Below are 144,179 nucleotides of genomic sequence, written 5' to 3' on the forward strand. Positions count from 1 at the left end.
TTACCTCCCATGGTACTAAGATACAACATGGATACCTGATATTACGGTTGTTATCTGCATTAACACTTCCTAAGCAAATGTCTATTGTGAAGTGCCCACAAGAAAGTGACAAATGACATAGGTAGAGCGGAATGCGTTCGCAGATCAAATAGCCAAGGAAATGGCTCAGAGTAAGATGAAGAGAAAGTTTGTTACAGGCTCAACTAGATGGGTTCCCGAGAACACCATGTTTGAAAACACAGATGAGAGTGTGAAAGAGATAGAAAGTGATGCCAAAATATAAGAATAAGCTGTGTGGCAAGAGAGCACAGCACGTTTAGATGATGAAGGGTGTTGGATTGATTTGTCTGAAGAATAGAAATGGGTGTTACCCGATGCATATGTACTTCCTGTGGTTACTATGGTTCATGGTCCAGCTCATAACAGTGCAAAAGGTATTTGTAATGTATTGACCCCGGTTAGGTGTAATGATAATATTTCCAAGACCGCTGCACATTTAGTGAAAAGTTGCATGAGTCACAATCTAGGAAAAGGTATCCCCACACAATACGGTAACTTTGCACCACCTACATTTCCCTTTGCAGTCCTCCAGATGGACTTAATTGAGCTAGAACATTGTAACAATCTCAAGTATGCCTTGGTGGTTATATGCACGTTCAGTAAATGGGTTGAGGCTTACCCCACTCAAGACAATACGGCCACCACAGCTGCGAAAGTACTCATTAAAGAGTACTTCCCACGATTTGGAATGCCCAGAATTATCTGGAGTGACAACAGGTCTCATTTTAATGGGAACGCGATTAGGCTAATTTGTGAAGTCTTACATATTAAACAGAAATTCCATACCACCAATCACCCGCAGTCAGTCTGGTTGAGAAGTACAATGGTACGCTCAAACTGAAATTGGCAAAAATTGAGGAGACAACAGGATTGAGATGGCCAGATGCTCTTCCTTTGGCTCTTTTGTCAACTAGGACTACAGCACATTCTAGAAATGGCTTATCACGCTATGTGGTAGTTTTCAGCCACCCAGCAAATGTTTGGGAAAAAGAAAGACTAGGGATGGACTGCATAAGATAGGAAATAGCAGTACCGACTAGGGAGTGGAATAAATGAAAAGTTGCATCTGTTTTGCTCTTGTTGTTTGAACAATAGTTAGGAAAGTATACTTTGAAAGTATACCACCTTTATTAACGTGTGAAAGATTAGGTTAGAGCTTAGGACAGAGCAAGCTCCATTGCCGGTACTCAAGAGCCCCAACTGATTGATGGACGATAGGAGCCTGTACCAGTGATGATCTGACAAACACTGGGAACACTCACATTTCTTGATTCTTTTTCCCCCTTGTTTACTATGTATCCTTTTGGTAGACAAGTTACTGAGGAGGACCAGCCAATCGCTCCTATACAACACAGTATGATTTGGTCTTTACAAGGTTAACTACACATACACTCAGCCACCCCAGTTTGTGGACGTAAAGGGAATGTTTGGATTTGGTTGTCCTGGACCATGTCTGTATTATCAAAAAACGCAGGGTAAGGGTTATCCGGGTTGTGGTAACAATACATCTTGTGATGATTTTTATATGGAAGCACAGAATATAACACTAGTGGGTTGGCATTAGAAGGAGTTGACAGTACCCCGAGAGGCTGGTTATTACCCTGCTTGTTGCCCCATAGTGAACAGTACCAATACTTCTTTGTACATCAATTGTTCAGGGACAATACTGTATAAAAATACCATTTCGCTAGTGTGAGAAGTTGGCCTGGTATATGCTATCCACTAATTAAAGTGGGCACCTTGCACTAGTCCAAACAACCCTTATGGTGATTTACGAGGTCAAAGATAACCTTAGAAAGCTAACCAAATGGTAGCAGTGAAGAGCAGCCTTCAGGCTTAGTCTTGAAGGAGTGTTAAGCAGCTTGTTTTACCAGAATGCAATCTTATTGTATTGGTTAAATGAAAGGAGAACCACACAGTAGTTATAAAAATATGTATTTATTAATATAACACTATCTAGTACGACACAGTATCTCCTACACATAGATAATCACAAAGCACACAATACTTAAGCACAGATATGACGGTAAATAGCACTAATACACAGTGGGCCCCGGGGGGGACCAAACCATATACTAAATAAATAGTATAAGAGCCATGACTCAAATCAAGACAGTGTTGAAAGGATGTAGAATCGCTGGGATACCAAAAACCACACAAGGTGAGTATATCAGGACCCCACAGAGGACGGATGCAGTGTGGGAACATGACTGTGTGCTCCATGCAATTCTATGGGAAGGTCGCGGTTGAGGTTTTAGACCCTTCCCAGTGGACTTCAAAGAAACCCCGTGGAAGACAGAAGGTTGGAGAGCCACCCGACCCCTGGATACTGAGGTACCCAAGTTACCTAGCCCAGGGAAGCAGGGTGCATAGGTCTAGCAGCTGCTGGAAGGGGGAGAAGTGATTGTTTGAATCCAAAGGTGGATTCTTGTCGAATAGTACCTGAAAGCAGAGGGGACAGAGTCTGGTTCACTTAGGAGTGACCAGGGGCTCAGTAGACGAATGCCCACCAATGTCTGGTGCTTCAGGTGCATTGACGGAGTTCTTGACTCTGCAGCTACGGGGACCAGGTGATGTTGATGATGACCAGGAGCTGGATATGAGCTGTCCCACGAAGGATGTCGAATGCCGGGGGTCGCTGCCCGGCGGGAGCACCAACAAACCTTGGCAACGGCAACTCATGCAGAAGGTTAAGAATGTGTACAGTTCAGACCAGCAAGGTTTAGGAGACTCACCAAACACAGGGGAGTCAGGGCCAGCCTGGAGGAACTAGGGGAGCCCAAGAAAAGCAAAGTTAACCCTCAAATGGACCCACAGGCCAAAGGCACTAGTCGTGAGAGAACCTAGAGCGGTTTCACCAAACAGCCCACGGAGCACTCGGAACGAAGAGGTCAAAGTTCTTGGTGGGAAATGGTGCCAGAGGTTTTTGGCTAATCGGCGCCCAATGCACTTGTTCGTGAAAAGCCAACAAGCATATGCACTTGTAAATGTACTTAGTGCACAGGGGTTCGGGTGTTGCAGCCCCCACAAGGAATTCTGACCTCAAACTTGCTGAGAGGGCAGCTTGGACCACGAGAGACATAGAAACCCATCTCCTGTGTTGCTGAAGCCTCCGGGGTCCATAGAAGCTCAGGATCAGCAGACCAGACAGCAGTGTTGAGGGGCCTGCGGATGCAGGGGAGTGACTCCTTCACTTCAAGGGAGATATCTGTGAAATCCTTGATGCTCCACCAGTCCTGCACCAATCCTGTATGGTGCATGGCATAGACGATGCAGCAGACTGAGTGGGAGACTAAGTCTGGCCCAAACAAAGTGCAGCGAAGTCCAGAGTGTCCAGACAGTCGCAGCTCAGTGATTTCCGGTTCAGAATCTTGTCCACGTCGAATTCAAGGTCCTACAGCAATGTAAGCCCTTATGTACCCACGGAAGATGATTGGCAAGATTCAGGGGACCCTCCTAGGGAAGTGTCTGGACAGTGGCTATGTTACTCCTATGTCCTTTGTCCAGTTTCGTGCCAGAGCGGGAGCCAACGGCTTCTGTGACTGGTTTGAGCTGGACTATGCACAAGGACACCAAATGTGCCCCTATCTAACTTTCAGTCGCTGGCAAGCGCACCCACCCAGCCCTAATACACTAAATCCTGTCTGGGAGGTGGTCACACCTCCCTGTGACAGGATGCCTATTGTTCTGCCTTCCCCTGCTCAAGCTTGGCTCAGCAGCAGGAGGGCAGAAATGTGTCTCTGGTCAGTAGCAACCATTTTGTGCTGTCCGGGACTAGAAGGCTGGTACCGGGAACACCAGGGACCCTACGAAGCTTGCTTCTGATGGGTGAAATCATACCTCTTACACTGGTTACCAGTTTGGGAGGTATGATTCCAACATGTTTGATATCAAACACAATAGGGTTTGTTTCAGCCGTTTTAGAGTTGGTCATCACGTGGTCGTGTAGTGCCCCTCTATATGTCGTATATGGCTCTTTCACTGCAAACCCTGGAGAATGGACTCTGTAGGATTCAGGGTTGTCCTGCTCATGCAGTGGCACCCTCTCACTTAGAACCAAGCAACCTGCCTTTAGGATTATAAAGGCTTGCTATAGGGTTTAAGCGCCGTGACTCCTTATGTTAAGTAAGTAGTGCATGTAGCAACTTACACAGGCTGCAATGGCAGGCCTGTAGGTTCCTTTATGCATGGCATCTCATGGGTGGCATAATACATGCTTCAACCCAAGGGAGGCCTCTGGGGTATCTATGCCCTGGGCACATGGGTACCATGTACTAGGGACTAACCAGGGTACCCTAGTATCCAATCTGGACTGTACCTAAGTACATAACATTACAGTTCAAGGAGAAAGCAGATAGACTGGGGTCCTGATTAGCAGGATCCCAGTCAGACTAGTCAAAAACAGTACTACGTTTAGCAAAAAGTGGGGGTAACCAAAAAAATCAGATCCTACTTTCCTACACCTAGTGAACAAAAAAGATTCAAACATTTCGGGAATGAATTCCAGATATACTGCAAAGTATACATAAAATATATGTATTTATACTAAACACTCTCTATTACTATTTTATGACATTAGAGAACAAGATACACAATATCAACACTATAGAACTTGAGTAAACAGCACAATATACAATGGGCCCCAGGGGGAGACCAAACCATATATTAAGAAAGTGGTATAAGAACCACGACTTGACTAGACACAGTGCTTAGAGCACGTAGAATCGCTGGGACCCAAAGGAACCACCCAAGATAGTGACACAGGGGACCCACTGGGGACACGTGCAGTGAAAGAACACAGCCGTGAGCTCCGTCAGCTTCTATGGATAAAGCAGCGGTTGGAATTTTAAAGTTTAAGGACACTTAAGAGAGGACTTTGAGCAAACCCCTTTAGACTTAGGGGGTTCTAGGGTCAACACCCACAGGAGCACTGGAGTATTCGAGTTACCTCACCCAAGAAAGCCGGGTGCCTAGGTGTCAAATTGTGTCGGGTTGCGTCATCGTTTTCAATGGCGACCTGCTACAAAGTGCTTCTGCCGGGAAGAAGAGAAGTGTCCGGAGGGATCCAAGCCTGGATCGGAGATGTGAAGAACCTGAAAGCAGAGGGGACAGAGTCTGGGTCACTTGCCAGTGACCAGGGGCATGATAGACGAAAGCCCACTGATGTCGGGTGATTCAGTTGCAAAGAGGTGAAGCTCGACTCTGCAGCCACGAGGACCAGGAGGTGTCGATGACAACCAGGAGCTTTATTCGAGATGTCCCACAAAGGATGTTGAGTGCTGCGGCATTGGTGCTCGGATTGAACACAACAAGCCTTGGCAACGGCAACCCACGCAGGAAGAGAAAAGATGCTTTAGTGTGGACCAGCAAGGTCCTGGCCACTCCCCAAGTGGTGAAGAGTCAGGGCACCAGGTAAGACCAATTAAACTTAGAGTTGCCTTCACAGGGACCCACCAGTCAACTGACCAGGGATCGCAAAGGGACCTCGAGAGGAATCACACAATACCAGCCCCCAGGACACTCTGGGAGTGTAGGCCAGTAATCTTCGGTGGAAAAGCTGCTCGGACCTTGGACTACAAGTAACCCAAAGCAGAGCCTCAAGGATTGCCAAGCAGCATATGCACTTGCAAATGTGCACGGTGTCAAGGGGTTCTTGTTCCACGGTCCCCACGAGGGCTACCGGTCTCAGCTGTGCTGTAAGCTTGGGTCAGCCTCTGGCAAGTCTGGGAGCCTACCTCCTGTGTGGAAAATTCTTCGGGTCCAGCAGGAGCTTCGGAGATGCAAACTGGTCAGATGCGTCTTTGGTGCCTACCAAGCAGGGGAGTAACTGCTTTACTCCAAGGGAGATTCTTCAGTTATCTAGCGCCTTGTATATTGTCGAAGTTCCAGGATTATGTATCAGAGTTTTGCCCAGGTAAATGTAAAGTCCTGTAGTCAGGGGTTCCTACTTTATACCCAAGGAAGGGGTGGGACAAACTCTGGGGACCCATCTTGGGGAGGTTCAGAATAGAGGGGTGGTTACACCCATATCCTTTGTTCAGTTTCATGCCAGAGCAGGGACTGGTAGCCCCTGCCACCGGTTTGAGCTGGACTATGCACAGGGACAACAAATGTGCCCCCAGTGCAGACTTCAAAGCACTCTTGGAGTGCACCCACCCAGCTCCAATACACTAAAGCCTGTCTGGAAGGTGGTCACACCTCCCTGTGACAGGAGACCTATTGTCCAGGCCTCCCCTGCCGGAGTTTGGTCCAGCAGCAGGAGGCCAGACTCATGTCTGTGGCTGCAGCTTCCATTTTGTGATGCCAGGGTTCGGTTAAGCTTGTAGTGGGTATACCGGTGTTGCCATGTTTCTCCCTCAAGGAGGGTGGAATCATACCTTCACCACCAGGACTGGCGGGGAGGTATGAGTCCAAGGTGTTTGACACCAAACACAGCATGTTTCCTTGCAGCCATTCCAAAGTTAGCAATTCCCGCAAGGTTATAATGTACTTAAGAGTATATGGTCTGGCTGCATCACAGAACAACACCGGATAATAGATTCCGAAGGCTGCAGAAGGGCCCTGCTCATGCATGGGCACCCTCTCACACAAAACCCAGCACCCTGCCTTCAGGATTGATAAGGCCTGCCATAGGGGTGAATAATAGGTTTATATGTGCAGTGATACATGGTAGAAATAGGGAACATATATCTAAGTAAGGGGTGCATACACCACCTTACACAGGCTGCTGTAGCAGACCTGTTGTGTCATTTTGGAAGGCTGCCCAGGGGTGGCATAATACATGCTGCAGCCCCTGTAGGCCTCTGGGGTACCTATGCCCTGGGTACATAGTGTACCATATACTAGGGACTCATAAGGGTACCCCAGTATCCAATTTGGAGTGTACCTAAAGTACATGGAATCAATTTAAAAGGGAAAGCAGATAGGTGGGGGCCCTTAATAGCAGGAGCCCCGCCAAACTAAGTAAAAAAACATCAAAACACCAGGAAATAAAGTGTGGGCAACCATGTAGTCAGGTTCCACTTTCCTACAATATCCATGCCTCCATCACAGATCAGTACATCCTGAGTTAGAACTCTGACTAGGCCTGAGTCCATCTCAGAACCCAGTGTTAACCCTATTACACCTTTATTTTGAGTACCACCACTTGGAGCTGAAGTAGGGGGAACAGTTGCCTTGGGGGCAATGGTGGCTGGAGTTGAGTCTTTGGACTTGGTACAATCACTAGTCCAATGGGTTTTCTGTTTAAAGATTTTACACCATGGTTTCTTTTGGCCTTTTCCCTTGTTAAATTGTGACACCCCACCAGATGCAGAATCTTGGGGCCCTTGAGAAGACCTCTGGTCTTTACCCTTGTCCCCACCCTTACCAGAGTTCTTAGAATCGTGCTTCTTTGAGTCACCTTGGTTCTGAACCTTCTGCCTCACCCTGGTTCTTACCCATTTTGTCTGCCTTCTGACCCAGTTCTTGGGGAGAGGTCAGATCGGAGTCCACCAGGTACTGATGCAACAGCTGATTTCGACAAATATTAAGGATCTGCTACTTCATAATTAAGTTGTACAATCCTTTAAAATCGCACACTTTACTGCCAAGTAACCAGCCCTCCAGAACCTTAGTAGCACAATCTACTAGTCAATCCAATCTTGAGTCTGTGCCTTTTGGGTGTCTCTGAACTTAATCCTGTATCGCTCAGTGGTTAAGCTAAACCTATCAATCGGAACACTCTTCAACACACTGTAATTGTCAGCATCCTCTTCTCTTACAATGAGGAGCTTGTCTCTACCTTTGTCTGCAAAGGAGAGCCACAAGATTGCGACCACTGCTCCTGAGGGACCCTCTGTACTTTACAGGCCCTCTCAAGTGCAGTTATCCATTTGTGGATGCCAACCCCACTCTGGTAGGGAAGGACAATCTTGTTCAGGTTCCTATGGTCATGAGTATGTTCTCTAGGGACACAGTAGCTGCTACCATGGGGCGGCTCTAGCCCCAACTTTCTAGAAGCTCTCTGGAGCTCCAGGGATTCCCTGTCTAAGGCCAGCTGCTCTCTCTTGATCCTAAGCTTAACTTCGTCAAACTTGAGCAGTCTGCACTTCTTATCATAGGAGGTCCCTCTCCTGTAGGAGGTTGAGGACCTATGAGAGACAGATGTCCCTACAGATGAACCAGAATGGTTAGATTCCTGAGAAGATCTAGACCTTCTAGATACACTGTTAACACCTCCTGGATGGGTGAAGAGAGAGCCACTGGGGCTCTCTCCTTCATCCATAGGGAGAGTTTGGTTGTCCAGGTTAGAATCATCATGTTCTTCCTGATCAGCATCAAGGTCTAGGCCTTGGACATTTTTACCTCCTTGCCTTTTCTCTTCTGCTCCCCCACCCATCCTGCCTGTCTCATCACACCCTGGGGTCTTTCTGAGGTCATCTGCAAGCAACAACTGTATGAGATGTTGTGTGGTAGGGCTTTTCCCTGTCTTCAATTTCCTAGAGGAAAACATGGTCCTCAATTCTTGGTATGATACACTGTCGTGTTCAGGGAGGGTCAAGATTTAGTGTTGGAAATTAAAAACCAATCATTACTCCATATGTATTTGTAAACTCAAACGGCAAAAAAGGGTGGGCTCAGCATCTGTCATGGCTTGTGCGGATTATGACATGAAAATCGCCTTTCGATTTTTTTAAAGATATAGCAAAAACCATTTCAAACTCCAGAGTTAAAACACAAAGATTTGCCGAAAATCTCTGTTTAGTGCATACTGACAATAATAAAGTGCCCAATAGTAAGGTTACTTTTTTATAAGATGTCAAAAGAACGCGGGTATTTAGAACCAAATAAAGATAAAATTACAACCCTTTTCTGTGTGGCGACTATATCCCACATCCGAACAGAAGTTCGAGTTACACTGTACATGTAACCCATTTGAGTGCGACTTTAATCAGGTCAACTTACTTTTGTTTATGTAGCGTTCAGCGTGGCGTCCGAGATCGTAGGAACAGCGAACTGAAATGCTAACATTTGGGCTGTATATTTATACCCCAAAAATGCAATATCTTTCACCTGTGTCTATTTGCACACTAGTCGATAACAATGACGGTTATCAGTTACTAAGATTTTAATATGAGAAAGACGTCGGCCATTTTGTAATGGTTTTAATACGCATAAGAATAAAAGGATTCTGTTAAAAAATACCGAAAAGACCCCATATTAAATAAATACAGCAAAAAATCTTATACCAATTTGACGGCTCGGTGCTACATGAGAAATAGGAAGGCGAGTTACTCTAAAATTATAGCACATTTAAGTATCGCTGTAATCAAGATCATTATACTTCTATTTATATCGGATTTGACAAAATGTACAAAAATAGTCAAAACCACAAACAGAATTATTCATATTTTGCTTTTTATATTTGTACCCTGAATTGCATTTTCCTAAGTTCGTGTCTATTCACAAACCTATCGACATCGAGGACGGTTATATATTCCAAAGATTCGGCCATTTTGGAACGGTTTCCAATGCGCACGAAAACCAAAACATTTCAGCTTGAAACACAACAAAAAAACACTTGTAATAGGAATGAATGCAAAAAAAATCTTGTACTGTGTGGCTACTCGGTGTCACATAAGAATGAAATGTAAAATTGTCCTAAGTTATAGTCCATTTACGTATGGCTCTAATTAAGAACCGAGTAGGTCATCCTTTGAGGAATTATGTTAGTTCAAAGATATAAAACCCAATATGCTTTGGGGTGTACACAATACAAAGGACAGTATATGCACAAAAAACTGTTCAGTTGCCATTATACATAACAAATGAGTGTAAACCATTGTGTGGAACATTCTGTTGATCATATTTAACACATTATCAATCGTTTTCCAATTACTTCACTGTATTTATATTTACATTGTTTCAGAGAAAATGATGCAGCTCATTATTGATATTTGGGCCAAAAAGAACCTGACTATCTTCCGGACGGAAGAAGAGACGAAAGGACAGGTAGATTTGACTGATGTTCCCTTATCTGGCCCACAAGAGGAAGTTTATGTCGATGGCTCTTGTTTTAAATTACCAGATGATGCTACAACTGCTGCATATGATATCACCACGCTGTGTACAGTAGTTGCGACATCACAAGTTCCTTATCAGTCTGCCCAAGCTGCTGATCTTGTTGCCTTAATACGAGCTTGCAAATTCAGTGAGGGACTGGTTGTCAATATTTATACTTACAGTCAGTATGCCTTTGGAGTCACACATAACTTTGGGCGACTCTGGGCAGAGAGAGGGTTCCTTACTTCACATGTTACAAATATTTAACTTGGGCACCTCCTATTGAGGCTTTTGTGTGCTTTGACACTCCCTACAAAACTGGCCATAGTAAAGTGTAGCGCCCACCAGAAAGTTACTGATGATGTAGGTAAGGGAAATGCGTTTGCAGATCAGACAACTAAGGAAACAGCCCGGGCTAAAATGAAAATGATTTTTGTAGCAGGTCCTGCTAGGTGGGTGCCTGAAGAGGCCATGTTTGAGGATACACATGATAATGTGAAAGAGATAAATGGTGAGGCCACAATAGAGGAATTAGCAAGGTGGCAAGAAAGTACAGCACAGTTGAACAATGAGGGATGTTGGATTGACAAGTCAGGTAAGCAGGGATGTATGTTGCTAAATTGTTATAAATGGGGGTCTCCAGTTGGCGAGAGATTGCACCTTTGTCCAAGTAGGGACCCTACTTCCTAGTCAGGATAAGGGAGTCACACTCCTAAAATAACCCCTGCTCACCCCCTTGGTAGCCTGGCACGAGCAGTCAGGCTTATCATAGAGGCAGTGTGTAAAGCATTGCATATAACCAACAGTAATACAGTGTAAGCACCACAAAATGACACCACACCAGTTTAGAAAAATATCCAATATTTTTATATACTTAAAACAAGACCAAGGGCCAGATGTAGGTAATTCTATTTTACCACTTCTTAAATACCGAATCATACCGATTTGGTATTTAAGAAGTGGTAAAATAGAGGGGGGGGGGGTGTGGTAAATAAATAATTAAATACCTGTTCTATTTTTGACTAGATATACAATAACAGATAGCTCAATAAATAAGAGTCAAGATTCGAGGTATCTTGAGTTTGCAGGTTTTAATACAGCATAAAGGACAGCAACAGGACAACCTGCACGGGAATAGGATGGCAGCTGCCGGGGGCAGGATCTGGGACAACAGCTAACTTTAATAACAGTACATAACATATATATACTAAAACAATTGCATTACAGTTAATACAGTAGGCGTAGCAGTGGGCGGAGTTCATAGCAGTCGCGAAAGATAAGGCTGAAGTGGGTGTAACAAGAGGCGTGTACATAGACATGTGATGTAAACGTAACAGAATATGTCATAAATGGGGCGGAAACATGGAGGGGGCTACCTAAGGAGCCGGGACCTCTGACCTAGTGGTGCGCGCAAGCTGGCAATGACGTGTTACTAGGGAGAACTGGGGGCTATGACTTCTGCGCTAGAAGAGGAGACTAAAGTCTGGAGAGTCAGAGCGACATGTACCTAAACACTATCTAGTATCTGATGTTTAGAGAACATGTTGATAGAATCCAAAAGTTATCAGGGCAAAGGCTAACAGACTCTAAGACTGGTGCATGCATTATTCTACATGTAGTGCGTGTTGAGGAATATTAAATGACCATTAATACAGTATTTCTCTTACATGGAGACGTAAAGGCTAGACCATGACGGAAACTATTGATGCGATTCAGTAGCTTAGGAATGCAGAGAAGGAGGGCTGGACTGATAACTAGAATCATAACATACTCTTGGCAGACTGGCAGGCAAAGCCAGGCCGAGCCGGGCACTGTGAGGCAGGAAGTAAGTGAAGGGTCAGGGATGCAGGTGGGGGCTGTATCGCTCCTCAGCGAGGGTTCAGGAGACAGGAGCTGAATCTGGTGTCCGGGCCCTTTTGAGGCCTAGAAACGGGGACTTTTACTGAATTAACGTGCACACTGTGAAACGTGGCCACATAACTTTACATAGGCTTAATACTCGTAGCTTTCACGAGAACTGGAAACTGGCATACTAGAGTTGGACACAACTATAATTGCGTCTTTAATCGATCATAAGGGAATACATATGCATATTAATCATGCACATATAACATAAGATGGGGAACACGTAGGGACACAGAACATGGCAAAATTTACTTTTCCACATTCCCTCCTTGTCACTACGTTTCCATCAGGAAACATCAATATTCATGATACCATCTATCATTTCATACAGTATCATTTGCTCGTCTCGAATTGTCTTGGAACGGGACTTAGGACTAGGACTGGGAATACAGGATGTAGCACAAATGCCGCAAATCGCAGGGCCACATTGTAAACAGAGGCAGCAACTGAAAATGATCATTACTGCTATACCTAGGAATGACAATACTTTCCATCCCCAGGCAGATATGATACTCCAGAGCCAACCGGACCATGTCCAGGTGCCTGGATTCTGGTGTAACTGATGGGCAATTTTATGAAGTCTGGTTATAGCTGAATAAACAGACGGCGCGTTATTAGGAATGAAAATGCAGCAACTAGATCCGATGACTCTACATGCTCCTCCTCTATCGGCCAGTATGACGTCAAGAACGAGACGATTTTGGAGCACGACAAATCTCATAGCAGATTGCTCTTCGGTTAAGTTACCTAGAGCAGAAGTAGTCTCATTCACTACTGCTTCAAGGGTTCTGGTTAACCTACGGATTAGCTTACTATTCTGGACAGGGCCTATAAAGAAGAAGAATCCTTTATTGAAATCTTGATACTGTTCTAGAGCAGTTTCAGTTTGATCGACAATCGGGGACTCGATCTCCCTTCTATGTCTAATGTGTACTAGATGTGTGTTTCTATGATAATCGGATGGGGCTAGGAAAACTGGTGGCAGTAGGAAGGCAATGTAACAGGTTCCATCCCAATCGAGGGGCAGACGAACATATGCGGTCTGACCACAAACAAAATAAGAATGACGTGAGGCTTTGAAAATAGATTTCCCACTGTCACTATACTCGACAATAGTAGTACAATCACTATGTCCTACATGTGCGGAACCATTCTTTCGGACACATAATTCGCCTTTGACTGGTAGTACTGAAATAGCAGGTAAATCTGGAGTGGTATCAGACTGAACATTCAAGACCATAAAATTCGAAGAATAATTACCTAAATTATAAACTTCATTTTCTAGATCTAACCCTGTTCTATGGGTGAGACCTTGCTTGTCTGGAAAACATGTACTATTCAGAAGGGACATATCTGTTGAGGATGACGTTAACGTGGACCATGCTCCACACGAACCATTATGTGAAAATGGATAAGGAAAGAGTGGCAGAACTCCCTTCGGTGTCTGGAAAGGGGGGAGACGACCACACACCCAACAATTAGTGGCATTGCTGGTCTGGTGTGAATAATGTAACATTCTAATAAATGTATTATTTCGCATAGCGAGACGATAGGATAGCTCGTGAGGAGGCAGATCACTAAATGTGTGCTCTACTGTAGCATTAGAAAACTTATTTACATGAGAAATTGGAAAACATAAATGCAATGCATAACTTGTGCAGGTAACCATCAAACTCAAAAACATAAGAAAACATAAAATAACGATACATCTGATAGAGTTTTGACTAACTCTCTCACTATGGGGGTCTATCTCATACATGTCAGAAACCTGTCTAACCGTTTCACCCGAGGGGGACTTAGACAATTAAACTGGCTGACTTATTTTACTAGACCGGAGCTTACTTTTATACTCCTGCTGCGGAGTTTCCTCTAACAGGGGAGGCTTGGAATCAAAGTTTGTAGCGGGACAGTCCTTGAGAATAGGGCAGTTTTTAGAAATGGAACAGTCTTTAAAAATGGAACAGTCCAATGTTTTTATGCGACATCCATGGAATTTCTTGACGTGAGACAAGTGCACCCAGCCCTTGCGCCTTCCAGCTTCACGGCCCTGCGGGTGGTCAGAAGGACAAGTTGAGGTTGTTTCCAGCGGGGCTCCAGCGGACTTGAACGATCAAAGTTCCTCACAAGTACAAAACATCCTGGAACGATTTCATGCGGTTTCACCTCGGTATTGTCTGGAAATGCGGCGGCAACCTGTGAACGACAAGAGTGGAGGGCAGACATCAAGGAAGCTAGGTAATCTGTCAGCATATTACTGGAAACATCGGTAATGCTTCGGGGTCTAGGTGTACCCCACATGTTCGGGGGGCGGCCGAATACGACCTCATAAGGGGACAGACCTGATCGGGAATGTGCGACCATGCGCATATAAAATAGGGCGACTGGCAGAGCTACTAGCCAGTCCACACCTTTCTCTTTACAAACTTTAGCAATGCGGATTTTTAGGGTCTGATTATGTCTCTCTACGAGACCTGCTGCTTCAGGATGGCGCACACAATGAAACTTCCACTGGTACCCTAACAGAAGGGACACATGCTTCATTAACTCAGATGAGAATGGCTGGCCGTTGTCTGAATACACGACCCTCGGCAGTCCATAACGAGGGAAAAATTCACGAACCAGCTGCTTGGCAGTGGTCGCGGCTGTGTAATCTGGAACTGGATATGCCTCTGTCCACCTGGACAAAGCGCATACAACTACAAGGACATACTTGAAACCTCGACATCGCTCCATCTGAATATAATCCATCTGGAGGACTTCAAAAGGGTGGTCAGGAGGCTGGAATCCCCCTTGTTCCACCGGGACACTTTTACCTGGGTTGAACTGGCAACATATCATACAAGTACGGACTTTCTGCTTTGCTGCAGCTCGTAAATGCTTGTTGAACCAAATGTTCTGGATACTGTCTAACATGGCTTTTTCTCCTAAATGTGCAGGACTATGTGCGGTATTAATAATGACTTGAACCATTGAGTCGGGGAGAAACCATGTGGCTTTTCCCTTCGTCAACCATCCCTTATCTGTCTGGACCCCTCCTTGTTCGGACCATTTCTTGATTTCATCAGGAGTAGCATGTAACTGGATATCTATGACATCTTGAGTGGGGTCCTTAACTGTCATACATGTAGTCGGATCTGGAGTGGATGTCTGTGTCGTGTTAACTGGAATGTCTGGGGTCTGGGCTGTGAGCTTGGCTGTTCGATCTGCTAGATCATTACCTTGGGAAATAATGTCAGTGACTTTCGTATGTGCTTTGCACTTCATGATAGCGATAGCTGTCGGTAAATGTATTGCATCTAACAGAGCTTGAATGAGGAGACCATGCTGAATCTTGGTTCCATGAGAAGTCATAAAACCTCTTTCTTGCCAGAGCACTCCAAAGTCGTGTACGACTCCGAATGCATAACGTGAATCTGTGTAAATATTAACTTTCAGGTTCTTGGCACGTATGCAGGCTTGGGTCAGAGCGACTAGCTCTGCTGCTTGAGCGGACAGAGTGTCAATACGGTGTGTCTCTATAACTTCAGTGTCAGTAGTCACTGCATACGCGGCTACTAGTTCTCCTGTACTTGTTCTCATACATGAACCATCCACATAAAGTGTCAGGTCGGGATCAGGTAACGGAATATCTGTCAGGTCTTGTCTTGGCTTTGTCATGGTGTTAACTACTTCCACACAGTCATGTGTGGCAGGATTTGAAGTAACTGACGGTAACAGTGTAGCAGGATTTAGAACGTTGCAGCGCCTGATTTCTATGTGTGGCTGGAACAGTGTCAATTCATAACCTGTTAAACGTGCAATGGTCAAGTGTTGAGTCTGTGTTCGGTTTAAAAGAACTTCCACGGAGTGTGGAACTTGTACTGTCAGGGAATGTCCTAACACTATGGAATCACTTTGTCTGATAGCTAGTGCTGTGGCTGCAACTGACTTGAGGCACGCAGGCAGAGCCTGGGCTACTGGATCTAATGTGCTAGAAAAATAAGCACAAGGCTTGTATTGTCCTGCTTGATCTTGTGTGAGAACAGATAATGCTGTACCTTCACGTTCAGTAACAAAAAGTGTAAAAGGCTTACTGTAGTTCGGTGTTGCTAGAACAGGAGCTTGGCATAAGGCTTTCTTTAATTCATTAAAAGCAAGTGTATGTTCAGATGTCCAAGGGAGGACAGTCGATACGGCTGCCTCCTGTGTCGTTAACTGTATCAGTGGCTTGGCTAGAAATGCATACTGAGGAATCCATTGTCTGCAATAAGAAGTGAGGACAATAAAAGCTCGTACCTCCTTCTGGGTTTTGGGCTGAGGAAGACTCGCTATCAACTGGATACGGTCAGGTGTCAACTGCCTACCCCTCTTGGACAGTAAGTGGCCTAAATAGATCACTTGCTGGACACAGAATTGAAGCTTCGAAGGGGACACCTTGTGCCCCATCTCGGCTAGGAAATACAGGACTGTAAGTGACGCACGCTCGCAGTCACGTTCAGAACGGGCTGTGATCAGTAGATCATCGACATACTGGAGCAGGGCAGTGTCAGTTGGCATGTGAATATTGTCTAGCTGTCTTTTAAGCGCTTGACTGTAAATACTAGGACTTTCTGTGAAACCTTGAGGAGCTCGTGTAAATTTATAGCTCCTTCCATTTAAACAGAATCCGAAAAGGAACTGGCTGTCTGGATGAATGGGGACACTGAAAAATGCGTTCTTGAGGTCGATGACAGTGAAAAACGTAGCTTCAGAATCAATGGCTGTCAATAGGGAAGAGATATCTGGAACGACTGGGTACTGAGGAATGATACATTTATTAAGTTCTCGAAGGTCAATCACTAATCGATATACTGGAGGTGCATTTGGATCAGTACGTTTCATGACTGGAATGATAGGAGAATTACATACATTGGAGTCAGTTTCTACAACCACTCCTTGAGCAATGAGCTCGTCAATAATTTTGGATAAGGCTGCTACAGCCTCAGGTGGCAATCTGTACTGTCTGATTCGTGGTAACACTACACCTGGTTTGAGAGTCACACGATGTGGTGTGATTTGCATAAAACCAACATCAGTTGGACCTTGTGCCCATAGATGCTGCGGGACATTCAGTAATCTTGGATCAAAATCACGTAATACATAGTGACCCTTAAAGTCACGTAAAAACAAACGTATTCCTTCTGGGGAGCAGCAAATAACTGCACCTAATTCTTTTAATGTCTTAATGCCTAACAAATTTTCTGGACATGATTTCGTAAGTAGCAAATCAGTAGTTCGGGACAATGGACCTACTTCTTGAGTAACTGGTTTGGAAATTTCGTTAACTATTGGCTTTCCTGAAAATCCAAGGGAAACATTTCTAGAGCCTGAGAGCGGAGCCCCTGGAACCTCGTCATGACTGATAGTAGTCCTACTTGCCCCTGTATCAATCAGAAACTTTCTGTCTTTCCCTAATACTTGACTGTGAACATAGGGACCCTCTTGATCTACAGGTATCTCGATGAGAGGCAAGCCTACCTCCCTCTCTAGGCTGTTTCATGAATACGGCTGGTACTCTGGATACTCGGACTGTGCATACTGGTACATCTGCTGTGTAACATGCTGTGTTGCAGCTATAGGCTGCGGTACTGTAGCTGTCTGTGGTGCATTCTGTGGTGGCTGAGAAGTCTGTGAAACTTGCTCTTGTCTAGGCGGACGTGGTCTTTCTTTAGTCTTACCGGTAGCTATGTTGTGTTTCAGAACTGCACACTCGTTTATAAAATGACCTGGCTGTTTACAATAATTGCAGGTCCCTTTAACAGGAACTGCAGGATGACTGGCTTGATTCGGACCCCTCTTCTGACTGTCTTGAGGAACAGATTGTGCAACTAATACTTTCATTTTCGTGTCTTTCATACGTTTCCTTTCGTGATCTTGCTCTTCTCTGATTCTATTCTGGTGATACTGGAGCATCTGAAGCATTTGTGACGGAGTATTAGCTTGCCAGGTACTTTCGACTTTCAAAACTCGATTTTTAACTTGTGGACTTGAATTCTCGACTAGTTTAGTAACAAAAAGATGAGGGTATGACTCACTACTCGTCTTCAAACCACTGTTAATACTAAAACATTTCTCGAATCTAGAATAAAAATCACTAGTATCTTCGTCTGGTTTCTGTTTACAGGCTGAGATTGCATCCCAGTCTTCCTTTTTCGTGGTTAGTAATCTTGGCAAAACTTGTATTAACAGTTCGGGTAATTCTTTACATTTTTCTCCTAGACCGGTACCTGGTACACGTGTATTTTCTTCAGCTTCTAGAACTGCCCAATCTATCTTTTTCTCTCCCACCTCCCATTCTTTTTCTTTGAGCTTTTCATATATGCCCGCAGGCAACAGGATCTTTAACATTTTAATTATATCTGGATACGTGTATTCCCCCATACGGAGCATGTCTTTTAATTCACGGTGGAACCCTGCTGGATCTTTGTCGTGACAGGGAATTAACTTTTTCATCTCTAAGAGTTCCATCTTTGTAATCGGGGTGTAAACAAATACTCGTTGCATTTCACCACCCTGTGTCCTAACTGGGTGTACTTCTCGTAACGGATGCTGTCTGTCTATGTAAAACGGTTTACTTTCTGGAGGTGAGACGTGAACAAAATGCGGATTTAGAAACGTTCTATATTTGTGGCGCTGTTCTAGAATGATACTAATTAAGTCGGTACCTAGACCTTTCCATCTATACTGGAGTAACTCGTTCAGAACATCATGTAACGGACCTGGATCAGAATGCTGACCCTCATACAGTGTAATGAGGTGCTGGATCATATACATACCCACCAGTCGCTGCTCGGCTGGGGGCAGTTTCAGAAACATTTGTGCCACTATTTCGTCTGGAAAAGTGGTAGAATCAGTAGCCCATCGGACTGCTGATCGGGCTAGTTCTTGTTCATGCATGGTACTAAGTTCACTATAACCGATTCGTGATTTCAGAATGTGATCGGTAGCTTGAAATACTTGCTCTAGAGAACCTTGTTCTGGTGCTGGAAGAGGAACAGTTTTCTTGTAGTCTAGACGTGAATGTCGGTCGGAAAGTCTAGTTCTACCTACATACGCTATTCTGGAAGGATTCTTGTCGTCTACCTCTTCGGTAGGAGAGTCGTCTTCTTTCTCGCTTACTTGTGCTGTTTTGCGTTTCTCGTGTAACCTTATTATTTCCTTACGAATTTTCTTGTACATACTCTCTATACTACTGAGTGTCTTGTGTCTTCCCTCGGCTATATGATCACTCCATTTTGTCAGAACTTTCATTTCGGTCGGATCTTTAGTCGGATAATCTTGTTCCCTTATTAAACAATTAATTAAAAACTTTAATAGCATGAGCTGGGTCTCGGCTTTCCTTAAAGACATGATTTCACCAATACTTTCTGGGTCTGTTCCTGTACGAATGAAACGATATATTCTGTCTAGATCTTCTTTCATATTTGGTAGGGTGTCCAAATACTCGGTCACCCGTCTTACGCGTAATGAATATATAACCATACTATCATCACCTGGGACTGGATCATAACGGCATTCGGTAAGAGCTCGCCTGATATCTGCAACAGACTGATGTTTGGGCGTACGCTGTAACGCACGTTCATGTAACTCGGCTAATATTACACGTTTCTGTGGCGGCGGGGTACCAGGAGGACCTCCTCCCGCTGCCCCTAAACTGGAATCGTCGACTGATACTCTTCGTGCTGGCAGAGTGATCAATGTAGCGGGTACTTGTAATGTAGGCTGGACCGGGGGTACCGTAACAGGTGCTGTAACGGGTGCCCCGGTGACTGGAGGAGCAGGAATTACATTATTTACAGGAGCTGGCGGAACAGGGTTTGCATATTCTGGGACTGTGTCGTCCAAATAGGACGAAAGAAAAATATCGGCTGCGGTCGGTTTGTGACGTAGCTTGGTCGGAACTACGGGTGGCGGAAAATTACTGGATGCCTCCGGGGTTGCTTTTGGCAAGCCCTCGGCAAGAAGAGGGTACATACCCTTAATAAGGGCATTCCTCTGTCTGTCTGACTGTTCGGCTTTAACTCGTTCACCTATTTCGATTAATTCCCTTTCTTGGGCTCTTTCTGTGGATTCTCTACTTAATTCTGACTTTCTGATTTCTTTTTCGGTTCTTTTATGAGATTCTTTGCGCCATAACTCGATGGCATCTTTCTGTGACTGTCTGGCTTTCTTTTTCCATAATGCTTCCTCTACTCGCATGATGCACTCGGCATCCCATGTGCCTGATACAGGCCATCTATATTTCTCTTCTAATTCCTTAGTGTACTCGACCCATAAGTCTAGATATAATATGGCACTTATGCCATGCTTATGATACATGAAATGACCTGGACTGTCCCTAGGTGGGACAGGAACTGCTTCCTCGAGCAGACCTTTTCTAGTTCTTAACTGACGTAATTTTTAGAACAGAGGCATGACTTTAACTGGGATCTAGACACAATACAATACACGATGAACACAATAATGACTGAGGGAACAACTCATTCATACCACGACATTGAAAACACATTGAAATGACATTTAAAATAACAGTTCGGACAGAAACATTACCTGGAATACTTGAAAACAGAAACACATGAATTTCTCGAGAACAGAACTTACTAGAATTACTAGATGCACTGCTGAAACAGTACGAAACATACCGGTCTCATAAAGAGACACGTCAGGACCCGCACCCACCTAAGTGGACACTTCGTGTTGGATTTGCGTACCCAAACCCACGGACCAGAGACAAATTAATTGACCCTGTCTAGATACTACCCCAGCAACGGTACTCACCGGGCAGCAAGAACGGAAGGCCTCGGACTGGACTGGACTGCTACGACGACGGACTACGAACTTCGGACTTCAGTTACGGGTGGGCCTCCGGATACCTCGGACCTTGGACTCTCGGCTTGGGCTCTGGTCGGGACTCGCCGCGTTCCTCCACCGCCTCGTCTGGATGCTGGACCGCAACCTCCGTCTCCTCCGTGGGCCTGAGGGATACTTGAAGCAGAAATATCTGCCACTGCGCAGGATGATTCCGTCACGACTGCAGAGGATCAGGGGGCTTGCGTGGCTTCTCCGGCGCGTGGGGAAAGGGCAAGTCCCTATTCGGGCGCCATTATGTGGTAAATAAATAATTAAATACCTGTTCTATTTTTGACTAGATATACAATAACAGATAGCTCAATAAATAAGAGTCAAGATTCGAGGTATCTTGAGTTTGCAGGTTTTAATACAGCATAAAGGACAGCAACAGGACAACCTGCACGGGAATAGGATGGCAGCTGCCGGGGGCAGGATCTGGGACAACAGCTAACTTTAATAACAGTACATAACATATATATACTAAAACAATTGCATTACAGTTAATACAGTAGGCGTAGCAGTGGGCGGAGTTCATAGCAGTCGCGAAAGATAAGGCTGAAGTGGGTGTAACAAGAGGCGTGTACATAGACATGTGATGTAAACGTAACAGAATATGTCATAAATGGGGCGGAAACATGGAGGGGGCTACCTAAGGAGCCGGGACCTCTGACCTAGTGGTGCGCGCAAGCTGGCAATGACGTGTTACTAGGGAGAACTGGGGGCTATGACTTCTGCGCTAGAAGAGGAGACTAAAGTCTGGAGAGTCAGAGCGACATGTACCTAAACACTATCTAGTATCTGATGTTTAGAGAACATGTTGATAGAATCCAAAAGTTATCAGGGCAAAGGCTAACAGACTCTAAGACTGGTGCATGCATTATTCTACATGTAGTGCGTGTTGAGGAATATTAAATGACCATTAATACAGTATTTCTCTTACATGGAGACGTAAAGGCTAGACCATGACGGAAACTATTGATGCGATTCAGTAGCTTAGGAATGCAGAGAAGGAGGGCTGGACTGATAACTAGAATCATAACATACTCTTGGCAGACTGGCAGGCAAAGCCAGGCCGAGCCGGGCACTGTGAGGCAGGAAGTAAGTGAAGGGTCAGGGATGCAGGTGGGGGCTGTATCGCTCCTCAGCGAGGGTTCAGGAGACAGGAGCTGAATCTGGTGTCCGGGCCCTTTTGAGGCCTAGAAACGGGGACTTTTACTGAATTAACGTGCACACTGTGAAACGTGGCCACATAACTTTACATAGGCTTAATACTCGTAGCTTTCACGAGAACTGGAAACTGGCATACTAGAGTTGGACACAACTATAATTGCGTCTTTAATCGATCATAAGGGAATACATATGCATATTAATCATGCACATATAACATAAGATGGGGAACACGTAGGGACACAGAACCTGGCAAAATTTACTTTTCCACAGGGGGATGTAGGTAATACAGACTCGGTAAATACAGAATCGTTAAGATTCTGTATTTACCGATTCTGTAAATACTGATTCGGTAATGCCCTTTGATTCCTATGGGCATTGAAGCCCATAGGAATCAATGGGCATTACCGAATCGGTATTTACAGAATCGGTAAATACCGATTTCAGCAAGGGTGCAGGGGGTGTCACTTTGACACCCTCTAGCACCCCAAATACAGGCATGTGTGCCTGTCACATGGCATAGGTGTGCATGCACATATGTGCATGCACACCTGGATTCGGTATTTTACCACCCAATCGGATTGGGTGGTAAAATACCGAATCTGAAAGGCCTTTGGGACTCAGAAGAGTCCCACCTACATCTGGAAGTTACCGAATCGGTAAAAATACCGGTTCGGTATTTTACAGATTCGGTAAATTTACCGAATCGGTAAATTTACCGAATCTGTAAAATGATGCCCCTACATCTCAATCACCAAATACCGGTCAGTAACGGCCGAATTCGGCCGTTAACGACCGGTATTTGGGCTCCTACATCTGGCCCCAAATATGATAAAAGTCCACAATACAGTACCTAAAAAAAATAGTTAATTTGCAAGATGTCTTTAAATTGAAAAAAATACGTTGAAAACACAGTTCGTACAAGTCAGTAGTTCGGTTCGAGTCTACTGCAATGCTATAAACAACAGTCTCGCAGTTCCAGCTGACCGCGTCAGTATGGACCCGAGACCAGGCCAGCGAAGTGAAGCGAGGTGGTGTGGGCTGCGGAGTAATCTCGATGCGGTGCAGGAAGGGGCTCGGTGACTATTGTGCAGACTGTGTCGGTGAGACCAAGGCTTGCGGTGCCGAGACGATGCAGCCTGCGGTGCCTTCAGGACACAAGACCTGCGACAGAGTCTGTTGCGGTTCCCTCTTCTCTGTGGCTACTGCAACAGCGGTTCCAGGAGTCGTACCCAGAGATTTGTGAAGTCTTTGCAGTCCCTGAGACTTCTTAACAGGAGGCCAGCTCGGCTTCAGGCCCTTGGAGATACTCAGCACAAGTAGAGAAAGTTCAGTCAAGTCCTTTTACTGCCCAAGGCAGAAGCAGGAGCTGCAGGCCAACCCAACAAAGCAACAACAAAGCAAAGGGGCAGTACTCCTCCTGGCAGCTCTTCGAGCTCTTCTTCTTGGCAGGTTCCTTGATTCCAGAGAGTTCTAACGTCTTGGGGTCCAGGCCCCAATATTTAAACCAGAAGCCCCTTTGTCCACTGAAGGCAGAGGGGCTGGACTTAGTTCAAACCAGTTTGAGGTGCATTCTGCCAGTGTGCACCTCTTCCTTTGTCATTGTGGGCCAGGGTTCTCAGAAGCACCACAGGAGGTGGAGCCAGCATTGTGGAAGGCAAGCCCAGCCCTATTCAGACCCAGGTGCTACTCCTCCCACCCATCTATGTGTAGATGTGTCTATTCAGCCCTGTGCTGACTCACCCTGTCTCCTTGAGTCTCCCCCAGCCCCTGTCTCTCGCAAACCAAACAGACAGTACACAAGCTAGCAGAGGCAGGCTGGATGGTTAGGTCAGAAAATACCTATTTTCTAAAAGTGGTATTGAGGAAAATTGAATTTTGCCCTGTCATGTGTCCCTACGTGTTCCCCATCATATGTTATATGTGCATGATCGATATGCATATTTACCCCCTATGACCGAATAAAGACGCATTTACAATTGCGTCCAACGTTAGTATGCCAGTTATCCAGCCCTTCTTAAAGCAAAGTGAATTAGGCTTCTAGGCCTATGTTGCCAACGTCTTTACATTATGCACGATACATCATCGAGTTGCACCCGTTTCTAGGCCTCACAGGGCCCGGACACCAGATTCAAGCTTCCAAGTCTCCTGAACCACTCCGAGGAGAGATGCAGCCCCGCCCGCATCCCTGACCCTTCACTTACTCCCTGCCAAGCAGCGCGGTGCCCGGCCTGGCCTGCCTGCCTGTCTGCCAAGAATATGTTATGCCTACAGTTATCAGTTCAGCTCCCCGGCTTCACATTCCTAGCTAACGAACCGCATAAACATCTTCATCTATAGTCTAGTCTTCCTGTCTCCAGGCAAGAGAATTACTGAATTAGTATTCATAGAAGATCCATAGCACACGCAATACATGAGGAAATATATGCATGCACTAGCCTTAGTGACAAGTAGCCTTTGCCCTGATGACTTTTAGATTCAAGCAACATGTACTCCTAACACAAGATATCAGATATGCTATAGGTACAGGTCGTTCTGACATCCCAGACTTTAGTCTCCTCTTCTAGTGCTAGAAGTCAGAGCCCCCAGCTCTCCCCAGTTACACGTCATGATCCGTTTGCGCGCACCAGTAGGTTAAAGGTTCCAGCTGCCCAGGTAGCCCCCTCCATGTATCCACCCACTTATGACACTTCTGTGACGTTTACATCACACACCTCCGTGCACGCCCTGTGCCCGCCTTCTTTTTACGCCCATATGTTCTAATCTTTCGTTTGTCACTTGTTACGCCTACTGTATTCAATGCAATTGTACTGTTTTACTATATATACTGTATGATGTTAATGAGATATGGGGCTTTTATTTCCTGTCCCTTCTTGTCCTGTGTCTGTCCCTTCCTGAACCTTAGCAGGTGATGGAACCTGATGGTCCATTGGCTCGAGCCACTTAATTAAAGCCCGTATGACTCAGATACCACGGATTCTGCCTCTTATTTATTGAGCTATCCTTTTCACTTGATGCATAGAAAAATAGTACCGGTAATTATTTATTTATTTACCACATAAATGGCGCCCGAATAGGGACGAGCCCCTTCCCCACGCGCCGGCGATGTAACGCAGGCCCCCTGACCCTTCTACAGCCGTGACGGACCCCTACTGTGCACCTGCAGATATTTCTGCTCAAGTCTCCCTCAGGCCCACGGAGGAGACGGAGACTGCGGTCCGGCATCCAGACGAGGCGGTGAGGAAGGCGGATCGTTCCGACCAGAGCCCAAGCCGAGAGAGCAAGGTCCGAGGTATCCGGAGGCCCACCTGTTTCCGAAGCCCGAGGCGCATGCGTAGTGTGTAGTAGTAACCAGACGTCGTAGCAGTCTTGTCCAGTCCGAGGCCTTCAGTTTTGCTTCCCGGTGAGTACCGTTGCAGGGAACGTATCTAGACGGGTTCATTAATTTGTGCCCGGTCCGACGGGTTTGGGTACACAGATCCGGTCCGACGTGTTCACTTAGGTGGATACGGTATGACGTGTCTCTTTAGGAGACCGGTATGTTCTGTACTGTTTTAGCAGTGCATCCAGTAATTCTAGTAAGTCTGTTCTCTGGTATAGCTTCTCGAGAAGTTCCAGTAATATGTTTTCGATGTATTATGTTTTCAATGTATTAAGTAGTATCTGTTCGAACTGTTTTTCATGTGATTTTGATGTCGTGGTATGAGTGATTTGTTTTGCTATTCATTACTGTGTTCATTGTGTATTGTGTTCGAGTTCAAGTACGTTCAAAGATGCCTCTGTTTTCTAAGTTACGTCAGATAAAAACCAGAAAAGCGTTACTCGAAGAATCAGTTCCTGTCCCTCCCAGGGACAGTCCTGGACATTTCATGTACCATAAACATGGCTTAGATGCCATACTGTATCTAGACTTATGGGTGGACTATACTAAAGATCTCGAAGAGAAATATAGATGGCCTGTTTCAGGAACATGGGATGCCGAGTGCATCATGAGAGTAGAGGAAGCATTATGGAAAAAGAAAGCCAGACAATCCCAGAAAGATGCCATAGAATTGTGGCGTAAAGAATCGCATAAAAGAACAGAAAAAGAATTCAGAAAAGTAGAATTAAGTAGGGAATCCTCAGAAAAAGCCCAAGAAAGGGTATTACTAGAAGAAGGTAAACGAGTTAGAGCAGAACAGTCAGACAGACAAAGAAATGCCCTTATTAAAGGTATGTATCCTCTTCTCGCCGAGGGTTTGCCGAAGGCGACCCCGGAAACACCCTGTAATTTACCGCCACCATTGGTCCCGAATAAGCTACGTCATAAACCGACTGCAGCTGAAATCTTCCTTTCTTCCTATTTAGATGACACTGTCCCAGAATATGCTAATACGAATCCTACCCCGCCAGTTCAACCTCAGCACCCTGTTAATAACGTAATTACTGTGTCTCCAGCCGTTGGTTCCGGGAATCCTGTTAATGTACCAGTACCCCAGGACCAACCCACATTACGTACGCCTACTTTACCAGTCACTTTACCAGCAGCCGCACATTCAGTATTGATTGACGATTCTAGTTTAGGAGGAGCAGGGGGAGGTATTCCTATCACCCCACCTCAAACAAAACGACTGACGCTGAGAGACGCAGCATTACAGCGCACGCCAAAAGTGGCTACGTACGAAGCCCTCAAAAAGTACCTTACTGATTGTAGATATGACCCAGTGCCAGGCGAAGATCACATGATATTATATTCCGTACGTTTACGACGAGTTGCAAACTTTTTGACTACCATGCCAGATATGAAGGAACATTTAGACAGAATATATCATTTCATCCGAACAGGGGAGAAACCAGAAAGTATTCACGAAGCTATGGCACACAGGAAAGTCGAGATTCAAGGCATGATTTTGCAATTTTTAACAAATTGTTTAATAAGAGAACAGGATCATCCTGATAAAGACAAAGATGAGATGAAAGTCCTGACAAGATGGAGTGACAATATAGCAGATGGAAAACACAAGACACAAAATTGTATAGAAACCATGTACAGAAAGATTCGTAAAGAAATTATAAGCATACACGAAAGGGAGAAAGCAAGGAGAGTAGCCGAGAAAGAGAATGACTCTTCAGACGAAGATGTAGACACTGAGAATCCCACCAGAATAGCGTATGTAGGTAGGACGAGACCTTTTGACAGACACACACGCCTAGACTACAAGAAAGCTTTTCCTCCTCCCGTACCAGAACAGTGTTCTCTTGAACATTTATTCCAGGCTACCGATAAAGTTCTGAAACTACGAATAGGTTACAGTGAGCTTAGTACCATGCATGAACAGGAACTAGCCCGATCAGCAGTTCGATGGACTAGTGACTCTACCACGTTTTCAGACGAGATAGTAGCTCGAATGTTTCTGAAGCTTCCCCCAGACGAACAGCGACTGGTGGGTATGTACATGATCCAGCACCTCATTACACTGTACGAGGATCAGCATTCTGATCCAGGTCCTTTATATAATGTATTGAACGAGTTACTCCTAAACAGATGGAAAGGTCTAGGTACCGATTTGATTAGTGTCATTTTAGAACAGCGCCACAAATACAGAACGTTCCTGACTCCACATTTTGTTCCTGTTCCACCCCCATTCTACATAGATAGACAGAATCCCTTGCGAGAAGTGCATCCTGTTAAGGGAACGGGGGGTGACCTCGAACGAGTATTTGTTTACACCCCTATAACGAAAATAGAACTACTAGAAATGAAAAAGTTAGTGCCCTGTCACGATAAAGATCCGGCAGGGTTCCACCGTGAATTAAAAGACATGCTCCGTATGGGAGAATACACGTATCCTGATATCATCAAAATGTTGAAGGTCCTGCTGCCTGCGGGCATCTATGAAAAACTCAAAGAAAAAGAATGGGAGGTGGGAGAGAAAAAGATTGACTGGACAGCGTTAGAGAACGAAGATAACACACGAGTTCCAGGTACTGGTCTCGGGGAAAAAGCCAAAGAATTGCCCGAGTTGTTAATACAGGTCTTGCCAAGATTACTAGCCACGAAAAAGGAAGACTGGGATGCCATCTCAGCCTGTAAACAGAAACAAGACGAAGACACTAGTGATTTTTATTCCAGATTTGAGAAATGTTTCATTATTATTAGCGGCTTGAAAACAAGTAGTGAGTCGTATCCACATCTTTTTGTTACCAAACTAGTTGAGAATTCTTTACCACAAGTTAAAAATCGAGTACTAAAAGTCGAGAGTACCTGGCAAGCTAATACCCCGTCCCAAATGCTACAGATGCTACAGTACCACCAGAACCGAATCAGGGAAGAGCAAGAACACGAAAGAAGACGTATGAAAGACACGAAAATGAAAGTACTAGTTGCACAGTCTGTTCCAGCAGATAGTCAGAAGAGGGGTACGAATCAGACTACTCATTCTGCAGCTCCCGTTAAAGGGACATGCAATTACTGTAAACAGCCAGGTCATTATATAAACGAATGTGCAGTTCTGAAACACAACATAGCTACAGGTAAGACGAAAGAGAGACCGCGTCCTCCTAGACAGGAACAGGTTCCGCAGAATACGCAACCACCGCAGAACGCACAACAGATAGTCACAGTACCGCAGCCTATAGCTGCCACACAACACGTTACACAACAGATGTACCAGTATGCACAGTCAGATTATCCAGAATATCAGCAGTATTCATGAAACAGCCTAGAGAGGGAGGGTGGCTTGCCTCTCATCGAGGTTCCTGTAGATCAAGAAGGTCCCTATGTACACAGTCAAGTATTAGGGAAAGACAGAAAGTTTCTGATTGATACAGGGGCAAGTAGGACTACCATCAGTCATGACGAGGTTCCAGGGGCTCCACTCTCAGGCTCAAGAAATGTTTCCCTGGGATTTTCAGGAAAGCCTATTGTTAATGAAATATCGAAACCAGTTTCCCTAGAAGTTGGTCCATTGTCCCGAACTACAGACTTGTTACTTTCGAAATCATGTCCAGAGAATTTACTTGGTATTAAAACATTGAAAGAATTAGGTGCTGTAATATGCTGTTCTCCGGAAGGAGTGAGATTGTTTTTACGTGATTTTAAAGGACATTATGTGTTAAGAGATTTTGATCCAAGATTACTGAATGTACCACAGCATTTATGGGCGCAAGGTCCAACTGATGTAGGTTGTATGCACATTACACCATATCGTGTCACTCTGAAACAAGGAGTTGTATTACCCAGAATTCGACAATACAAGTTACCCCCTGAGGCTGTAGCAGCCTTATCGAAAATCATTGACGAACTCATTGCTCAAGGAGTAGTTGTAGAAACTGACTCCAATGTATGTAATTCTCCTATCATTCCGATTCTTAAACGTACTGACCCAAATGCACCTCCAGTTTATCGATTAGTGATTGACCTTCGAGAACTTAATAAATGTATCATACCCCAGTACCCAGTGGTTCCAGATATCTCTTCCCTATTGACTGCCATTGATTCCGAAGCTACGTTCTTTACTGTTATTGATCTCAAGAACGCATTCTTTAGTATCCCCATTCATCCAGACAGCCAGTTCCTTTTCGGATTCTGTTTAAATGGAAAAAGCTATAAATTCACACGAGCACCTCAAGGTTTCACAGAAAGTCCTAGTATTTACAGTCAAGCACTTAAACGACAACTAGACAGTATTCACATGCCAACTGACACTGCCCTGCTCCAGTATGTCGATGATCTGTTAATCACAGCCCGCACAGAACGTGACTGCGAACGTGCATCACTGACCGTCTTGTATTTTCTGGCAGAGATGGGGCACAAGGTGTCCCCTTCGAAACTGCAATTCTGTGTCCAGCAAGTGGTATACCTTGGACACTTGCTGTCCAAGAGGGGTAGACAGTTGACACCTGACCGTATCCAGTTAATTGCACATCTTCCACAGCCTAAGACACAGAAGGAGGTACGAGCCTTTATCGGCCTCACTTCTTACTGCAGACAATGGATTCCTCAGTACGCATATCTAGCCAAACCATTGATACAATTGACAACACAGGAGGCAGCGACATCGACTGTCCTCCCTTGGACCCAGGAACATACACTTGTTTTTAATGAGTTAAAGAAAGCTTTATGTAATGCACCTGTGTTAGCGACACCAAACTACAGTAAGCCTTTTACACTTTTTGTCACTGAACGTGATGGTACAGCATTATCTGTTCTCACACAAGATCAAGCAGGACAACACAAGCCTTGTGCTTATTTTTCTAGCACATTAGATCCAGTAGCCCAGGCTCTGCCTGCGTGCCTCAAATCAGTTGCCGCCACAGCTCTAGCTATCAGACAAAGTGATTCCATAGTGTTAGGACACTCCCTGACAGTACAAGTTCCACACTCCGTGGAAGTTCTTTTAAACCGAACACAGACTCAGCATTTGACAATTGCACGATTAACAGGATATGAACTGACATTGTTTCAGCCTCACATAGAAATCAGACGCTGCAACATATTAAATCCTGCTACACTGTTACCCTCGATTACATCAAATTCTGCCACACATGACTGTGTGGAAGTTATTAACGCCATGACAAAGCCAAGACAAGACTTGACGGACGTTGCATTACCTGACCCAGACCTGACACTTTACGTGGATGGTTCATGTATGAGAACGAGTACAGGAGAGTTAGTAGCAGCATATGCAGTGACTACTGAAACTGAAGTTATAGAAACACATCGTATTGACACCTTGTCTGCTCAAGCAGCAGAGCTCGTCGCTCTGACCCAAGCCTGCATACGAGCTAAGAACCTGAAAGTAAACATATATACAGATTCACGTTATGCATTCGGAGTCGTACACGACTTTGGAGTCCTCTGGCAAGAAAGAGGTTTCATGACCTCTCATGGAGCCAAGATTCAGCATGGCCCCCTTATTCAAGCTCTGTTAGAGGCAATACATTTGCCGACAGCCATTGCCATTATGAAGTGCAAAGCACATACTAAAGCCACTGACACCATTTCCCAGGGTAACGATCTAGCAGATCTAACAGCCAAGCTTACAGCTCAGACTCCAGACATTCCAGTTAACACGACAAAGACAGATGTTCCAGATCAGACGACTTGTATGACAGTTAAGGACCCTACACAAGATGTACTAGACATACAGACACATGCTACCCCAGACGAAATCAAGAGATGGTCTGAACAAGGAGGGGTCCAGACAGATCAGGGATGGTTGACGAAGGGAAAAGCCACATGGTTTCTCCCCGACTCTATGGTTCAAGTCATTATTAATACAGCACATAGTCCAGCACATTTAGGAGAAAAAGCCATGTTAGATAGTATCCAGAACCTCTGGTTTAACAAGCATTTACGAGCAGCAGCGAAGCAGAAAGTGCGTACCTGCATGATCTGTTGTCAGTTCAATCCAGTTAAAGGTGTTCCGGTGGAACAAGGTGGATTCCATCCTCCTGACCACCCTTTTGAAGTCCTCCAGATGGATTATATTCAGATGGATCGATGCCGAGGTTTCAAGTATGTCCTCGTAGTTGTATGCGCTTTGTCCAGATGGACAGAAGCATATCCAGTCCCAGATTACACTGCCGCGACCACTGCCAAGCAGTTGGTTCGTGAGTTCTTCCCACGTTATGGTTTGCCCAGGGTCGTGTATTCAGACAACGGACAGCCATTCTCATCCGAACTCATGAAACAAGTATCACTTTTGTTAGGGTACCAGTGGAAGTTCCACTGTGTGCGACATCCCGAGGCAGCTGGCCTCGTCGAGAGACATAATCAAACTCTGAAAATACGTATAGCGAAGGTATGTGCAGAGAAAGGTGTAGATTGGATGGTAGCCCTGCCGGTTGCCCTTTTCTATATGAGAATGGTCGCTCACTCCCGTTCTGGTCTGTCACCTTTTGAAGTAGTGTTTGGTCGTCCCCCAAACATGTGGGGTACACCTATGCCACGTAAAATCACCGATGTTGACAGTAATATGCTGACAGATTACCTAGCTTCCTTGATGTCTGCACTACTCTCTTGTCGTTCACAGGTCGCGGCTGCCTTTCCAGACAACACCCAGGTGAAACCGCACGAGGTCGTTCCAGGCGATCTTGTTTTGATCCGAAATTTTGATCGTTCAAGCCCGCTGGAGCCCCGCTGGAAGGAGCCGAAACTTGTTCTGATGACCACAAGGACTGCCGTGAAGCTGGAAGGCCGGAAGGGTTGGCTTCACTCCAGCCACATCAAGCGTTTCCATGGACTGTGTCCAAAGACTTTTTTCAAGGACTGCCCCGATACTGACTCTAAACTTCCCCTGTTAGAGAAAACTCCGCAGCAGGAGTATAAACTCAAGTTAAGGTCTAGCAAGTCAGACAGCGTTTAATTGTTTAAGTCCCTCTCGGGTGAAGCGGTTAGACAGGTTCCTGACATGTATGAGATAGACCCACATAGTGAGAGAGATAGACGAAACTCCAAGAAAATAAGATACTGTAAGAGTCTGCGAAGCAGATGTGTTGTTACTTTATTGTTTATGTTATTTCTGAGTCTTACGATCACATGCATAAGTTATACGCTACATGTATTCTTTCCTCCTCTTGGTTCGCATGTACATCTTTCTTCTAATGATACAGTAGAGCACACATTTAGTGAACTACCTCCTCACGAGTTATCCTACCGACTTGCAATGCGCAACAATACTTTTATTCGTATGTTACACTATTCACACCAGACCAGCAATGCCACTAATTGTTGGGTGTGTGGTCGACTCCCCCCTTACCAGACACCGAAGGGAGTTCTGCCACTCTTTCCCTATCCGTTTTCACACAATGGTTCGTGTGGAGCATGGTTTACGTTAACATCATCCTTAGACGATAAGTCCCTTCTGAATAGAACATGTTTCCCAGACAAGGAAGGTCTTTCCCATAGGACAGGGTTAGATCTAGAAAATGAAGTATATGATCTAGGTAATTTTTCCTCCAACCTCATGGTTTTGAATGTTCAGTCCGAGACCACTCCAGACCTACCTTCTATAACAGTTCTACCAGTGAAAGGCGAATTATGTGTTAGAAAGAATGGTTCAGTACATTTAGGACACAGTGATTGTAATACTGTGGTCGAGTATAGTGACAGTGGGAAATCTATTTTCAAAGCCTCACGTCATTCTTATTTTGTATGTGGTCAGACCGCATATGTACGTTTGCCCCTAGATTGGGATGGAACATGTTACATTGCCTTCCTACTGCCACCAGTTTTCCTAGCCCCATCCGATTATCACCGAAATACACATCTAGTACACGTCAGACATAGAAGGGAGATCGAGTCCCCAATTGTCGATCAGACTGAAACTGCCTTAGAACAGTATACAGATTTCAATAAAGGTTTCTTTTTCTTCATAGGTCCTATCCAGAATAGTAAATTAATACGTAGGTTAACCAGAACCCTTGAAGCAGTAGTGAATGAGACTACTTCCGCTCTAGGTAACTTAACAGAAGGGCAATCTGCTATGAGATTTGTTGTTCTTCAGAACCGCCTTGTTTTTGACGTCATACTGGCCGATAGGGGCGGAGCTTGTAGAGTCATCGGATCTAGTTGTTGCGTTTTCATTCCTAATAACGCACCGTCTGTATATTCAGCAATAACTAGACTTCATAAAATAGCCCATCAGCTACACCAGAATCCAGGCACCTGGACATGGTCCGGTTGGCTCTGGAGTATAATATCTGCCTGGGGATGGAAAGTACTGTAATTCCTAGGAGTAGTAGTAATGATCATATTCAGTTGTTGTCTCTGTTTACAATGTGGCCCTGCGATTTGCGGCTTGTGCGCTACCTCTTGTATTCCACATCCAAAGTCCTATTCCCAAAAGATAAGAGACGAACAAATGATGCTGTATGAACAGATAGATGGTATCATGAATATTGATGTTTCCTGAAGGAAACGGAGGGAATGAGGAAAATTGAATTTTGCCCTGTCATGTGTCCCTACGTGTTCCCCATCATATGTTATATGTGCATGATCGATATGCATATTTACCCCCTATGACCGAATAAAGACGCATTTACAGTTGCGTCCAACGTTAGTATGCCAGTTATCCAGCCCTTCTTAAAGCAAAGTGAATTAGGCTTCTAGGCCTATGTTGCCAACGTCTTTACATTATGCACGATACATCATCGAGTTGCACCCGTTTCTAGGCCTCACAGGGCCCGGACACCAGATTCAAGCTTCCAAGTCTCCTGAACCACTCCGAGGAGAGATGCAGCCCCGCCCGCATCCCGGACCCTTCACTTACTCCCTGCCAAGCAGCGCGGTGCCCGGCCTGGCCTGCCTGCCTGTCTGCCAAGAATATGTTATGCCTTCAGTTATCAGTTCAGCTCCCCGGCTTCACATTCCTAGCTAACGAACCGCATAAACATCTTCATCTATAGTCTAGTCTTCCTGTCTCCAGGCAAGAGAATTACTGAATTAGTATTCATAGAAGATCCATAGCACACGCAATACATGAGGAAATATATGCATGCACTAGCCTTAGTGACAAGTAGCCTTTGCCCTGATGACTTTTAGATTCAAGCAACATGTACTCCAAACACAAGATATCAGATATGCTATAGGTACAGGTCGTTCTGACATCCCAGACTTTAGTCTCCTCTTCTAGTGCTAGAAGTCAGAGCCCCCAGCTCTCCCCAGTTACACGTCATGATCCGTTTGCGCGCACCAGTAGGTTAAAGGTTCCAGCTGCCCAGGTAGCCCCCTCCATGTATCCACCCACTTATGACACTTCTGTGACGTTTACATCACACACCTCCGTGCACGCCCTGTGCCCGCCTTCTTTTTACGCCCATATGTTCTTATCTTCCGTTTGTCACTTGTTGCGCCTACTGTATTCAATGCAATTGTACTGTTTTACTATATATACTGTATGATGTTAATGAGATATGGGGCTTTTATTTCCTGTCCCTTCTTGTCCTGTGTCTGTCCCTTCCTGAACCTTAGCAGGTGATGGAACCCGATGGTCCATTGGCTCGAGCCACTTAATTAAAGCCCGTATGACTCAGATACCACGGATTCTGCCTCTTATTTATTGAGCTATCCTTTTCACTTGATGCATAGAAAAATAGTACAGGTAATTATTTATTTATTTACCACAGTATTTTCAACATAGAATGTTAAAACCAACTTCACTAAGAGATGCATTTTATCATTCTGTGTTCAGGCATACTAAACTTGACTTTCTACCATGTTCCCTGGATCAGTTAGGATTATAGGATGTTATAATCAAACTGCCCATCCTGGCCTACGGGGAACAGGTAGCCTTGAAATAGTGAAAAACAAAGTAGGTTGTAATTCACTATCAGGACTTTCACATACAATGCACCCTGCCCATGGGGGTACCTTGGGCCTACCTTAGGGGCGACTCACATGTAGAAAAGGGAAGGTTTAGGGACTTGCAAGTGTGTGCACTTGCCAAGTCGACATGGCAATCCCAGCTGTACATGGGCTCTGCAATGGCAGGCCAGAGTTACACTTTATGGGCAGTTTGCGTGGGTGACACAATTCAGTTCTGCAGTCCACCATTAGCATTTGATTTATAGGCCCTGGCACTCGCACTGCACTTTACTAGGGATTGACACATAAATCAAATAAGCCAATCATGGAAATACCAATCCATAACACATTTTATAAAAGGAGCACTTGCACTATACCGCTGGACAGCAGTGAGGAAAATGCGCAGAATCATCATACCAGCAAAAACAGACCAAACCCGATGGTCAGAAAGCAAAAACTCAGGGGAAACACACCAAAAGATGCCAAGTCTAACACAGTTGCATATAACACCCAGCCTATATTAGTGCTAAGGGTATTTGCAAATTGTTAGACCCTGCATGGCAGAATGACAACATTTTGACAACAGCTTCACATTTAGTGAAGTACTGCATGGTGTGCATGATGCACAATCCTGGGAAGGGTACTCCTACACCACCCGGTAATTTTGCACCACCCACTTTCCCTTTTGAGGTCCTCCAGATGCACTATATTGAATTAGATAGATGCAATAATTTGAAGTATGTTTTGGTGGTTGTCTGTGCATTCAGTAAATTGGTTGAGGCTTATCCCACTAACGGCAATACCGCTGTTACGACTACAAAAGGTACTCCTAAAGGAGTTTTTTTCTTGTTTCGGCTTGCCCCGTTTGATTTGGAGTGAGATTATTCAATTGATTTGTGATGGGTTGTGTATTATGCAGAAATTTCATGCTGCCAATCATCCACAGTCCGCAGGCTTGGTTGAGAAGCACAATGGTACTCTCAAGCTTAAAGTAGCGAAGATTCAGGAGACCACAGAGTTACAGTGGCCAGATGCTTTACCATTGGCTCTTTTGTCAACAAGAACATCAGCACATTCTAGGACAGGATTGTCACCATACAAGGTCATGTTTGGACACCCGGCAAATGTCTGGAGCGTCCTGCGCCCTCTGTGGTTTTCTGACATCGAGTATCCGCTGTTGATAGATTATCTTTTCCAGTTAACTGACAGTTTGCGTTCTATTCACCAACAGATCTGGGAATCCCTACTAGCTACACCAGAGGGACCCAGGCATGATATTCAGCCTGTGGATTTTATCCTGGTGTGAAATTTCCAGCAGAAGAAGAGTTTGGAGCCACGGTGGAATGGATGGAACAGGTCCTCTTATCAACACGGACTGCAGTCAAGGTTGCCAGCCGTAAGAACTGGAACCATGCGACTCACTGTTGCAGTGTCCCTCTGCTGCTACCATATGACCAGTGGGTCAAGGAGGGGGTAGCTGATCAGGAGTGTGAACAGATACCTTGTGTTGTTCCATTTAGTGATGCTGTCCTTACATGGACGTAGAGTGATAAGGAGAACGACGACATCCTGAACAAGGCTGTTCCACCGGAAATACGAGCTATCCAGGAACCCCTTGTCACTGATCCCTCTGTGCCTGGAGTCACCAGGTATAATCTGCTCCCTCTGCTGAGGAACAGTCCACCAAAGTGAGAAGTCAGAGTAGTTAGGGATGGACTGTGTAAGTTAGGTGTGCTTTGCTAAAGTACCAACGGAGCTAGTTTAGGGGCTTTGAGACTTGTGCACTGTTTTAATATTTGATAGGAAATAATGAAAGTATTACCTTGGGGATACATTATCTTGGACGACGTGGGAACCCAAGCTTAGAACGAGCCATCTCCACCACCGGTGCTCAAGATCGCAAACGTTTTGATGAACAATAGGAGCCTGGTCACTCGGGTCACTAACAACCACCTTTCAGCCTTCCACACTAAATGAAGAGTCGGTCAGACAGGACAGAATACAAAACAATATCTGTTTATTCAGAGTACACTCAGAGCAGAGCCCGGTCTGCCTAGTCTCTAAGGAGTTCTGCAGAGGGACTAAAGTCCACAAGCATAGAGATACATTTAGTACATTTTTCGTAACTGGGCTAGAACATACCCCTAGTGGAATTTTCCAGGAAGGTGCTGTAAAGCAATGCAAATGAGAGAAAAAATAAAAAAATCAATCTCAGTGCTCATATCTTACAAAGTTGCAGATTCCAGGGCCACTGGAGGCGGGCCCGTCTTCAGACTAGTGAAGAAGGCCTGTATCTAGTGAGAAAGGTATGCACTAATAAGAAAAGCTATTCATTAGTGAAGCAAAACCCAACCTTGGAGAAATGATACTCAGTATCTGAACACAAAATGTGAATGCTAACTTACTCAGAGCAATGCGCAAGCAAAATCATTTTCATTTCGACCGCCTCAGGACCCAGGACCAGTGCCATGGACTCAGGACCCAGTTACCAGGATCTAGGACCCAGATCCCAGGACCCAGGAACCAGGACACAAGCCCAGCAACCCAAGCTCCGCGACCAAGGCCATGGACCCAGGACTCAGGAACGAGGTCCCAGTTCCCAGGACCCGGACACAAAACCCAGGACACAGGCCTCAGGACCCAGGACCCTAGACCCAGTCACCTGTACCCAATATCCAAGAGCAAAGCCCCAGGTTCTAGGACCCAGAAGCCATGACACAGGCCCCAGGAATCAGGACACAGGACCCATGACCCAGGCTCCAGGATTCAGGCCCTAGGACCCACGCCCCAGGAGCCAGGCACCAAGACCCAGGATCCAGGCACGAGGACCCGGGATTCGAGCACCAAGACCTTGGGACCCATGATCCAGGCCCCAGCCACTAGTACTCAGGACCTGGAACCCGGGACCCGGGACCCAGGCCCCAGTACCAAGGACCCTGACAAAGGACTCAGGACCTAGGACCTAGTACCCAGGACCCAAGCACAAGGACCCAGACTCCACGACACAGCCCCCAAGAATCAGGACCCATGACTCAGAACCTATGATCACGCCCAGGGACACAGATCCTAGGCCATAGGACTCAGGACCCAGGACACAATACCAGGACCCAGGCCCCAGGACCCAGGCACCAGGACTCAAGTTCCAGGCCCAGGACCTGGGCTCCGGGACCCAAGCTCTGTGACCCATGCCTCGGGTCCCATGACCCATGGCCTAGGACCCATGCACCAGGACTCAGGACCAAGGCCATGGAACTGAGGACCTAGGGCCCAGGATCTAGGACCAAGGACCCAGGCCCAAAGACACAGGACCCATGACCAATGATGCATGACCAAGGCCCCAGGACTGGTGTCCCAGGCCCCAAGAACTATTACCCAGGTACCAGGCACCAAACCCGGGTCTCAGGACCCAGTCTCCAGGGCTCATGACCCAGGACCTAGGCCCCAGGTCCCCGGGACACAAGCCCCACATCCTGCGTCCTAGGCCCCAGGAGCCATGACCCAGGCTCCAGGTGCCATGACCCAGGCTCCAGGACCAAGGCACCAGAACCCGAGACCCAGGACTCATGACCCAGGACCCAGGGCTCAAGACCCAGGACCCAAGACCCAGGACCTAGAACCCAGGATCCAGGCACCAGGACCCAGGTTCCCGTGTTTGATAATGCTTGCTGATGCTCTTTAATGTCATGTATAAGTTAGCATTTGCCACGCCATTTTCTTTTTTAGACAACATTTTGTTTACTGTTCAAAACTAATCCTGTTTGATCCCTAGAAAGGCTCCTTGCTAAGTTTAGTTTCTGCAACAAAGAACTGTTAGTGCCAGCGCATAGCTTTCCCTCTCCGTCAAGGACCTCTCCCACCTGTCTGGCAGTTTGATCGCAGCCCAGGGTGGAACGGCCTTGAAAATGTTCTGAGTTGTGCAAGATAAGAGGGTAGGAGTTTTCTTTTTGTCTTCAAGCTGTTCATGCACATCTGCTTGGAAAATTCCACTGTAGGGGTGTAATTAGTTGATCAAGCAAAGCACATAATGTGTCTTATGCTTACAGTTTCTCAGTTCCCTCTGTAATACTCGGTAGAGATGGTGCAGACGGGGCCCCACTCTGAGCTTGTGCAATCAATGATTATTGGTGTATATTCTCCACTGTCTCTCTGACTCTTCATTTTGCATGGAAGGTTGAGAGGTGGTCAGTGGTGACCCAGGTAGCTCTAATCGGCTCACTTTCTTCAGTTGGCACCTGAACAGGGTCATCTTGGGGGCATGACCCATTCATTTTCCACAGACGGAGGGGTGGACGAGGTCACCATCAGTTCAGACTGGCGGCTCAGGGATCCCTGCACAAAGAGATACGTTTCTCGCAGCTGCTACCTCTGTACTACAGGAGGGTGCCTCACCCAGTGGTCATCCTAACTGGAGTCCTTAACGGCGAACCCGTGATTTGACTGTTTGGTCCAAAGAGTCAGCAGTGGAGTATAGGTCAACTGGTGTGCCTGATACTAGGTGAGTCTGTTTCAGTTATATGGTAGCACCGTAAATGGGTTTTGTTTCAGCACTAAGACTGTTTTGGTGAAATGTGTTTGCAGATACTTTGCCAGGTAAAATAAGAATTATGTTTCTCTTTTTTTTTTTGCAATGTCTGGTTTCAGTAAGATTCGGAATTTGTGCTGTTATTGTTGTTCTAAAGATGCATGGTTGGAAGAATCCCAGCCTGCACCTCTTTAAGGTAGTCCTCATTCTGATATGTATGTAAAACATGGCTTGAGCCCGATTATGTTTAGTACTTTATGGCACAAATATACGAGGGACAATGCAGAGTTACGGTGTCCTTTGACAGGCTCTTTTGATGAAAGGAAGATAGGATTTCTACAGGAACAGTTGATTAAAAGACGAAGTAGACAGTATATGTTTGACTCCCTTTGTACTTGGCAGAAGGAGGCCAAAAAGAGGCGACTAAAAATGGAAAAAGATACCAGAAAAAGAAAAATGCAGACCCTTACACAAAAGGCTGTAGCTTAACGTAAAAAGACAAGCAGGTGACAGGAATAGAACACGAAGATAGAAGATTTTGATCAAATTGATAAGTCCTATATGGCTCAGGAAGATGGTGATACTTTTATGGAGACCTTGTTAGATTCCCGACCCCCGCCACCAAATGCCCAGGAACGGGTATATCCTGTTGTTCCCCATCAACGACAAGAACACACACCAGGGACATCAGTCTCTGGGGCTGCTACATCTACTGCCCCAGTTAACGTACCCCCTACCCCTTCCCTTCCACCACAACCTATGGCTGCAGAAATTCCCACTACTCCTGTTACAGTCACTTATCCTTCATTAACACTAGTTACTGACGCACCAGCATGTGGTCCAGAAGATGGAGATTTAACTGGATGCTTGCGATCTATTGGGGGCATTTTGGTACTTTCCTGCTGGTTCCTGACGCTGGTCGTTGTGCCAGTCCTCCCGCCGCCACAGATTTCTAATTCTAGCGGCCGCCGAGAGGAGGACTTCATCCTCCAGGTTCCTCAGCGGCGGAAGCCGCCACCGTCATTACCGCGCCCGGAGACGCTTTAAATTTCGCTCAGCCCCGGTGGAGCGGGTGCTGCTTGCGATCTATTGGGGGCATTTTGGTACTTTCCTGCTGGTTCCTGATGCTGGTCGTTGTGCCGGTCCTCCCGCCACCGCAGATTTCCAATTCTTGCGGGCGCCGAGAGGAGAACTTCATCCTCCAGGCTCCTCAGCGGCAGAAGCCGCCACCGTCATTACCGCGCCCGGGGGCGCTTTAAATTTCGCTCAGCCCCAGCGTCGCGGGACCACGCGCGGGTTGCGCCGGGCTAAGCCCGGGCAAAGGGCAGGCCATCTGTGGCCGTCAGGGGCTGCAGGAGGCTGGGCTGGGCCCCCCCTAACATTCATTATTAAGTAAGACTCTGGCTATTATCTGCATCATTGACTCTATAATATACATTGTACCTGTTTGTTTTCTGCTGCAGGTGGGGAAAAAAGCCGACTGAGAGAAAAAGGGTGTCAAGACTGGGGAAAGGAAGGAAGGGTACTTCTGGAACTATAGGCGGGACGGTTAAAGGTACCCTGGATATGTTTATAACTAGAGCAGCGTCAGTGCTGGAGCACGAAATTGCTCTAACGGAAAAACGTCTGTCGCTAGAACCAGCCTATAACAGGCGTTCTTCCTTGGGCCCTATATTATTAGCAGTGACGCCAGAAGATATAGCGCCCAATATACATAATTATCAGGGGACGATGGGGGCTGCGGCTCGAGATTACTCTAACCCACAAGTATCGCTGGGGAGGTCTGGAGTAGAGGCTAATTGTACAGCAGAGTTGAATGAATCCTCTATGATTGACATTTCAAGTGATCCCGTCCCACAGATTCAAACGAGGACTGCTGTAAAGAATGGAACTAATTCAAGGCCCAGCCCACGAATAATGAACCAAGCATCAGGGTTGGGTCCAAATGGTAAAAGAAAGCGAGGGGGGACCAATGCGAAGGGTAGATGCCCAAAACAAACTATAACATCTAAAAAAACGTGGAACGTAGCTGAGCAAATCCAGCCATTACCTACCAGCATACCCGGGGGTCCAATAGATATAGATATTTCATCGGCATCATCCCACCAGGAGGCCCTGCCTCCAAACCCTAAGGGTTTTATGTTTCATCTTGAGCAGTTGATGAAATCTTTAATTTTACCTCTGCTGGAAAGAATAAAAATACTAACAGACAAAATAGGGAGTCTGGAAAAGACGGCCCTAGCAAACCGCGACTCATTGAAAAATCTTGAGGTTAATGTTAAGACCGGGGGTGCACTCGGTCCTGGCCCGGTCCCAACTACAGCTATCAGTATCTGAGAGGCACTCCATAGCTCACCTACTCTGCCGATAGAGGGTGATAATCGCCCTGTTCAATGTGTTTTGCCACCAGGAAATAGTGCACAGGCCACTAAAAATACTGAAAGAAAGGTGGCAGAAAGGGAGGGTGTAAATGATATAGCGGGGGGGGTGGACTAGGGATATTACTCATAAGGAACAAGGAAAGATTGGTGGCGATAAAGAGAAGACCATTTTCCCACGTATTGATCTGCCACCACAGTCTATGCCATATACTGTAGTGTTGACTGGGGTGCCGGAACTGAAAAATGACAGAGGGGAATCTTATTCAGAACTCAAGAATAAGGTTGTTTTCTGGCTGAATACTAATAGACCTCTCCCAGGGTATCTAGAAGCAGAAATTTTAAATGTTCGCAGAGTGGGCTGGGTTGGACATAAATCAAAAGACCTTCCTGGGGACTGTATTATAGTCAATATCAGAGACAGGCGTGCTGTAAGGTATATCTGCAACTGGAATAACCGCAGAACAAATGGTGGGATACAAAGCCTGGACTTAACTAATTTCTACCCGTCTATATATTATGGCATGAACACAGCAAGTTCATGGCAGCAAGGGGAGTCTAGGGATAGAAATAGTGCGAGGTTTAACATACCAATCTCAAATCGCTATGACACGTTGTAAGGGTTGGAAGATAATGATTGACTTGCCTCAGATATTCCTTTCACTAACTCCATATTATCGACGAGATCTGGTAGCCCAAGAATTGTTTATGATAACCCAGGTATGAATGAGATCAAGGCAAAGGATGGGGTAGATTTGGGGGAATCTAAGAGTAACAAGGCGGACTCATTGAATAGGAGCACTGCAGATGCAAACCTATCCCCAGAGGATAACTTGGAGCTTAAGTGTATCACGGACATGTTGTCTAGACAAACCAAGAAGGGGACGTGGTCTTTTTTGAGCTGGAATATCGCTGGCCTAAGGCCAAAACTGGACAATGAAAATTGGGTTAACCTAGTGAACAATTATGAGATTGTGAGCCTTCAAGAAACTTGGACTACGACACCTGATCATGTCAGCCGTTTTAAAACTTTTTTCTCCCCGGCCATTAGTTCTGTGCATGGCAGGGCCAAAGGGGGTCTATGCACATACGTGTCCAATATGTTACAATGCACTAAGATAGAGATCGTTTTTAATAATATGTACTATCATATGATCAGGATTGCTATTGATAAAGTGTTTTCCTTAGCACTGGTAAATTTTTATAATAATGTCCCGGTAGAGAATGTGGACAATATTTTTAAGCTATTGGGCGACGATATAAAATCTATGGCGGAAGGAACCTGTAAAGATGTTTGTGTTATATGGGCAGGGGACTTTAATTGCTCTTTATGTGAGAGAGGAGAGAGAGGAACTTGTGGCGTCATGTTGGATAAAGATACCAGTCTGAGCCATTTTGAGCACACCAAGTGTGGGGACCACCTAAATGAAACCATCTTTGGGTGCGACATGGGATTTGCGAATAGTTTGGCCAGCCCTGAGATTCCATTGTGCCCCACGTTTAATGGTAGAGGGGAAAATTCAATAATTGATTACATAATTATGACGACTAGACACGGGGGCATGATCCAGGTATTTAACACCCTGGATAATCCATTGAGTGACCATTTTCCCCTTAGTTTAGTTCTTCAGGGCAGACCTAAAGCACAACCCGGAAATGACATGCTTAAACCGCGAGCAGATAACATCTCTATGGCCAGAAAAAATGGTTACTAGTTAAAGTGGACGAAAGTTGTCCCCGAAGATTTCCTCCTAAATTATTAAAGAGCTGTGAGTCCCAGTTTAATCCCTGTATGGAAGTGAATACTGAAGACACTGATATTATAAAAAAAATTCTATCAATTGTATCACAAATTAAGAACTGCCTATGGGTTATCACAAAAGGTGTTAGAAAGATTCAAACAAGCTGGTTTCATACGGCTTGTACTAAGGCCTACTCAAACCTTAAATATGCTTTAAACGCCCCAATTAAAGATAGCATTCTAATTAAGGCTCGTAGAAATGCCTATAAACAGACTTTAAAAAAGGGAAAAGATATCTTAAAAAAAGGAGCATGGGATACTTTGTGCGAAGCATCCTCAAGCTGAGATACTGCAGCTTTTTGGAAATCTGTTAATGCCCCTTTTCTAAATTATAATGTCTCAGCCAGTATAGAGGTAGCCATAACTGAGAAAGAGTGGGTGAAGCATTATTCAGAACTATACTCTGCTGAGAGTCAAGAGGAAGATTGTTCAGTACTGGATAATATAAATGGAGATTACTGTCATCCAAAGAACATCTTGGTACCAAGTATCTCCGTAGCGAAGGTGAATGCCAGTATTAACGCAAGCCTGGGAGGTAAGGCTCCCGGCCCCGATGGAGTCTCGGTGGATTTATACAAAAATAATGTAGGTCTCTGGGGCCCGATCCTCACAGACTTTTTAATGCCACATCTCAGAATGGCCTCCTATCTTCCTGGTGTGAATCGGTCATAGTACCTATATTTAAAAAGGGGGACAGAGCAAGCTGTCAATGCTATCGCCCAATATCGCTTCTGGACTCCAACATTAAGGTTTTTGGTCGAGTGATTTTAAATAGGCTTCAAACGTGGGCTGAAGACAAAACAATAATCAGTGATTTGCAATATGGTTTCAGGAAAGGGCTCAGCACCATTGACCAATGTTTGAACTTGCATATCCTAATAGAAAAATATACAAAAGCCAAGGATGGTAGCATGTTTTTAACCTTTGTAGACTTATCGTCTGCATTTGATTGCGTCTCACATAATAAACTTTGGCGTGTTATGAAACAACTGGGGATAGATACATCGATTATTAATTTCCTTCGGGAACTCTATCTAGGTGCATCTGCTAGAGTTAGACAAGGAAAAAATGGTGAATGCCCAGAATCATTTGGCATCGCTAGGGGAGTACGACAAGGCTGGGTCTTGGCTCCGTTTCTCTTTACGCTTTACATAAATGATGTGAAGACTACATTGCTAAGGGAGTGTACGGATATGCCGATGGTGGGGAAAAGATCAGTCCCAGCACTGCTGTATGCCGACGACGCAGTCCTGATAGCCAGAACTCCACTGGCCATGCAAAGTATAGTTACTTCCTTTGCAGTGTTCATGATAGGTTTGGACCTAAAGATAAACTGTTCAACAACCTTCACTATGACCTGTGGCCCGGGTGCACATAAAAAGAGAAAGGCAATTTAAATCCGTTCTTCCCCAGTTGACTTTACCCAAACTTTTTCTTCTTTAGGAGTCCTATTCGACCACACAGGTCTGTGGAATAACACAATCAAGACCAGAAAGCTATTGTTCTGTAAATCAATAATGGCCTTAAAATATTTTAGCAAAAAAATTGGCAAGAAACCTATTGGGGAAATGCTAGTTGTATATAAAGCTACCTGCGTAGCAATTGCGACATATGGCGCAGGATTGTGGGGACATGCAAACACAAAACCATTACAGGTGGTGGAAAACCTCTTCATGAAATACCTTCTAGCCGTTCCAAAAAGTGTCTCCACATATGTTTGCCATGCAGAACTCGGGGAACCGTATGTAGAAGACATTATAAAGGCGGCCCCGGTACTGCTATGGCATAGGATCTGGACCACTGAGGAATGTGGTTTAAACCGTTCCATTGTGAACAATGTGACTAGACTAGATAATGGTGGAAAAATTGGTTGGCTATGTTATGTGAAGAAGTTTTTCACTGACTTAGGTTTGGCAAATTATTATGATGAACCATCCTCCCTGTGTAACATCCCCAGGAAAGTCCTGAAGGAAATGTGTATGAATTACCTGTAAGAGTGCAGAACCACCACAGAAATGATGAAAAAACGGTGGCTGCACACAAGCAAATTGTGATTTCCAGTAAAATGCAGCCATATGTTCATTTGCAAATAAGTGACTATGAGAGGTTTTTATTAACCCGTTTTAGATTTAATTTGTTATTTAGGTCACTTAGCTTCCCCACCATGAATGACTGGTCGAAAAATCTGAATAAATGTCCTTGTGATGATTTGTCAGTACAATCAGACATACATATTCTTTTTTTCCTGTAAATTTTATTCAATTCCCAGACGAAGATGGGTTGTCCCCTTATTGAAGACCATGGAAATAAATCGCTGTCGCCCTGCCTTTTTAGCTGTACAGAAACTTGATAATATTTTAACGGTTGTATCTATTTCTTTGCTTTTAAAAAATGTTTTTAAATCTCGAAAATCTATTATATTCCGAAATGTGATTAGTTGAATTTGGTGCATTATGTGAATTTGATGCATGCTGTTTTTTCTTTTTAATAACTGTGATTTTATCTGAACTTTCATGGTTGTTTTGTTTTAATAACCAAATAAAGAAATTGAATTGAACTGGATTTAAGGAACGGTTAGGTCCTTTTTTAATGCGATCTGGTGTGGAGGATGAAGAGAAGCTAGTAATAGCGGACAGGCAATATGATGGGCTTGCAGCCCATTTACAGTCTTGAGGACATATGACAATTAATGCAAGACTTTGACCGTTTTATACAGCAACATGCCCTTAAAAATATGTCCGCCACACTAATTGACCTTTGGTGCACACACATTGAAACGGAAGCACCCCAAATACTATTTGATATTAATGAAGGCGCTTATGTAATTAACATGGAGCCGGCCCAAGTGTTCAGGAATATTTCCACTCTAATTATTTATAGACACAGACAGCATGATAAGAGTCCCACTCTCATAACTCGGTTCTGAATGCGAGAAGTTCAGCCCATTTACCACCTGGAAATACCTGTACTGATGGATCTACATGGGGTGATTACCAGACCGGCTGTAGCTGCACGTTTTCAGGAACAGTCTGTTTATACACCATGGAAAAGAAGTGAAGTACTGGTACTGAAGGCTTTATTGCCTGATCCTAGGAAAAATCCTATTGCTTACTATAAAGAATTGACAGAAGCTGCCACCTCTAGTGTAATTACTCTTGCGGATATTGAAATGATTTTGGGCTTATGAGTCCTAGTTGCTATTTGGCAACAGGTACATACTCAAGACCATATTGTTGAGCTGGGCGGAACAAGAGACACGATCAGGGGTTGGGACAGAGATGGACAGCCAGGAGATAAACCAGGGGCTGAGTTGCTTGCCTTACTGGGTCGCATAATAACATACATGCTAACACTTATTCCTCCCAAAAAAGTTAATTGGGATAGATTAACTGCCTGCCGGAAGTAGAAAGACAAACATTTTTCTGAATTCTTCATCAGCTTTGAAGAGATGATTTGGGATTATAGTGGGCAGGATGTGGCTACAGAGGGGGGAGTCCGTTTATTTGTTGAAAGGTTTGTCACGAATCTCCTTCCTGAAATAATGTCTAGACTTCAGCACCTGAAAGCACCTGGTCCACGTCTTCTCCCTCTGCGATTCTAAATATGGCCCAATATAATGAGCATTGGGGTAATGAAAAGAAAGAAGGCTGATAAAAGAAATAAGGATATGAAGACAAAGGTATTATTGCAACAGGCATATCGAGGTAACACTAGAGGAGGGGGACCCCAATGACAACTTCCACGCAATAGACAGCCACCCATGACCCCTTTGGGACAGAATCGGTGTGCTTACCGCAAAGAAGGTGGTCACTGGCGCAGCCAATGCCCTGTACTTTTGCAAAATGTTTCGCCCACTGGAGGAAGGGGTCCTGGGAACACGGGTCGTAGGACCAATAGACAACAACACACCACTGCCTCAGGAGGATGTTCCAACAATTATTTTGACGACAACAGGCAAGGACAGTACTACAATGACATTGATGACGTGACAGGGATGTCTTTTAGCTAGGACAGGGTAAGGGACCAGTTCACATACATGTAGATCAGCGTGGCCCTCATGTCAAAGCGGATCTTCAAGGAGCTACTAATGCTTTTTTGGATGACACAGGTGCCTCAAAGAGCTCTGTTCCTCAACACATGGTCCCTGGGGCAGCCCTGTCTGGCCATAATATTGTGTTGGTGGATTTTTCAGGAGTACCGGTTGTAAGCCCATCTCGCCCCCTCTTGCTCTTACTGTTGGCTCTTTTACTGTGGATTCCCCATTCCTTTTAACATCTAATTGTGGTGAAAATGTAATGGGTTTGGACTTACTGAAGAAGTTGCACGCTCCCATATATTGTTTATATTACCATGGGTCCTGATGTGGGTGCAAGGCAAATTCCTATCTAAAGATGTTCCCCTTCCCCTGAATTTGATCAAGTTCCACCCACATTATTGGCTACTGCTGACACTGATGTTGGCTTATTGCACATACCACCTATTTCTATACAAGGGAAGGGTTATGCCACATTACCACGCATTCCCCAGTATACAATACCAAAGGCATGAAAACAAGATTTCCTTAATATTGTTCAGGACCTCATACATATGGGAGTTGTTGATGAGACATCAGGTAAAACATAGAATAGTTATATTCTTCCGGTCCTAATAGGGCGCCTTTAGATTCTCCCAACAGTGCTGATGATGTATATCGTTTTGTGATTGATTTGCGAGAGGTCAATAAAATAGTGGTCCCGCAATTCCTAGAGGTTCCTGAGATCACCACACTTTTAACAATGATTCCATCTACCGCTGCGTTTTTCTCTGTCATTGATTTAAACAATGCATTCTTTAGCATTCCCATACACCCAGATAGCAGGTATTTGTTCAGATTTTCATTGGCTGGCAAAAGTTTCTGATTATGTATGTTATGTTATGTTAATATAACTTATTAAGCGCACAAATACCTAGAGGTGTCCAGGCGCTAAAAACTAAAGTAAGCCCAAAAGATCAAGAAACTAGTTCTTGAATACCCAGGGTTTAAGACTCTTTCTGAATAAGGCTAGTGAACTTGTAGACCTGATATACATTGAAAGCATCTTCCATAGTTTGGCCTTTGCTATAACCAATGCTTTGTCTCCCCAAGCTAGAGGTACGAATCCTGGGACTATCATCAGCGTGGTACCAGTAGAGCATAACTGTCTGCCAGGATAATACCAGGAAAAAATATTTTTTAGGCAGACCAGGCCCATATTATTCAAGGATTTATGAGCTAGGCTTAGCGCCTTAAACTTGACGTGACTTACTACAGGGAGCCAGTGAAGTCTTCGGATTTCCTTAGAAACTGATTCATACTTTGGGATATTTAGTAGGAGTCTTGCGGCTGCACTTTATACTATCTGCAGTTTTTTTAATGTTGTTTCTGCATATTCAAATGCAGTCAGTTGCAATATTCTAATTTTGATAGCACCAGTGCAGTCAAAACTGTCCTCCTAGAATCGATGGAGATTTAAGGAAGAACCTACTTCAGTTTCTTGATCAAATAAAAAGTGGCAGAGACAGTAGCATTAGTTTGCTGAGAGTATGCTAGTTTGTTATCAAACAATACCCCAACATTGTTTGCTTTTTCTACTGGTTTTGGCAATTCTCCCATCTCTACAGGCCACTAAAAGCCATCCCATCTAGGTTGGAGATTGCCAAAGATCACTATTTCGGTTTTCTCCTAATTAGGTTTAAGACAATGCTTGCCTATCCAGCTGTTAATTTCCAGCATACACTTTTGAAATTGTGATGCAAGGGAGGTTTGATCTTTATACGCAGCTACCACAATCTGTGTGTTGTTGGCTTACGATGTTAGACTGAAGCCAAAACGCTGAATCAAAGGAGCCAGTTCAGACACATAGATATTAAAAAGGGATGGGCTAAGCGGCGAGCCCTGTGGAACTCCACAAGGCATAACAAGGGGTCGATTTAAAATAATCCAGGGTCACTGTTAGCCTTCTTTGCTTCAAAAAAGATGATAGCAAGGACAGTGGCAGACACTTAACCCCTACGTTTTCCAAACGCATTTGCAGCACTTTAAGATCAACAGTATCAAACACTGCCGACAGATCCAGGAGGATAAGGACAGCAGCACCACCTCTATCCATCGCTGTCCTAATCTCCTCAGTAGCCCTAATCAAGGCTGTCTCCTTACTGTGTTCTGGATGAAAGGCGAATTGGGAGGAATCGAGTAAATCGTTTTCTTGGACAAATTGAGCTAGTTGTTTATTCATGATTTTTTCACTATCCTAGCTGGAAAAGGCAGCCTGACGATAGGACGGTAATTGCTTGGTCAGATGCATCCAAGTTTTTTTTTATCAATGGAAGGATGGACGTGTCCTTTCATAAAGCCAGAAAAATTCCCGAAGTGAACAAGGTATTAAATATTTCAGTGAGAATAGGACTAACCTCCTTAACTATATCCCTTAGTACTTCAGGGGGACAGGGGTACAACGGGGACCCAGATTTAATTTTCTTAATAGGTTTTTCCACTAGCTCACTAGATACCTAGGAGAAGCCCTGGAGCATATTTTTGCCAGTATCAATGTTAGGGGTTTCCTCAAATGACTTGTGTGAGGGCGGCCTCAAAGGAATCATAGATATTATTAAGTCTATTCCTAAAGGTGTTAGCAATATCATCAGAGAAGCGTTGATTGCTTTCTGTGGCCTTTTTACTAGGCAGGGATGTGAGCTTCTTTACTACCCCATACAATTCTTCAGTTGAGTTCTTAGCACGCTCAATCTCCATGGTGAAGAAGGTCCCTTTTTCCTTGACCAGCATGGTTTTATATTTAACCAGTGCAGACTTGAAATTACTTTTTTCTAATTTATCATATTGTGTGCTCCAATGTATTTCTACGGTACAAAAGGGGGTGGTGATGGACGGAGCATCTGAATCAATCAAACACTCACATCCAGTCAAAAGATCTGGGTTTAATCCATCACCGTTCTTTAGCCCACTCTGCCACCCCAGTTCAGGCATGGCTATATGCAAATCAGTCTGACCCTGTGCCTCATGGGAACAGTCCAGCCCGAACTGCCAAGCCATGTCTTCCCTGGACCGGAAACAAGCTTCCGAGGACCGGTTTCTGGCATTCCAGCCGTCTTCAGCCCGGTTTGCTTGAATCCAGTGGCAAAGTGAGCAAGGGATTCACGTCTGAGCATACCCTGCCACACATATGGCGGCCAAAAGCGGTACAAAAGGGGGTGGTGATGGACGGAGAATCTGAATCAATCAAACACGCACACCCAGTCAAAAGATCTGGGTTTAATCCATCACCGTTCTTTAGCCCACTCTGCCACCCCAGTTCAGACATGGCTATATGCAATTCAGTCTGACCCTGTGCCTCATGAGAACAGTCCAGCCCGAACTGCCAAGCCATGTCTTCCCTGGACCGGAAACAAGCTTCCGAGGACCGGTTTCTGGCATTCCAGCCGTCTTCAGCCCGGCTTGCTTGAATCCAGTGGCAAAGTGAGCAAGGGACTCACGTCTGAGCATACCCTGCCACACATATGGCGGCCAAAAGCGGTACAAAAGGGGGTGGTGATGGACGGAGCATCTGAATCAATCAAACACTCACACCCAGTCAAAAGATCTGGGTTTAATCCATCAGCGTTCTTTAGCCCACTCTGCCACCCCAGTTCAGACATGGCTATATGCAAATCAGTCTGACCCTGTGCCTCATGGGAACAGTCCAGCCCGAACTGCCAAGCCATGTCTTCCCTGGACCGGAAACAAGCTTCCGAGGACCGGTTTCTGGCATTCCAGCCGTCTTCAGCCCGGCTTGCTTGAATCCAGTGGCAAAGTGAGCAAGGGACTCACGTCTGAGCATACCCAAAGCGGTACAAAAGGGGGTGGTGATGGACGGAGCATCTGAATCAATCAAACACTCACACCCAGTCAAAAGATCTGGGTTTAATCCATCACCGTTCTTTAGCCCACTCTGCCACCCCAGTTCAGACATGGCTATATGCAAATCAGTCTGACCCTGTGCCTCATGGGAACAGTCCAGCCCAAACTGCCAAGCCATGTCTTCCCTGGACCGGAAACAAGCTTCCGAGGACCGGTTTCTGGCATTCCAGCCGTCTTCAGCCCGGCTTGCTTGAATCCAGTGGCAAAGTGAGCAAGGGACTCACGTCTAAGCATACCCTGCCACACATATGGCAGCCAAAAGTGGTACAAAAGGGGGTGGTGATGGACAGAGCATCTGAATCAATCAAACACTCACACCCAGTCAAAAGATCTGGGTTTAATCCATCACCGTTCTTTAGCCCACTCTGCCACCCCAGTTCAGACATGGTGAAGGACTGGACTTTCTCTAAGGTCCAGCGGTGCCAGGGAACAACACCTGAAACCTTCGTGGGATACCTGTTCAGCGCACAAATGACAGAGACACGGGACACTTCCTTCGGCGTCAAAGATCAGCGTTTATTACTGCAGGGAGGCAAAAGTCACAAGAAGTACAACAGAGTGTAGGTTCTGAGAGTCTGCTTCAAATTGCAAATGTGGATCGCTCCTTATATACACGTTTTCGTCATTACACAACATAGCGAACAAAAGGTTACAACTCAGTTCCCACAGTAAACTTCAAAAAGGATTTTATTCGTGCTTTCAGAAACCCGGAACATGATTACAGTAGCATTTGCCGGTTCCCAGCTGTAAAAGCACTTTATCTCACCATTAGGCACATTCCAATCTAGTTGTAAACGGAAAAAGGGGGGAGACAGAAACAGATGCAAGGAAGACAGACAACAGTTCGACGAAGGGTGTGGGGGTAATGTCGGAAGCAGGACCACAGGATCAAAGCGTTCGAGCCTGGCTGACGCAAGGCTGAAACAATAGACCGACACGGCATGATTACCCCCGAGCGGAGCCATCTGCCTTTGCAATGTCACCCCCCTCGTAATAAAAGACGCACAAAAGGGATATGCATCTTCCGTAAGGCTTGGGAAACCCAGGGTCATGAAGCGAACATTGGCCTGTGTGCCGACTACGTGAGGGCAAGAAAACAAAATGGATGCCGTGTCTAAAATGGAACCCGAGGGTTCAGATGAAGAAACCAGGAAATAACCTGAACCCTTCCGAGTAGCGCAGCGAAAACGCATGCACCCACTAAACTCGTTATTTACGGTTCATTGATACCAAACTCGTCCATATTCGTTCATACCCGAAAACGTCATTACGATTCTTACAGAACCTCAGACGCTCCTTTTGCCCTCATGTAGGCAAGAACTAGTCGAAGTCGGAATCGATCTCGATGTTCATCAGATCATTCAGATGTTGCTGGAACATTATTCTATCCACTAATGTCTCTTTGGTAGCAGGTGGCCTTCTTATACACGTTGTAGCACAAAGGCCACATAAGGCAGGACCACACTGTACACAAAGACAACACGTGAACAGAAACGTAACAACAACCCCTATGATCATCAGAATCTTCCAACCCCATGTCGACATTAGGCCCCAAAACCATCCTAGAAGCGTCCAATCTCCCTCGTCCACGTGTATGGACTCTGAGATTTTATGCAACTTTGAGATGGCTTGGTAAACGGTAGGAGCGTTATCAGGTATGAAAATGCAGCAGCTCGAATGGATCACCTTGCACACACCACCTCTATCTGCTAGTACAACGTCTAGAACCATACGGTTCTGTAGCGTCATAAGTCTATCCGCCTGAAGCTCTGCTGTCAGGTTACCAAGGGCACTTGCAGTTATGTTAGCGGTCGATTCCACCACACGAGTTAACTGTCTCAAGTTCCTACTATTAATCATAGGACCCCGAAACGGTAGGAAACCCTTAAAGAAGTCTCCTGCCTCTTGACCGGCAGTATCTTCTTTACTAATAACGCCTCTCACAACTCTGGTCTTGTGATAGTCTGAGGCGACGGTAAAAGTCGGAGGTAAAAGATTTGCGATATAACATGTGCCCGAAAAGTCATGGGGCAACCATGTGTATGCGCGGTCATAACACACAAAGTAGGTACCCTTGGCAGTCAGAAAGACCGGGGAAGAGAGCATCGGTAAGACGTACGTGTCAACACAAGCGCTCTTCCCAAGCTGAGCTCTCGGATTTCGACCATGACCTTGCAGACAGAAACGACCCAAGTGAGGTACGATCCAGATCGGAGACGAGCTTTTAAGCTGTCTATCACCCACTGATACACTATACTCAGCGTCACTAAGATCCTTATATGCTCGTACTTCCTCCTCTGGGATAAGCGATACGTCAAAAATATCTCTATCTAAATCAGTAATAGCTATTACCAAAGACTTGTGGTACGGGCCAGGACCAAAACCTGCTGAGCGTGGCTCTCGATGGGGGTAGGAATCTAAGGCACTGCGAAACATACTTTGGAATGCTCGAGCTGACCCCTGGGGACTATAAGGAAGAACTAAATACGGAATACCCTTATCCATGGTATGTGGCATTAACCCACACACCCAACAATTAGTGGTATTCACCACCAACTGATGCTGATGTAGGAGTTGAACAAAGGAATTGTTCATAAATTCCGCACGTCTAACCTGTTCATGTTGGGGTAGGAGATGGAAAGAATGTGGAGAAATAGTGGGAACAAAATTTAGATCATGAGAAGGAGAGGTAGGTGAAATGGTATCCAATAGTAACTGACTCCCAAAGTACACTCCACCCACCAATAGCATAGAAACAGTTAGAAATAATATAAAAACCTGCAACAGGAAATATTTTGTTCGGAACATCTTATGCAATTTAGATATTTGCGCCGTTACTCTCTCTATTTCCGACAGCTTAGAAAACCCCATCTTCTAAAAACAACCGTCCGTGACGTTCTTGACGCACTTTGTTCTGAGTAGCGATTATCAATTTCTTGGAGTTCCCAGAAACCGACAAAGGAATCGACCTAGTGTCAGAAACCTGCTAAACAGAAGAAAGTACCCGTACGGCCCTACGGTCAACCCAGATGGAAGGTTCTAACTACTTGAGCATTCAGTTTAATATCAGTTTTCTAGCTGTACTGGAAAAGAAAATACACATATAACATAAAATGTCCACAATGTTGATGGCAACAGTAAGGTGATACTGCTAATTCAAAAAAAATAAAAAATGAAACTTTATTAGTCCTTATTGCGCGGTCGAAGAAAATATCGACTTCTTCCTGGTTGAGTCTGCTCTTCAAACAACGGTTCAAATGGCAAAGCAGGATTCGAGTGTTCAGGTAATAGTTCAGAACTCGAACTCTCCAATGTTGCTGACGAAGGTCTTGTCTTAAATGATTCGACAGAAATGTCTGATCGGACTGTATCGTTTTCTACAGGCTGAGCATCACTAAATGGCATAAGGCCCGGGACCGTACTGGTCTCTGTCGAGGCGACTCCTTTCTTGATCCATGCATCTGCTGGCAAAGGAAACGGAACTTTCTTGGTGTGGGTGGCATGCACCCAATGCTTTCTGCCTTCCAGTCGAACCGCCGTCCTTGTTGCCAGTAACACCTGGTGGGGACCCACGAACCTTGGCTCAAGATTTCGTTTTCGTCCAAAATTTCGGGTAAGCACCCAGTCACTTGGTTAGAGCCGATGACCAGGTCCCTCAGTTTGTGCCGGTAAAGCTTCAAAGACCTGTTGATGAATCAAACTCAATTTAGCAGTCAGATCATAAAGATAGTCAATCAACATTGGATATTCAATTCTGTTAAACTCCTTAGGCCTCGGAACTCCCCAAATATTCGCAGGACGGCCGAACACAATCTCATATGGGCTAAGCCCTACTCGAGAGTGCACGGTTGCCCTGGTCGATAAGAGAGCTAAAGGCAAAGCATCCGGCCACGATAAACCAGTCGTTGCCTGGATTTTGGCAAGTTTCAGTTTCAGGGTGCCATTATATCCTTCCACCAAACCAGCCGACTGAGGATGATTAGCGCTATGAAATTTTTGGACTATGCCTAGGCCACGACACACACTCTTCATCACACTTCCCACAAACTCACTTCCGTTATCTGACCATACAATCCGTGGCATTCCATACCTAGGGAAATATTCCTTGAGCAGGATTTTTGCTGTTGACAGGGCAGTATTATCCTTAAGAGGGTAGGCCTCAATCCATCTGGAGAACGCACAAACCACAACTAGAACATATTTCAGATTATTGCATCTCTCCATATGGATGAAATCCAATTGGATAACTTCAAAGGGACATGTAGGGGGAGCAAAGTGACCAGGTGGAGTGGGGGTGCCCTTACCAGGATTATATATCAAACATACCATACAGTTCTTAACCACTCTCTCCGCACACTTAGTAATCCCATCATTCTTCCATACAGGAGACAACAACTTGCATATGCCTTTCGCGCTAATATGTGCCGTGGGCCATTGTAACAACAGTAAGCACATATGCATCCGGTAACATCCATCTCTGTTTTTCTGACAAGTCAACCCAACATCCATTCCCGTCTAACTTCCCCGTGCTTTCTTTCCACTTAGTCTTTTCCATCTCAGTGGCCTCGTTCTGTATTTCCTTCACACTTTCAATTGTGTCTTCACACATGCTAGTCTCCGCTGGCCATCTCACTGAGCTCGTAACATACATTCGATTTGTCAGATCTCTGGCTGTCTCCTTAGCAGTCTCATCCGCAAATGCATTACCACGGCCCACATCATCTGTCACTTTCCGATGCGCACTACATTTAATTATGGCCACCTGCTTAGGCAATGTAAGTGCATCCAAACGGTCGTTCATGAGCTGTCCGTGTTGGATCTTCGTGCCATGCGACGTGAAAAATCCTCTTTCTCTCCACAATCGACCAAAACTATGCGCTACGCCAAATGCATACTGACTGTCGGTGAACACATTCACTCGCTTTCCTCTGGACAACACACACGCTCTTGTCAGTGCAATTAATTCAGCCGCCTGGGCCGAATTCTGACTCAATCTCGCAGATTCCACAACCGTACTCAATGTCACTATAGCATACGCGGTTGTCACATCACCATTCGGCAATTTAAAACATGAACCATCAACATACAAAGTACCATCGGGATCTACCAATGGAGTATTTTTCAGGTCAATACGACCCTTCGTCTCTTCTTCAGTTCTTGAATAGCAATCATGTGGTACTGTATCACCTGATTCCATGCCGATCGGCAACAATGTTGCAGGGTTCAACACATTGCAACGTTTTATCCGTATATGACTCGCCAAAAGGGTTAACTCATACCCAGACAACCTTGCACTCGTCAAGTGTTGAGTTTTTGTTCGATTCAAGAGAGTGTCAACTGCATGCGGAACCATCACCGTAAGCACATTATCCATGACCAGACCTGCGGACTGTCGAATGGACACCGCAGCTGCCGCTGTTGCTCTTAAACAACTCGGCAATGCTCTAGCTACTGGGTCTAAGGTCGAAGAAAAGTATGAACATGGACGCTGTTTGTCACCAAATTGTTGCGTCAAGACACTCAACGCACAACCATCCCTCTCGTGAACGTATAGTGTAAACGGCTTACTGTAGTCAGGGGTACCTAACACAGGAGCCGAACACAACGCATCACGTAATTCAGAAAAACTTTTCTGACACTCTTCAGTCCATGGTAAAGGAGTCGGAACATCCTTACACGTGAGGGCTAACAATGGTTTCGCTAACAATGAAAAATTTGGAATCCATTGTCTGCAGTATGACGTAATACCTAGAAAGGCACGTACATCTCTCTGAGTTTTTGGCACAGTCATTCGAGCAATTGCTGCAATTCGTTCTGGGGTCAACCTTCTCCCCTCTTTTGACAATAAGTGACCCAACTAGGTTACTTCTTGACAGCAATATTGCAGCTTAGAAGGTGACACCTTGTGATGTAGGTCACATAGATGTTGTAACAATGATACTGTAGCAGATCTGCAAATAGCTTCGGTATCTGCAGCCACCAATAGGTCGTCAACGTATTGGATCAAAGCCGCACCCGTCGGTAACACAAATGCATCAAGTTGACTTCTAAGGGCTTGGCTGTAGATCGATGGACTCTCACAGTAGCCCTGTGGTGCACGTTTAAACCTAAAACTGCGACCACCTAATGAGAATCCGAATAGGTCTCTGCTTTCCCCAGCGATCGGAATACTAAAGAACGCATTCTTCAGATCGATCACCGTAAACCAGGAGGCAGAAGCTGGAATCAGGGTTAACAAAGCTGTGATGTCAGGCACCACAGGAAACTGTGGGATCACTATTTTATTTACCTCTCTTAAATCAATTACAAAACGATACACAGGAGGTTTAGATGGATCGGTTCGTTTCAAAATGGGTAACACAGGACTATTACACACATTTCCCCGAGTTTCTTCGATGACATCTTTTTCGATCAGGTCATAAATGATCGCTAATAGCGCTCGCTCACCATCAAGAGAGATACGATACTGAGGTATACGTGGTAATCGAACATTCGTTTTCAACTGGACCACATAGGGTGGAATGTTTAACAGGCCCACATCATTGGGACCTGTTGCCCATAAAGACGCAGGAAGAGAACTCAATTCCGGTGGGAACTTATCCATTGATAGGTACATAGGAGAGATAACCCTCTGACCTAACGTAAGCTCCTCTCCTTCAGGAGAGCAATACAAAGTCGCATATAACCGTTTTAACAAATCCAGACCCAAAAGATTCTCACCACACCCAGTGGATAGAATCAATGGAGCCTCCAGCTCACGAGGACCAATCGCAAGGGACAAAGGGCTAGAGACAGGATTGCTAACAGGGGCGCCAGAGAATCCAATGGAAACATTCGTTAAGCCAGACAAAGGTGCACCAGGGAGTTTGGAATGCATGATGGAACTTTTTGCTGCACCAGTGTCCAACAGAAAAGGCTCAACTACGCCAGATGTGGCAACCGCGACGTAAGGCCCTCTCTGATCAACCGGAACTGACACTACTCCCTCTCTTTGTCGATGGCTGTCCTAGTAATGGTCGTCTGCAACAATCTCATGCTCAACATAATAATCGTCCACATGGTACTGTGCAGATTTATCGGACCCCGCATTTCGCTGGTCGAAACAATTATTCGCGTCCGATGAAACAGTAGAGCGCTCATGATTTTGAGCGAAACCTCGACCTCTACCTCGAGAGGCCTGTTGAGGACCACCACGACCTCCCCGAGCCGAAACATTATTATAACGATCACGTAAAGCGGGACAATCAAATTTTATATGGCCCTCTCTCCTACAATATGCACACTGATTATACCCAAGCGTAGATCTAAAGGCAGAGGAGTCAGAGCACGACTGCATCCTAGTGAACTGGGCTCGTGGTCGATACTGCTGTTGTAAATCATTTTGATTTGAACGTGGAGGATATGCCTGCTGCAACAAAACCTTTGTTTTGAGCTCCTTCGTTTTCTTGTCTGAACGATCACTTTCTTCCTTTTCCCTATTCTCATAATATTGAGCCGTCGCTAATATCTGTGCAGTGGTTGAAACAGCCCATGCACTTTCCGAATTTTTCAATTTGTTGCATAGCTCTGGCAACAAATTTAACACAAACTTATCAACAAACAACCGTTGGCCTCCTTCGGTGCACATGTCCTGACCACTATGATCGACAAATGCCTCCTCGAATCTATTAAAGAAATCGGAGACACTCTCGTCTTTCTTTTGCTTGCAAGCCGATAATTTATCCCAATTCACCCTCATCGCTGGCATGAGTGTTTTCATAAGTGTAATGATTTTCTGGGGTAGATCCAAAATTAACTGCTCAGGCTTAGCCCCACCAACTTGTAGTCCATCAGCCGCTATTAGTGCAGGCCAATCACCGCCTAACTCATTCACGTGATTCGTTTGGCGAATTTTCGCCCAAATCGGTTGCGCTACGACATTACCAAACAGCATGTCGATGTCAGCGAGGTTCATAATAGTAGCATCTACCAATTGGGACAACTCCTTATAATAACCCGCCGGATTCTTACGCGGATCAGGCAAAGATTGTTTCACCTGCAAGACTTCTGATCGCTTCCATGGGAGGTGTATCCAAACACGTTGGAAATGTGGCAAACTGGGGGATTGGCAGCAGGAGCACCTGGCATCCATACTGGCGGAACCTCTCTCATAGGATATTGACCAGAGTTCGTTTTCGTATTATCGGTGTCATCATCAAATGACACACGAGAAGGCACTGTGGATCTAAAGGCTAACAATCGCTCTAATGCTCGTCGTACATTTCCACCCACAATCATACCGTTCGAAAACTGACTCTGGAGTTCCGTCATCTCAGGCGGTACATTATCCAAGTCATCATTATACCATTCTTCTCTCAAAAAGTTACACATTTCTTCAAACACGAATCTCTGAGTGGGCTCATTAAACTGAGAGAATGTATCAAAAACCATGCACGGAGGGTAGTTAGCAGGGTGTCTTATCCATCTACGCGCCATAGTTACCAACGTGGCACTCTCCCTTCCACCAGGGATTTGACTTCGTCTCTGGGGAGTTTCAGAGACATCGGATCGAAATAGCGATCCAGAAAGTGGGGAGTAAAGGGTAGCAACAGTATTAGGGATACGATTACGAACAGAAGGAGAAAGAAGAACTGGAGCAACAACATTAGAAGTGAACGTAGGGACAGCAGAGGTAGCCAGGACAGTTGAGGTAACAGGAACAATGGACTGAGGAGGTACAGGCAAAGGAGCAGTAGGAATAGGAGCAGGTGGTGGGACAAACGCAGGACCAACAACAGGCCGACCAGCAGCCGCTGGAACAACAGGAGGAACTACAGGAGGAACTACAGGGGCTGTAGCACCCTGTGCATAAGGAGGTGGTGATTTCAATAAATAGCCTAACAAGGGATCCTCCTTCACATCTTCTTCCTTTTTAACATGATTAGATGGTAAAACCGGATAACATTTATCTACCTGCATGTGAGTCTAGTAGAAACTTCTATCTCTTTTTCTGCTTTATCTCGCTGATATTGTTCTGCACCTTGCATCATCGTAATGATACCTTCTTTTTTATTTTTCTTAAGCTGTTTGATTTCTTTCTGCTTGGCCTCTTTACGCCATAACCGAAAGGAATCAAACATAGCAGGCCTAGCTTTCTTTTTAAACAATTTAGCTTCAAGATTATCTAAAATCGTAATTTCAAAACTTCCATGCGGTGGCCAACTAAGGTCACCATCGTTTTTCGTATAACAAATTCAATATTCATTATATATAATAGGGCCTACACCATGTCGACTATAGAGCTCATAAATTGGAGTTCCAACTGGAGGTATCGGACACGAGTCCTCCAACCGGGAATCAGTGTTATAACATTTAAAGAAACCAAAGAAACCACTACGGCTAGGCATCTTGCTCACTAATCAAGTATCAGACTTCAAGGGTTATCGAAGAGCTAAATCTTCGTGAAAGACAAAACCCTCGGTTTTTGGCAATTGCAACTGTCAAATAACAACTAAGAACCAACAACTAAGCACCACAAATGCAATGGAACCATGCAAAACAACTAAGCTTCAACAACAACCAAGGATACTGGGAGCGACCCACAAATACTTAACTGAGAGTACAATGGCGTCACCAGGAAGGCCCGTTTATCGTCTCGCCGTACAAAGGACTACGCCAGGCGCCAAAACAGGTCGACAGTCAGGGCATCGGTCCGTCGCAGCCGTCAGGAGGCGGGAATCTTCGCGGGAAAAATCTTCGGGCCACTTATTTCGACAACAGGATCGATGAAGCGGGGTGCACCTTCCCTCGGAGATTTCACACGAAGTTCCTCACAATCGTCAGGCTTTGGACCGGTACCGCTGATGTCGCCCTACGTTGGGCGCCAACTTTAGCACTGGACTTTCTCTAAGGTCCAGCGGTGCCAGGGAACAACACCTGAAACCTTCGTGGGATACCTGTTCAGCGCACAAATGACAGAGACACGGGACACTTCCTTCGGCGTCAAAGATCAGCGTTTATTACTGCAGGGAGGCAAAAGTCACAAGAAGTACAACAGAGTGTAGGTTCTGAGAGTCTGCTTCAAATTGCAAATGTGGATCGCTCCTTATATACACGTTTTCGTCATTACACAACATAGCGAACAAAAGGTTACAACTCAGTTCCCACAGTAAACTTCAAAAAGGATTTCATTTGTGCTTTCAGAAACCCGGAACATGATTACAGTAGCATTTGCCGGTTCCCAACTGTAAAAGCACTTTATCTCACCATTAGGCACATTCCAATCTAGTTGTAAACGGAAAAAGGGGGGAGACAGAAACAGGTGCAAGGAAGACCGACAACAGTTCGACGAAGGGTGTGGGGGTAATGTCGAAAGCAGGACCACAGGATCAAAGCGTTCGAGCCTGGCTGACGCAAGGCTGAAACAATAGACCGACACGGCATGATTACCCCCGAGCGGAGCCATCTGCCTTTGCAATGTCACCCCCTCGTAATAAAAGACGCACAAAAGGGATATGCATCCTCCGTAAGGCTTGGGAAACCCAGGGTCATGAAGCGAACATTGGCCTGTGTGCCGACTACGTGAGGGCAAGAAAACAAAATGGATGCCGTGTCTAAAATGGAACCCGAGGGTTCAGATGAAGAAACCAGGAAATAACCTGAACCCTTCCAAGTAGCGCAGCGAAAACGCATGCACCCACTAAACTCGTTATTTGCGGTTCATTGATACCAAACTCGTCCATATTCGTTCATACCCGAAAACGTCATTACGATTCTTACAGAACCTTATTGGCTAAATGCAAATCAGTCTGACCCTGTGCCTCATGGGAACAGTCCAGCCCGAACTGCCAAGCCATGTCTTCCCTGGACCGGAAACAAGCTTCCGAGGACTGGTTTCTGGCATTCCAGCCGTCTTCAGCCCGGCTTGCTTGAATCCAGTGGCAAAGTGAGCAAGGGACTCACGTCTGAGCATACCCTGCCACACATATGGCGGCCAAAAGCGGTACAAAAGGGGGTGGTGATGGACGGAGCATCTGAATCAATCAAACACTCACACCCAGTCAAAAGATCTGGGTTTAATCCATCACCGTTCTTTAGCCCACTCTGCCACCCCAGTTCAGACATGGCTATATGCAAATCAGTCTGACCCTGTGCCTCATTGGAACAGTCCAGCCCGAACTGCCAAGCCATGTCTTGCCACTGGATTCAAGCAAGCCGGGCTGAAGATGACTGGAATGCCAGAAACCGGTCCTCAGAAGCTTGTTTCCGGTCCAGGGAAGGCATGGCTTGGCAGTTCGGGCTGGACTGTTCCCATGAGGCACAGGGTCAGACTGATTTGCATATAGCCATGTCTGAACTGGGGTGGCAGAGTGGGCTAAAGAACGGTGATGGATTAAACCCAAATCTTTTGAATGGGTGTGAGTGTTTGATTGATTCAGATGCTCCGTCCATCACCACCCCCTTTTGTACCGCCAATGTATTTCTAGTCTGCAGCATTTTTGTTTTCCTGTTGCAGTGCCTCGGTAAACCAAGGAGCAGAGGGTAGTTTACGGTTACTTGACATTTTACAGATAGGTACTGTAACTTCAAAAGCTTCTTTGAGCCAGTCTGTATATTCGCTGGCTTCCAAATCTGCATTTGTACTTATAGTAGGCCTATACATACCCAAATGGGTCTGACGCATGGCTTCACCAATCTTATTTCAAGCTTTGTAAGTAGTTTAGTGGGCTCTAGCAGCAGCTACCACTGGTGCTTTAGGGACAGTATGATTAAATAAAATTATAGATTGATCAGTTCAGGTGAGAGGATAGATATCCTTTACTGTCAGGCTCGATATGGAGGTGCATATGCCATCCAGTGTGTGTTGTGCCTCATGTGTAGGTTTGTGCACCATCTGTGATAGTCCAAGAGTCCCAAAAGTATCTGGAAGAGTAGCTGTATCTTTATCAGTCAAATCTTCTAAATAAATTAAAATCACCCAAGATTATAAACTCATTTGTAGTAAAAATAGATTTAAGAAGGGACTCTAAGTTGCTAACAAAGCTGCCTCTTGAACCTTGCGGGGCGACAAAAAAAACCTCTAAACGTCGTTTTTGGATTTAATTCTAGGGCTAAGTGTGGTGCTTCACAGTGGGGGTTGGGGGCTGAGGAGAAGGTGGCTGCAAATTGCTCACAAAATATTACAGCCAGCCCGCCTCCCCTCTTAATGGGTCTGTCCAACATAAAGGATAGAAATCCAGGGGGTACTGCTGTTACGAACTCCGGGTCCAACGCTACATCGGCCGAGGTTTCAGTGAGGAATAGCACATCCAGGTTATAGTGAGAAATGAGGTCCGCTATTTCATATTTATATTTGGCTAGAGATTTAACGTTAATAAGACCGCAGTATACATCTGTCATAACTAGAGTCTCTAGGCACTTCACATTAGGCCTCGTCCCTGAGGTCTGACATTCCCTAACCATCTGTTCTGCCAGGAGAGAATAGTCACACGCACAGCTCTTACTTTGGGGAATGGTCATTCACAAAAGAGTCAAATGGCAGCAGCCAGAGCATGAAGTTTTATGGACAAGGTCAGTTTCATTTTCTTACCAGCATATTTTACAGGTTCTGACTTAATTGGACCAGGTTTCTGGCCCTGGAGATGGTCCAGGCTGGGCTGGTGCAGATGGGCTTGCCTTTGGCATGCCTTTGGTGCGCCAGCTCCACGCCCTCTGCGCGCATCCACTTCAGCGTGATTTAAATAGTGAAGTGGCGGTAGAAAACTAGACCGTTCACCACCGAAAGCACCCAATCAGGTCGGAAAGAACTACGGGAGCCTGAATGGATGTCGCAAAACCTTCCGCACAAATGGCTCACAGCCATGGCGGAAAAGCAGAAGCGGAAGCAATGGTAAGTAGTCCAAAAGGATACTGAAAGCACGATAGTAGCTAATGTTGAAAAATGCAAGCTAAAAGAAAATGCATAAATTAATCACATTAAACAGGTATATAAGCCAGAAAAAGTGTCATCTAGCATTAAAAGCTATTACACGTTTGTTAGACCTGTCAGCCCTTTGGGTGGTCCCTCCGATTATTTATTTATCTTGTCCCTTTTTGCCTCCTAGTACTTTTCATTTTTTTTATGTCCACTGAAAATGTTGGGTGTTGTTCTAGGGGATGGGTGCTTCCTTGTCCCTATAACATTTTAGGCATAGGTGTCCCTTATTATGGTGGAAATTTAGTCACACAAAATGGTGGCTGATAACTGCCATAACTGATTACCTCAGGGAATGGACCCATAGGACAACATAGGGAAACTCCAGAACCCTCAAGCTAGTTCTGGTAGTCTGAGGCCAGTCTATATAAGGCCAGTTTTAGGGCGGCCATTTTAGAGTGACCAGAGGGTGTGGGGCGGAACTGGTGAGGAGTGAGGCGACTGAGTGAGGAGGAAGGCGCACTAGGAGGGGATAGATCGACCTGTGGGCCGGCTGCTCTTCTGAACTGTTGTGACCCCTCTTCTGTTGACCACACCCTGCCATCGGGGAATCACAACTGGTTCCAAGATTCCCTCCCTTCCTTATTTCTATTGCCCCTGGTGAAATGAATTTGTGTTGCTACAGAAGAGCTGAGCAAAGCTAGCTCGGAAGGAACATCCATCATAACCGTGAAACTGGATTATCCCCTAGTTCTGCATGGAAAGAATCAATCGGCAGTGCTGTGAGCCTAATTGAATGCGGCCAAGCTGTGTGAGGGAATCGGGACTCCCCGGGTGAAGGACGCGTTGGGCCAGCTGCTGCCCCTTCTGTGTGGAGGTACCCTTTCCCCCCCCAACACCAAGTCCGACTGCTGTGGTGTGGAAGCGGGGGATGACGGGCGCGGCCGGAGGAAAGCGGAGGATTCTGACCGCTTGAGGCAGAACTGTGGTGACGCCTAGGAAGGCGTGGTGACACGAGATGAGGCCAGGTGAATGCAGGGCCTGTTGCGGGTGGAGCCAGCGAGAGAAGGATCGCGGAAGTGCTGCCAGACGCCGCTAGCAGCCAGCAGAATGAGGAAAGCTTGAACTCTGCCTCACGAGAAACGGAAGGCAAGTTAGTCCAGTCATCGGCAGAACCTACCCCTGTTCAGGAACCCAGATCGAGCGCTGCTTGGAGATGGATTGTTACCTCAACAGAAACTAAGTAAGCTGAGGTCCTACTCTGGGAGGGGGTGGCCGTGGAGACAATCGTATCATGGCCTGAGTTAGTGGTGAGCTGGAGGGCCTAGGCAAAGACACAGACCTGAGGCGGTGGAACTTAGACAATCTGCATCACGAGCGGTAATCCCTAAGAACTGGACTGTACATTCCAGTGACTGCCTTACTCGAGTGGGAGTGATCTGGGAGGGAGAGAAAGTTCCAGATAACTGTTCAGTCATCAGTTGTGTAGATTACTGAAGGCATAAGAATATACTGTTATTATCTGTACCAGCCCTCTACAGGAGTGAAGCAAATCACATGGATATAGGAAATGCATAAGTAACCTACCTGTTTTCTTTTAAATACACAGTTGCTTGAGTCATTTCACAAGTGTGCCAGTTGGGAAAAGTTTGCTGACCTGCTGTAACTTCTAGCTTTGATTGACCCTGAGTTTCTAAGGGTAAAGTGCATGTTAGCTTCCTCATATAAAAACGTTATTGTGGTAATTTATCTCTTCTCAACTGTGAAACTATTGCTGAAAAGAAAAGTGTGAATACTGTTATGCGGAACTTGCAAATGCTAATAACTGAATGCAAAACTATTGTATGTGCTGGAGTTGATTACTGCTAAAGAAACAAAGAGAAGCCAGAGAGTTTTATAAAACAGCTCGTATTTTTCTAAACTGGTGTAGTGTCAATTATTTTTAGTGAGTGGGCGCTGGATTACTGTGAGTGGGTGATGTAAGCACAACACAATTGCCTCGGAGTCTAGTCAAACCCACTCTGTGTCAGGCTACCCTATGTTGACTGGTAACCCCAGGTCCAACATAATTGGTGGCAGTGGTGGGATTAGAGCTTGTGCTTGCATCCACTTAATAGTAACTCAGTGTGCACCACATGCCTACACCTGGAGTTTTCTCCTAGCGGACTCCCTAATTAATAATTTTGCTTTTTCTAAATTTACTCTTGGTGTTGGGTGGAGGTAACTCTTACTTTACCCCCTTTCTTAACTTCTTTCAAGTGGCTGTCCCTAACCCTAATTGGCAAAATGGAATTTGATCTGGAAGAATTGGAGACCTATACTGTGGCCCAACTCAGGGAATTTTGCCAAAGTATGGGGGTGTTTTTCAAGCGTGGTGCTTGAGAGCGTGGGTGGCAGCTCACCCAGAGGGGAAGGAGGAGGAGGAAGAGGGGGATCGGGATACTGTCATCGGAGTGGATGGTTTGTACCAACCTGAAGTTGGGAACCTACTAACGGGTCCTAGGACACTTTCCAGGGAGGGCAGTAGTGTCTCAGTAAGGAGCTTGACCGAAGCCGAATTAGCTGACTGCAGAGAGAAAAGGCAATTGAAGTGGGAGCTAGCTAGGTTGGAAAAGGAGAGGGAGGAACAGAGGATGGCTCATGAGTTGAGTCTCAGAGAGTTAGACCTCAAGGCCCTGCAAATAGGGACTCCCAGTACTCCTGTTGGTGGCAGCGAATCCAAAGACCTAACCAGGGAACCCAGACCCTATTTGCCCAAGGACGTAGTCGCCAGCTACAGCACAGGGGATGACATTGCAAAGTGGATGGCTGCCTATGAGGTCTCCTTAAGAGCCCATGGGATATTGAAAAGACACTGGGGGGGTGGCTTGTATAAATACATGTATATATCAATAAGGGCTAGCTAGTTTAAGAAGGGTATAGGAAACTCAGGTAGGTACGTCGAAAAGCAACAACAGATGGATAAGGAAAAGCACTGTCTTCCTTATAAAGCCCTCACCCACCGACCTAGTCGGTGGCATGCTTCATCATCGGGCCCACCACAGTGGCACCGAATGTGCCCCAGGTGTGCTTCAACGCCAGGTGACTGCGGAGCTGGTATGTTGCTGAGTGTGCAGTGAAAAGGAGGTGAGAGAAGTGAAGTTTTTTAAAAAGCTATACAGAAGGTCCCAGCACCCGAGGGTTACTTATCTTTAATGAACTGGGCCTCTGTTAGCGGATAAAAAGGCAAGAAGACGTAGATTGGAGTGCTGATTGTGACCTCCAACGTCTAGTGTGGTCTACATGTTTCAGCCAGTGCCTCGTGAATTTTAAGCTGGCTTTCCTCAGGACCAATGGAAATGTGAAAAGGTGCAAATTAAATAACAATAAACTTACATTTTAAGTGATTGTGTGGTCTTTTGGCTATGTGTGCGCACTCTAAGGCGCTATAGCTGTTAGAGGGGGATTCCCTCAAGCTTGACTACAGGTAACACATAGGACAAAGACAAGACGTCTAGTGGTATTAATTTATATCACAAGTGTTGTGGTCGTACAACCCGTGTTAGGGATTTAGGTGTGCTAGATTGAGTGTATGTATAGTGAGGATTATCTATGAAAATTTGGCCTTGAGTATAGGGTCAGAGAGCCCGTTTTTAAAACTCACTGTGAAAAGAGTAATAGAATATATTCGAGCTTGTGTGAAGGGTAGGATAACGTTGTTTATTTTGCTAACGATTCTGAATTTCTATGGCTGGTTAAAGTCCTGCCAGGAGTTTCGCGTGCATGCAATTAGGGCAATTTTCTGTTTGAAAGTGCGTAAATGATTCTGTCATTCCGTTCGAGTCAAACTTTGAATTGCTACTATATGTGCATTCAGAGGGAAATGAGTTCGTTATTACCTGTTTGAAGGGTAGGGTAAAAGTTTACTTTATCAACGAATGTATATTCTGTGAGAGTAGCGTCGTCTATTCCACGCAAAGAATTCTTGCATGTCTGTAAAAACTGTCACTTTAAGTTAGAGAAACAGACAAATGGTTTGTTCTTTTTGTCGTTATTAATTGAGTTTTCATTGAAAAAGCGTTCTTAAAATGGCGCTGTGAAAAGTTTTTGTAAAGGAGGGGGTGAGTGCTGGGAAAGAGACGCGAGAAACCGCAGCGGCTGTGTATGTCACGCGTCCGCGCTGTGATTGGGTAACACGTCACAGCTTGTACTCTGATTGGTTCACGTGACTTTGACGAGCTAGACGCTGATTGGCTTTTGCGGAAAGCTCTGTTCTTATTGGTTGAGCAAGGTGGTGACGTAGCTCGAACCTCATTGGTTTGTTGGTGTGTTTCGCGCACGGATTGGCTGGATTTGCGGAACATATAGGAAGTGTTTACGAACATTTCAAATAAGCGAATTTTGATTTAAAAATGAGTTATTTTTACAAAAAGGTTGAGAAAAAGCCTACGTTGTTTCAGAAATTTAACATTTTTATTTCACCCGATAAGAAAATTGAAACGCGAGGTGGAAAATTACTTCATAAGTACAAAACACCTGCAGCGTATATGGAAGGTGAACATGGTTATCACACCTGCCTATGGTTTGATGTTTGGAAATATTACACTAAATATGACGGAGTTTTAGCTTGGCCGGATGATGGTTCATTTATCACAAGAATTTTGAGAAACTTAAGAGAAAAAATGACAGCTCTTGTTCCAAAGCCTAGACCGACACAATTTGAAGCATTAGTTGAATGGGAGGATGAAATGTTTCAGCTTCAAAAGGAAGCAAATGGCTTAATAAGACCTCCTAAAACATCGATTTACAAACGAGAGACACATGAGGATAGAATGCGTATGTGGAGACAGGCAGACATGTGTGAGGGTCTTTATGTAATAAGAAAAATGGTTTCTGGAATGCCAGGCGAAAAGAGTACTCAAAAGAAAAATAATGCTGATGTAGAAAGTGAATCAGAAGATGCAGTTTTAGAAGAAATGTATACCACAAATAAAAAGCAGACCCTACTAAAACCAACCTGTTCATGGTCCACTCCGATGGTTTCCCCAGGGACAGCACCAAGTGCACCTCCATTAAATGAAGAATTATCCAGATTGTATCCCAATAATTCTGAATCTTTTGAAACCCCTGAAAGGCTTGAAACAAGAACTAATTCTAGTGTCTACAATGAGAGTAGAAATGTTTCTGAAATCCCAATGAGAAGAGAAGTTCCTAGAAATTTAATTGAAACAGGGAGAGATGAGGAAGTTGCAAACACATCAGACTATTTACGATCAAAAGAGGAATTAATTAGACAGTTATCAAAAGGAATGGAAGAGGTGACAGTTCCAGTAACGATTGGTCCTGTTCAGCCTGTTTTTGATAAAGGAGAAATTAAACAACCAGGTTTGACAATTCCATTAAAAGCAGAAATTCAGAAAGTAGCTGAAAAATTTTATTCGGAATTAACTAAAATACATCGTGAGAAAACAAAAATGCCTGATTTAACTTTTAATGAAGGTTCATTAAACAGAACACCAATGGGTGCAGAGTCAGATACAGAATCATCAGAAAAGACAGAGTCCAATTCTAAACTTGATGTGGCAAAACTGAAAGCAGATTTGGAGGAGTTAATAATTGGAACAATTGGTCCTGACAGTTTGAAGTATTATCGGGATGATGAACTACTCTTCATCAGCAAAAACATTCAGTGGAAAACTAAAAACAAATATGATCAGTTGGAGGAATTAGCTGCAGAGTTGGATTTTGATTTGAGTAAACAGAAAAATTTTGGAAAACATTACAGATTAGATTTTACTGAGAAAGACATTGCGAATTTTAATACAATGGGAAGAATCATGCACATAAAAGAGTTGATTGTGTACATCAAAAGATTAGGTGATCTGAGTAAATGGAGAGTGAAGTGGACCAAAAAGAAGGAAGATGAAAGGTTAGACAAATTGTCTAGACAGCTTCCAATGAGAGAAATTGCTGGGGGTGGATATGTTCATGTTCCATGGTCAAGACAAGACATTCTGCTTTTTACAAATGATTTTCCTCGGCTGAGGGAGAAGCCTGTGGAATGGTATCGGCAGGTGGACAGGTTCATCAAAATCTCGAAGGTTCTGTGGATTGATCTATCTAGATGGATTCTTTGACATAGTTGTCCCATCAGATCTTTGGACAGAATGTAAAATTGCAGTGAATTGGCCAAAAGTGGAACCGGAGCGAATTAAAGAAACAGGTGCTCCAGCCTCTGAGGTCATGGATTTGTATGAAAAAGTGATTTACTGGTTGAAAAAGAAAATTGCCCCAAAAGAAGTTGATTGGGTAAAAATAGACAGGACAAACCAAGAACCAAAGGAGTCAGTTCATTCATTCTATGAAAAGTTACTACTGGTTTTTAAGAAGTACAGTGGTTATGAAAAATTAGATGAGAAGGATATGAGCCACTTTATTTACAGATTTGTTTATGGTCTTAGACCTGAAATTGGAGAAATGATCAGGAATAATATTGTCGGATGGCAATCAAATTCAGTTGATGATATTTTGAGATAAGCAAAATACTGCAGTAATGAGTTGGAAGCAAAACAAAAGAAATTAAAAGAGAAGGCAATGTGGGCTCAGGTGAAAGTAGCAGAACATCAAATTGGAAGCCTTGAAAATAAAAATGTAAACTTTGTTCAGAATCAGAATCAGGGTCAGGGAAAGTTTAAAAATAATTTCAACAAGCCGAAATTTAATGTTAACATTGAAGAATTAAAACAAAATTTACCTTGCTTTAATTGCGGCGAGATCGGACACTGGAAGCGCGAGTGTAAAAACCCGCCCAGAAATTTTAAAATGCAACATTAAATCCACAGATGCAGAACGATGTAGATCTGCAGCAACAGCTACAGCGACAGTTGAACGACTTGAGTCTTCAGCAACAGCTACAGCGACAGTTAGTACACAAGCAGAGTCAGATTCCACAGCCTCCTCTACCAAACTGCGGGGGTTGTCAGAGGTTTAATTCAAATACTGGATTCAGCGGAGGTGATCAGGTAATAAGAGCTCAAAGACCAAATGTGCAAAATGCATCAGAACAATTTCTGATAACAGGAAATCAAGGAACAGATTCTGACGACTGCTTCTGACGGTGCCCGAGAGAGGAGGAAGAGTGTGTAATTGGAACCACTCTTGAGGTTGACCAGTCTGGTCCATATGTAAATGGAAAGGTGAATGATGTTGAAATCACTTTTCTTGTGGACACTGGTGCTACCCGTTCTACTGTTAGATCAGTGGAAATTGAAAACCTACCTCTCTCTGGGGAGTCCATCCAAGTAGTCGGTGTAAGTAATCAGCAAATTAAGACAGATCTGACAGAACCTGTTAAGGTGGAAATTGGCAATTTTAAAGACAAACACAGATTTGTAGTTTGCGATAGCAGCCCAGTAAATTTGTTGGGGAGAGATATATTGTGCAAGATGAATTGCAGAATATATTGCTCACCAGAAGGAATTGAATTGCAAACAATGGAGGAAGACGGGCTGTACAGATTAACAATGTTGGTGGTTGAAGCAGAAGAAGTAGGACAATTTCCTGTATTTGATAAAGAACATTTGCCAAATGAATTAAAAGAGACAGTCAAAGCTGAAATTTGGGATTTAACAGGAAACGAGATGGGTTTAATGAAACATGTGGATCCAGCCAAAATTACAGTAAAACAGGGAATAGAATTTCCAAACATTCCACAGTACAAAATGAAAGCTGAAACAATTGAAGGTGTCATTCCTGTGATTGAAAAATTCATTAAGCAAGGAGTTTTAAAAGAAGTTGAGAGCAGTCCTTGTAACTCACCGATTACGGGGATCAAAAAGCCAAACGGAACGTACAGAATTGTTCAGGATTTGAGAAAGGTTAACCAAATTGTTGTTCCTTGTTGCCCAGTTGTTCCAAACCCTGCAGTCATTCTTTACCAAATTCCACATGATGCAGAATGGTATACTGTCATTGATCTTTGCAATGCGTTCTTCACTGTTCCATTGCATCCAGAAAGCCAGGAAATATTTGCATTCAGATTCCAGAGTAGGACCCCCGCATGGTGTAGAATTCCTCAAGGGTATACAGAGAGTCCTTCTATCTTCAATGAGTTGTTAAAGAAATCTTTGGAAGATCTAGATTTACCAGGTCGATCAACTTTGGTACAGTATATTGACGACCTTCTAGTGGCAGCAAAAACAAGAGAAAACTGTGTTACAGATACAATTACTCTTTTGAATCATTTGGCAGATGAAGGACATAAAGTGTCTCCTGCAAAATTGCAGTTTTGCAAACAAGAAGTAAAATATCTTGGTCATAGAATTGCGAAAGGAATCAGACAGGTTACAATTGAGAGAATTAAATGATTCAGGGAATGCAACCTCCAAAAACACAAAGGCAAGTCAGAATGTTTCTGGGAATGGTTGGTTACTGCCGCCAATGGATTAGTGGATTTTCAGTAATTGCGAAACCACTGCAGAGATTGACAAAATCAGACATGCAAGATCCGATTGTCCTCACTGAAACTGAGTTGGAAGCTTTTGAAAAATTAAAAAGAAGCTTGTGTGAAGCTCCAGCTCTGGGCATGCCAGATTATGAGAAAGACTTTGAGCTGTACTGCAGTGAAAGGGAAGGATGTGCATTGTCTGTGTTAATACAGAGACATGGAAATTTGAGAAAACCTATTGCCTATTTCTCAGCAGTACTTGATCCAGTTGCAAAAGCATTACCAGGTTGCTTAAAAGCAGTTGCAGCAACTAGTGTGAGTCTTGAGCAAAGTGAAGGAATCATAATAGGGTTTCCTGTAAAAGTCTATGTTCCCCATTCAGTTGAGATTCTCCTTACAAGAAGCAAAACGCAGCATCTAACAAGCAATAGACTCACGAAGTATGAGAAAACTATTCTGGGATCAGATAATGTTTCCATAGCAAGATGTGTGAATTTAAATCCTTCCACATTGTTGCCTGATGGTACTGTAACTGAAATTGGAAATGAAAATGATGCCGATCATGAAGATCCGGAATACTGTACCAAGCCAAGGCAGGACATTAAAGATGTACCTTTGCCTGTTTCAGATCATGTCTACTTTGTAGATGGTTCTTGTCTGAGATCAGAAGGAGGCGTTTTAAGTGCAGCATACTCAGTGTGCACAGTTGCAGATGTTGTGGAAGCATCATGTCTTGAAGGAATTCGTTCAGCACAAGTAGCTGAGTTGATTGCTTTAATTCGTGCGGTACACAGACAAAATATCGAAATTAAAATATCGATATACAATAATATCGATGTTTTAATTTCGATAGTATAGAATATCGATGTCCAAAATATCGACAGACAGAATATCGTTTTTTTAAGGTATGTATGTTACTAATATCGAATTTTACTAATATCGAAATTTTGTTTAGTGTTATGTATTTTAATGTGTTGTTTATATGTTTGTTAAACATGTTTTGTAATGTATGTTTGAAAATTTGTAAATTTGTTTACATTTTGCGACTTAGTATCAGAGCGGGTTGTGGGTTTATAGGGGAATAGGGTGGGAAGTAATTTAATAATAATTAATTAATTAATATATGTTTGTAAATATTTTTAATTAATAATTTATTGGTAATTAATTAATATTAATTAGTTAATTACATTAATTAGAGTAATTTTTTATATATATAATTTTTTGTTATTGTTAATTAATTAATTGGGAAACAATAATATTAATTAGTAAATTAAATTATTTACAGCTAATGTGCTAATATATTTACTTTATTGTTATTGTTAATTAATAATTAATTGATAATTAAATAATATTAATTATGTAATTAAATTATTTAGAGTTAATGTGCTAATATATTTAATGTGTTGTTATTGTTAATTAATAATTAATTGGTAATTAAATAATATTAATTATGTAATTAAATTATTTAGAGTTAATGTGCTAATATATTTATTTTTTTGTTGTTGTTAAATAATAATTAATTGGTAATTAATAATTATTAAGTGAATAAATGATATGATTTATTTCTGTGTAGTGGGTTGTGTGTTTATAGGGGGATAGGGTGTGATATAATTAAATGTAATTAATTAAAGAGATTGTAATTTTCTTTGGTATTTATTGTTAATTAATTAGTAATTAATATGTGTTATTTAGTTCATTTATAATTACATCAATTTAGTAATATTAATTGTTATTAATTGATTAATTGAAATTTATATTAATTGTCTTTTTTATATGTGTAGTGTGTTGTGTGTTAAAGTGGGAGTAGTGTGGGAATTAATTTTTACCCCCATGCTATCCAACGCTTTCCCTACTGTTGCACCCTCTGGAGTGTGAATAGTAATTTTTACCCCTACGCTATCCACCGGGGAAACAACCTTTACAACGCAACTTTTACAACGCACTGCCATTACAACGAAATTTTTACAACGCAAAAACCATTACAACGCATGTGTTTACAACGCATGTTTTTACAACGCAGGTACCTTTACAACGCATACCATTACAACGTAAGTATAGGTAAGTATATAATAATATTTTACATTTTATATGTTTTAATTTTTTAAGGGGTATTTTTAGGGTTCAGGGTCAGTTTTCAGTTTTTGGGTAAAAGGGTATTTTTAGTGTTCAGGGTCAGTTTTCAGTTTTTGGGTAAAGGGGTATTTTTAGGGTTCAGGGTCAGTTTTCAGTTTTTGGGTAAAGGAGTATTTTTAGGGTTCAGGGTCAGTTTTCAGTTCTTGGGTAAAGGGGTATTTTTTGGGTTCAGGGTCAGTTTTCAGTTTTTGGGTAAAAGGGTATTTTTAGGGTTCAGGGTCAGTTTTCAGTTTTTGGGTAAAGGGGTATTTTTTGGGTCAGGGTCAGTTTTCAGTTTTTGGGTAAAGGGGTATTTTTAGTGTTCAGGGTCAGTTTTCAGTTTTTGGGTAAAGGGGTATTTTTAGGGTTCAAGGTCAGTTTTCAGTTTTTGGGTAAAGGAGTATTTTTAGGGTTCAGGGTCAGTTTTCAGTTCTTGGGTAAAGGGGTATTTTTTGGGTTCAGGGTCAGTTTTCAGTTTTTAGGTAAAGGGGTATTTTTAGGGTTCAGGGTCAGTTTTCAGTTTTTGGGTAAAGGGGTATTCTTTGGGTCAGGGTCAGTTTTCAGTTTTTGGGTAAAGGGGTATTTTTAGGGTTCAGGGTCAGTTTTCAGTTTTTGGGTAAAGGGGTATTTTTAGGGTTCAGGGTCAGTTTTCAGTTTTTGGGTAAAGGGGTATTTTTAGGGTTCAGGGTCAGTTTTTAGTTCTTGGGTAAAGGGGTATTTTTTGGGTTCAGGGTCAGTTTTCAGTTTTTGGGTAAAGGGGTATTTTTAGGGTTCAGGGTCAGTTTTGGGTTTTTGGGTAAAGGGGTATTTTTAGGGTTCAGGGTCAGTTTTGGGTTTTTGGGTAAAAGGGTATTTTTAGGGTTCAGGGTCAGTTTTGGGTTTTTGGGTAAAGGGGTATTTTTAGGGTTCAGGGTCAGTTTGGGGTTTTTGGGGTACAGGCGTACAGGGAAAAATAAAATACATTTATATTTAAATTAAATCAATTAAATGAAATTAAAAAAAATAAAATTACATTAAATTATTACGTTTTTAATTTATTTTAAATGTATATGTATTCGTTTTAATTTTTAATTATGTTTTAATGTTTTTATTTAATATTTGTAAAATTATATGTATTTTAAAATTATTTGTACATTATTATTCATACATTTAAAAAACGATATTTGTAATTTCGATATTTTTGTACTACGATATTAATTTTTCGATATTTTTGTACTTACCTTTATGAAGATATGACTCCGATATTTTTGATTTCGATATTTTTGTGTCGATATTTTTGTATGTAGATATTCTGTCTGTCGATATTATGTCAGACATTCAATTTGTGCATGTGAAATAGCAAAGGGCTTGAGAATAACGATAATAACTGATAGCCAATATGGGTATGGAGCTGTGCATGATTATGGACAGCTCTGGTCTCAGAGAGGCTACATCAGCAGGTTCACCAATCAGAAATGCAAAATTTATCAAAAGATTGATTGATGGCATACAGTTGCCAAAGGAAATTGCAGTAGTAAAATGTGCTGCTCATCAGAAAGGTGAAGATTTTATCACCAAAGGAAATGCTTATGCAGATGAAATCGCAAAATACTGTGCATGAAACAATTTTGCACTTAATAGAGAAAAGGTCAATGAACATGATTCGAATTCATTAATGCTAACATCAGTAGTTGAGACATGGCAGGAAGTCAAAGATTTGCAAGATGAAGCTGATGATGAGGAGAAAGACACATGGTTGAAAGCAGAGTGTAGGCAGCGGGATGAGGATGGAGTTTGGACTTACAAAGATGGCAGCATAGTTTTACCAAATTGCATGATTCCTGACATGGCGAGAATGTACCATGGTCCAGGTCATATTGGAAGAGATTCAATGATTAGGCTTTTCAAAGAAACTTGGTTTAATACCAAATTTAGAATGATCGCAGAATCTCTCTGTTAGAGATGTTTGACTTGCCAACAAATGAACCCAAACAGAAAGACGGTTGTGGGAACGGGAACCATAGGACGGGAGGGTGGTCCTTTCACCAGGTTGCAGATGGATTTCATTGAGATGCCCAAACACAACAGGTTACAATATGTCTTGGTAATTGTTTGTTTGTTTTCAAGGTGGGTAGAAGCATTCCCCACACATCACAGTGATTCAATTACTGTAGCAAAACTACTTTTGAGAGAGATTATACCAAGATACGGATTTCCTGTGACTATTGAGAGTGATAGAGGAGGTCATTTTGATAACAGACTGTTGAAATCGATTTGTGAAGCCTTACACATGGAGCAGAAGTTGCATTGTGCATACAGACCAGAGGCATCTGGAGTTGTAGAGCAAATAAATGGAACGATCAAAAACAGAATAGGGAAAATGTGCCTAGCTACAGGTAGAAAGTGGACAGATGCTCTTCCACTTGTTTTGATGACCCTAAGAAGTACACCATATAAAAAGACAGGTTTAAGTCCACATGATATACTCATGGGCAGAGTCATGAGACAAGCATTTATACCAGTGGGAAAACTGTTGAGCATTAATGACAGTGCAATTTTGGAATACTGTAAGAAGCTGTCTGACGTCGTGACTTCTGTGTCTAATCAGGTGGGAACTGAAGTGCAGTCTAGAGACAAAGTGCAAACACATGATCTGAGACCTGGAGATTGGGTGAGAACAAAAGTTCACCGAAGAAGGAACTGTCTAGTGCCGAGGTGGCAGAAACCGAGACAGGTGATACTTGTGACAACAAATGCAGTGAAGTGTAGAGGTATAAAAAGGTGGATCCATCCTAGTCATACTATTCCTATACCTACACCTGAAAACTCTGATGAAGAGAGTGAAACAACAGATGATTCAGATTCTGAAGTAGAAGCTGAAGAGAATCCAGATATTGAAGATCGACAGGAAGGTCGACATCGGGAAAATGCATCTGTGAATGAAGATTTGACTGAAAAAGATTTAGAGGTCATTGTTGTAGACTCTGAGGATGAAGATCTGCTAGAAAAAGAAAAAGCAGAGGAATCTGGAAAAGAAGCAGAAGAAACAGAAGAGTCTGATCAGGATCAGAAGAAAGACCAGGAGAGTATTGAAAAGCAGAGAAGAAGCTCTGAAAGCAGGAACAAGAAATCTGAAGCTGGGAAGTTGAAGGTAATTGAAGAAGAGGACGAATTGCCAAGTACCGGTGGGGGAAGTAAAGTTCCTAACGGAGTAAAGCAGCCGAGTAAAGAAGTACCTGAGTCAAGAATTGAAATTTCTGACAGTGACTCTGGAGAAAGTGATGAAGATTCTCAAATAGGCAAATTGAGAAAGAGATCTTGGAGAAACGAATCGAATGTGACTGAGCCAAAGAAGAAAATTCTGAGAAAATGTGATATCTGGCCACGTGAGAATGGAGGGCTGAGATACAGATTGATAAACAGATCAAAAGAACAGGTGAATGAGAGTACTAGTCAGGGAGACCCTGAAAAGAAAGCAGAGGTGGGAAAGAAAATAGAGGTTGTCTCTACAAAGACAAAAATAGTTTTAAAGCCAAATCAAAAGTATAAGTCTCCTGAGTGGGCTTACATTATCATTCCACCTGTAGTTGAGACATAGTAGTAGTCAGGAAGAAGTTGAGGACTACAGTGACAATGATTGAAGTACTAATCTGTTAGAATGTAGGTTTCTGTTTTTGGCATAAGGCTGAATAAATTGTGTTAGGTGACACAAGGTCGAAGAAATTGTGTTTAGCTGGAGAATAACTTGTGACGCAAGGTCGAAGAAAAGTTGTTAGAGGGTTTAAAAAAAAAAAAAAGAAATGTAAAAAGGGGGGTGTTTAAAATTTTTGGTTTTACATTTAGACATATTTTAAATTTTTGTTTTCTTTTGCTGTAACGAGGTTAGTAAAAATGCCTTTAGTTCTGAAACGTAGTACCTCGAAATGTTCCATTTTTAAAAATTGCTGCAAGATGACTCTGATGTGTGTGCTCATATTAATTCTGCTCTGGTTAGTTTTAGCTGTCATCTTTCCTTTCGGGACCGATAAGGAGATGTACAAGGTCAATATGACAAGCAAAGCTTCAGTTAGTCAAAACAAACATAGTGCAACAGGCAAAGCTAACAAGGTTATTGATCACAGACCAGAGGCTCATCAAGACAGGTCTGTAGGTGATTTTTCTAGCAATACTTTTTCAAGACTTTTGGGTGAATATGTTAAGGTTATGGGTGTCAAAGATTGTTACATCTGTGTAAAGTTGCCTGCTTCTGTTTCTGAGGGAGTGACATACAATATGCTTCCTCTTACTTATGGCATGACTTGCAGTGTGTTAGCTAGCTTATTTTATCAGACTGGTCGATTAGAGTATTATTATTCTAACTATGACGAAATTTTGCTAATCTGAAAATTGAAAAGGCTTTAAATAAACACAAACAAGCTAAACAGATGAGGGAATTCTTTTTAGTGACTAATGAACTTACCTATGAGTATGCTTACAGAAATAATCTAACATGCAAATTGAGAACTGAGGAAAAGTCTTTCCTGAATCTTGTTGAGGAGAGAAGGGCAATTTATAAAAGAAATGAGATGGTCAAACAGACTAAATTCAAATTCTGGCAGAAGGAGGACAAAAAGTTTAATGGCAAATCTTTTGATAATGTTGCAATTCACATAGACAAACCAATTAGTGGCAAGCTTTGCATTAGAAGAGATAACACACTTTTTGATAATTATTTTGTGGGAGCTAGCAATTGTGAAGACACTTATCAGATCATGGGGGGTTGGGGATTCAAAGGTGGCAAAGACCCAATTTTTCCTGGAATTTATTTTGTCTGTGGAGACAAAGCCTACTATAACCTCCCGGACCATTGGTATGGGACGTGTTTTGTTGGTCTTGTGTTCCCAAAGATTTTTCACGTTGACAGAAATGCAGAAGGTTCATTTGAAATCAATAATCATGTAAAAAGATACAAAAGAGAAAGTTTCTCAGAGATTTTGGGAGACATTTTTGAGGCAGTGATACCTTTAGTAGGTATTACCTTGAATGCAGGAAGAATCAGAAAATTGTCCACAATAGTTGACAGATTATCAACTGACACAGCTGGTGGTTTCCAATTAGTGGATACCGAAGTCATTGCAATTAGATCGATGGTGATGCAAAACCGTCTTGCCCTAGACATACTCCTGGCAAAAGAGGGAGGAGTCTGTGGCATTTTGCATGTTCAGCATTGCTGTACATATATCCCAGACGAAAGCAGAAACATTGAAATGTACATTAAGAACATCACAGAGATGCATTCGGAAATAGTCCCATTAGAGGAGGATGATTTTCCAGAACGTCTTTCCAAAAGATTTCAGGCTATTAAAACCTGGTTTCAAGAGATTGGTGGTTCAGTTCTTGGCAAGATTCTAACACCTTTGTTTGTAATAATTGTTTTGATAGTTTTGATTAAGATCAGTTGCATGTTGCACAAGAGAAAGAAGTACATGAAAGAAAAGAGAAGAATTTACAAAATCAGAAAGGAACAGGAGAGAGAGATAGAGCTGGAGGAATTTCGTAGAGCTCAATATGATAGTTGCAAAGACACGGCTGAAACAAATCTTTAGAAATACTAACACAGTGAAATCAAATCATGTTCATTCTAGATAAAATTTGCTAAAATTTTGGGTGTGGTGTGGTGATTTGGAAATCACCAGATGAGGGAGTTGATGGAGCGAGTTTCAGAAATGCATTCATTTCAGCTTGTGAAGTTACACTTCCATAAAAGATTAATAATATTAATAATGATGTGTGTTGTGTGTTTATTAATTCAACCTAGATTAAAGTTACATACACAAATACACGGGTTTAACATTATGTGCTCTATGTTGCAGCAAGTATGTTTTTGAAAATTAATTAACTAACCTTGTTTGTTTGTCTATTTGTCTTATTAATTGCGGCTATTTAATTAATGGCATGTGCTTATTTTATGTATGCTTTTGTCTACGTGGTGTCTTTTATTTTATACAGGTATGCGGATAAATCCTGCTGAACTAAGTGAAGAATGGTAGATATAAATGCTGCTTTATTTGTTTGCTCCTGCTAGGTAATATAGATTAAATGGGTTAATCATTAGCAATGATGGGTGGGTAACAGAACGAATTTCATTTCTTGCATTAATTATTCTTTTATGTTTGTTTATATATTAGTTAACGTGAAGGCGTTTTTAAGGCCTAGTGCATTCATGATTGAGAGAAAAATCTGCTTGGAGAAAAGCAAGAGTCCAAATGTGGTCGCATCCCCTGCCAAGGATTATTAACATGATGAAAAAAATGAAACGTGATGAGCTGACTGTTCTTTAGTCAAGCAAGGCCAAGGCCAGGAACCGGCAGAGGAGTATGACAAACTGGAGGAAGCTATAAACTCTGTTAAAATAATGTTGCAAATTGGAGGAAGCTTCGCAATTCGAAAAGTAAAGGACAATGGACTCTAAGAAAGAGACGGAACTAAGGTTCAGAAGACGTAATGTCATGGTGGCATGTCACTTGACAGCCAATTGGATTCCGACTTGAGCAGAAAAATATAAGTTTTCATAGATTAGTTTAGCGTAGAAAGGTATAAAAACTCTTCCCCCAGGGAAGAGGCTGCTGCTTCTTGCTGACCTTTAGATGGGAGTGTCGTGCTGACGGACTTCTTTGGAGCACGTAAGAGACCCTGTAGGCCCTAAAGATTTTATTCTTTTATTCTTTTATATAGCAAGAGTAGTCAGGAACTTAGAATTTTAATGATGCCAAAATGCTATTTTCTATTTGAATTATGCTTTTAAATTTTACTTGAAACTGTCATTACCAATTTGCAAAGTCTTTAATAAAAATGCTTTAATAAAAATTCTAATGCACATTCTAAAAATTAGTTAATAAAACATACTTTGAAATTCAAGCTGGCCTTGTTATTTCATGAGTTTAGGTTACCAATAGCAGATTTTATCGCCACAGTGGCTTAATTAATCATAGGGTTTGTTAAGGTGTGATGAATTTGTTTTACTGCAGTTGTATATAAATGTATATATTTTGTGAATAGGTTAATTAGGTCACATGATTCAGTTGGTCAAAATATGTCATGTTAGTTTATGGGCTTATGAATAAATTTTGGTGAGTATTGTGAAGTTGGGTAGCATTGCTTATGACATATTTCCTATAGGCCGCTGGATCATGGTGACGCCGAGGAAGGCGTGGTGACGCGGGATGAGGCCGGGTGAAGGCGGGGCCTGTTGCGGGTGGAGCCAGCGAGAGAAGGATCGCGGAAATGCTGCCAGACGCCGCTAGCAGACAGCGGAATGAGGAAAGCTTGAACTCTGCCTCACGAGAAACGGAAGGCAAGTTAGTCCAGTCATCGGCAGAACCTTCCCCTGTTCAGGAACCCAGATCGATCGCTGCTTGGAGCTCGATTGTTACCTCAACAAAAACGAAGTAAGCTGGGGTCCTACTATGGGAGGGGGTGGCCGCGGAGACAATCGTGTCATGGCCTGAGTTAGTGTTGAGCTGGGAGGGCCTAGGCAAAGACACAGACCTGAGGCGGTGGAACTTAGACAATCTGCATCACGAGCGGTAATCCCTAAGAACTGGACTGTACATTCCAGTGACTGCCTTACTCGAGTCGGAGTGATCTGGGAGGGAGAGACAGTTCCATATAACTGTTCAGTCATCAGTTGTGTAGATTACTGAAGGCATAATAATATACTGTTATTATCTGTACCAGCCCTCTACAGGAGTGAAGCAAATCACATGGATATAGGAAATGCATAAGTAACCTGCCTGTTTTCTTTTAAATATACAGTTGCTTGAGTCATTTCACAAGTGTGCCAGTAGGGAAAAGTTTGCTGACCAGCTGTAACTTCTAGCTTTGGTTGACCCTGAGTTTCCAAGGGTAAAGTACATGTTAGCTTCCTCATATAAAAACGTTATTGTGGTAATTTATCTCTTCTCAACTGTCAAACTACTGCTGAAAAGAAAAGTGCGAATACTGTTATGCGGAACTTGCAAATGCTAATAACTGAATGCAAAACTATTGTATGTGCTGGAGTTGATTACTGCTAAAGAAACAAAGAGAAGCCAGAGAGTTTTATAAAACAGCTCGTATTTTTCTAAACTGGTGTAGTGTCAATTATTTTTAGTGAGTGGGTGCTGGATTACTGTGAGTGGGTGATGTAAGCACAACACAATTGCCTCGGAGTCTAGTCATACCCACTCTGTGTCAGGCTACCCTATGTGGACTGGTAACCCGACGTCCAACACACGTTAAAATATATATTTTTTTTTAAAGCGGGCACCAGGGCTTTCCTAAGTCCTCTACGTGTCCACTCCAGCTTGATTTGAATAGTGTGCTCTATAGTGAGCTAAATAGCTTAAATAGTGAACGAAATTTGGAGCTCCTCAAGGCTATGCTGAAAGTCTTAGCATGTATAGTCAAGCATTGAAAGGTCAGTTGGATTCACTCTCACTTTCTCCAGGCAATTCATTGGTACAGTATGTCAACGATTTGTTAATTGCTTCTGATACTGAATATGGTTGCAAAGATAGTACAATGAAGTTATTGTTGTACTTGGCACAGCGTGGTCACAAAGTTTCTCTTTAGAAGTTTCAGTATTGTTGACAGGAGGTCACCTATTTAGGTCACCTTCTGTCAAAGTAGAGTAGACGGTTAGCGCCAGAAAGCATCAGTATCATTAATAAAATGCCCTGTACGCAAGTTCAAAAGGACGTGCATGCTTTTATAGGCATCACTTCCTATTGTCGACAGTGGATCCCTAATTATTCCTTACTGATCAAACCCCTGCTTGCATTAACAAAATGCCATTTTCTTGGATGCCAGGTTGTCCGCAATCTTTTGAGGAACAAATAACCACACTTTGCTCTGCTCCAGTACTAGGCACGCCTAATTCTAACAAACGTTTTGTGTTATACATCCACGAGATGGCTGGTTGTGCTCTCTCGTCTTGACTCAAAAAGTTGGCGATAGACAGAGACCTTGCGCTTATTTCTCTGTTTTGCTTGATCCTGCTGCAAGAGCCCTCCCGAGTTGTCTGAGAAAAGTTGCGGCCGTTGCCACTTCCATCACACAATCGGCTGGACTCGTACTTGATACTGATCTTACAGTTATGGTACCCCATGCTGTGGACACACTTGAATAATACAAGAACAAAGCACCTTACCAGTGCATGTGTTACTGGCTAGAAATTGACATTATTTGCCGAGCATATTACGATCCAAAGATTTGCCACTCTGAATACAGCCACCTTACTACCCCTCACTTCCGAGAATGATGCAGTTCACAAACATCAATGTATTTTCCGAACAGAGGAAGAGGTGAAATGACGGATAGACCTGACTAGTGAAAAATGGTATGATTTGTTTGATGCACAATCCGGGGAAAGATACCCCTACACCATCTGGTAACTTTGCACCACCTACATTCGCTTTTGAAGTCCTTCAAATGGATTTCATTGATGTAGAACATTGTAACAATCTCAGGTATGTTTGGTGGTCATATGTACATTTAGTAAATGGGTGGAGGCTTAGCCTACTAAAGACAATACAGCTATCACAACAGCAAAGGAGCTTATTCAAGAGTTTATCCCTCAATTCTGAATGCCCAGAGTTATTTGGAGTGACAATGGCTCCCATTTTAATGAGAAAGTAAAGTTAATATGTGAGGGCTTGCATATTAAACAAAAAATCCATGCCGCCAATCACTTGCAGTCAGTGGGCCTTGTCGAAAAGTATAATGGCACACTGAAATTGAAATTGGCAAAAATTCAGGAGACGACAGGGTTGCAATGGCCAGATGCTCTTCCTTTGGCCCTATTGTCCACTAGGACTGCAGCACATTCTAGAATAGGCTTATCTCCTTATGAGATCGTTTTCGGCCGCCCAGTCATTTTCTGGAGGGTCCCTAGGCCGGGAATATTCACTGATATTGAATATCCTGTATTGCTTGATAACCTTGGGCAATTGACGGAAAGTTTGCTTTCTATTCACCAACAGGTGCAAGACTCTTTACCTCCTAAGCCAGAGGGTCCCAGCAACAGTATCCAGCCCAGAGACTTAAGGCTTATTCGCAATTTTCTGAGGAAGAACAATTTGGAGCCCAGATAGAAAGGTCCTGAGCAAGTCCTTCTGGCTACACAGACAGCTGTAAAGGTTCCTGGTCAAAAGAATTGGGTTCACATGACCCACTACCAAAGAATACCTTTGCCGTTGCCTTATGACCAGTGGGTCAAGGAGGGAATAGGAGCCGTTGAATGTGAGCAGCTCCATTATTTCTGCTGTGCTGACATGTTGCCATTGCCTAAAATTTTATGTGTACAAAAACTTCCTAGGCAATCTGAGTGGCAGACCACAGATAATTGGACCAAGTAAGACTAGGAGTAGGCAAACAGTCAAAAGAGAACATTAATAAAAATTGATCATGATTTTAATTAACATATTAAAAATCATATAAAGAACAAGGTGTTCAAGTTATATGACAAACAATTACATAAAATGACACAATGTACACTCTTTATAAGATAAAAAGACACCAACATAACTGAACAGTGTCTACAATAAAAAATGCAGCAAAATTACTCGAAGCGCGTTTCGGCGAAAACGCCTTCTTCAGGAGCCGCAAGTTACAATCTGTAATTACATATAAAACAAATTTATATATTATTTTGCACTGTTATTGTAAAAAGTGATGAATATGTTTTCAGTACATTTAAATTACCAGGGTTGTGGTCGTAATAACCCCTCGTGTTTTATATGTAATTACAGATTGTAACTTGCGGCTCCTGAAGAAGGCGTTTTCGCCGAAACGCGCGTCGAGTAATTTTGCTGCATTTTTTATTGTAGACACTGTTCAGTTATGTTGGTGTCTTTTTATCTTATAAAGAGTGTATATTGTGTCATTTTATGTAATTGTTTGTCATATAACTTGAACACCTTGTTCTTTATATGATTTTTAATATGTTAATTAAAATCATGATCAATTTTTATTAATGTTCTCTTTTGACTGTTTGCCTACTCCTAGTCTTACTTGGTCCAATTATCTGTGGTCTGCCACTCAGATTGCCTAGGAAGTTTTTGTACACATAACTTGTTTACCCTGCCCTAGGAGTCTCTAGCTATCACTACCCAGGGGGTCCTTGTTTTTTCACACGCCATTGCCTAAAAACCATTGAACTTGCAAACTTGGCTACACATGCAAGAGTTCCTGGTTCTATAAGTCTCTCTCTGTTCTTAATCATACAGCCTAGAAATAACTTAAACATGTGTATAACTGATGTTGAATTAGTAGAAATATAACATTTGTATCTCTTGCTTTTGCCAACTGTTCTGATCTTACTTTCAATGTACTTCTACAGCGTGTCACTTCTCCATGAAAAGGACTTATTCTAATTCTCTCTGCATTTTCCCCTGCTTTTCCTTGATTAATACCTCATTACTTATGGGGATTTTCTCTCCTTTCATTATTTTCTACTTTCGCTAATACCCCCATAATATATGTGTTATGACTGTTCCCTTCTATTTATTTTATATATTTTTTATATATTTTGTTGCTGTTAATTCATTGCCACTAGTTCATTAAAGAAATCCCTTGTTCTTCGCTTTCTCTCATAACACTTTGGAATGTACCCATCTGCCATTAGCACCACAAAGATGACCCCCAAGCCGCGACGCATTATAAATGTGCTCAGCCCTACGTTCCAGTTCGCTTACCGAAACTGTCCTGTCCTGCCAACTGTCAATACTAAATAATACCGTTGCCAGTTACCAGCTCTTCATTGAGCTTGGTTTCAGGCTTAATCCGTGTCAATTTCCTCCGAATCATGTCCCCAACTCATTCGGAGCCGTAAACTTAAATTGAATTATACAGCTTTCATATTTTACAGCTGCGGCAGTAAACATGAATAATACGATCAAGACCCCCTCCTAATATATTTGTAGCTAAATTAAGGCTAATCGTAGCACGTCACAATTAATTCATATGTATTCTGGCTAGCACATCAAACTTTATACACTCCAAGATGACAATCAATTAGTAAGGACTGCCTCATCAGCAGGAGCACAGTCCCTCTACTACTTATGGTTTAAATCTTTTTATTTGCATTTTGTAACGAAGGGCTACAATAAGCTTCGCATATGTTTACCAGCAAAAGTCAAGTACCTCTACTACTTAAAGATGGCGCTCACGCATAACGCCACTACGAGGAATTGAGCCAGGACTGCCGTCTACCTAATCAGCACAAGTAAGTTGGCGTCATGCTGTCTACCTCGCCGACCCGGACTCCAGACTATTTCCCCTTGTACTTGCTGCTGCTTTGTTTTCACTGTAAAGGCAGCGAAGCTTATATAGTTGCCTCTCGTTCCCCGGAGGTGCCTCACCTCGGAGCCTAAGTTTAGTTCTGCGCTCGTTATTCCGAACCGAAATACATGCCTCCTCATAGTCAACCTGCCCAAGCTATTCACTGGCATTATTACCTGTAAACACCATGCTAGTTTTTCGGCAAGTTATTATCAGTTTATCCTCCACCTCAAATGAATGTCCTTACAGTGTTCCATATCTGAGGACTATTGTAACTTTTCCCTTTGTCAATGCCCCACTCATATTTATTTATCTCCTGTCGAGGACTGTTTCCCCGGTTTTCGTTTACTTCCAATGTCAACTTAACTATAACCCAATTGTATAGACATAAGCTTCAATGTCACCGAGGATTAAGGGACTATTTGGAAATAATCCGCTACCCGTTTGCGATCCAGTACTCGACTAAGGACCCATCTGGAACAAGAGTCTCTCCAAAGCCCTCAATAAAGCCCTGGTTATTGCAGCTGTTGCCATCTTGATTAGATTCAGTAACTTTACTCACACACTAGTGAATTTACGAGCTTTGATACAGCATACATAGCCACATGCTACCACTTGCACCCCTATATCTACAATAAAAGCCTAGCGATATTTTTGACAGATATCTGGTATAATGACAGAATATTCAGATTTAAATAAAGAATAGATGTGATATTCCCTGCCAAGTATACATAAACTCAGTGCTTAATTTGTAAAAAAAAGAAGTGCAGGTGCTGAAAATGTTGCCAAGGAGGCCGCCGCTCACTTCTTCCTCCGGTGAGCCCCACTTTCAACACTCTCACTGCCTCAGTCTCTATCTTCTAACCTTCATCTGTTGTCTGTCCCCTAAATCTTTGCTCTAAGAGTCTACCCTCTCACCTCTCGAATTGTTTTCTATCATCTTTGTTGCACCCTATATTTCTGATTTGCCCTCTATTCATTTTAGCCCTGCTCTTTTTTCTCTTCACTTTTATCCATGCTCTGCTCTCTCTCCCTTCGATCGTGGCTCTTTACTATCACTCTCTAGCAGTGATTAGCCGTGTCTCCGTTTTATCATTTTTCTACTTTATTTCCCCTGTCCTGTCCTCCTCATCCTTTCATTCAATCTTCTCTCTTCTTAATGCTCTCTTCTTCACATCATGGCTGCTTTCTGTTTGTATCTGATTTGCTCTCCTCCTTTTCTTCTGCTTTGCTCAGTTTTATCTCTCTCCTCTCTTGTTGTTTCTTTTCCTCTTTACTCTTGCTGTCTCTCATCTCTAACACTGCTGCTGCCTGTGACCCCTGTCGTCAGCCTGTACATGTCCCTGCTATTTTGAACTCTGTGTTTTTCTGCTGTCATTCCTAAAGAAGCGGTAGTTGACATGTTTTACTTTCTTACCTACACCGAGTGCAAAAACAAAATGTACACCAATTGAAAATGCTTTTTTGCATATAATAATCAGTGTAGTATGACTGGGTTTATTGCGGAACAGGCGGCTGCTCGAGCACAGTAGGTCATGTCACTGCTAGAGCTGCCTGTAATTAGTAGGTCCAGGGATGGCGAGGGCATCGGCATCCACTGCTCAGCTTGCTGTAACCCTGCCTGCTATAGCACAGGCATTGTCCCCAGCAGTAATGCTGCCAATGCCGGTCAGTATGGCTGTAGTGCCTACTGGACTCACTCACGATCAGCAATTACCATGCTGGGGTGCAGCGCACAGATTCTACAGGTGTCGCCATGAGCACAAAAGTTGTGTTGGGCCACAGCCGCATCGAGCACATTGAGGATAGCATCGATGCAGGGCTGCCGGATATGCTATTCTGGCTACGCAACAAGTGGAAAGTCCACACTTACTTTAATTTATTCTTCTTCAAGAGCTCTCACTCCCAAGTTCCAAATGCGCTCTTGCAGCTTCCTTGCCTCAACTCCTTAATGAGCCAGCCCCCAGCTACGATAATGCAATGGGAGGTTTAGGCTCAGACAGTGGCAGGGTGCAGCAGACTAGGCGAATAGAATGAAAGCCATAGTTGGTTGAGGACTTCTTGGATTTGTGATCAGCCTGATGACATCATCATTAACGTGGTGATACACAATCATGCCTGTCTGGACAGGCGTATGCCGGCCTGCCTATGAACAATTACCAGCCAGTCACCATGCAATGTATGGTATTTGTTGGACTTAGCCCTTCTGGCAGGTTCACCCCTAAACTTTTTGCTTTTAATTGTGACCTGGTGTTAGTGATTTTTGGCTTCTGCGCACTTTACCACTGTGTCCCAGGGTAAAGTGCGTGTGGTAAGGTTGGCCTGCCCTCCCATAGGAATGCATGGCGAATGTATGTGTCCATGGTAGTTCCTGATGCGTGGGGAGTGCAGTGTCGAGTTTGGTATGTGCGGACTCGTGTGATTAAATGCTGCGCGATGATGTGTGCGGCGTTAATGTGTCTAGTGTGGAAGTGCCACTTCTAGAAGTTGGCATGTCTGTGTAATAAAGGTGAATTCCCTGTCTGGCTTGTGATTGGCTGGAGCTTGCTGGTGAGCCTGGCTCCAAGAGTCAGGATGGGTCTGCCCCGGTGGTGAATAGGGAGATTGACAGCCAGATGGGTGGGAGGAGTACACCTGGGACCTGAATAGGGCTGGGCTTTCCCCACGCAATGCTGGCTCCACCCCCTGTGGTGCGACTGATGACCCTAGCCTGTGCAGTGAATGGGGAGAGGGGCCGAGCATAACAGAGTGCTCCCAAACCATCTGCGACTGGTTTTCACCCACCCTGCAGCCTTGACAAAGGAATTCTGTGTATAAGAAGGGGCTGTGACCCCATGCAAAATGTTCTCTTGCTGATCCTAACTTGGAGGGGGCCTGCTGCTGCTTGGCGCCAGGAGGAACCGCCACTGGGGACTGCCTCCCTGCCTGGAGGGCCCTGTGAGCTGGCCCCTAGGCCCAGCCTTTGCCCCCCCTTTTCCTTCCTGAGGATCTTGTTTTGCTATACTACCCCTGGACTTTGGGGGACCCTAGCGCTTGGGAGCGCTTTATTTGTCCCTGCAGCTCAGAGCTGCGATCCTCTACAGCAGCGGATCCCCAGCATGGAGATTCCCCTGCCATCTAAACTGCCGATTTCGGCGCGGATGCCCACCCGGCAGGATTGCCAATTGTTATATCCCAGGCGCGTGCCCACCCCGCCAGGGACCTTGTGAGTGTAATTTCGGAGGGAGCCCACCCCTCGTTGTGCCCCGTGTTACAGCCAGCCACCAGGAATGACGTGCGGACCACCGCGCTGCCCGCAGTGACCCGGAAGTAAACGCCCCAAGAACCGGAAGCCGACGGGAGCCCGCCCCGTGCTCCGGTGGACGAAGGAGAAAGGAGGTGAGGAGAAGCGTCCTTGGTACCGAGGGAGGACGGGAGCCCACCCCGCCTCCCAGGACGTCCCCGCCCCAGGAGCAGTGCTGGCAGAAGCAGAGAGCCCCGCACCAGCGCCGCACCCCGAAGGAAGCTGGCCGAGATGTCGGAGACTCCCCGCAACCGAGCCCGGTGAGTGTCGAAGGGCCGAGGGGGAGCTCCGGGAGTGAGTCATTGGCCTGAGGGGAGCACAGTTGGATTCCGAGTCCCCCGAGCGGGACTCCAACAATGGGGGCATATTTGGTTCAAAGCCCACGAGGACTCCCGGCGCCATTGTCTTTCCGAGTCCCCAGAGGGAGGACTCCAGCGCTTGGGGCCATTTTGTTATTTAGAGCCCGAGAGGCTCCTACCTACACCCACATATATGGGGGCATTTCTGAGGTTAGAGCGGCCCGGTTGGCAGCGGGCCGCTCCCCCAGTGGGCAGCACTTTTGTCGAGCGCACGAGTCTCTAAGGGGGCCATATCTGTTTGGGGGCATTTTGTTTCTGAGCCCACGAGGCTCCACCGACTTTAGGGGCATTTTTGTATTCAGAGCCTGAGAGGCTCCTGGGGGCATTTTGTGTCTTGAGCTCACGAGGCTCCCACGTGTTCTTGGGCCCCATTGTTTATCTAGAGCGCAGAAGAAGAGCCAGGAGGCACGCTGGTGCCAGGCTCAGGTCCTAAAGCTGCCCAGCACTTAGTGGGCAGCTGCTACGTTTAGGCCCTTGTGAATCTTCTTTTGCTGCTTGCACAGCCTGCACTGACTTTGCTGGGCACAGGGCGTTTCAGCCCCTGAGAGGACAAGTTAGCCTGGGGACAGTTAATGTGTTGTGCCCTTGCGTGGGGTACATGTTTATGCAAATGTGATTACCTGCCTAATGTGATTTCTGCATTGTGTGTAATGCTTTATGCCTATACCTCTGAATGTATGTTTATGCTTAGGAGGTTGTTTTTCCTAGTATAAGTTATGCTAGTGAGTTCAAGGTTCCCTGACTGATATTTGCCTATGGTGTTTAGGATTGCGTAGGTGGTACTTACCATTTACCAGTCGTTACTGGTTGTGTACTACATTTGTTATTTGGTGCTACATTTGTTCCATGAGCTAAGCGTTATTCCTACAAAGTGCTAATTCTACCAAGTGCTACTTCTAAAAGTGCTTATTCCTGACAGTGGCCCAGGTGGCCCTGTCCCATGTACATAATTCCCTGTCAATTCTGCCCGTGCCTATGGCACATTGTAAATTGTGTGTTTATTATCTAATGTGTTTGGTATAATACAAAAGCTATTTTTATATATAACTTTGTGTGGAGTATCCTTTGTGGTGGGCCTTGGGATGTTGTCGCTGGTGGGTGTGTGCGCAAATACTTAACCTACATTGCCTCCGGGATAAGCCTTGCTGCTCGTGTCACGTTACCTAGAGGGTGAGCAGGAGTTATCTTTGGCATGTAACTCCCTTGCCCTGACTAGAGTGGGGGTTTCTGCCTGGCTTTGGCGCAAGCCTTAGCCAACCGGAAATCGCCATGTCTAACGGTATTCTTTTTATTTTGAATTTGAACAGTTAGTATTGAGACCGCCACCTGCAGGGTCAGACATTGTAGCCCTGTGAAGGAAGTGCCGGTGCTGAGCACCTGAAAGCACCTGCTCAAATTAAGCACTACATAAACTTAATGCTCTTTCTCCCTGTTCCTCTGCTTCTTTTCTCCCATTCTCCGCTCCCCCTTTTTCTCAAATATTTGCATCTATTATGTTTGTTTGATGAGTGACCAATATTTAAATACGTTCAAAAGGAATCTATTTACTTTTTAAAGAAGGTACTTACCAAAATGTAATACCATGAAATTTTGTATTTGTATTTTACCCATAGAGCGCTCCCTCACATACTAATGGCATAGCCTAACTCTAAAATGTCATGGCCTCCCCATTTAATCTTATAAACTTACCGTCAATTATGGACACACCTTAATAATAACTTAGAATGATTGCCAGAGTAACATCAAATATGCAACTAAAATTGGAATGCTTGTATGCATAGACTACTAAACGTCAAAATCACTACACTTCCTGAATTGTTCTTTCGCCAGCACTGTAAAATGCCCTCCTAACCTTCCTACCTAGACTCCCATCCCTCTTTTCACATTATTGTTTTTCTCACATCTTCTTGTGCACACTCTTTTCTCACACTTATCCTGGTCACTTGCTTTCGAGGTTTTAGAATCTGCACTGTTAAATATTTTTAAATATTTTATAGTCTCCACTCCTCAACTTCCCACACTGTGCACTCGGTGGTGTCTTATATACGGTTCCTCAAATTAGACTGACTTAAACTGTCAATTAACATCTTTTGCAGCCTTGAGAAAGCCCTGGTCCCATTGACCACTTAGGGCGAAACACTTGTCCGCTGCTGCAGTACCTACAATGTAACCCAAATAACACTCTGGAAAAATGAGGATGTAACCGATAAGTCTGTTCGAGATGAGAACACAAAAGAGAATAATAACATTTCTTCCAAAACGAACACAAACCAATTGGGTTTCTTTCTTGACAACTAAAGCATATACCAATTAAGGCGGAGTACATGCTCAATTTATTCCCCCCAGATTCGTGCCTTTCGGTGATTCAAAGTGGGTTTAGACCCAAACAGACAAGGAGAACGACGATGTTTTGAACCAGGCTGTCCCACAAGAAATATGAGACATCCCGGAGCCTCTGTTCAGTGATCATACAGTGCTTGGAGCTGCCAGGTACAACTTTCATCCTCTGCTGAGGACCACTGAGTCAAAGCAAAAGATGGACTGCACTAGATAGGAAAGTGCTGAGTAGCAGTACCAACGAGGGAGTGGATAAATGAGAGTTGCCTCTGTTTTACTCTTGTTGTTTGAACATTAGTTAGGAAAGTATACTTTGAAAAGTATACCACTTTTATCAACGTGGGATAGATTAAGAAAGAGCTTAGGACGGAACAAGCTCCACCGCTGGTGCTCAAGAGCGTCAACTGATGGACAATAGGATCATTTTTGCACTTTTTCCTTTGTTCCATTATGCATCCTTTAAGTAGGCAGATTAATGAGGAGGATCAGCCAATTACCCCTAGACAACGCAGTGTGATTTGGTCTATGCAAAGTAAGTTTGTGTGTGTCACTGTTCTGGTAACTGTGCTAATACTAATATGTGGGGTATCATGGTTTCTGGAAGATACACATAGTGTATGTACACTTAGCATAACTGAATACCTCCCCATGAGACGCAATAGGAGGGCTGCCACGAATAATGTGTTTGTGAATACTCATAAATAAGAGATTCTTTGGAAAGGGGATTGCTTGCTATCCTATCCGGTCTGTTACTAACCTTTGGACTGCATACCCATTGTCCCTTGTTAACTCCACGTACACTCGGCTACCACAGTTTGTGGAGGTAAAAGGAACTTATGGATTTGGTTACCCCGTACATGTCTGTACCGTCAAAAGCCAAAGGGTAAGGGTTACCCTGGCTGTAATAACACATTTTGTGATAATTTTTATATGGAAGAACAGAATATACCTCTCGTGCTTTGGCATTATGAAGAATTATTAGTACCTCCAGAGGCTGGTTATTATGCTGCCTGTAGTCCCATAGTGAATTTTACAGACGGTTTTTGGACATTAATTGTTCAGGGACAATAATGTTTAAAAACAACCTTTCCTTAGCAAATAAATCCGTTCCAAATACTTCTGGAATGAATACCAGGTATGCTGCTGTGAGTAATAGGGGCTGATATATGCCCACCCAGGGTTTTTCTTTCTGTGCAATGGGACTCATTCAAATGTCTACAATGGTTCAGATAATGTGGCTCTCGGAATGGTACTGCCTTTAAGTGTACCATGTTAAACTGTCCAACCTAAAACAAGATGGGTAAAAAGGACACTGACAGAAGAATTTTGTGAAGGGGTAACAGACTTTGAATTGAATAGCTTTAGCAACGGTATAAAATTTTGATATATCCTGTCCCCCATATTTACCTTGGGTGGCACTGCTATGGGCAGAAGTGAGAAAGCTAGAGAGTATTTTGAATGTAAACTGCAGATTCTGTCCAAGTCTACAGTGGCAGCCTTGATAGATATTACAAATCAGTTAGAAAGCATGCAGGTGTATTCGGAACAGACTAGATATGCAGTGTATTTTATATTGGCCAAGAGTGGTGGTGTTTGCGCAATAATTGGCAACCAGTGTCTTATGGTATAGAAAACTTGGAAAAGAACAACAAAACTCATTAAGGATATTACTGATAATATCAAATGCTTGGAAAGCTGAAATTGGAGTTGGTCTTTCTTAGGTAATTGGGGTTGGATCATAAAGGAAATAGTTTATTTCCTGGCAATATTAAAATTCTGTTGTATTCTCATCCAATGCCTCCAGTTTTGTTGTTCCTATTGTGCCACTGCCTTAACACCCAAACAGAAAATATCTGCCGGGTTTGAATGCCGCTATGATTTTACTGAATGATATTGATGATCCTATGATTATAGATAAGGGGATATTTGAAGACACATCCCTCCTTGCTGTCCCACTATCGGTCATCACCTGTAAATTTTGCCCATAGCTTCACCTTGATCATGTCTACTTATGATGCTATATCAAATTATGATGATGTCACGGTTACCACTAGCATATATACCAGTTTTACCTGCTTTCTAAATAGAAAATATTGTTAGCTCATGCTAAAAGGAGGGTTTGCTCGATTTTGCTGGCTGATGCTCTTTAAGTTCATGTATATGTTCGCATTCGCCACACCATTTTCTTTTTTAGATGTCGTTTTGTTTACTGTTCAAAACTAATCCTATTTGATTCTGAGAAATGTTTCCTGCTAAGTTTAGTTTCTGCAAAAAACAACCTCTTAGTACCAGTACATAGTTTCCCTCTCGGTCAAGGCCCTCTCCCACCTGTCTGGCAGTTTGAGCGCAGCCCAGGGTGGAATGACGTTGAAAATGTTCTGAGTTGTGCAAGATACGAAAGTAGGAGGTTTTTTTTTACTTTACGCTGTTCATCTGCATCTGCTTGCAAAATTTCAGTGTGTGTGTGTTATTAGTTGATCATGCAATGCACATAATTTATCTTTGTGCTTACAGTTTCTCAGTTCCCTCTGTAACACTCTCTCAAGACTGTGCAGATGGGGCCCCACTCTGAGCGTTTGCAATAAATGATTAATGATATATATATTCTCCATAGGTTTCTCTGACTCTTCATTTAGCATGGAAGGCTGAGAGGTGGTCAGTGGTGACCAGGGTGGACATAATTGGGTCACTTCCTGGACACAAGCCCCACATACCCGGCCCAGGAGCCATGACCCAGGCTCCTGGAGCCATGGCCCAGGCTCCTGGAGCCATGACCCAGGCTCCTGGAGCCATGACCCAGGCTCCTGGAGCCATGACCCAGGCTCCTGGAGCCATGACCCTGGCTCCAGGAGCCATGACCCAGGCTCCACGGCCAAGGCACCAGGACCCATGACCCACAACCCAGGACTCCGGACCCAAGCCCAATGACTCAGGCCTCAAGACCCAGGTCCCAAGACCCATGCTTTATGACCCAGGACCCAAGACCCAGGCACTAGGACCCAAGTTCCGGGCCCAGGACCTGTGATCCCCGATTCAATCCCCGTGACCCAGGCCCCGGGACCCATGACCAAGTACCCAGGACCCAGGCACCAGGATTCGGGACAAAGGCCACGGGAGCAAGGACCTAGGTCCCAGGATCCAGGACCAAGGCCCCAAGTCCAAGGACACAGGACCCATGACCCAGGCCTCAGGATCCTTGTCCCAGGCCCCAGAATCTAGTACTCTGGCATCAGGACACAGGCCCCATGACTCATGATCACGGACCCAGGCAACAGGACCCAGGTCCCTGACCCCGGGACACAAGCCCCAGGCCCCAGTAGCCATGACCCAGGCTCCAGGAGCCATTACCCCGGCTCCAGGACCCAGTCCCCAGGACTCAGCCACAAAGTCTTGCGACCCATAACCTAGGGTCCAGGCACCAGTACCCTGGACCCATGACCCAGGTACCAGGAGCCAGGTACCATTACCCAGGCCCTAGCACTCAGGCACCAAGACCCATGCTCCAGGACCCAGGCACCAGGACCCAGGATACATGACCCAGACCTAAGGACCTAGTCCCCAGGACACAGGCACCAGGTCCAATGACTCAGGACCTAGGACCCGTGACCCAGTCCCTAGGATGCATGCCCCAGGACCCAGGCACCAAGACCCATGACCCAATACCCAAGACTCGGGACCCAGCCCCTAGGACTTAGGACCCATGACCCAGAATCTTTGACCTAGGCCCCAGTAATGGGTACCCGGGACCTAGTCTCCAGGGCAAAGGACTCAGTAGCGAGGACTCTGTATCCATGACCCAGACCCTTAGACTCGGGACCCAAGCCTCATGACTCAGACCCCGGGACCCAGGTCCCAAGACCCATGCCCCAAGACCCATGCCCCAAGACCCATGCCCCATGCCCAATAACCGAGGGACAAGGACTCAGGGCCACGGGATCGAGGACCGAGATCCCAGGATCCTGGACCAAGGACCCAGGCCCAAGGGCACAGGACCTATGATACATGACCCATGACCCAGTGCCCAGGACTTTTGTCCCAGGCCCCAGGAGTGCACCAAGGCACCAAGACCTGGGACTCAGAACCCAGGACTCTTGACCCAGGACGTAGGCCCCAGAAACCAGGTCCCTGGGACACAAGCCCCACGTCCCAGGACCCAGGTCCAAGGAGCCATGGCCAGGCTCCAGGAGCAATGACCCAGGCTAAGTCACCAGGACCCATGAGCCAGGACTCATGACATAGGACCTAGGCCCCAGGCACCAGGATGCAAGTCCCCTGGACACAAGCCTCATGCCCCAGGACTCAGGACCCATGACCCAGAATCTATGACCCAGAGGATTTAGGACCCAAGCTCCATGACTCAGGCCTTAGGACCCAGGTCCCAGGACCCATGCCCCTGGACCCAAGGCCCAGGCACCAGGACCCATGTTCCGGGGCCAGTACCTGTGCTCCGGGAATCAAGCCCAGTGATCCTGGCTCCGGGACCCGTGACCAAGGACCCAGGCACCAGGACTTGGGACCAAGGCAATGGGATCGAGGTCCCAGGATCCAGGACCAAGGCCCCAGGTCCAAGGAGTTAAGACCCATGACCCATGAGCCATGAGCCATGACCCAGGCTTTGGGACCCTTTTCCCAGCACCCAGGATCTAGTACCAGGCCCTATGACTGAGGATTCAGGACCAAGCCCCCAGGATCCAGGCAACAGGACCCAGGTCCCTGTCCCGGGACATAAACTCCATGTTCCAATACCCAGGTGCCAGTAGCCAAGAACCAGGCTCCAGGCCCCAGACGGACTCCTTCTCCAAGTCTGGGGACCCATGACCCAGGCCCCAGGACCAATGACCCAGGACCTAGGGCCCAACACTCAGGCATCACTAGCCAGGAGCCATAATCCAGCCCCCAGGACCTAGTACTCCGGACCCTGCACCTTAGACTTAGGACCCGTGACCCAGAACCAAGTACCTGGGACCCAGGTTCCAGGAGCCATGACCCAGGCTCCAGGACCAAAGCACCAGAACCCATGATCCAGACCCCAGGACTCAGCACTCATGACCCAATCCCCATGACTCCGGCCTCAGGACCCGGGTCTCAATACCCAGGCACCAGGACCCATGTTCCGGGCCCAGTACCTGGGCTCCGGGACCGAAGCCCAATGGCCCTGGCCCGAGACCCACGACCAAGGACCCATGCACCAGGACTCAGGACCAAGACCATGGGACCAATGACCAAGGTCCCAGGATCCAGGGCCAAGTCCCCAGGTCCAAGAAGACCGGATCCACTACCCATGCGCCATGACCCAGGATCTAGTACCCTGGACTCAGGACCCAGGCAACAGGACCCAGGTTCCAGGAGCCATGACCCAGGCTTCAGGACCAAAGCACCAGGACCCATGACCCAGACCCCAGGACTCAGCACTCATGACCCAATTCCCATGAATCAGGCCTCAGGACCCAGGTCTCAAGACCCATGACCCAAATCCAGGCACCAGGCCCCATGTTCTGGGCCTAGGACCTGGGCTCTGGGACCCAAGCCTGTAAGCCAGGTCCTGGCACCCATGCTCAAGCGTCCAGCACCCAGGCACCGGGACTCGGGACTCGGGACCAAGGCCACGGGACCGAGGACCTAGGCTCCAGGACCCAGGACGAAGGCTCCAGGTCCAAGGACACAGGACCCATGAGCCATGACCTAGGCCTCAGGATCCTTGTCCCAGGCCCCAGGATCTAGTAACCAGGACCCGGGACTCCGAACCCAGGCCCCAGGACTCATGACCCAGGACCCAAGCAACAGGACCCAGGTCCCTGGCCCTGGGACGTAAGCCCCACATCCTAGGATCCAGGCCCAGGAGCCAAGACTCAGGCTCCAGGACGCAGGCCCCAAGTCACAGGACCCAGGGCCAATGCCCCATGACCTAGGCACCAGGAGCCATAACCCAGGCTCCAGGACCAAAACACCAGGACCCACGACCCAGACCCCATGACTCCGGACCCAAGCCCCATGACTCAGGACCCAAGCCCCATGACTCAGGCCTCAGGACCCAAGACCCAGGCACCGAGGCATATGTTCCGGGCCCAGGATCTGGGCTCTGGGACACAAGCCCAGTGACCCTGGCCCCGGGACCCATGACCAAGGACCCAGGCACCAGGACTCTGGATCAATGCCACAGGACCCCGGTCTCAGGATCCAGAACCAAAGCTCCAGCTCCAAGGACACAGGACCCATTAGCATTGACCTCAGCCTCAGGACCCAGGCCTCAGGAACCTTGTCTCAGGCCCCAGGATCAAGTACCCAGGACCCGGGACTTAGGACCCAGGCCCCAGGACTCATGAGACCCAGACAACAGGACCCAGGTCCCTGGCCCCAAGACACAAGCCCCACATCCCAATACCCAGGCCCCAGGAGCCAAGACCCAGCCTCCAGGTCCCGGGCCCCAGGACTCAGGCCCCAAGTCTGTGGACCCAGGCCCCAGGACCAATGACCCAGGACCTAGGACCCAGGACTCAGGACCCAGCACCTAGGACTCAGGACCCATGACCCAGAACATAGTACCCAGCACCCAGGCTCCAGGAGCCAGGGCCCAGACCCCAGGACTCCGGACTCATGACCCAAGCCCCAGGACTCAGGCCTTAGGACCCAGGTCCCAAGACCCATGCCCCAAAACCCAGGCACCAGGTCCCAAGTTCCGAGCCCAGGATCTGTGCTCCCGGAACCAGGACCCAAGCCTGTGATCCAGGTCCTGGGACCCATTACCAAGGGTTCAGCACCCAGGCACAAGGACTCTGGACCAAGGCCAAGTGACCGAGGACCTAGGTCCCAGGATCCAGGACAAAGGCCTTAGGTCCAAGGACACAGGACCCATTACCCATGAGCGATGACCCAGGCCTCGGGTCCCAGGCATCAGGATCCTTTTCCGGCCCCAGGGCCCGGGATTCAGGACCCAGGCCCTAGGACTCAGGCCCCAGGACTCATGACCCAGTACCTAAACCCAGGCAACAGGACCCAGGTCCCTGGCCTCGTGACACAAACCCCATGTCCAAGGATCCAGGAGCTAAGACCCAGGCTTCAGGGCCCAGGCCCCAAGTCTTGGGACCTAGGACCAATGACCTAGGGCCCAGGAGCCATAACCCAGGACCCGAGGGAGTTTGTTCAACAAATTCTTTTAAATAATTTGAGAAATTATGTGTAGGACAAGTTAATGGTCCTAATGCAACTTAATTCAATTAATCATACATACATACATAGATACATTTAACATTTAGACCATGAACAAAAACAACAAAGAGGTGTATATGCAAAATATAAGATTTTATCAAAAGGATCACAAGGGGTTTAAAATACAAATATACAGACAGGAAATACAGGAAGAATACAATAAATTTCAATTTGCTTCTCTGTAGGACCTGTAAACACCTATCCAAGATGTAAATGCAATTAATTCATATGGGATAAGGTTAAGAGTCGACGTTTCGGTCTCTTATGAATAATTCCTTGAGACCATCCTCAGGACTGATCGATTGATATTTGTAAAGCCCTATTGTAAAAGTAAAATAAAAATATTTACAATTACAATCAGATCAAATCGTATAGATTCATTAAGCATTATACACCTGAGATAGACCTAACTAACTAATCATGGACTAACATAACAAACTACTCACAAATTAAACAATGTATGCTTTACATAACTGACCAACCTTTAGACATAAACAATACATTTTACATACAAAATAAAATAAAATAAATCGCCACAAAATATACAAATTTACTGTTTTGTGTGGCATAATAGAAGCCTCTATATTTCTTTGAGTTTTTTGGCTGAAGCTACTGTGAAAACACTAGTGCCGATTGAACACCAGAAACTATATTCTAATTGTTTGTATTATCTTATTGGTCAAATTAATGAGGTAACTATCTATAATATACAATCGCATTAGGTGACTCTCTTATTTTATGTCCCCTAATTCACTTTATATATGCTATTCTAGATTTATTGGTTGGCTCCTGCATGTGGTGCTGCATTTACTTCACCCTTAGATACTGAATGCTCCTTATAGGTAGGACCATAAAGTCATATATTCTTGAATAGTTTGCAGTTCACAAAACTAGGCTCCTTTAAACAAATCTAAAACTAGGTTTAAAACTTGGGTTTTAATATTGAACGCTAGCACCTAATTGCATCTAAACCTTAAAAATCGTTCTTCATTTCGTTGCCTAATAACAAAGATATTGTCTTTGTTCCTTTAAATGCTTGAGCGTTGTGCAGGTTGCTCTATCTAGGTCTGTATGTAACTCCTCTGACCAATAAGATAATACAAACAATCAGAATATAGTTTCTGGTGTTCAATCGGCACTAGTGTTTTCACAGTAGCTTTAGCCAAAAAACTCAAAGAAATATAGAGGCTTCTATTATGCCACACAAAACAGTAAATTTGGATATTTTTGTGGCGATTTATTTTATTTTATTTTATTTTATTTTGTATGTAAAATGTATTGTTTATGTCTAAAGGTTGGTCTTTTATGTAAAGCATACATTGTTTAATTTGTGAGTAGTTTGTTATGTTAGTCCATGATTAGTTAGTTATGTATATCTCAGGTGTATAATGCTTAATGAATCTATACGATTTGATCTGATTGTAATTGTAAATATTTTTATTTTACTTTTACAATCAGGCTTTACAAATATCAGTCCTGAGGATGGTCTCAAGGAATTATTCATAAGAGACCGAAACGTCGACTCTTAACCTTCTCCCATATGAATTAATTACATTTACATCTTGGATAGGTGTTTACAGGTCCTACAGAGAAGCAAATTGAAATTTATTGTATTCTTCCTGTATTTCCTGTCTGTATATTTGTATTTTAAACCCCTTGTGATCCTTTTGATAAAATCTTATATTTTACATATACACCTCTTTGTTGTTTTTGTTCTTGGTCTAAATGTTAAATGTATCTATGTATGTATGATTAATTGAATTCAGTTGCATTAGGACCATTAACTTGTCCTACACATAATTTCTCAAATTATTTAAAAGAATTTGTTGAACAAACTCCCTTGGAGGCATCCTTACCCATTCCATAACTTTCACCAAGCCCCCAAGTGTATATTGGCTTGCTCACTGTCTGTACCTCATAACCCAGGACCAAGCACTCAGGATCCAGAACTCAGACCCCAGGACCCAGACACCAGGAACCAGGACCCATGACCCATAACTTAGGCCCCAGGACCTAATCCACAGGACGTGGGTAGAAAGGACTTAGGACCTAGGACTCATGACCCAGACCCTAGGATGTACACCCCAGGACCCAGGCACCAAGACCCATGACTCAGGCCCCAGCACCTAGTACCCAGTACTCGAGACCCAGCCCCCAGGACTCTGGACCCATATCCAGAATCTAGGACCCAGGCAACAGGACAGGAATCAGTTCCTTCACGCAGGCCCCAGGACACAGACCCAGTACCCATTACCTACGACCCAGAACTCAGGACCCAAACCCCATGACTCAGACTCAGACCTCAGGACCTCAGACCTCAGGACCCATGGCCCACGACCCAGACCCAGGCACCAGGACCCAAGTTTTGGCCTCAGGACCTGGGCTCCTGGACCTAAGCCCCATGACCCATGCCCCGGGATCCATGACCAAGGATCCAGGCCCATGGACCAATGACCCAGGACCCAGGCACCAGGGCTCCGGACCAAGGCCATTCGACCGTGGACCTATATACCAGGATCCAGGACCAAGGACCCTGGCCCAAGGATACAGGACCCATAAGCAATGACCCATGACCTATGCCTCCGGACTCGTGTCCCAGGCCCCAGGATTTAGTACCCAGGCCCCAGGCACAAAGACCTAGGACTCAGGCCCCACACCCAGGGCTCATGACCCAGAAGCTAGGCCCCACGCCTGAGGATTCAAGCACTAGGTCCTGGGACTCCGGCACAAAGACCCAGGACCCAGACCCTAGGACTCAGGACCTATGACCCAGAACCGAGCACCTGCGACCCAGGCCGCAGGACACAGGCCCCAGGCCCAAGGACTCAGGAGCCAGGACCCATTACCCATGACCAATGACCCAGACCCCAGGACTCAGGACCCAAGCCCCATGACTTAGGCCTAGCGACCAAGTTTTCAAGACCTATGTCACATGACCCAGGAACCAAGACCCAGGCACCAGGACTCCGATTTCGGGCTTGGGACCTATGACCAAAAACCGGGCCCCAGGACCCAGGGCCAAGGCACCAGGACTCGCGACCAAGGCCATGTGACCGAAAAGCTAGGTTACAGGACCAATGACCCAGGCTCAAGGACTCAGGACCTGTGACCAATGACTCATCACACATGACCCAGACCCTGTGTCCCAGGCCCCAGGAACTAGTATCTTCAACAAGGAGCTACAGGGGTATTAGCAGTCAGGTCAAGCCCCCACTCACTGATTCAACACAACTGTGTGACCTGACGCTATTTTTAGAACAGTTTTATATGAATTTCAATGTCTATTGTGACACCCTCTCTTTAGCGTGTTGCTAGGGCAGTTAATCTATTTCCTTTGTCCCTTGACTTGAATCCCTGTTCAGTTTAAAATATTCTGTTCCCTTGACATACATCCTCTAATGTGGTGTAATGCATGAATAAGCAAGCAAGAAGAAATCACCACAAGTGTGACACAATGTGAAAAAATGTGAGGAAAAGATGTGGAGTGCCTCACGGAAGCAACACCATGGAGGTCCATTGGTAGGTTCTCACCAGTGGACTCTGGTTCTCATCATCAGTACTACCACATCCAAAAACCAAAGAAAGAAGAATGTAGTGATGGTGAAAGAAAAAATGTGCACCTCTAATAAATGTATTGGTGCTACAGAGAGGTATCTCCCTAATACATCTGTGTAATGACCAAAAATAAGGTTAACCGATGACTTAGGGCCACCTTATCTATAATTAAAAATGAGCTAGGACACCACTAGCTATACCTCTTTATTCCTGCCATGGTGATACTCACTTTAAAAGACACTGTTGCCTTCTAAGTCCTTAGAGGGCCAACATGTTTCATTGCCTATAGATTTTGGCAATTTTGTCAGGGCGAGGGTCTATTATTCACCACACTGCTCATATTTTGTATGTATGTAACCTAGGGAACAGAATTAAAAAAACAGACAACACACAATGAGTACAACCTTAAAAAGATGACCGTTACATGGTCATTAGTCCTCCAGCACTGGTATGGTCCTGAACATTGGTTTAACGTTAGGATGCCCGACTGTGGCATACAGGTGACCCCTTTTGTTGTCACTCATACGGTCAATATCCCGGTGCTGCTTCCTGTCAGCCTGCCAAGGTAATGTACACAGCTTAAACCTTTGATCCAATATTGTGCCTTACTGTCAACTTATGCCCATAAACTATTTGCACTTTATGCCGATATATATGGCTCAATAGTTTAAATACATGTGGTTTGCAGGGACAATATCTTATTTGAACGCTCTACTACTATGTTTTACATTGGTAATAAAGTAGCTTGCACGTGAGGTCTCGGCTTCTACGCCTTATCAATTAAAATTATATATATATATATATATATATATATATATATATATATATATATATTGGAGACCACACGGACAGGTAAGCCTGTAAATGACATTATTGGTGTTGCAATTACTGAATCTGTTGAGATGCCAAATCTTCCCGTTCAACAGTGTCACATTAGTCGCGGGTGCTGTCAATTCGCATACCAAACAACCCCAGCAGGGGAAATGGCCGGTGAGTATCCCTGTTTCCCTTGTGTTAACTGCGGGGAGAGTGTAAACCAATTTGTCCCGTAAGTTGGAAGACAGTTTAAATGCAAATCTGGGAGGTGGCATTTTCTTATTGGCTGTGTTGAGTATGTGCCAATGTTTTCTAATTATTCCCCGAATTTTGGTGGACAGTGGATCAAAGGTAGTGATCACAGGTATGCACTCATTTTTTTCTCGTTTGTTCCTCTCCAGGAGGGCAGCCCTGGGGGTGTTCAATGCCCTCTTCCTGGCCTGGCGGATAACTGTAGCGGGATACGCCCTTTAATCCAATTTACTGGCTAATCCCTCAGATTGTTCAGCGAACTTCTCCACACTGGAACAGTTTCTGCGGTATCGCAGAAACTGTCCTACTGGCAAGTTGTTGCGAAGTGCACGGGGATGATAAGATCTATAGTGCAGGAGAGAATTCATGTCAGTAGGCTTCTGATGTACATTTGTCACAAGTCTGTGGTTTTCTGATTGGATGTCTAAGTCAAGATAGACCGCTGAGTTCTTGCTATAGGTCCAAGTAAATTTCTGACAAGTATCCAAATTATTGATCCAGTTTAGGAAGGTTTTAAGATCTTCTTCCTCACCAATCCAGATACATAGGATATCCTCTATGAATCTCTTCCAGAGACCGATGTTAGTCTGGAAGAGATTCACAGAATGATAGATGCAGTTGGCTTCAAATTGTCCCATGTAAATACAGCTACTACACAACAAGACCTAGACTATTAAAGCACTTGAAAAGATTCCACCCTTATTTAGGATATTTCGTTTGTTGCTTTCTATTTGCAGACCTTACTCCCCTTCCTAAGTATTAAATGGGGTAGCCGAAATACCTAAGGGTAGTGCTATATTCAAACAGTTGCCTGATTCTCATACAAAAGTAAAATACAGTTGTGAGACCAATCATGCCACACTTAATCTCGTGTCCAACATATATAGTGCTAAGCCGGAAAAAAGTGTGCAAGAGCGAGATGGCACCTCACGGGCGCACCACCAAACGGGGACCTGACTGGTACTCGCCAGGACAGCCCTGTTGTCATCATCGGTACCATCAAGCTCAAAACAGAAAATAGTGTCCAAATACACAAAAGATTTGTGAAAAGGTGCAGTGAACATAAAGCAAAAAAGTGACACGAGATTAAGTGTGGCATGATTGGTCTCACAACTGTATTTTACTTTTGTATGAGAATCAGGCAACTGTTTGAATATAGCACTACCCTTAGGTATTTCGGCTACCCCATTTAATACTTTGGAAGGGGAGTAAGGTCTGCAAATAGAAAGCAACAAACGAAATATCCTAAATAAGGGTGGAATCTTTTCAAGTGCTTTAATAGTCTAGGTCTTGTTGTGTAGTAGTTGCTTATTGAGTGGAGGGCGACCTATTGACTAGCTTTACCCTCTAAGCTCATTCTTGTTCTTGACCATGTAAATACAGGCCAAGCTGGGGGAGAAAGTTGCCCCCATCGATGTACCCGTGACCTGCAGATATAATTGGTCCTTGTATGCAAAAAACATTTTTGGCAATGCTATTTCCATGCATTGTAAGACAAACAATTGTGGGACATCATAGAACCAAAAAAGTGTGCTACGTGGTACGCAGACACATCCCTGTGTGCGGGCACACTTGTATAGTTCAGCGTGGCTGATTCAAAATAAGGTTCAAATGAGAAGGTTTCGAAGTTTGTATATATTTGGTAAGTTTCACAAGTTCATTGTACAATAGCGTTCCATCACGCCATGAAATCAATTGAGTGTAATCCAATGGTATATTTCAAAACATGCTCCAATGCATTTCGGACTCACACAGTCCTTTATCAAGGAGCGCTGCGGAAGGATACAACAAAAGCAATTTAGATCAACGAAACAGGCAGCTGTAAAGTTTGTAAACATGCGTTGTGGGAAGGTCTATGTGGATATATCAACCGTGAATAAGATCATGAAAGTATTAAACAAAGTGGGTGCATGCAGATTAAAAGGGGGTGTTGCGTTTGCATGCATTCATTGGACTTGAAACCTTAAACAGCGTGAATACGTGTAGATGAAAACAGGTTGTTGGGTTTGCATGCGTTAATAGAAATGAAAGGGGTGCGTTGGGATCGAGCGGTGTGTGTCATAAATTAATAAAATCGACAGTGGCTTGTGGTTTTGAGACAAGCGGGTGGTTAAGTGAAACGGGGTTAGTGGTACAATGTGAAAGTATCTTACGCTTCCACATTGATGTTCAGCTCACATCGGTGCTGCAAAAAACGGTGAAAAGATCGTGAGATGTTGTCAACGAGCAAAACGCTTATGTGAGAGATGAGTGACCAGCATGCGAACACGATAACTTACTGTGGAGGTTTCAAAAAGGTGGACTACGTTTCTCGAGCTTCGCGGGGATACTGCGGAGTTCGAGGGGAAAGTGTGTGATGATAGAAATAGAGAAAAGACACTCAGATTGTAGGAAAAATCAGAGCGGCCATCTTGTAGTGGTGAAAGTGACAGGGCCAAGATATAGTACAGCAAAATTACAAAACACTGGTAACTGTAACGATAAGAATGCAGAATAAGGATACAACATATCAAACGACCTTGTTACAGGTAGCAACTTAATTCAGTCCGGTCGTTAAGCCCAAATGGCTTCAAAGATTTTTGAAATCTTTGAAGCCATTTGGGCTTAACGACCGGACTGAATTAAGTTGCTACCTGTAACAAGGTCGTTTGATATGTTGTATCCTTATTCTGCATTCTTATCGTTACAGTTACCAGTGTTTTGTAATTTTGCTGTACTATATCTTGGCCCTGTCACTTTCACCACTACAAGATGGCCGCTCTGATTTTTCCTACAATCTGAGTGTCTTTTCTCTATTTCTATCATCACACACTTTCCCCTCGAACTCCGCAGTATCCCCGCGAAGCTCGAGACACGTAGTCCACCTTTTTGAAACCTCCACAGTAAGTTATCGTGTTCGCATGCTGGTCACTCATCTCTCACATAAGCGTTTTGCTCGTTGACAACATCTCACGATCTTTTCACCGTTTTTTGCAGCACCGATGTGAGCTGAACATCAATGTGGAAGCGTAAGATACTTTCACATTGTACCACTAACCCCGTTTCACTTAACCACCCGCTTGTCTCAAAACCACAAGCCACTGTCGATTTTATTAATTTATGACACACACCGCTCGATCCCAACGCACCCCTTTCATTTCTATTAACGCATGCAAACCCAACAACCTGTTTTCATCTACACGTATTCATGCTGTTTAAGATTTCAAGTCCAATGAATGCATGCAAACGCAACACCCCCTTTTAATCTGCATGCACCCACTTTGTTTAATACTTTCATGATCTTATTCACGGTTGATATATCCACATAGACCTTCCCACAACGCATGTTTACAAACTTTACAGCTGCCTGTTTCGTTGATCTAAATTGCTTTTGTTGTATCCTTCCGCAGCGCTCCTTGATAAAGGACTGTGTGAGTCCGAAATGCATTGGAGCATGTTTTGAAATATACCATTGGATTACACTCAATTGATTTCATGGCGTGATGAAACGCTATTGTACAATGAACTTGTGAAACTTACCAAATATATACAAACTTTGAAACCTTCTCATTTGAACCTTATTTTGAATCAGCCACGCTGAACTATACAAGTGTGCCCGCACACAGGGATGTGTCTGTGTACCACGTAGCACACTTTTTTGCTAATATTATTGGACGTATTTTGGCTAGTTACGTCACCTGTTGGAGCACCTTTACCCTCCCTCAACCCACCGTTACCATCTCTTACACTTTGTGTCCATTCCTACACTCGCTGTGCGCCTAAGCCTCGCTTCTTGGTTCTACATCATAGAACCACGCGCAGTTCCCCAGGGCCCTTGCTGCTGCCACCAGCGTGGCTTCCTCTGGAATGCTTGTGTACAATGATTCCACATCAATCGTGACCAAAAATAGTTTTTCCGGGTCAAAGTCAATGGTGCCCAGTATAGTAAGAATATCGGTGGTATCCTGGATGTATGAGGGTTGTGTAATCACGCATTCCCTCAAGAAGAAATCCGAGAACTGGGATAATGGCTCTAACAGTGATTGGATGCCCGAAACTATCGGGCACCCCGGTTGGGGTCTTTGGGGCTTATGGATTTTGGGCACCACGTAAAACGCTGGTACCCTCGGTTTAGTGTTCACCAGAAAGTATGTTTCCTTGGTGGTTAGCCATTTCTTTTCCTTGACTTCTCCCACCAATTTGTTTATAAGGTCTTGAAGTTCGCCAGTAGGGTCCCGCACTAGGGGATGGTAGTTCTGGCGAACACCCAAATGTCTGGATATTTCTGCTTCATAATCCAACGTGTTCATAACCACCACCGCTCCACCCTTATCGGCGGGCTTGATGGTTATGAGCACGTTGTCTTGGATGCTTTTGATGGCTTCCCAATCTTTCTTCTTCATGTTCGATTGTATGTCTGTTGCTCCTACTTGTTCTAAATTCATGATGTCTTCTAGGACTTTTTGTTCAAATACCTGAACTTCCGGGTCAACCATAATATTAGTAGGGCAAAAATTGGAACCACAGTGGAGGTTAGTGGAGAAGACTGAGGGTGGATCTTGTTCTTTACCCAGGCACCAAAACCATGGACTCAGGGCCCAGTCCCCTGGCTCCGGGGCTCATGACCCAGGACCCAGGCACCAGGGCCTACGTCCCCAGGACACAAGCCCAACATTCCAGGACAAAGACACCAGGACCTAGGACCCATCACCCAGGTCCCAAGACCTAGTTCCCAGGCCCTAGGACTCAGTACCTAGGACCCATGATCCAGGCCCTAGAACCCAGGCACCAGGACCCAGGCACCAGGACCCAGGCACCAGGACCCAGGCACCAGGACCCAGGCACCAAGACCCAGGCACCAAGACCCAGTACCCATGACCCGGTGGCCAGGCCCTAGTACCCAGTACTCAAGAACCAGAAACTAGGCTGCAGGACCCAGGCTCTGGGAGCCAGAACACCGGAACCAGACAACAGGACCCACTACCCGTGACCAAAGCCCTAGGACTCAGGACACAAGACCCAGTACCCAGGAATCAGGACCGAGGCTGCAGGGGCCAGACCCCTGGACTCAGGACCTAGGACCCAGCCCTTAGGAACCCGGAACAAGGCTGCACGGCCCAGACCCCTGGACTCAGGACCTAGCCCCTAGGACTCAGGACCCATGACCCAGGACCTAGGACCCAGGAACCAGTACCCAGAAATCAGGACGCATGACCAAGGCTCCAGGACCTAGATCCCTGGCCCCAGGAAACAGGACATAGGCTGCAGGCCCCCGACCGTGGGAACCAGGACCCCGGGCCCAGACAACAGGACCAAGTACCCATGAACAAAGTTCCAGGACCTAGGACCCCGGCACCAGGGCCCATGACCAAGACCACAGGTTCCAGGACCCATTTCCCAGGACCTTAGACCCAGGACACAGGAGCCATGACCCAGGCCCCAGTACCCAGCCCCAGGCCCAAGGGCTCAGGACCTAAGACCCATGCCCCATGCTCTTGGGCCCAGGCCCCAGGATCCAAGCACCAGGCCCCGGGACCCAGGCACCAAGACCCAGGTCCTGTGACCCAGGCCAAGGACCTACTTCCCAGGACTCCGGACCCATCCCCTAGGACTCTGGACCCATGATCCAGAACTCAGGACCCAGAACCCATGTCCCAGGAATCAGTCCCTGGGGCCATGGACACAGGCACCAGGCCCAAGGACTCAGTAGCCATAACCCAGTACCCATTACCCGTGACCCAGACCCCAGGACTCAGGACCCAAGCCCCATGACTTAGGCCTCGGGACCCTGGTCCCAAGACCCATTCCCCATGACACAGGCCCCCAGACCCAAAACGCAGGCACCAGGACCGAAGTTCTGGGCCCAGGATCTGGGCTCCGGGACCCAAGCCCTGTGACCCAGGACCCATGACCAAGGACCCAGTACCCAAGTACATGGCCCCACGCCACTTGACCCAGGCCGCAGGAGCCATGATGCAGGACCTAGACCTCAGGACCCAGGACCCAGCCCCTAGGACAAAGGACCCATGACCAGAACATATGACCCAGAAACTATGACCCAGAACCTAGGACCCAGGAATCAGTACCCTGGACCCAGGTACCAGGCTCAAGGACTCAGGAGCCAGTACCAATGACCAGGTACCAGGACCCAAGTACCTGTGCTATAGGACCCAAGCCTGTGACCTAGCCAACCAAAACCCAGGCCCCAGGACCCATTACCCAGCCCCAAGGACCCAGTACCCCAGTCCTAGGCCCCAGCACGCAAGAGAGAGAACCCTGTTCCCATGACCAGGACCCAAGCCTCAGGAACCAGGACACTAGACCCAGGCACCTGGACCCAGTACCTATGACCAAAGGCCTAGGCACCAGGACCAAGGCGTCAGGCCCAAGGACTCAGGCCCAGGACCCAGACCCAGGAACCTTGACCCAGGACCAAGGCCTCATGACCCATTACCCAGGACCCATGACCCAGAACTAAGGCCTCGTGACCCAGAACTCAGGTCCCAGGACTAGGGATTTAGGCCCCAGGATCCAGTACCCAGTACCCAAGTACCAGGACCAAAGTCCCAGGGCCCGAACTGTGGGCCCAAGTCATGTGACCCAGGCCTGAGGACCCCAGCACCAGGAGCCAGGACCCAGACCCCAGGACTCCGGACCCAGCCCCTAGGACTCAGGACCCAGAACCTAGGACCCAGGCTCCAAGACCAAGGAATCAGTACCCTGGACCCAGGTCCAAGGGCCCAGTCCCTTGACTCAAGGACTCAGGACCCAATACCAATGATCCAGGCACCAGTGTAGGAAGGTGGAATCTGACTGCATGGTTGCCCCCACCCTTTTCCTGGTGTTTTGATGTTTTTTGACTTAGTTTGGCTGGGATCCTGCTATTTAGGGCCCCAGCCTATCTGCTTTCCCTTTTAGATTGATTCCATGTACTTTAGGTAAACTCCAGATTGGATACTGGGGTACCCTTATGAGTCCCTACTATATGGTACATTATGTCCCATGGGCATATGTACCCCAGAGGCCTACAAGGGGCTGCAGCATGTATTATGCCACTCCTGTGCAGCCTCCCAAAATGACACAACAGGTCTGCTACAGCAGCCTGTGTACGGTGGTGTATGCACCCCTCACTTAGATATAGGTTCCCTATATCTACCGTACATCACTGCACTAATAAACCTATCAGTCACCCCTATGGCAGGCCTTATCAGTCCTGAAGGCAGGGTGCTTTGTTTTGTGCGAGAGGTGCCCATGCATTAGCATGGCCCCTCTGCAGCCTTCGGAATCTATGGGGTTGTTCTGTGATGCAACAAGACCATATACTCTTAAGTGCATTATAACCTCGTGTTAAATGCTAACTTTGGAATGGTTGCAAGGACATGTCAAACACCTTGGAATCATACCTCCCTGCCAGTCCTGGTGGCGGAGTTATGATTCCACCCTCCTAGAGTGAGAAACGTGACTACACCGGTACACCTGGTACCAGCTTAACAGAACCTTGGCATCACAAAATGGATGCTGCAGCCACAGACACAAGTCTGGCCTCCTGCTGCTGGATGAAACTCCAGTAGGGGAGGCCTGGACAATAGGTTTCTTGTCACAGGGAGGTGTACGCCCTCCCAGACAGGCTTTAGTGTATTGGGGCTGGGTGGGTGCACTCCAAGAGTGCTTTGGTGTCTGCACTGGGGGCACATTTGGTGTCCCTGTACATAGTGCAGCTGAAACCGGTTACAGGGGCTACCAGCCCCTGCTCTGGTGTGAAACTGGACAAAAAGGATATGGGTGTAACCACCCCTCTATCCTGACCCTCCCATAGGTGGATCCCCAGAGTTTGTCCCACCCCTTCCTTGGGTATAAAGTAAGAACCCCTGACTACAGGACTTTAGATTTACCTGGACGAAACTCTGATACATAATCTTGGAACTTCGACAATCTACAAGGTGCTAGATAACTGAAGAATCTCCCTTGGAGTAAAGGAGTTACTCCCCTGCTTGGCAGGCAGCTAAGACGCATCTGACCGGTTTGTATCTCTGAAGCTCCCACCGGACTCCGAAGAATTTGCAACACAGGAGGTGAGTTCCCAGACTTCCCAGAGGCCGACACGAGCTCCCAGCAAAGCTGAGACCCGTAGCCCTCGTGGGGACCATGGAACCGGAACCCCTGGACACCATGAAGCATATGCAAGTGCGTATGCTACTTGGCAATCCTTGAGGCTGTGCTTTGGGCTACTTGTAGTCCAAGCCCCGAGCAGCGTTTCCACCGAAGATTACTGGCCCACACTCGCAGAGTGTCTCGTGGGCTGGTATTGTGTGATTCCTCTCGAGGTCCCTTCGCGATCCCTGGTCCTTCATCTGGTGGTTCCCTGTGAAGGCAACTCTATCTTTCAACAGGCGTACCTGGTTGTTCCAGAAGTGCCCTGACTCTCCACCACTTGCGGAGTCGCCAGGACCTCGCTGGTCCGCACCGAAGCATCTTTTCTCTTCCTGAGTGGGTTTCTGTTGCCAGGGCTTGTTGTGTTCAATCAGAGCACCGATGCCGCAGCACTCAACATCCTTCGTAGAACAGTTCGAATCCAGCTCCTGGTTGTTATCGACACCTCCGGGTCCTCGTGGCTGCAGAGTCAAGCTTCACATTTTGCTGGATTGGAGGCCGATTAATGGTAGTTGTGAAAATACTGGTCTAAATATGCGATTGGTTCTATACAAAAGTGGATATATTCCACATTAGGAGATACATGGAAAAATGAGACGGGTGCTTAAGATTTTGTAGAAGGGGCTTATCAAGTCCGTATGTCTAAGAAAGAATTATATCACTACAATATGGTGCCCATAATTATCCGACGCCGGGACTGAATTTTCTCGTCTAAAAATGATTGAGTTGACCATCAGTAAAATATTTCGAGCGTAGAAACTCTAGGGTTACTGAGTTTTGAAATGGTTTCAATGAGGAAGACTCGTATGTTCTTATGACTTTTGGAAGTTGATTTACTCACTTAAAGTACTTGTTCACGGGGACCCAATGATCAAAATTTCAACCCGACTCTTTACAGAAGGGGGTATCATAGGTTATACAATAGATTATTTTTGAATATCTTTGATTAAACAGATGGGAGTACTTTCCGCTATGGATGTTAGCTAATTTTTTTTACTTTTAGTGATAGTAGTTAACCATTCAAAGATGGCGCACACAATAACGCCACTATTAAATTATACTTTGACCGTCTTAAGATGGTGGCGAATTTCCGGTTGGTAGGTATGTCATCTAATGAGCGATGAGACCCGGGACTAATGAGCAACTCATTAGAGTTAATTGTCTCTTAATTGCTCTTTTACGCATATAAAAGTCCGTTATTTGATGTGGGACTTTTACAACCAGACGACCACATTAAGGACGGGGCGCGGATATTTGCGGTGAGTGCAAGTATAATTGTGGGCGGTCAGTAGTACTTGACAGTGTAACGTGCCGGTTCATTAAATTACACTTGTTAAAAAATTTGAAATAAACCATAACATCTTCGATACGAAGGGTATAGCCGATTACATAGTATGTGTTTGTATTTGTGTACCGGCATTGTGAGATTGGACTGTTTTAAGATGGCTGCTGCATGAATGAGAACACATTGATATTAAAACGCGGCTCGTAAAAAAAATGTAGTAGTTCGTGTTGGAGGGGATATGCATAATATGTATCTACGTAATGGGTTTAATTTAACCCTTAGGTTTCGGGGTAGTAATAATACATATTGATCAAAATGCAACTTGTAAAAAATAGTAGTCCGCTTTTGAAGAAAGACGCATACAATCTGCGTAATGGGTTTAGCTTAACACTTATGTCTCAGGAAACTAACAACAGATATTGGCTTGCATATGGATTTAGTATTGACATTATGGAACATTTATTTACTATGCTCCACCGATGGGCTGTGACTTTAAGGAGTAGCTTTGAGTGTGACCATCATGTAATAAATGTTGATGCAATTTTAGATCTCCGCATCCCTTTACCCCTATATAGATGGTACAAGATTATGAGCTTGTATATGATCTTTATTTTTCCATATATATTGGCACATATACCGCTAAGGACTATTGCTAATTAGAAATAATCAATAAAAAGTTTGGCTAGATTGTCTTAAACATTTACATTTGTCTATTCATCTCTGTTTAGTCTTACACCTCTTTTTGTGATACTTACCTCTGAACCTAAAACGCTACTGGAGCACGTAGGCCATTGTTCTTTGAAGTAAGTGTTAAGGTTATAATGATACGCATTTGAGGACCCTATATTTTCTTAACTATATAATGGGGGCATCAGAATGAAAGGGTAACATTCGCTCACTATGGACTTAATATTGGGGGCGCTAGAATCTAGGGTGCAATGGTATTGATTGAGATCTTGAATTTAAAGGAATGATACAAACATTAGAAATTCGATGAGTCTGTTCGTGAATAGGACAAAATGTATATATTAGGCAAAAACTGAATAGATCCTGCTAAGTTGGCCATATATGTGGGACAGGCAGGGATTTTGTTGAATCTTAAGCCTAGAATAACTGTGTTACTTTCTTTAGAAAACAACTTCAATTTCTATATAAATTGTGGATATTATTCCATTTGCAGATTGATTGACCTTCATCAATGTGTGAGGATTTTTGAGAAATTAATACTATAAGGAAGTCTAAATAAGGTATTAAATATATATAAATCGTATCTTATTATTTTTTCTTGACCCTAGGAAATGAAAGCACATATGAAATTGGAAACAAACCTTAAGTTGTGTTTGAATTAGACCTATCTGATTCGGTACTGTTGATGTGTGATATTGTGACTAGTAAAATATATGCTCTGCTGTTTGTTCATCAATATCATGTAACTATACACCTGTTCGGTAAGATTGTTTTCCCAGGAGAAGGCTTAAAATGTATACAGGACACGTTGGCTAGACATTAGTGTATGAAACTCTGGGTTTTTTGTAAATATGTTTTTTATATTGTGTGTTCACACTTTTGTAAATAGCACTTTCTATGTTTTTGGATTTTTATAGACCTGAAGAAGTCCGGTAACGGACGAAACGCGTTGGCTATCCATTTTTAAAGAACTTTTGAATAAAGAATCCTTTTTAAATTAAAGAGACCTCGCTTGAACTTCTTGGGAAAACAATTGGAACTATTAATGAGATGAACAATGTTAAGTACTGTAAAAATATTTGAAGGGTGCAGGGTCATTTCTGTGCGAATCCAGCTCCTGCTCATCGTCGAAGGCTCCTGGTCTTAGTGGCTGCAGAGTCAAGCTTCACCTCTTGGCACCTGAAGCAACCGACATAGGTCAGCATTCATCTATTGTGCCCCTGGTCACCGGCAAGTGACCCAGACTCTGTCCCCTCTGCTTTCAGGTTCTTCACATCTTCGATCCAAGCTTGGATCCCTCTGGACACTTTCCTTCTTCCCGGCAGCAGTACTTTGCATCATGTCACCATTGGAAACGACAGCGCGACCCAACACCATTTGACACCTATGCACCCAGCTTCCCTGGGTGAGGTAACTCGAGTTCTTTGGTGCTTCTATGGGTGTTGGCCCTAGAACCCCCATAGTCTAAAGGGATTTGCTCAAAGTCCTCTCCTAAGTGTCCTTAAACTTTAAAATTCCAACCGCGACTTTCCCCATAGAAGCTAACGGCGCTTGCGGCTATGTTCTCACACTGCACGCGTCCCCCGTGAGTCCCCTGTGTCACTACCTTGCATCGTTCCTTGCGGTCCCAGCGATTCTACGTGCTCTAGGCAGACAAAAGGGTCAGAACCAGGGTAAGGCCTAAGAATCAGGGTGGTGACCAGAAAAAAGATTCTTCCAAGACCCAAGAGAAAGGTTGGGATAAATCAGAAAATAAATCTACTACAGGGCCCCAAAAATCCACTTTTGGGGGTGGGTCCCAAACTCCTTCCTCCCCTGAAAAGAAACCTTATTGCCATGGCTGTAAGAAGCCTGGCCACTGGAAAAATGATCCCAGTTGCCCTAGGGTTGGCAATAAAGAAAATGTTCCTCCAAGCAATACAACCACTCCTCCTGATACTACTAGTAGTAATCCACCAGGTGGTAGTAATGCACTCAAAATGTTAGGTGCATTCTCTTGGGGAACAGAGGTGGACCATGGTTTAGAAAGGTCCCCTCACAGGCCTCTCAGTCTGTGATGGTGGCATGGGATTAGCGCTTTACCATGAGTCCCAATACTTTGGTCAAGTACAGACAGAAGCCCTTAATTCATGGTCAGAAACCTGTGCCATTCAGGGACACCGGGTTTAGTGTCACCATGGTGACAAGGAAACTAGTCCCCCCTCATCAGCTTTTACCTGAGTTTAAGTACCAGGTGACCAACATTGATTTTATCAGAACAGATCACCCCATGGCCATAGTCAATCTCAGCTGGGTAAGGTCACTGACCCAAAGTGAATGACATTGTCCCCGAACTTGCCTGTAGATTGCCTGATGGGCAATGATCTGGAGATTTCAGCCTGGGCTGAAGTTGAATACCAGGCCCGTTTAAGAATGTTTGGCCTCCATGAGAGAGTTAGTGGGGCTGTGAGGGCCTCAGTCCAACCCCAGGGAAATTTTGGAGAAGTGGAGACTGAAAGAGTGGCCCACTCCCCTCCACCAGAGAGCAAATGGATTGAAGACAAGTCTTCTTCCCCCCAGACTATAGGTAAGAGTCAGCTTCCTCAGGGAAGTGATCCTACCCCTTGGGAAAGAACTGGCCCAGAGGTAGTCAGGCCTGGCCTGGCAGCACCCCTGATGGCAGGGGACCCTTCCAAAGTGGTACCCAGTCTGGACCAGGTAACCTGCCCCTCTCTACCCTGCCTCAGTCCGCCCAGGGCTGCAGAGGTCAGTAGACCCCACAGGGCCCACTGCCCAGAGGAAACCCCCATCAGCAGATTAGGGGCAGCCAGTCTAGTAGCCGTAGCCAGGTGAACATTTCTCAACACACTGAGTGATCCCCCTTACCCTTGTGTAGCGACCTCCCCCAGATGGACTCTGTTGGGCAAAGGCCAACCTGGGACCAAAAGGTGCCAACCCTGCCATGCCCCTCCAGTGTTCCACCCAAAGGGACCCAACCCCCAGCTGCAGGCAGCCAAATGTTGACCCTTAGAGCAAGATGCAACTCAGTCAAGGAAAGAGAGGTATCCATGGTGAACAGTGCTCTGAGGAATCTTGAGACCAACTTTATAAGGGCCTCACTTCCCTACTCAGACACCTCACCAGCCTTTTACTTTAACAAAACACACCACAGGTAGTAATTCCCCATTGTGGAGACTCTCTCATACCCTTAGGGTGAGGGATTGATTAGTGGACCATAAGACGGGGGTAACCAAGCTAGTGCAGGTACTTCCTTATATGGCCACTTAGTCAATAAAGTCTCAACTGGGTAAGGTTAGCCTTATCTAACTGAGTGTCTCGTGGGCTAGTATTGTGTGATTCCTCTTGAGGTCCCTTTGCGATCCCTGGTCCGTCAACTGGTGGGTCCCTGTGAAGGCAACTCTAACTTTCAATGGGTGTACCTGGTTGCTCCAGACGTGCCCTGACTCTCCACCACTTGGAGAGTTGCCAGGACCTTGCTGGTCCGCACCGAAGCATCTTTTCATTTCCTGCGTGGGTTACTGTTGCCAAGGCTTGTTGTGTTCAACCCGATCACCGATGCCGCAGCACTCGACATCCTTTGTGGGACAGCTTGAATCCAGCTCCTGGTTGTTATTGACACCTCCTGGTCCTCATGGCTGCAGAGTCAAGCTTCACCTCTTTGCACCTGAAGCACCCGACATCGGAGGGCATTCGTCTATCATGCCCCTGGTCACGGGCAAGTGACCCAGACTATGTTCCCTCTGCTTTCAGGTTCTTCACATCTTCAATCCAGGCTTGGATCCCTTCCGGACACTTTCCTTCTTCCCGGCAGCAGCACTTTGGAGAAGGACGCCATTGAAAACGACGACGCAACCCTACACCATTTGACACCTATGCACCTGGCTTCCCTGAGTGAGGTAACTCGAGTACTCTGGTGCTTCCGTGGGTCTTGGCCCTAGAACCCCCTAAGACTAAAGGGATGTGCTCAAAGTCCTCTCCAAAGTGTCCTTAAACTTTAGAATTCCAACTGCAACGTTCCCCATAGAAGCTAACAGCACTTGTGGCTGTGTTCTCACACTGCACCGTCCCCGTGGGTCCCCTGTGTCACTACCTTGGGAGGTTCCTTGGGGTCCCAGCAATTCTACGTGCTCTAGATACTGTGCCTAGTCAAGTCGTGGTTCTTATACCACTTTCTTAATATATGGTTTGGTCTACCCCTGGAGCCCATTGTATATTGTGGTATTTACTGAAGTTCTATTGTGTTGCTATTGTGTATCTTGTTCTCTAATCTCATAAAGAGGTCAGTAGAGCGTGTTTAGTAATAAATACATATATTTTATGTATACCTTGTGTGGTTCCTCTTCCAGTTGGTCATTCAAGACTGTGTCTGGCCTTTAAGGCCTTGCATGGGTCAGGACTACAGTTCTTGAGATCACACCTGAAATGGTATGTGCCGACCAGAAGCCTGAGATCAGCCCACACAAAAATCCTACACGTCCCTAGGTTCAAGCAGGTGAGGTGGGTAGGGAGAAGCTTTTTGTTGCGGATTGCCAAAAACTGGAATCTTCTCCTGATTGAGATACAAATCAGTCTTTCACTTTTGCTTTTCAGAAAAGCCGTACAAACGTGGCTTTTCACTTGTTAAGGCAGCACACTACTTTTTCCAGGAATCCTTTGTACATCGGACCCAGCGCCAAGACGCCTTTGGGCAATCGCGCGCTTTATACATTTCTAATCAAATCAAATCAAAGAGATTATAATCTGGTAAACCAAGCAGCTTTACACTCCTTCAAGGCTTCGCCTGAAGGCTGCGCTCCATATCTACCACTAGGATAGCTTTCAATAAAGGTTGTCTAAAATCTATCATCAATAAGGGTTGTTTGGACTGGTGCAAGCTGAACAAGCAATTACGCCTGTTTGCGGAACTTTTGCATTCTCGCGGAGATTTTTTACTGTTTTGCGGAGCTTTGCGTAGCACAACTGCGCAAATTCCACCCACCCCTAGACATAATCCCATTTAAAGTGTGGAGGATGTTTGGGGTATGATGAAAGATGGTGAGCCTTGTATACAGCAGCATGTCTGCTCTTAAACATATGTCCTCTACGTTGATGGGCCTTTAGCAGCAACATTTTGGGGACGACGCACCACAAATTTTATTCGATATTGGAGATCGTGTGTATGCCAGTGGTTTGGACCCAGGCCAAGTTTTTGGAAACATTACCATGTTGATTGCCTATAGGGGCAGGTTGCATGAGAAGAGTCCTACTACGGTATCTCAGATTCCGATGCGATAAGTTCATCCCATATATCACCCAGAGATACCAAAGTTAACGGTCTGCGAGGTAATGTTACTCGAGCAGGTGTTGTGACCCTTTCCAGGAGCAATGGGTTTTTACTCTGTGGAAAAGAAATGAGGTTTTATCCCTTAAGACTCATTTGCCCGATCCAAGGAAAAATCCTACTGCTTATTATCATTAACTGACTGAATGAGCCTCTTCGACGGTAATGACTCTTGCTGATATTGAAATGTTTTTTGGTCTTCTTGTTGTGGTTGATATCTGGAGGCAGGTTCATGCTCAAGATCATTGTTAGATTTGGGGGTCTCTGGTTGGCACAAGTATGCACTTGTGACAAGCAGGGACCCTCTCATCTAGTCAGGGCAAGGTACTTACTCCTGGAAATAACCCCTGCTCACCCTCTAGGCGGTGTGGCGCGAGCAGACAAGGCTAATCCCCAGGAATCCTTTGTACCTCGGACCCAGCGCCAAGACGCCTTTGGGCAATCGCGCGCTTTACAAATTTCTAATCAAAGAGATTATAATCTGGTAAACCAAGCTGCTTTACACTCCTTCAAGACTTAGCCTGAAGGCTGCTCTCCATATCTACCACTAGGATAGCTTTCAATTAAGGTTGTCTAAAACCTATCATCAATAAGGGTTGTTTGGACTGATGCAAGGTGCCCACTATAACTAGTGGACAGCATGTGCCAGGCCAACTTCTCACAACCAGGACCCAAGTGCCTTTGCTACGGGACCCAAGCCCAGAGACTAAGCCCCTCATGACCCAGCCCCCAGGTCTCCGGCTTCAGGACCCATGACCCAGCCCCCAGGACCCAGTACCTATGTCCTAGGCCCCAGGTCTCAGGAGAGAGGACCCATGATCAGCACCAAGGACCAGGGCCGGACTGGCTACCGGGCAGTTGTGTGTGCTGCAGTGCTGGGGGCTAATTTCGTTGATGGGGACCTGCGTGTGCAAAACGAAATTCGTTTTTCTTTTTTTATTTCAAATCGCACGCAGGTCCCCATCAACGAAATAAGCCCCCACCACAGAGAAATTAGCCCCTAGCTCGGCAGCACACACAACTGCCCGGTAGCCAGTCCGGCCCTGCCAAGGACCTTAAACCCAGGCACCTGGACCCCTTACCTATGAGCAAGGGCCCAGGCACCAGGACCAAGGCCTCAGGCACAAGGACTCAGGGTCCAGGACCCATGACCCTGAACCTTTGACCTAGGACCCAGGCCATGTTACCCAGGAGCCAGGCCCCAGGACACTGAACACAGGACTAAGGATTAAGAACCCAGGACCCATGCCCAGGACTCCGGACCCACACCCCAGGACCCATGCCCCAGGTCCCAGGCTCCAGGACCTAGTCCCAAGGACTCGGGACCTAGGACCCATGACTCACATCATACAACCCATGCCCTAGGATCCAGGCACCAGGAACCGGGTCTCCGGCACCAAGACCCACGACCAATGACCCAGGCTCCAGTCTCTAGGACTCAGGACCTAGGCCCCAGGAATCAGTACCAGGGACCAAGGCCCCAGGCCCCTGGCCCAAGGACTCATGACCCAGGACCTAGTTAGTTCCCATGACCCAGTACCCGGGCCCCAGGACTCGGGATCCAGTATCCAAGCACCAGGACCTAGTATCCAGGTCCCGGGACTCAGGAACCAGTACCTGTGACCCAGTACCTATTTCCCAGTCCCCAGGTCCACAGACTCGGGACCTAGGACCCATGACCGGGGCCCTAAGATGCACGTCCCAGGACCCAGGCACCAAGACCAGGAATCATGACCCTGGTCCCAGGACACAGGACCCAGCCCCTAGGACTCAGATCCTAGGACCCAGGAATCAGTAACCGGGACCCAGGCCCAAGGACTCGGGAGCCAGGGCCCAGTGCCCATGACCCACTAGCCAGGACCTGGATTCCAGGCACCAGAACCCAGGAACCAGGTACGGAAAGGATCAGGATGTGTGGTCAAGTGACTGGTGGCCGCAATCCCTAGGAACCTGCCCTGTTCCCTCCCACTCAGCTAGGAACCTGGGGGTCATGTTCGATACTTCTCTGGCAATGACCCTTCAGGTTAACAGAACGATGGCTACTTGCTGGGGAATTCTTAAAATTCTCCGTCGAATAGCGCACTATCTTTCCCCGCAAGCTAGGAAACAGACAGTGGTTGCATTGATTGGTTCAAGGCTGGACTACTGCAACTCACTGTATGCAGGGATTAATAAGGGACTAATACAGCGACTTCAAACCGTACAAAATGCGGCTGCAAAATTCGTTCTGGATACCCCCCATTCTTCCTCTGCGACTGTAGCCAGAAAGAGCCTACACTGGCTTCCGATAGAGCACCGCATCTCTTTCAAAATCATTTGCTTAGTACATAGTGCTCTGAAATCTGGAACATCTGTTGGATTGGGTTCACTTCTCTCCGGCTATGTCCCCAGCAGATGTCTGCGCTCACTACAACAAAACCTTCTGGTTATTCCACGGTCTAAGAAGACCAGATGGGGAGGTAGAGCCTTTTCAACAGTTGCCCCCCGTCTGTGGAATACACTCCCTCTTGAATTAAAATCGATATCCTCACTGCCCCTTTTTAAAAAGGCCCTGAAAACATGGTGTTTTAAGAAAGCATACCAGTGAATAGCACCTGAGATATGTAACTATTTTGAGCTAGGCGCCTTGATGCCCATTGGGCTTAGTTCGCGCGCTATAAATTTTCTTTCATTTCATTTTCATTTCATTTCATGCAGGGGCCAGGCCCTTGGATGCAGGGGCCAGGCCCTTGGAGCCAGGATCCAGACAACAGGACCCAGTACTTATGAGCAAAGCTCCAGGACCTAGGACCCAGGCACCTGGACCCATGACCAATGCCCCAGGTCCCAGGACTCCGGACCCATGGCCCAGGACACAGGACACCGGCAGCAGGACCCATGACACAGGCTCCAGGACCTAGTCCCCAGGACCCAGGACCAAGGACTCCAGCTTCAGGCCCTGACCCAGCCCCCAGGACCCAGTACCCTTGTGCTAGGCCCCAGGACTCAGGAGAGAGGACCCAGTTCCCAGGACCAGGACCCAGGACCCTAGACCCAGGTACCTGGACTCAGTACCTATGACCAAAGTCCCAGGACCCAGGCACCTGGCCTAAGACCCAAGGACTCAGGGCCCAGGACCCAGCCCCAGGATCCTTGACCCAGGACTAAGGCCTCATGATGAAGACCCCAGGACCCAGGACTTGGGATCTAGACCCCAGGACTCCTGACCCAAGCACAAGGACCTGAGCCTCAGGAGCAAGTTTACGGGACCCAGGTACAGGACCCAGGCACCAGGACAAAGCTTCGTGACCCAGCCTCCAAGACCCAAGCTCTGGAACCCAGATCCCAGGCCAAAGAACCCAGGACCCAGGACTCAGTACCCAAGCACGAGGACCCAACTCTCAGGGCTTGGGCCCCGGAACCCAAGCCACGTGATCCAGACCACTGCCCCAGGAGCCAGGACAAAGGCCCCAGACCCCAGGACTCAAGCCCCAGACCCCAGGACTCAGGACCCATCCCCTAGGACTCCGGACCCATGACCCAGAACCTAGGACTCAGGACCCTGATCCCGAACCTAGAAACCAGGCTCTGGGAACCAGGAATCAATCCCTCGACCCAGGCCCCGGGCTCAAGGACTCGGGACCTAGTACCAAAGACCCAGGCACCAGGACCCATGACCTAGCCCCCAGGACCTAGGCCCCATGACCCAGCCCCCAGGACCCAGTACCCATGTCCTTGGCCCCAGGACTCAGGAGAGAGGACCTAGGGCCCCTGACCAGGAACCAAGCCTCAGGACGCAGGACCTACCTATGACCAAAGCCCCAGGGTCCAGGCAGCAGGACCAAGGCCTCCGGCCCAATGACTCCGGGTCCAGGAACCTTGACCCTGGACCTAGGTCCAATAACCCAGGACCAAGGAACCAGTACCCAGGACACAGGACTAAGGACACAGGACCCATGACCCAGACCCCAGGACTCAGGCCATGGGACCCACGACCCAGGCACCAGGACCCAGTACCCATGATCCAGTACCTAGTCCCCAGTCCACAGGTCCACGGACTCAGGACCTTGGACCCAGGCCCTAAGATGCACATCCCAGGACCCAGGCACCAAGACCAGGACTCATGACCCAGGCCACAGGACCTAGTACCCAGGACTCAGGACACAGCCCCTAGGACTCAAATCCTAAGACCCGGGAATCAGTACCCAGGGCCCAGGCCAAAGGACTCAGGAGCCAGGGCCCAGTGCCCATGACCCACAGCCCAGGACCTAGATCCCTGGCACCAGAACCCAGAAACCAGGTCTGAGGCTGCTGGACCCAGGCCCTGGGAGCCAGGACCCAGGCAAAAGGACCCAGTACCCATGAGCAAAGCGCCAGGACCTAGGGGCCAAGAATCCAGGACCCAGTACCCATGACCAAAGTTCCAGGAGCTAGTACCCAGGAACCCAGGCACCAGGACCCATGACTATGCCACAGGTCCCAGGACTCATGACCAGGCACCAGGACCCAGGACTCAGGCTCCAGGGCCTAGTCCCCAGGACCCAGGCCCAAGCACTCAGGCTTCAGGACCCATGACCCAGTACTCGTGTGCTAGGCCCCAGGACTCAGGAGAGAGGACCCAGTTCCCAGGGCCAGGACCCAAGCCTCAGGACCCAGGACCCTAGACCGAGGCACCAGGACCAAGGCCTAAGTCCCAAGGACTCGGGCCCATGACCCAGACCAAGGATTCTTGACCCAGGACTAAGGCCTCATGACCAAGAACCCAGGACTCTGCATCTAGACCACAGGACACAGGACCCAGGCACAAGGACCTGGCCTTCAGGACCGAGTACACAGGACCCAGGTGCCAGACCCAGGCACCAGGACCGAAGCTCCATGACTCAGGCTCTGGGACACGGGACCCAGACACAATCCCTAGGACCTAGATCCTAGGCCAAATCTCTCAGGACCCAGACCCAGGACTCAGGACCCAGGACTCCCAGGGCCTGGGCCCCATAACCCAAGCCACATGAGCTAGGACCGCTTCCCCAGGAGCCATGATCATGACAAAGGACCCAGGACCCAGCCCCTAGGACTCGGGACCCATGACCCAGAACCTAATCCCTATCACAGAACCTAGAAACCAGGCTCTGGAACCCAAGAATCAGTCCCTCGACCCAGGCCCAAGGGCCCAGGCCCCACCCTCAAGGACTCAGGACCCAGTACCAATGACCCAGACACCAGGACCCAAGTACCTGGGCTATGGCACCCCAGGATCTTGGCCCCAGGCCCCAGGCCTCCTGCTTCAGGACCCATGACCCAGCCCCCAGTACCCATGTCCTAGGCACCAGGACGCAGGAGAGGGGACCCAGGACCCATGACCAGGAACCAAGTCTCAGGACCCAGGACCTTATACCCAGGTACCTGGACCCAGTACCTATGACCAAAGGACCCAGGGTTCAGGCACCAGGACCAAGGCCTCAGGCCCAAGGACTCCGGGCCCAGGACCCTTGACCCTGGACCCTGGACCTAGGCCCAATGACCCAGGAACAAGGCCCAACGACCCAGGACCAAGGAGCCAGAACCCAGGCCCCAGGACACAGGACTAAGGACCCATGGACCCAGGACCCATGACCCAGGCCCCAGGACTCAGGCCCGGGACCCATACCCTACGACCCAGGAATCAGGACCCAGGACACTTGACCCAGGCTCCAGTAGCTAGTCCCCATGTTAGAATAGAAAAATTAATGTTTGCACAATGTTCTATGTATGTTAGCATTTGCTGCGCCATTTTCTACGATGGTGCAATTTTGAGTTATGATCGAATCTACGTCTTCACTATTTCCGAGAAATTGCCTCTGTTGAGTTGTGTTTATCCAAGGTAAAGTTTTGCTTCACTAACGAATACACTGCTCTTATTTGCCCATACCTTTCCCTTTAGATAGTGACCTTCTCCCACTTGTCTAGTGTCAGGCATGGGCAGAGCGACCTTGATTAGTAGATAGTGTGCGCCCGGCCTCAGAATCGAAACTTATTTTATGTACTTCACTGTTTTGCTGCATTTGCTTGGAAAATTCCACAGTGGACGTTCCTTCATTGATTTTGAAATGCACAGAATGTATCTTTATGCTTGCTGAAGTTAGCCCCTCTGCAGCACTCCTAAGCGACTGGGAAGACTGGGCTCCCCTCTGAGTGTACCTGAATAAATAGATATTGGTTTGTATTCCCTACTGTCTGACCGACTCTTCATTTGGTATGGAAGGCTGAGAGGTGGTCGTGAGTGACCCGGGAGATACTAATCGGGCTTCTTCCTTCAGTTAGCACTCGAAAAGGGACTCCTTCGGGTGATTGACCCATCCCCTTCCGCAGATGGGGGGGAGGTCGAGGCCATCGTCGGGTTGGACTGACGGTTTAGGGATCCCTGCATGAGGAGCATTGATTGCACGCAACTGCCCCTTCCTACCTGCCAGATCGTCATCCCGACTGGCGTCCTAAACAGCGAAACCCTTGGATCTAACCCTTTGGTTAGAAGAGTCGGCAGTGGAGAATTAGTTTGTTTGATCTTCATATATCAGGTGAGTTTGTTTTGGTTCTTTGTGGACCCCTGACCCCGCCTCCCATATGCCCCACAAAGGATATATCCCACCGTCCTTGTGCCATCACAGCTGCCTGTTACAGCTGTTCCCACTGTCCCTGTTTCTACTGCTGTCCTCTCGACGGCTATGGCTGCGGCGTCTCCTCCTTCTTTGCCTTTACTGTCTATGGCAACTGTGACTGTTAGCATACCAAGCACACCTATTGTTTGGGCATCCCTATCTTCAGCTATCTCTCCCCCGGCGCACCCGCCTGCGACTATCCTAGCCAGTGCTTCTGTTGCTTCTCCATCTTTAGTGATTCATTTCCCAGCACTATTGGGTGCTGAGACGCCAACATATGGATTTGAGGATGGAGATTTGACTAAATTTAAGGAGCGTATGAGCGCTTTTGTACAGTCTGCGGTAGGGGATGAGGAGAAGAAGGTAGTAGCTTTTCAGGCTGTGCAGTGGCGTTGTAATTAGAACCGGGCGGTAAGTTCCGTTCTGCTCGCAGAATTTGTGGAATGTGAGTAATTTCGCGTTCCGTGGAGATTGCGGATTTGCAAAAAACTCCACAATCTACGGCTTCGCAGGAATTTTTACTTGTTCGCGCTTTCGAAATGCGTGTTCGCAAGATATTTCTCCCCAAGTACGCAAACAGTGTTTGCGAACAGGAAAAAAGCATTACGAATTCGCTGAACAAGCAATTACGCCTGTTTGCGGAACTTTTGCATGCTCGCTGAGATTTGTTACCGTTTCGCGGAGCTTTGCGTAGCACAACTACGCAAATTCCACCCACCCCTAGACATAATCCCATTTAAAGTGTGGAGGATGTTTGGGGTATGATGAAAGACGGTAAGCCTTTTATACAGCAGCATGTCTGCTCTTAAACATATGTCCTCTACGTTGATGGGTCTTTAGCAGCAACAGTTTGGGGACGACGCACCACAAATTTTATTCGATATTAGAGATCGTGTGTATGCCAGTGGTTTGGACCCAGGCCAGGTTTTTGAGAACATTACCACGTTGATTGCCTATAGGGGCAGGTTGCATGAGAAGAGTCCTACTACGGTATCGCAGATTCCGATGTGATAAGTTCATCCCATATATCACTCAGAGATACCAAAGTTAACGGACCTGCGAGGTAATGTTACTCGAGCAGGTGTTGCGACCCTTTCCAGGAGCAATGGGGTTTTACTCTTTGGAAAAGAAATGAGGATTTATCCCTTAAGACTCATTTGCCCGATCCAAGGAAAAATCCTACTGCTTATTATAATGAACTGACTGAAGCTGCCTCTTTGACGGTAATGACTCTTGCTGATATTGAAATGTTTTTTGTCTTTTTCTTGCGGTTGATATCTGTAGGCAGGTTCATGCTCAAGATCATTGTTAGATTTGGGGGTATCTGGTTGGCACAAGTATACACTTGTGACAAGCAGGGACTCTCTCCTCTAGTCAGGGCAAGGGACTTACTCCTGGAAATAACCCCTGCTCACCCTCTAGGCGGTGTGGCGCGAGCAGGCAAGGCTAATCCCCAGAGCGTTCAGAGTTAAGCATTTGTAACAACACACAGTAACCAGTTGACACACTACAGATGGACACAAGGCTGGCTTTATGTAAAAATATACATATTTTTGTATGCCGGTTTAGGCAGGCCTATTACAAGTTCCAATAACACTTAAAACGGTTCCACAATACTTAAATGCAGCAATCGGTTCTTTGGCAATGTTTTTAGAAGGTTGTGCGCATCGTAGCGCTCTTGGGCGATTCGTGCGGTGCGAACAAAAGGGCTTGCTGAATCTCACGCGCCTCGCGGACACTTTAGCCAAGGCGTGGTGCGCGGTACGATACGTACAACGATGCTGGGTTACACAGGGGTACAAGTCGTAGCACTCCTGTGCGACTCTTACCGCGTTGACCGGAAAGGCTTTACCAAATTGTACGTGCCTCACGGACACTTAAGTCCGGGGTGCGGTGCACAGTACAGAACGTTTCACAGTACCTTTGTTCTTCTTGGAGAGTTCGGGGCGGACGGTGCGGTGCCGGTCAGACGTCCCACGTCGCGGTGCCTTCCTTGTGGTGCGAGCTACCGCTCGGGCGCAGTAGTCACTTTACTTTGGGCAGTGATGCGTTGTGGGGCACAGGCTCTGGGGCAGCGCCCGCTCCGGTCCTGAAGAGGGGCAGCGGCTGAGGGCGACGCAAGCGGCGGTGCGCTTTCAGCAGGACGCCACACGGGGGAAAGCGAACACAGGCGAAGTCCGTCTTTACGTTGCGAGCTACAGCTCGGGGGCCAGAGAATCACGGTGCTTGGACCGGATGGGTCCGTTCTCACATTGCGAGCTACGGCTCAGTTTGGCAGCAGTCACGGTGCTCGGGCCAGGCGGGGCTGGTCCTTACGGTGCGAACTGCGGCGCGACCACGCAGAAGTCGCGTTGCTCGCAGGACAAGGGTGCTTGGGCACTCAGAGTGCGTGACGACGTTTCACAGCACACTCCGCTTTCCTCGGTCAGCGCTGCAGAGAAAGGCAGCACACTCAGCAGTTTCTTCTTCAGGGGCGTAGAACCCAATGTTCCTGGGGCTCAGTTCAGGGGGCATGCTCACAGGCAAGCCCTTGGAGATCTTTTCAAAGAATGCACAAGTTGAAATCAAAAGTCACTTCAGTCTTTTCTCCTCTCCTTCTTGCAGCAAGGCACCCACCACAGGCCAGTCTGACAGGCTAGAGACAGTAGTCCTCCATGCAGCTTTCCCAGGTCCTTCTCTTCGGGCAGAGCTTCTTCTTAGCGCAAACAGGATCTGATTTCTTAGGAGCAGGGCTCCTACTTTTATACACAAAATCCTTTGTTCTTTCAGGCCAGGGAGGCCTTTGCTTAATCCAGTCCAGTTCCTGAGCACTTTGTTTTGGGCAGCTCTGGCTTTTCTTTCAGTGAGCAGGGCAGGGACCTCAGACGCTCCACAGGAGGTGGAGCCAGCATTGTGGTGACAAGTACAGTCCAGGAGTACTCTGTTGACAGTCTTCCACTCTCTCTTCACAAGGTGCAGGGCAGAGACATCAGACGCTCCCCAGGGGGCGGAGCCAGCATTAAGGTGGCAGAGCACAGCCCTATTCAGAGTCAAGGGGCACTACCCCCACCCATCCTGGTGTAATCTCCCTATTCACCACCTGTCAGCCCCAGCCTGTCTCCTGGAATTCCCCAGCCCTGTCACTCACGGAAACCAGACAGCAGATACACATCAGAGCAGAGGCGGGCTGAAATGGTTAGGCAAGCAAATACCAACTTTCTAAAAGTGGTATTTGCAAACACAGAGCATTAAAATAAACTTTACTAAAAGATGTATTTTATTATTCTGAGTTCAGGCATATCAAACTCTAATTTCTACCATGTTCCCTGAGCCTGCTAGGATTATAAGGTGTAATAATTCAAGCAGCCCATTCTGGCCTCTGAGAACAGGTAGCCTTACAATAGTGAACAACGAAAATGGCTGAAATTCACTATTAGGACATGCCACACACATCAGGGCTTGTCCTACCTTATGCTTACAATGCACCCTGCCCTTGGGCCTACCTTAGGGGTGACTCACATGAAGTAAAGGGAAGGGTTAGGGGCTGGCAAGTGTGTGCACTTGCCCAGCCAGCATGACAGTACCAGACTGCACGCAGGTTCTGTAATGGCTGACCTTAGACATATTTTAAAAGGCTGCTTCTGTGGGTGGCACAACCAGTGCTGCAGGCCCACTAGCAGTATTTTTGTATTTAAAAGCCGTGGCACTCCTGATGCACTTTACTGGGGTCTGACAGTAAACCAAATAAGCCAATCATGGAAACTAATCACATATACACTTTTCCGAGGGAGCACTTGAACTGTGGCACTGATTAGCAGTGGCACAGGGCCCTGAGCAGCTAACACCAGCAAAAACATATGAGGCACATCAGCAAAAAGTGGAAGGGAGACTCACGCCAAGGTGCCAGGTCTAACGATCATGTTGCAGAGTTGGGTGTTAAATGGGATCAAATTAAAGTATGGGATCAGGAAAGCAAGCCAGGTGATAACCCCCGAGCAGAGATACTTGCTTTGCCAGGCCACATTATTACATGTATGCATTCTCTTATTCTGCCGAAGAAAGTACGTTGGGAAATTGGACAGCGTACTGACAAAAGAAAGATGAGTGTGTCTGATTTCTTCACCTGGTTTGAGGATCCATTTTGGATTACCGTGGGAAGGATATGTACATTGAAGGAGGTGTTCAGTTGTTTATCGACAGGTTTGTTTCTAATTTACTTCCAGAAATTGTGACTCGTTTACAGGCTTCTGAAGGTACCTGGTCCACCTCTTCCCCTTCTGTTATTTTAAATATGGCTCAATATTATGATCATCGGGACCAAGAGGAGAAAGAGGATGGAGCAAAAGCATAAGGATTTTAAGACAAAGGTATTGTTGCAACAGGCTTTTAGAGGGAATGGCAGGGGGCGTGCTGGTCCTGCCCGACACCTTCCATGCACTAGTAGGCAGCCGAATCGTATGCCTTTGGGGCTGAATCAGTATGCATATTGTAAGGAGGAGGGTCACTGGTGTAGCGAGTGTCGTGTGCTGTTGCAGAAGGTGGCAGTCCCTAGATGACGAGGTTCTGGTGGATGGGGTTGATAGGGCTCAGAATGCTGCAGCCTCACAGGGTCATTCTGATAATTATTATTTTGATGACCCCCATGATGGGCAGTACATGACTATGATATAGATGAAGTGACAGGAATGTCTCACAGCTAGGACAGCCAGGGACAGAGTGGGAGACCAGTTCAATACCTATAGACCAGTGTGGTCCTTATGTAACAGCGGAACTACAAGGTTTGACTAAGGAATTTTGGGTGGACACAGGTGCGATAAAAAGTTCAGTTTCTCAAAATATGGTCCCTGGGGAGGCTCTGTCTGGCCATAAGAATGTTTCGGTAGGCTTTTCAGGTGTACTGGTGTGAATCCCATTTCAAGACCCCTTGTTTTGACTATTGGTCTTTTCACTGTGGATTCTCCATTTTTGCTGACATCTAATTGTGGTGAGAATTTGATTGGTTTGGATTTGTTGCAGAAATTACATGCCACTGTTTATTGTTCCCCGGTAGGTGTCTATATGACAATGGGTCCAGATGTAGTATGTGTTTGTCCGAAGATGCGCCTCTTCCTGTTGAATTTGCTAAGGTGCCACCCATTCTGTGGGTGACAGGTGATACAGACGTAGGGCTGTTGCAGATACCACTGAATTTGATACATGTCAAAGACAGTGCTATTTTGCCTCTTGTTCTTCAGTATAAAGTACCACTAGCAGGAGAGCAAGCCTTGTTGCAAATTATTCAGGATTTGATCAAGAAAGGAGTGGGTGAAGAGACATCTGCCAGTATTTGTAATAGTCCCATTCTTCCGATTTTCAAACGGGCACCCTCGGGTTCTACTGATGATCAAGAAGATGTTTACTGTTTTGTGATTGACCTGCGCGAAGTTAATACAATAGTGAGTCCCCAGTTCCCAGTGGTTCCAGATATTACTACACTTTTGACAATGATTCCCTCCACTGCCAAGTTTTTTTTCTGTGATTGATTTGAAAAATGCATTTTTCAGTATTCCTATTAATTGAGAAAGCCGGTATTTGTTTGGGTTCACACTAGCTGGCAGAAGTTTTAGATTCTGTCGAGCTCTTCAGGGCTATACTGAGAGTCCAAGTATTTACAGTCAGGCTTTAAAGAGTCAGTTGGATTCCCTTTCGCTCCCTGGAGGTAACGTATTGGTGCAGTATGTTGATGACCTCCTTATTGCTTCTGATACACAGCAGGGTTGTAACGATAGTACAGTTAAATAATTGTTGGTTTTGGCTCAATATGGCCATAACATTTCTCTTTCTAAATTTCAGTACTGTAGACAGGAGGTCACCTACTTAGGTCACCTACTGTTGAAGGGGGTAGGAGGTTAACCCCTGAGCGTATCAGTACCATTGTTAAAATGCCTATTCCACAGACTCAGAAAAATGTGCGCTCATTTATAGGTATCACTTCCTACTGTCGGCAGTGGATGCCTATCTACTCACTACTAACCGACCCTTGCTTGCCTTAACAATGAAGTTAGTGCATGAACCTTTGCCGTGGATGCCTGAATGTCAGCAGTCTTTTGAGCAATTGAGAACTGAGCTTTGTTCGGCTCCAGTACTTGATACCCTCAATTATGGCAAACCATTTGCTTACTTCTCTGCTGTCCTTGATCCTGTCATGAGAGCCCTCCCAAGTTGTTTAAGAGCGGTCGCGGCCTGTGGCCACTTCGATCAGACAATCGGCTGGGATTATACTGGATACTGACCTCACTGTTATGGTACCCCATGCTATAGACACGCTTATGGATAAGGCATAGCGCCTCAAGTCTTACCGGCTATGAATTGACATTGTTTGCTAAACACATCACGATCAAAAGATGTGCTACTCTGAATTCAGCCACGTTACTACCCCTCCCTTCCGAGAGTGATGAAGTCGACAAACATGACTGTATCTTCCGGACGGAAGAAGAAACGAAAGGACAGGTAGACTTGACTGATATTCCCTTATCTGACCCACAGGGGGAACTATAAGTTGATGGCTCTTGTTTCAAATTACCAGATAGCACTACAACTGTGGCTTATGCGTACAATAGTAGAGACATCACAAGTCCCTTATCAGTCGGCTAAAGCTGCTGGGCTTGCTGCCCTTATTCGAGCTTGCGAATTGAGGGAGGGGCTGGTTGTCAATATCTATACTGACCGCCAGTATACCTTTGGGGTTGCGCATAGGTTTGGGCGACTCAGGGCTGAGATAGGGTTCTTTACTTCCCATGGCACCAGAATCCAGCATGGGCACCTTATATTGAGGTTTTTGTCTGCTTTAGCACTCCCCAGCAAATTGGCAATAGTGAAGTGTACCTATCAATTGCATTGTAGTACAAGAGGCCGTAGATCCCAGGACACCTCACATGACAGGCGTAAGGGAACCACTTGAGAGATGTACCTCGAGTAGCCCTCTAGCCAACTGTCTATAGCTAGATGAACTACCAACCCCAGTCCAAGCCTCCATGATTACTGGTACCCCCCCCCCCCTTTTGAGCTTGTCTCACCCAAGAACTACCCCTTGCGATGATTGCTTCCCATGTAAGTTTGTCTCCTGGAACATTGCAGGGCTACGCAGTAAGATAAACAATCAAATATGGTGTCATTTTATCTCTGAACAGGATATATTATGTTTCCAGGAAATCTGGGTCTGAGAACCAATTCATATTAACAGATTTAAAACTCTCCATACACCTGCGGTGAAAGAACAGTGGGGCAGAGCGAAGGGTGGGCTTTGTATGTATATCTCAAACAAACTTGATTCAGACAAAATAGACCTAATACTGGGGAATAGATACTATCAGCTGGTAAAAGTACATCAAAGTATGACTCACTGCACTATCTTGGTTAACTTTCTCAACAACATTCCCTCAGATAACCTTGGTAATGTTGTTCAAAAATTTGGCAGCAAACTTAACTCATTTGTTAATACCAGTGGAAAAGAGACTATGATAATCTGTGGCGGTGATTTTAATAGTGCGATAAGTCCGCACAAAGATAACAGGATTTGTGGTAACATGGACGAGGAGGGCACATGTAGTACCCATTTCTGTCACACATTGATTGGGGAGCTGTTTAACAAGTTGATTGTGAGCACTGAGCGTGGCTTTGTGAATGACCTTGTGGCTAGACCTTTTCCTATGCATTTGACATTCAATGGAAGAAGTCTATCCTCAACAATAGATTATATATTGGTCTCAATTAACCACGCACACAGGCGGCATTCTTTTAAGTTGGGCAACAACCCCATGAGTGACCACTTTCCATTAAGCCTAAATGTCAATTTGCCATCAGATAGGCTCACCAGAGTAGATAATGCTGTAGAAATTATGGGAAAAGTATCACTTAATAGAACTAATGGATACTCCTTGCGGTGGTCAAAGGTCGACCCTGAAGCCATCACAAATCAATTAGTAACAAAATGTAAAATTGCCTTTAAAAACTGCTTGAGTGAATCAGCCCCACAAGATAGTATTCTACTGTCTTTTCAGCAAAGTGCGGCTGGGGGCTTATTATTTGTGCCATTGAGTAACAAGGTTAAAAAACAGTGGTGGTTCACCTCAAAATGCACACGCATACTCGCAAATCTAAAACAGGAGCTGCATAAGCAACCCAGAAACTACATCAAGGTCAGACAGGCAAGATTGACCCTCAAGGAAAGAAGACGTGCCCCCAGAAGAGAAACATGGTAATCCCTTCATAGAGCAGCACAACTGAAAGACAGTGCTGCCTTCTGGAGAGCTGTAAAAACACAATTTATACAAGCTACGGGTGGCCCCACAATAGAAATTGCAATATCAAAGGAGCTATGTATTAAACACTTTTCAAAAGAGTATAATGAACAAATGAATCCACTCCTCCAAGCTAGTGGCATGCCAGGGGAGCCCACTGACTATGTAGATCTACAGGTCACCTTGGAGGAAGTGGAAAGAGCCCTGTCAGTGAGCCAGAGCAGTAAGGCGTCTGGCCCTGACGGAGTACCCGTGAATCTGTTCTAGTCAAACATCTTGCTCTGGGGCCCCATTATAACTCAAGCGATTAATGCCAGCTGTACGGCCCCTTTGCCTAAAACTTGAGCGGAATCCATCATTGTCCCATTTTTTAAGAAAAGGGACCGAGATAATCCTGGGTGCTACAGGCCGATCTCTTTAATAGATTCTATGGTTAAGGTTGTGGGACGAGTTATTCTGGAACATCTGCAAGCCTAGGGCAGAAGAAAACTCAGTCCTTTCAGATATACAATATGGATTTAGAGAAGGCCTGGGGACCATCGAGCAGAGCTTCTATCTGTCCTTACTGGTTGGCAAATACACGCAAATCAAGAAAGGTCGCTTTTATCTGGCATTTGTTGACCTTACTGTGGCCATTGACTCAGTAAGACATGACAGGCTGTGGGAGGTTCTTAGAGATGTCTGGGTTGATCCACACATTCTACTTTTTTCAAGGCGCCTGTATAAAGGTGCATCGGCGAGTGTGCGCTTTGGTTTGGCTGGCGAGCTACCACCTGCTTTCCCTGTGAAGAAGAGGGTGCGGCAAGGTTGTGTGCTGGCTCCCTTTCTTTTTAATCTGTATACTAATGGCACGTGCCAAGCCCTCCTCAGGAATAATCAAGACTTCCCTTCAGTGAATGGACGTCCCATACCTGCGCTCCTTTATGTGGATACCACAGTTTTAATGTCTAGAACCCAAAAAGGACTTCAGAAGGTTCTAGACAGTTTTACTGTTTTTATGAAGAACCTCGGTCTTACCACTAATATTTCTAAGACTTTCACCATGAGTTGTGGCTGTGGGGTTCAAAGAATGAAAACTATGTTCCTGGACGGACAAAAATTAGCTCTGACAAAACGTTTTTCCTACGTAGGCATTTTATTTAATCAAGGGAACTGGTGGGCACAAGCTATACTTGCAAATAAACTGTCATTCATCAAGACTATGACTGCCTTGTTGTCATTTTTGAGAAAGCTAGGCAGGAAGCCCCCAGGTGAGCTTATGCTAATTTATAAGGCCAAGAGCACCGTTAATGCAATGTATGTGGCAGGAGTATGGGGTTTTGCTAATACCCTCCCCATACAAATTGTTGAAAATGATTTTCTAAGATATATATTATCGGTGCCACCCAGCACACCCTCTTTTGCCTGTCATGAAGAGTTGGGTCTTTCTTATATTTTAGACCTTATTAAATTAGAACCAGTCCTCCTATGGCATAGTATTTGTTCAAAGGACCAGCCAAAGCTAAATAGGAAGATCATACAGGACTGTCTTAAGCTGGAAGGGGCCCTAAAGAACCCCTGGATAAAGTACATTTATGATTTCACGAAGGACATTGGGCACCCAGAATACTTCACCCACCCTACTGCCTTACAGACGATTTCAAGAAAGGCTTTAAGAAAGGAGTGTCTTGAAGTATTAGGTAAAGCAAGAATGTCAGGAGAAATGTAAAAAGAGTGTAAGGCAACATCAGTTAACTGTAACTGCTACACATATGGAACCTTACCTCACTTTTGTACCTAGTAGCTTTGATAGATGGTTATTGACCTGGTTCAGACTAAATATTGTCCACAGGCTTGTGACCCTCCCAAAAGCTAATGACTGGTCACAGGATTTTCCTCTCTGTCGTTGTGACAACCATTCCATCCAGTCCACAATTCATGATCGTATTTTGTAAATTTTATGCTGCTTTGAGGAAAGTATGGATTTTACCGCTTTTAAAACTACAGGGTCTGCAGCAAAGCTGCACCGCATTAATTAGACTTCAAACGTTGGAGGACGGACAAACTGCCTGGTGTTTAGCTATGTTCTTTAAGAATCTACTCCTCCAAAGAAAATTGTATATAACAAATGAAGTAGAGCACAAAGATCTTTCTGATATTTTTATGGCTTTATTGCTGTTGTTTTAATGACATTTGATATCTTAATATCAGTATATGATTATTGGTTTTAAAATGTGCATAGTATTGTGATAATGTCCTTTTGTCTTTTTATGTGCTTTTATGACTGTTAAAAAATCAGTCGAATAAAGCTTTACTTGACTTGACCTGAACATGAACTGACAAGGAAAAGGATGAAGTGTTGAATGCAGCAGTTCCTCTGGAAGTACGAGCTATCCAGGAGACCCCGTTCCTTGACCATTGTGTCCCTGGGGCCACTAGGTACACGTTTTGCGCTCGCGGCTGGGGGACGGTTAGGGATGGACTGTGTAAGTCAGGATGTACTTTGCTATAGTATCAACAGAGTAAGTTTAGGGTGATGAGAGTTTTGTGTACTGCTTGGACATTGGACAGGATAGATCAAAGTATTCCTTGGGGGTTTATTATCCTGGTCGACGTGGGATATGAGCTTAGGCCAGAGCAAGTTATACCGCCGGTGCTCAAGAGTGCCAACGTATTGATGGACAATAGGAGCCTGTACCAGTGAGGCTCTGACGGACACTGGGTACTTGCATATTCGCCCATTTTATTATTTGTTATGGATCCCTTTGGTAGAATGGTTGCTGAGGAAGAGTAGCCAGTGATTCTTGTTGCCCAGCACAATGCAGTTTGGACCTGTAAACAAAAGTTAACATGTATTGCCTTTCTGATTTTGCTGTTAAGCATGTTATGTGGGATATCATGGGTTCTGGAAAGGATCAAAGTGTACCTTTACATAGTAAGGACAAGGTTGTTCCTCAAGTCCGAAAGAAAAGGATGGCCCCAAGCAATGTGTTTCTAGATACACACAAGAGGTTCTTTGGAGAAGGGACTGCTTGTTATCCAACTGAATATGTAATAATCCACATTTGTAAAGCGCACAATCACCCGTAAGGGTCTCTAGGCGCTGGGGGCCGTCGGGAAGATTAAGCGAGCTATTGCCCAGAGTCACATGGTGCTGGGCTAACCTGCCCCGCCGGAGCCGGGGATCGAACCCTGATCCCCAGATTCCAGCGTCAGTCGCCCTGGCCGCGGCGCCACACCTCTCCCAGGATGTACTTTGCTATAGTATCAACAGAGTAAGTTTAGGGTGATGAGAGTTTTGTGTACTGCTTGGACATTGGACAGGATAGATCAAAGTATTCCTTGGGGGTATATTATCCTGGTCGACGTGGGATATGAGCTTAGGCCAGAGCAAGTTATACCGCCGGTGTCACTAGTCTATGGACAGCATAACCCATGGCAATTGTCAATTATACCTATACTTGGCCCCTTGACTTTGTAGAAGTGCAAGAAGTATTTGGTTGTGGTTATCCAGGTCCTTGTCTATATCATATAAAGCCACGAGGCATGGGTTATCCAGGGTTTGACAACAACACTTATTACGACAACTTCTATATGGAAAACAGAATGTAACTCTGGTGAGTTACCAGTATAAGGAATTGACAGTTCCCAGAGAGGTTGGTTATTACCCTGCTTGTTGTCCAAGTATCAGTTTAAGTGACACTATATTGTACGTCAATTGTTCAGGGATAGTATTGCGAAAGGGTACATACTCTTTGGTAAATACAAAGGACCCAAGTACCTCTGGAAGGAATTCCAGGTATTCTGCTGTAGATTATGATAGACCGGTGTATGCACACCCAGGGTTTTTCTTTTTATCTAATTGGACTTATTCAAATGTCCATAATGGTACAAATGATGTGGCACTTGGGTTGGTACTGCCTTTGGGTGTACCTTGCAAACATGCGAAGCCTAAAGTAAGATGGGTTAAAAGGACCTTGACCAAAGAATTCTGTCAAGGAGTGACAGATCTCAAAGTAATAATTATAGTAATGGTATTACTTTTGGATACATTTTATGTTCCATAATTACATTTGGTGGTACTTCTATGGCCAGGGGTGAGAAAGCTAGAGAATATTCCGGATGTAAGCTGTAAATATTGTCTAACTCCAGAGTAGCAGCTTTGCGTGACTTCACCACCCAATTGGAAAGTATATTCCGAGTAGACTAGATACGCTGTTGATTTCATCCAAGCTAAGATTGGTGGTGTGTGCGCTGTAATAGGAGACCAATATGTGTAGTCAGGAGCACAAATATGGAAAGGAATATTACCCAACACATCTTAGATATCTTAGAAAATGTTAAAGGAATGGAAAGCAGGAACTGGACTTGGTCTCTTTTTGGCAGCTGGGGTTGGATCCTTGAAAGGGTGATTTATTTCATTGTGATCTCGGTCTCTTGCTGTGTCTTTGTTCAATGCCTTCCCTTCTGTTGTTCTTATTGCACCACTCTTCTCACTCCTAGGAGGAAAATATTGATTCATGACACCAATCATGCAATTATGGTTCAAAAGGAGATCGATGACCGAATGCAGATAGATGAGGGCATTTTCTAGACTTCGTCCCTCCTTACGGTCTCTCTTCCTGATGTCGACAACATGGAATGCTGCTAAGAAATTTGCCTATGACTTCCTGTTTTTGTAATTTATATGCTCATTGCTATTACTAGAAAATGTTTAGCTCATGCTAAAAGGAGGTTATGTAAGAACAGAAAAATTCATGCTTGCGCATTGTTCTATGTATGCTAGCATCGCGGCGTCATTCTCTACTTCGGCGCCATTTTAAGTTTTAATTGAAACTTATTCTTCACTATTTCTGAGAAAAGGCCTGTGTTGAAATTCCACAGTTAGCGTGCCTTCATTGGTTTTGAAATGTACATAATGTATCTTTATTCTTGCTGAAGTTAGTCCCTCTGCAGCACTCCTAAGCGACTGGGCAGACTGGGCTCCACTCAGAGTGTACCTGAATAAATAGATATTGGTTTGTATTCTCTACTGTAATTTGGTATGGAAGCTTGAGAGGTGGTCGTGAGTGACCCAGGTGACCCGAATCGGGCCACTTCCTTTACCCAGGCCCAAGGACTCAGGACCTAGGACCCATGACCTACGTCCTATGCCCCACGCCCCAGGATCCAGGCACCAGGAACCATGACTCAGGCACCAAAACCCATGACCCAGGCCACAGCCCCTAGGACCCAGGACCTAGGACCCAGGGATCAATACCCGGGACCCCGGCCCCAGGTCCCTGGCCCAAGGACTCAGGACCCAGGACCTAGTACCCATGACCCAGAACTCTGGCTCCCCGACTCAGGACTCAGTACCCAGTACCAGGACCCAGTACCCAAGCTCCTGGACCCAGTACCCAAGCTCCAGGACCCAGACCCCAGGACCAAGGACCCAGGAACCATGAACCAGAGCCTAGGACCCGGGACCCATGAACCAGAACCCAGGACCTAGATCTCTGGCCCCAGGAATCAGGACCTAGGCTGCAGGATCCTGGGGCCCTGAGAGCCTGTACCCAGACAACAGGCCCTAATACCCATGAAAAAAGCTCCAGGACCTATACCCACGACCCAAGCACCAGGACCCATGACCAAGGCCACAGTTCTCAGGACTCTGGACCCACCCCCTGGACTCATGTCACAGGCTCCAGGACCTAGTCCCTAGGACCCCAGGCACTAAGATCCAGGATGCATGATCCAGGCCCCAGCCCCTAGGACTCACGACCTGGGACCCAGGAATCAGTACCCGGGATCCAGACCCCAGGACTAAGGCTCCTGGTCTAATGACTCAGGACCCAGGACCCACTATTCAGCACACACGCACCAGACCCCAGTACACAAGCTCCAGGACTCAGGACTCCGGACCCAGAACCTAGGACCCATGACCCAGGACATAGATCCCTGGCCCCAGAACCCAGGAGCCACGACCTAGGCTGCAGGACCCAGGCCCTGGGAGCAAGTACCCAAACAACAGGACCCAGTACCCATGAATAAAGCTCCAGGAACTAGGACCCAAGAACCCAGGACCCTAGTTCCACGACCTAGGCACCAGGACCCATGACCAAGGCCACAGGTTTCAGGTTTCAGGACCCAGGACCCAGTACCCATGGCCCAGGCTTCAGTACCTAGTCCCCAGTCCCCAGGTTCACAGACTCTGGTCCTAGGACCCATGGCCCAGGCCCTAAGATGCATGCCCCAGGACCTAATATACACGCCCTAGGACCCTTGACCCAGGTCCAAGGACCTAGTAACCAGGACGTAGGACCCAGCCCTTAGGATTCGGATCCTAGGACCCAGGAATCAGTACCCATGCTCCAGGCCCAAGGACTCAGGAGCCAGGACCCAGTACCCAAAACCCAGGAACTAGATCCCTTGCCCCAGAACCCAGGACCTAGGCTATGGGACCCAGGACCTGGGAGCCAGGACCCAGTACCCATGACCAAAGCTCTAGGACCTTGGACCCAGGAACCCAGGCACCAGGAATCAGTACCCATGACCAAAGCTCCAGGAGCTAGGACCCAGGCACCAGGACCCATGGCCAAGGCTACAGGTCCCAGGACCCACGCCACAGGACCCAGGACCCAGACCCATGACCCAGGCTCCAGGACCTAGTCCCCAGGACCCAGGACCAAGGACTCAGGACCCATGGCCCACGTCCTACGACCCATGCCCCAGGATCCAGGCACCAAGACCCGAGACTCAGGCACCAAGACCCAGGACCCCATGAGCCAGGGCCTAGCCTCTAGACTCAGGACATAGGAAACAGGAAACAGTACCTGGGACCCAGGCCCTAGGACCAAAGCCCCTGGCCCAAGGACTCGGGACCTAGTACCCAGGACCCAAGCACCAGGACCCAATACCCAAGCTCCAGGACCCAGACCCCAAGACTGAGGACCCAGCCCCCGGACTCAGGACCCATGACCCAGAACCTAGGACCCAGGAACCCAGGACCCAGACCCCAGGACCTAGGAACCAGGAGCTAGGCTGCAGGACCCAGGCCCTGGGAGCCAGGACACAGACAACAATACCAATCAAAAAAAAGCTCTAGGACTTTGGACCCAGGAACCCAGGACCAAGCACCAGGCACCAGGACTCGGGCACCAGGACCCAGGCACCAGGACCCATGACCAAGGCCACAGGTGCCAGGACTCAGGACCAATGTTCCCTTTAATTTTTTTCCTCTGTGTGCGGCAGTGAAGAGTCTCTGTGCGCTGCACCCATGGCTATGTGCGCCGGGAACCAGACCGCGCGTGTGTGCAGCGCCAAATATCCCTCCAAACTTCTGCTTAAAAAAACTGAAAAGACGGTGCATTTCCACACATATTAGTCAGTTACTTGGAGTGAGAAGGATAGCGGAGGGATAGGAGGGGAAGAAAGGTTTGCATTCATATAGCACCTGTTACCCATGATGGGTGTTGAAACGCTTTTCTGGCAAGTAGCACACTACTCCGCAACCCATAAAGTATTAGTGTTGAAAATTAGTATAGTGAAATATGAAGTAATTCGAGTGATGGATATATTATTCAGTTATTTGGATAGAGAAGGGTAGGTGGCGGGATAGAAGAGAGAAAGAGGTTTGTATTTATAGAGCACTTGCTACCCCTATATAGGGTTAGAAGCACTTTTTTTGGCGAGTAGCATGCTACTCTGAAACCCATAAGGATTAATTTTGAATTAGTATAGTGAAATATGAAAGTAATTTGAGTGGCGACTATGTTAGTCAGTTATTTGGATTGATCAATCTATTATATTTCATAACTGCTGGGTGGGGTGCACTGATAAGAGGTCTGTGCTGAAAATTCGGCTTCACAGAGCCGGCGCCTTTGCCAAGATGTCTGTCCCTTCCCTTCTTTGTACGCTTTGGAGTTAGGCATTTACCTTACATGGATGGAGTGTGTGCTTCTTATTCACCTATTTATGGATCCTTTTTGGCTTTAGTAAGTGTGGCATGTAGATGGGGGCATCACTCACTTTCTGTAATAACATCCAGCCCCGCCTTTGTTGCCCAGTTGTTGCAATAAGACAGCAATAGCAAATTGTCCACGACGCCAGTCACTGCTGCAGCTGAACATATTATAGGCCTGATGCTTCCCCAATTACCACACAATTCTTTATTGTTTTATTTTTTTGAATTTTTATTTGTCTTTCACAATATCAGCCACTTCTGTCTGCAAAGACCATTTAGAACTTAGTTCTGGCTGTGAACTGTCCAAGGTGGGAGACAAGTTGACCTTTCTTAAAATGCCAATCTAAGCCTTCCAACCAATATCCTACCCTTATGTTTCACAATTCCATGACTTCATCCACCTTAAAGTTGCTGTATCTAACTGTGGATTCCACCAGGCTCTGTGAAGCAGAATTTGTTGCCCACCTTTAGAAACGGTG

Source organism: Lissotriton helveticus, chromosome 12 (assembly GCF_964261635.1).
Source record: "Lissotriton helveticus chromosome 12, aLisHel1.1, whole genome shotgun sequence".
NCBI lineage: Eukaryota > Metazoa > Chordata > Amphibia > Caudata > Salamandridae > Lissotriton > Lissotriton helveticus.